The 111516-nt window shown below is 35.8% G+C and overlaps 15 protein-coding genes across 19 annotated transcripts; 9 read left to right on the plus strand and 6 right to left on the minus strand.

The window, feature by feature from the left end:
* Positions 1-1152: 1152 nt before the first annotated feature.
* Positions 1153-4078, plus strand: LOC116146781 (kynurenine--oxoglutarate transaminase-like). Of its 3 annotated transcripts, none has more exons than XM_031432222.1 (9): positions 1153-1367; positions 1475-1605; positions 1688-1773; positions 1853-1947; positions 2050-2146; positions 2796-2910; positions 3142-3296; positions 3452-3577; positions 3776-4078. In XM_031432222.1, exons 1-9 carry the CDS (start codon positions 1186-1188, stop codon positions 3998-4000), a joined length of 1212 nt encoding a protein of 403 aa, XP_031288082.1. In that variant the 5' UTR covers positions 1153-1185; the 3' UTR covers positions 4001-4078. The 3 variants fall into 3 exon arrangements, with proteins under 3 accessions (XP_031288082.1, XP_031288083.1, XP_031288084.1); XM_031432223.1 differs by having other exon boundaries at positions 1694-1773; XM_031432224.1 differs by having other exon boundaries at positions 3766-3934.
* A 2663-nt stretch (positions 4079-6741) lies between these two features.
* On the minus strand, positions 6742-10909 carry LOC116146787 (protein FAR1-RELATED SEQUENCE 11-like). Its single transcript, XM_031432230.1, has 4 exons — positions 10744-10909; positions 8906-9913; positions 7753-8196; positions 6742-7676 (listed from the first exon to the last, which is right to left on the minus strand). Exons 2-4 carry the CDS (start codon positions 9872-9874, stop codon positions 6813-6815), a joined length of 2277 nt encoding a protein of 758 aa, XP_031288090.1. The 5' UTR covers positions 9875-9913; positions 10744-10909; the 3' UTR covers positions 6742-6812.
* Positions 10910-21906: 10997 nt separating this feature from the next.
* Positions 21907-22800, plus strand: LOC116146718 (zinc finger protein 8-like). Its single transcript, XM_031432140.1, has one exon. It carries the CDS (start codon positions 22005-22007, stop codon positions 22587-22589), a length of 585 nt encoding a protein of 194 aa, XP_031288000.1. The 5' UTR covers positions 21907-22004; the 3' UTR covers positions 22590-22800.
* Positions 22801-23422: 622 nt separating this feature from the next.
* On the plus strand, positions 23423-24028 carry LOC116146726. The gene has a single exon (XM_031432148.1). The coding sequence runs from the start codon at positions 23542-23544 to the stop codon at positions 23872-23874; it is 333 nt and encodes a 110-aa protein (XP_031288008.1). The 5' UTR covers positions 23423-23541; the 3' UTR covers positions 23875-24028.
* A 1347-nt stretch (positions 24029-25375) lies between these two features.
* On the minus strand, positions 25376-25960 carry LOC116146865. The gene has a single exon (XM_031432312.1). The coding sequence runs from the start codon at positions 25958-25960 to the stop codon at positions 25376-25378; it is 585 nt and encodes a 194-aa protein (XP_031288172.1).
* A 20479-nt stretch (positions 25961-46439) lies between these two features.
* Positions 46440-47648, plus strand: LOC116146866 (zinc finger MYM-type protein 1-like). Its single transcript, XM_031432313.1, has 2 exons — positions 46440-46830; positions 47053-47648. Exons 1-2 carry the CDS (start codon positions 46440-46442, stop codon positions 47646-47648), a joined length of 987 nt encoding a protein of 328 aa, XP_031288173.1.
* A 3141-nt stretch (positions 47649-50789) lies between these two features.
* LOC116146746 lies at positions 50790-51559 on the plus strand. The gene has a single exon (XM_031432176.1). The coding sequence runs from the start codon at positions 50910-50912 to the stop codon at positions 51462-51464; it is 555 nt and encodes a 184-aa protein (XP_031288036.1). The 5' UTR covers positions 50790-50909; the 3' UTR covers positions 51465-51559.
* A 64-nt stretch (positions 51560-51623) lies between these two features.
* LOC116146744 (CTP synthase-like) lies at positions 51624-58928 on the minus strand. Of its 3 annotated transcripts, XR_004130564.1 has the most exons (23): positions 58646-58928; positions 58288-58367; positions 58043-58129; positions 57899-57949; positions 57685-57802; positions 57543-57599; positions 57109-57173; positions 56808-56891; positions 56494-56544; positions 56338-56400; positions 56189-56235; positions 55789-55858; positions 55589-55651; positions 54946-55035; positions 54750-54788; positions 54306-54455; positions 54143-54220; positions 53961-54046; positions 53605-53653; positions 53432-53512; positions 53228-53321; positions 52623-52742; positions 51624-52015 (listed from the first exon to the last, which is right to left on the minus strand). XR_004130564.1 is itself a non-coding variant. In XM_031432174.1 (22 exons), the coding sequence occupies exons 1-22, from the start codon at positions 58761-58763 to the stop codon at positions 52678-52680; spliced, it is 1665 nt and encodes a 554-aa protein (XP_031288034.1). In that variant the 5' UTR covers positions 58764-58928; the 3' UTR covers positions 52353-52677. The 3 variants fall into 3 exon arrangements, 2 of the variants coding, with proteins under 2 accessions (XP_031288034.1, XP_031288035.1); XM_031432174.1 differs by lacking the exon at positions 51624-52015 and having other exon boundaries at positions 52353-52742; positions 54327-54455; XM_031432175.1 differs by lacking the exon at positions 51624-52015 and having other exon boundaries at positions 52353-52742; positions 58646-58766.
* A 12333-nt stretch (positions 58929-71261) lies between these two features.
* Positions 71262-72139, minus strand: LOC116146799 (ribosomal protein S14, mitochondrial-like). Its single transcript, XM_031432245.1, has 2 exons — positions 72011-72139; positions 71262-71909 (listed from the first exon to the last, which is right to left on the minus strand). Exons 1-2 carry the CDS (start codon positions 72064-72066, stop codon positions 71591-71593), a joined length of 375 nt encoding a protein of 124 aa, XP_031288105.1. The 5' UTR covers positions 72067-72139; the 3' UTR covers positions 71262-71590.
* A 1250-nt stretch (positions 72140-73389) lies between these two features.
* Positions 73390-75031, plus strand: LOC116146802. Its single transcript, XM_031432251.1, has one exon. The coding sequence runs from the start codon at positions 73579-73581 to the stop codon at positions 74758-74760; it is 1182 nt and encodes a 393-aa protein (XP_031288111.1). The 5' UTR covers positions 73390-73578; the 3' UTR covers positions 74761-75031.
* Positions 75032-76838: 1807 nt separating this feature from the next.
* LOC116146805 lies at positions 76839-78480 on the plus strand. The gene has a single exon (XM_031432254.1). The coding sequence runs from the start codon at positions 77028-77030 to the stop codon at positions 78207-78209; it is 1182 nt and encodes a 393-aa protein (XP_031288114.1). The 5' UTR covers positions 76839-77027; the 3' UTR covers positions 78210-78480.
* A 2402-nt stretch (positions 78481-80882) lies between these two features.
* LOC116146797 lies at positions 80883-83699 on the plus strand. The gene is made up of 3 exons (XM_031432242.1): positions 80883-81246; positions 81475-81548; positions 82816-83699. The coding sequence occupies exons 1-3, from the start codon at positions 81106-81108 to the stop codon at positions 83339-83341; spliced, it is 741 nt and encodes a 246-aa protein (XP_031288102.1). The 5' UTR covers positions 80883-81105; the 3' UTR covers positions 83342-83699.
* An 821-nt stretch (positions 83700-84520) lies between these two features.
* On the minus strand, positions 84521-88007 carry LOC116146778 (protein disulfide-isomerase like 2-1-like). Its single transcript, XM_031432220.1, is given in 11 exon segments — positions 84521-84776; positions 85052-85151; positions 85362-85486; positions 85569-85725; positions 85828-85919; positions 86010-86037; positions 86202-86319; positions 86629-86684; positions 86790-86887; positions 87069-87153; positions 87856-88007. Coding segments are annotated over 11 exon segments (1077 nt in total). The 3' UTR covers positions 84521-84710.
* A 5632-nt stretch (positions 88008-93639) lies between these two features.
* LOC116146867 (zinc finger MYM-type protein 1-like) lies at positions 93640-98912 on the plus strand. Its single transcript, XM_031432314.1, has 2 exons — positions 93640-93783; positions 98043-98912. Exons 1-2 carry the CDS (start codon positions 93640-93642, stop codon positions 98910-98912), a joined length of 1014 nt encoding a protein of 337 aa, XP_031288174.1.
* Positions 98913-102251: 3339 nt separating this feature from the next.
* LOC116146769 (transcription factor MYB7-like) lies at positions 102252-104878 on the minus strand. Its single transcript, XM_031432210.1, has 3 exons — positions 104623-104878; positions 104379-104508; positions 102252-103287 (listed from the first exon to the last, which is right to left on the minus strand). The coding sequence occupies exons 1-3, from the start codon at positions 104753-104755 to the stop codon at positions 102318-102320; spliced, it is 1233 nt and encodes a 410-aa protein (XP_031288070.1). The 5' UTR covers positions 104756-104878; the 3' UTR covers positions 102252-102317.
* Positions 104879-111516: the final 6638 nt, after the last annotated feature.

The following is a 111516-nucleotide window of genomic DNA, read 5'->3' on the forward strand; positions in this document are numbered from 1 at the left end:
ATATCATAGAATAATACTACACCAACAACCCTTTCTCACACTTTCTTTCACAACCCTAATATGACAGTTCGTAATTAATCAGTTTACAACAGATTTCACATAGGTCGCACATGGTATTACTCATCAACAGGTTTCCTGGCATATGTATGTATAACATTGAATTTTGTTAGAAGTTATCTATATACTACACCATAGATAACTTCTCACATTTTCTTTCACAACTCTAATATGACAGTTCGTAATTAATCAGTTCACAACAGGTTTTACATAGGTCGCACATGGTATTACTCATCATAGATAACTTCTAACAAAATCCAATGTTACACATACATATGCCAGGATAGTTATTGTTGGACCCTGACGGTTAATTAAATAATAAAGTTTTATTGATCTTTCAAAAATAACAAAAATCTCCTTTCTATTAACTAGGCGTTAATGTATTATTAAAATTTATAACTTGATGGATGAATATATATTTACTCAATTGCCCTTATACAACTTATTTTAACACCAAAAAAATTAAGGTAAGAGAATTTATGTCATTTCTTTAACTAGAAGGGAAATTTTGCTACTTGATTATACCTAAAGGGGATTATTGTTATTAACCGAAGTTTAAAGGATGAAAAAAGAGAGGAAATTTAATCGGATGAGGAATCAAATAATTTATTTTTTCCAATTCTGTTTTCGTTATCTATGTTTCTACTTGAAGAACTGCTAAATTGACAATATTTGATACAGTATTTTAAATAAAAAAATAAGACTTTGTGAATATAAAGGAAATCTTATTAATCACAGAGTGAAAGAGATTAGATCCCAACAACTATCCCAGGCATAGATTATGAGTTTATTATCTATAATTAAACCATTATAATGTAACTGATAATAAATATTCTTTTATCTTTTTTGAGCAATAACTCATGCAGACTATGAACCACACCCAACACACATTTAACTCATTACCAACACTACATAATTAATAAACAATTTACTGTATTAATATATATTTTATTTATTAAAAAGAAAAAAAATGATAAAATTTTTAAATTTTGTTAGATGTTAAGACCACCCAGAATTCAATTGAAATGTTGTGACACCTGACAAGATGTCAGAGTTGATATATATATATATATATATACAGAGTAATACAAGATAAGGCCACGAGGCCAGCGACGGACGGAGAGAGGTATGGAGAAGAAGCTATCTTCAGCTGCTAAGTCTTTCACTCCATCACCGATTCAACAACTCTCATTTCTTGCTCAGAGATGCAACGCAATCAACCTCGCTGAAGGCTTCCCAGACTTTCCTGCTCCTCTCCACATCAAAAACGCAGCCGTTTCCGCTATCAATTCTGACTTCAATCAGTACAGGTTACTTATCAATTTCACTCTATTTCCTTCTTTCTTCAAATGGAACTACTGAATTTCTCATAATAAGCTGAGTTTTAATTAATTCAACCTTCTTGTTTAAATGTAAGACACGTGCAAGGAATCTGTGAGCAGTTGGCCAAAATAGTGAAGCAAATGCATGGTTTAAATGTTGATCCTCTGAGTGATATCGCCATTTGCTGTGGCCAAACAGAGGCGTTTGCAGCAGCAGTTTTTGCTGGTATGTGTCTTATTAACTTGCTTTTTTCTGATGGCAGTTAAATTAAATTCAGATACTCATGTTCCTTGTTCTAATTGGATAGTAATAGACAAAGGTGATGAAGTTGTGCTCTTTGATCCTGCATATGAAACATATGAAGCATCCATAATCGTTGCTGGAGGAGTCCCAGTAAGATATGATTATCAATTTTTGAGTTTAATAGGAGGTGCTACTCACATTTACTAACGTTTTGAATGGAGTTTGATAGGTATATGTAGCTCTTGATCCACCTCACTGGACATTGGATCCACATAAATTCATCAAGTCTATTACTGCTAAAACAAAAGCTATAGTATTGAATAGGTAGGAATAACATGCGCAATTCTTTATCCAAATTTCAACCAAAAAAAAAGAAGTTATTTCTTATTTTTCGATTCAGAAGTTTACTTATACGAATTGGCACAGCCCTCACAACCCAACTGGCAAAATTTTTTCCGAAGACGAGCTTGAGATTATCGCTGGAGCTTGCTGCATAAAGGATTGCCTAGCTATAACTGATGAAGTATGATAAATCTTTTTCTTGTAAGTAAGTTTTCATGGAATATAAGCATGATTGACTAGATTTGTCATTCAAGCAATTAATGTTATCAGCAATTTTAATTTACAAGATGAAATTAATATGATGAAAGAACAGATGATTTGTTGGGAGATTTGTGCCATTAATTATTTTGCTTTAAATGAGTTTGAAGGAATGATGTCAGTCTTTTACTGAATATTCATGGAATTTTGTTTTGTTATTGCTGTCAAGGAGCAATTTGCGTTGTCCACTTTCAGGTTGATTGGTCTATATCTTAAATAAATTTAATAAAATAGCAATTTATCATTAAACTCCTCATCAAAGATGGTAGAAAAAAAAGGGGAGGAGGGAGTAACAGATATTAAAAAATCTTTAGTTTAAAGAGTCTTGATACATAGAGACTCGTAAAAACTTCATCATGTGGAACTTATTAGTTTTTTTTTACATTTTTATCAACATTATCTTTTCACCGAAGTATAGTATACACAATTTTTTTTTTTTTTTTTGTTTTTTGGCTCTTTACATGTAGCAGCACCAGTTTTCAGACTGCAACTGCTGGTAAAGAATTGAGATAACATAATTATTCTGCTTTGTTTGGAGGTTATTTGACTATCTTCCTATAATGCTTTTGCAGGTATATGAGCATATAATTTTTGAGAACGAGAAGCATACATCCCTTGCCTCCCTTCCAGGAATGCAAGAGCGGACTATCATCACATCTTCCTTATCAAAAACTTTTAGCGTTACAGGTCAAAGCTAACATCTCAGTGAGAGGGACTACATTATAAATTTGCTCACACTGGAAAATGCAATTCTTCCTTGATATTTGTTAAGAGTAGTATCTCAATTCTCATGGCACTTGGTAGCTATCCACCTCTATAGTACCGAAATTTTCACATACTGCTATACCGAGGGGTAGTGAGTTATTGCATCCAGTTACCATTCATTGCCCTGTTTCATTTTGTTGTGTTGTCTATCAGGTTGGAGGGTTGGATGGGCCATTGCTCCTCCTATCATTGCATCTGCAATCAGAAACATTCATGTTAAAATGACGGATTCTGCTCCAGCACCATTCCAGGAGGCTGCTTTGACTGCTTTGAGCAGCCCCTTGGAATACTTTGAATCACTGAGAAAGGTAAGATGCAAGAAGAACTCCTTTTCATTTCTGAAATTGATGGTTCTAACAGCTTATAGTAGATTCAGCAGTAATTCAAATGGGACATCATGCTTAACTTGATACATTAATATTCAGAATTGTTAGATTAATGCTAACATTTCTGTTAACTCTAGGAATATGAATTCAAAAGAGACTATGTTGTGAAGTTGCTCGGTGGGATTGGTTTCCAGATTCATTTTAAGCCTCAGGGCTCATTCTTTTTATTTGCAGAGCTTCCTCAGAACTGTTTACTTTCTGATGTAAGTATTTTTGAAATTACTTTTTTTGGTATTATGATTCTAAGAAATTACATATAGCAGTGGTTCCATCAAATTTTCCATTAGGCCTCTCATAAGCAGTTGGTTGATAGTGATGTCAACCTTTTTGCTCATCTGTTTGTTGATGGTATGATATTAATTACTTTGATGTAATCAATGATGAATTCCAGTTATCTTCAGGTAGAATATGTTGAAGAAATGATAAAACAAGCGGAGGTGGTAGCTGTGCCAGGATGTGGATTTTTTCACACAAATTTCTCACGGGAAAATTCATCTGAAGTTGGAAATAGCTATCATAAGAGATACATCAGGTTTGCCTTCTGCAAAAGCAATGATACTTTGGCAGCTGCAGCACAGAAGCTTGGCAAGGTTTTGGACGATTCAGGGTGTCTAAAGATACATTGATTTGTAGCAAGGGTAACTGTTAATAACCGAGGTTGATATATTGCCCTAAAATTTAGTGTAGTACGATTTTCCCTCTTTTTTTTTTTTTAATTAAAAAAAAAACTCAGACAGATACTAGACATCTGAAGTAATATGCTCGGTTCTGTATAATTGTAGTTGAAGGACTATGTTGAAAACCGTGCTCCTATAGTTATCATTATAGTTGCTGTGGCAATTGATGCAGAAGGAATACAATTTAAGTTATGTTCTACTCAAGCATGATACCAATTATAAATTTTATTTGACCAATGATGTGCTTAATAACAATTATAAATGGAGGAGGAGAACTAATTACGTCAAGGCTGAAGAGTGAAGACATCAACGTCAAGGTTAATTAGAGGGAAAAATGATTGTGAATTTATATGAGACAACCAATAACTTTGTCATGTGTCCTTGTTTAGAGTAATGTGTAGTATCCACGTATATACTTTATGCAATGATGCGCACTTATAGCTGGTCATTATATAATCCGTTTACGCTAATTAGCATCTTAAAGACACATATTTGTTCTCAATTAACAGCTTTGTGATAAATAGCCATCCCTCATTTCCTTGAGAACGCTTCAGCGCTGAAGCGTCCAGGCTGAATCATGATACCAGGAGGGAGCAGGGGTTAACATTCACTCACCTAAGAAAGATAAATGTAGGTACTCAACTTTTTCTATGTGGAAATTTGACGCACTTATTTTTAAAATCAGCCACCCGACGACAGTATACTCTTTTAAAGGTGTTTTAAGATAGAGATAAGAGGCTGTCATGTAAGATGCATTGATTGGATTGTTTATGTAATTTTCATGAATGGGAAAAAGAAGGGAAAAGCTTCTTACAGTTGCTTTGGGGATGCATACAGAAATCTAATCACAGTCCAAAAGCTGGAGACAGTTCACATGGCCCAACTCCCAACCCTTCTTCACCTTTCTATGATTCAGTCAAAAATTATCAAAAGTTGATTGACGAGTATGACTGTCATCCTACCATCTGTTCAATTGCTTCATGTTCTCAGTGCCATTATAGGAAGGCAACTATTTGGAACAGTAGTTTCTATGCATTAAAAAACCTAATAATGTATCGAACAAATGATCTGAATTCTAAATACCTCATTCTTCCCATATGACCAAACTTTCCCCGTTTCTTTAACACAGACAACCTGTTGCTCATCTATAATGTCATTGTTATTTTTGCAAGACGGCTGAGGGCTGATGTGATAACTTTTAATTGCAATGAGACAGTAATGCATAGCGAAAGTGAACGCTGTTATGATAATTTAGTTGCTTCCTATTAAAGTTACACATTACTTGGAACCTGGTAAAACGGTGTAAAGGAGTATTCTATGAAGAGTACTCTTTCGGCCCAAAAACGATATAGCCTCAAAACTCCCTCCACTTATCCAAAATCAGATACCAACATCATTTCCTGAGGTAAAGTAAGAAAGACGTCTGCCTAGTGCCTACTTTAACAAACTTTTTCTATTTAAAACAGTATAAAACTATTTGCTTACCTGTCCGCCATACACACCTTCATCTGCATTGCCTTCTCCTCTTCCTCCTCACAATTCCTTCGCATCACTGTGAAGGAATATAAAAATGGCCACTGAAACAGCAAAAGCTGGAGTTTCAGACACCGAATATATTGACAGCATCCAACCTGATTCCAGTGAGCAACAAAGACCACCACATAGAAATGCATCTGAGAAATCCGACTTGGGGAAAACACTTGCACGTAGAGCAGTTTATGGAACAAGCAGCCGCCGTGGTGGAAGCAGAAAGGAGAGAACCAACGATGTCAGAACATTGCCAAGTAGGCTAAGCAAGGTTTCATTGGCTGATGATACTGAAAACTAGCATAAATAGATACTGCTTATGACTCTTTTTATGCTATCATAATACATGCACTCTTGTTCAAATCAAGTTAACTATGATAGAAACTTCATTTTGTTTGACAAAAATCTCTGGAATTATCGATATTTTTGTCTGTATTCTCACCATTGCCCTCATGAGATGGCATATATATATATATATATAAACAATTAAACAAATGGAAAATATAATAATTCAAGTAATCTGACCATCTACGTCTTAAGCTATATCAACAGAAAGCATATACAATCCACACAGCAATTAGTATCATAAGAGCAAGGTCAACCTGATTAGATCCTTTGACCTATCACTATGATTCGAATTTGCAATCAAAATATTTCTTATAGACGACAATCAACAAGTTTTATATATAAGATTTAAGCACACGCGAACGAGCTTCTTCAGTTGAACTGATCAGTAATCATGTAACACACGGACATCCAGCTTCTAATGTCAATACACATTAAGAGGTTAATGGATTAGACAACTCTAAAGAAATGCAGACGAATTCNCACACAGCAATTAGTATCATAAGAGCAAGGTCAACCTGATTAGATCCTTTGACCTATCACTATGATTCGAATTTGCAATCAAAATATTTCTTATAGACGACAATCAACAAGTTTTATATATAAGATTTAAGCACACGCGAACGAGCTTCTTCAGTTGAACTGATCAGTAATCATGTAACACACGGACATCCAGCTTCTAATGTCAATACACATTAAGAGGTTAATGGATTAGACAACTCTAAAGAAATGCAGACGAATTCCTCAATCCTCTTGGTATTGCTAGAATGTTAATAGACTTCTACAAATAAGAACTGGAAAAAAAATGTGGAAAGATGAAAAAAAGAAAAAATTCTAATATTTGTGTATGAGCATAAGCCCAGATTTCTTCTACCCATATACATTCATCCTACAGAAATCCCAGCCCATCTCCATTCAAATCATCAGCTCCCATCATTGGACAATCGGTTGTGTCATGTCCAAACTGACCACAACAAGGCACAGAGCAACGCCTGCGTTTTCTATATATATCTATGCCATCCCTTGGTCTTCTCTCTTTCAGTTTTCCCAGGGTTATAGACTCCTGTGAATTCCCAGCAGTATAACTTTGTACAATTGCATCAGAATCTTCAACCTCTGGAAGTATCAATGAGTCAGATGGACTGTTATAAGTACAATCATTGGAACCATGTGCTGGCCCAGGAAATTCCTTGATACGAGATAAGACCATAGAAATTTGATCGCAAGCAACATCGAGGCGTTCTTCTGTCTCAGTTGATTCTGAAATAAGAGTTGAAACCATGGACTGCAATAATTGTACTTTTCCTGTATGTTCATCTGAAGTAGAAATCTGGAAGGGCTTTATCAGAGATGAGTTGACAATACGCCAACGGGTGGGCAAACAACGGTCTGGAATTTGGAAACAGTTGTTTGCTGATAGAACACGAAGAACATGTCTGCAAAGGATTCCAGAAAACTCAAACAAATGGCAGCTGCAGCTAATGAAGTCATCATGTGGGATCCAGAGTACTTTGCACCCTCCATCAACGTCTGTATGGTGTCTCACAATAAAATAAGTCTGATCCACCATAAGTGATGCATATTGTGGAGCCAAAACAAGCTCTTCTTGTAGTTTGCTAAAGGCATATGGTGTAAGAACAGCAGCAGCATGTGATTCCATTGGAGATCCTGTTTTTAGGGAGATTTTCTGGACCTTCCGTTGCATCTTTTGTTTTCCTCCCGCTTCATCTTTAAATTCAACAATAGCAGCCACCTGTACAAAGGAGGTCAGCATAATGAACAAAATCACACAAATCAAGAACATAAGAGAAACAAGCTAGGTTACTGACCTGCTCTACAAAGTTATCAACATGAAACTGTGCACTCAAAAACCGTTGGATAAAAGAGTTTATCAACTCTGATTGGAAAGTACTCGTCATTCCAGCAAAAAAGTAACACCTCAAATATGGGAGGGCCCAAAAAGTGCGCAATGCATATAAGCTGATAATGTACTTATTTGCATGTAGCGCATATTTATCAACCATCTCACTCCATCCTGCCTCAAAATCCTCCACAGAATGCAAATTATAAAGCTGACGAAATTCAGCCTTCCATTCATCATATTTTAACCCAAGCACTACAGAAAACCAATCAGTGAACTTTGCTATGATATGCCATATGCAAAAGCCATGCTTGGTCCTTGGCATTTCAATAGCAATTGCTTCTTTAAGCCACATATTTTGGTCACTTAATATCGTTTGTGGTGTCTTTCCATTCATGAAGTCCAAGAATGTCTGCCATGCACAATCAGGGACAGGAAAAAGTCAAAAAGGAAAAAATGTAAGATATAATCCAATATTTTGGTGTAAAAGTTCTACAGAAATGTGAAATATTAGGGTTAAGGTCTGTTGTGATTAAGAGTTGTGTATGATGAAGATGATAAATTACTGAACCTAGACTAAAAAAAGTAAATGGGGTCTGTTACTCTATTGCCTTCCCAATAAAGCCAAAAAAAAAAAAAATTGTTGCAATTAGGTATGGGTATTACACTCTTGACACCGAAAGTTCTAATAAATCTACCATCAACATCAATCTTAAACTCTCAGGTTAAGATCCCAAGTTTTAAGGAAAAACAAGTACGATGGTTAAAAACTAATCATCCACAATAAAAAGAGATTGTATGTTCCAATTCAACAATGATGTAATTGCCTAATACATGGGAAAATAATGGCATTGGATAATCTTGTCAGAAGGGGAAGATCATTTGTCAGCTTAAGCTCATAAACAAGTTTAAAAAGGAAACCAATTTCTTAAACTACACAAATTTTAATTGCAAGACAAAACTACAGGCAGAATGCATGTGCTCATGTATAGAATAGCTAAGTGTCTGGTCATTTTCCTCTCTAAAATGATAATAAGAAGGTTCATACATAAAATATGGAATTCTAAGCCACCAATGCTGAAGATCTCCATACCTATGGAAATTGTTAGACAGCTTCTTACCTTCAATGCCCAGGAAAAAGACTGCACATTTTCATCTCGTAGGAGTACACAACCAAAGAAACAATTCATTCCATGATTGTCAACTCCAAGCCAAATCCCTAGAATCATATCATAAGAATCCAAACGGTGTGTGGTGTCAAACAATATGGAATCCCCAAAAGCCTCATATGAGTGAATAGATGAAGCATATGACCAGGCAATATGCTCCAACCTGTTATTTGCACCTATCTGGAAGTTATACTTAAAGTTGGGATCTTTGTCCTTCTTGTATTTGCACATTTTAAGAAGGTCCATAGCATCACTATCTCGATCCACATTCCTAAATGACTGCAAGAGGTTCCTGACATCTACTTCCGTGAATGGTAAACAACCTAACTTAACACCCTTCTCTAGCTCCATTAATCTTAACATTTGTCGCACTGACATACCAGCTTTTGCATATAGGCAAATCCGACTCTTATCATCTGCAGATATAGAGCAGTAAGCAGGAAGCAGCCGTACCTCATTTGATTTCAACAGTTCATGGTTGTGGACATTGCTGAAACCAGTGATACGCCATTCAGGAACATCAAAATCTGCCCTTTTAACAATTCGCATATATGCTTGACATCCACACCGAGATGATTTTCGATTTCTTTGCATTTTCCCATCATCTGATGGCTTCAGTTGTGGATGGCCACCACGGTGGCAGGTGAAATCCCTCCTCGTAATTCCCCTACCTACACCATCTTTGCCTCGAGTACGATGACGTCTAATTGAAAAGCCACATTGCTTTGCAAAACTGCAATAAAATTCATACGCTGCATCTTGTGAAACAAATCTTTGGCCAATAAATGGGACAAGGGTAACGGAAGTTTGTTGAGATAAAATAGTGTCCTCTGGCATTTCCTCAATGCTGCCAATATCATCTGCAGATGACCCTGTGCCATTTTCAGAAGTTTCTTTCATAATACCTGTTAGCTCCGACATTATCTTCACAGTAGATAGCTCAGATTGCAGATCTAGTTCCTGCACACAATTATTGAGACTTATAAATGATGTCCTGTCTAAAACCAAACAAATAACAGTGAAGGGGTATTCTGACACAAAGGATCATTTTCCCTTTTTTATTTATCAGGTACAGTCCCACCTACGTGCATGCAATTTGTTTGCACATTGCTTTCTCAATACTCCCATATTTTATTTTTGTCAATAGTCACAACTCCCGAACTACATAAACCTATATGTGATTTACCATTGTCCTCTGATATGAAATCTATAAGTAGATTTAAAAGCTTTAAAGTCTCAAAAAAACTTTATGATTTCAAATCCATCAAAACGCTAATGACCTAATGAAGTAGTAAGTCCAGATAATAGAACAGGAAAATCATCTTCAGTGACTTTACCATCAGATTATCCAAGTAGTTCTCCTATAAATTTAAGGTTGCAAAATACTAAAAGAAGATAATAAACTACTAGAAACTGAGCATCAAACAAGTAGATACCAACATTACAAGTCCTCACAACATAGAAAAAGACTTAAAGCAACAGTTTCTCTCTTCTTTTCATTTCTTCTCTATTTTCAAGCAGAAAAAAAAAAAAAAAAAAAAAAAACCCCAATGTTAACAATTGATATAGAAACTTAGGAAGTGCAAAAATATAATAATAGCACAACAATCACATTATAAATTAATTAAACAGGACAAACACCAATTATGCATATTAATTTGCATAAAGCCAAAACAAGAAAAAAATCTTCCATTAAGAGTCTATACAAATCAGCAGATTTGCAAACCTCGTAACTAAAATGTGAGTCAAACTAACATCATTTACAAACAAAATGATAAAATAGAACTTACATATGAGCTAACTGCTTGTATACAACACTAATCTCCAGCTCATTGAAACCCTAGGCACCTTCATCTTAATTTGATCCAATCACAGTACGACAACAGTCTGATCCAATCCAAATACGTAACTTTAATCAAATTCCGACTAGAGGAAATAATAAACAACATGAAAATAAAATCTGTATAATTTTTACGCACAAAAAAAAAGCCGCGGAGAAAATTTAAAATACTTAAAGAAACAAAGCGTCATTCAGTGGCGGGGGCGGGTAGGTTAAGGGGTGGGGTGAACACCGCGCATCCATGGAGGATAATAGTTAATGAAGCGAAAAAAAGCTATTGTGCGCCAGGAGGTGACACGGGGTTAACGAAAACACATGGTTTTGGTTGTTAGCCGTTAGATCAAAATGATGCGTGCGTGCATTTTAGATGTAGCAATTTCGGTGGATGATTCTGCTGTGATTATCGAATACGGGCCGCTGCTGAATCAACGGCTGCGCTAGCGCTTAGCATACTGCCATTGATAGTCCTTGGATCCGGGTCTCTCGACCTGTTAAATATGCTGGCCAATGGGCTTAACCTTAAGTTATTTCATTTTTTATGGCATAGTTGGGCCTGTGGGTTCACAAAAAGTAGATTTAGGAGTGGACAAAAATACCCATAACCTGAACCGAATATGGTAACCGGACCGGGCCAAAATTTTCGGGTATCTGAAAAAACGGGTCGGGTCGGGTAGTATTTAAGTTGGTCCCCAATTTTTGGTTCGGATGCAGGGTTACATTTAAGATTTTTAAAAAAAAAAAAGTAAAATCCCAAATCAATTTGCCCTAAACCCAAATAACCTTCTTCTTTGTTTTTCCATTTCTCCCTTTCTCTACATTTATCTAGTCACAACTTCTCATGTTCTTCTTCATTTATCATTTTCTCTCCACTAATCTCTCCATTTCTCTATTCTCTCCACTAATTTCACTCGCATCTTCTTCTTCATTTCTCTATTTAGCTTGCATCAGTTTTGTTCTCTCTAGTCTCCACTGATTTCGCTTGCATCAGTTCTTTATTTTTCCATTTCTCCATTTAGCTTGCATCAGTTTTGTTCTCTCCAGTCTCCACTAATTTCGCTTGCATCAGTTCTTTATTTCTCAATTTCTCCAGTTCACAAAAGGTATTTGATAATTATCTGTGTTGAGCTCTTTATATTGTGAATAATTATTTCTATATTTTTTTGCTCAATTAATTCACTAACTTTACGATGTTTATGTTGTTTTTGTCTTTTTGATGGTTTTGGCAGAGAAATTTTTGTTTGGAAACAATATTGCAAGAAATTCGGGTACCCGCTAACAAAACCGAAATTTCGGGTACCCCATGTTTGGGTATTGCATAAACCAGTTCAATTATCGGGTATTATTTTATACTATCCAAATATTTGAGTCGGGTAGTAAAAAGGTACATTTGGGTAGGGTACCCGGTTTTGTCCTCCCCTAACCCTAGAAGACTTTCTTGACTCTAGTAGAAGAATAGGGATTAAACAGTGAGTAAGCCTAAATAACCTACAAACTTGAAGAAAAGAAATGGAGTGAAAAACTCTATTTATTGCTCTTAATTGAAAACATGGCTAGCTTTATAGGAGTTTACAAATAGATATGATATGTTCATTAAGATGGATGTCTTTTTGGTGAAAGAATATTATAAAAGCTTTTAGAAAGGTTCTTTGATTTTCTAGGTCAAGTCTAAATCAAGCCTCTTAAATTGGATACTGAGCGTCTCGTACGAACTTAGACTTGGGCTTGGGCAACCTCCATGTCGCACTAATAAATCTCAAAATCATTTCTTAAATGTGAGATTATGAAAAAAGAGGAAGGAGAAGAAGTAATGTTGTTTGCACATGTTTCTCGATTTTATTGGCCTGTTAAGGAAGGGACATCACCCAACTTAGGAGAGGTGAAATATGCAAAGGTTAATTGCATATTACAAGATTTCCAGCATCAGAATTAACATAGATGATATGTAATGTTTTGGTGTATTAAAACTTTTCCGGTAGGAAAGCAACAAAAGTCCACGTCTTTTATATAGATATAGAATATATGGTGGTTGCGTTGTTGGATTTTCTCTGCAAGTGGAAACCACTCCGTCAGTAACCAATTTTATTAGCCAAACAACAATTTCTTCGTAATACTGAGCTCTTGTTGCAGACATTTAATTTTTGCCGCAAGACTAGAAGGGCTTTTATGAGAAACCATGTCCTTTAATTATCTGGTTTTATCCATACATAAAATCAAGTCACGTCCAATACTGTTGGTGCTGGAGTTGCCAGCACCACTATAATAGTACCCATCCACTTTACATGAGTATGCTTTATCAAATGAATCTCACAAACCATTTATTCAAAAGTAAGGAGACAAAGGTCATGTAAAGAAATTATTGTACTGAATTTGTTGCACAAATCACATGATTCAAGGAATTTGTTCCAAGACAGATGTCGTGAAATCATTACTCATTACGACTGGAAAAACGAAAAACATCAATGTTATCAATTCATGAACAAATATATATATACACACACACACACGAGAAGTAGTAAACATAAAAAATGAAATTTTAAAAGTTATATATTTTAAATTATCAATTCTATAAGTATTCTTGATAATTTTTCATATTCTACACACATGAAGTAATAAACATAAAAAATAAACTTTTAAAAGTTATATATACCAAATTATCAATTTTATAATTATTCTCGACAATTTTTCATATTCTGAAAACGTTATATAATTGCTTCATTGACAATTCTATAAAATAACTCTCTATTAATATATTTAATAATACAATCATTTAACAATTGATCTTTCATTCGATTCCGTAGTCGATTTTTCACAATCTTTATCGTAGAAAATACTCTTTCAACACTTGCAGTTGCAACAAGTAATATCAATGTTAATTTAACATCTAAAAAGATAACAAGACAAACAAAAACACCCCCTTTTTCTACACTATACTCCAACCAATTTGCATATTCTCTAAACCAAACAAGATTAAAACGACTCATTAAATTCCTAATTGCTCGCTTTTTAAAATTATGATTGTGTGGTTGGCAAGGTCCTTTTTGCACGTATGAATTTATCACATTGTCTCTACCATTATGATGATATTCTAAAATTTTAATCTTTAATACATGATCTGCAAGAAGATTACTTAAGTTAAGCTTAACATATATTTGTCTTGAACTAGATTCCATAGACTCATCGTGAACACTATCGTGACGTCTTATGTTTTGTTCAATTGATGGTTCCTCATTACAAAACTTTCTTTTGGTCAAAAACTTTTTCATAACTAAAAATTTATCAGAAATATAATTTATTTACAACTACAATTAAAAAACAACACAAATTTATCAAAATTCAAAGCACATGATTTTGGTTGTTAGCCGTTAGATCAAAATGATGCGTGCGTGCATTTTAGATGTGGCAGTTTCGGTGGGTGATTGTGCTGTGATTATCGAATACGGGCCGCTGCTGAATCAACGGCTGCGCTAGCGCTTAGCATACTGCCATTGATAGTCCTTGGATCCGGGTCTCTCGACCTGTTTAATATGCTGGCCAATGGGCTTAACCTTAAGTTATTTCATTTTTTATAGCAAAGTTGGGCCTGTGGTTTCACAAACAGTAGAATTAGGAGTGGACAAAAATACCCATAACCTGAACCGAATATGGTAATCGGACCGGGCCAAAATTTTCGGGTATCTGAAAAAACGGGTCGGGTCGGGTAGTATTTAAGTTGGTCCCCAATTTTTGGTTCGGATGCAGGGTTACATTTAAGATTTTTAAAAAAAAAAAAGTAAAATCCCAAATCAATTTGCCCTAAACCCAAATAACCTTCTTCTTTGTTTTTCCATTTCTCCCTTTCTCTACATTTATCTAGTCACAACTTCTCATGTTCTTCTTCATTTATCATTTTCTCTCCACTAATCTCTCCATTTCTCTATTCTCTCCACTAATTTCACTCGCATCTTCTTCTTCATTTCTCTATTTAGCTTGCATCAGTTTTGTTCTCTCTAGTCTCCACTGATTTCGCTTGCATCAGTTCTTTATTTTTCCATTTCTCCATTTAGCTTGCATCAGTTTTGTTCTCTCCAGTCTCCACTAATTTCGCTTGCATCAGTTCTTTATTTCTCAATTTCTCCAGTTCACAAAAGGTATTTGATAATTATCTGTGTTGAGCTCTTTATATTGTGAATAATTATTTCTATATTTTTTTGCTCAATTAATTCATTAACTTTACGATGTTTATGTTGTTTTTGTCTTTTTGATGGTTTTGGCAGAGAAATTTTTGTTTGGAAACAATATTGCAAGAAATTCGGGTACCCGCTAACAAAACCGAAATTTCGGGTACCCCATGTTTGGGTATTGCATAAACCAGTTCAATTATCGGGTATTATTTTATACTATCCAAATATTTGAGTCGGGTAGTAAAAAGGTACATTTGGGTAGGGTACCCGGTTTTGTCCTCCCCTAACCCTAGAAGACTTTCTTGACTCTAGTAGAAGAATAGGGATTAAACAGTGAGTAAGCCTAAATAACCTACAAACTTGAAGAAAAGAAATGGAGTGAAAAACTCTATTTATTGCTCTTAATTGAAAACATGGCTAGCTTTATAGGAGTTTACAAATAGATATGATATGTTCATTAAGATGGATGTCTTTTTGGTGAAAGAATATTATAAAAGCTTTTAGAAAGATTCTTTGATTTTCTAGGTCAAGTCTAAATCAAGCCTCTTAAATTGGATACTGAGCCTCTCGTACGAACTTAGACTTGGGCTTGGGCAACCTCCATGTCGCACTAATAAATCTCAAAATCACTTCTTAAATGTGAGATTATGAAACAAGAGGAAGGAGAAGAAGTAATGTTACTTGTTTGCACATGTTTCTCGATTTTATTGGCCTGTTAAGGAAGGGACATCACCCAACTTAGGAGAGGTGAAATATGCAAAGGTTAATTGCATATTACAAGATTTCCAGCATCAGAATTAACATAGATGATATGTAATGTTTTGGTGTATTAAAACTTTTCCGGTAGGAAAGCAACAAAAGAGTCCGCGTCTTTGATATAGATATAGAATATATGGTGGTTGCGTTGTTGGATTTTCTGTAAGTGGAAACCACTCTGTCAGTAACCAATTTTATTAGCCAAACAACAATTTCTTCGTAATACTGAGCTCTTGTTGCAGACATTTAATTTTTGCCGCAAGACCAGGAGGGCTTTTATGAGAAACCATGTCCCTTAATTATCTGGTTTTATCCATACATAAAATCAAGTCAAGTCCAATATTGTTGGTGCTGGAGTTGCCAGCACTACTATAATAGTACCCATCCACTTTACATGAGTATGCTTTATCAAATGAATCTCACAAAACCATTATTCAAAGGTAAGGAGACAAAGGTCATGTAAAGAAATTATTGTATTGAATTTGTTACACAAATCACATGATTCAAGGAATTTGTTCCAAGACAGATGTCGTGAAATCATTACCCATTACGACTGGAAAAAACGAAAAACATATCAATGTTATCAATTCATGAACAAATATATATATATATATATATATATATATATATATAAAGAAATTGTTGTATTGAATTTGTTCCACAAATCACATGATTCAAGGAATTTGTTCCAAGACAGATGTCGTGAAATCATTACCCGTTACGACTGGAAAAAACGAAAAACATATCAATGTTATATATATATATATATATATAAAATCAGGGAAGTAGTCAGGATTCTGAGTTAGTGGGTTTAAAACAACAAAATCGGTAAATTTACAATAAAATATATACTGAAATAATAAGCATAAAAAATGTGCTTTTAAAAGTTATATATTCTGTAATTGCAATTATGTAACATTTCTCATTTTGTCTCTATCATTAGGATGATATTCTAAAATTTTAATCTTCAATCCATGATCTGCAGGAAGACTACTCAAATTAAGCTTAACATATGTTTGTCTTTAACTGGATTCCATAGACTCATTGTGAACATTATCATGACGTCTTATGTTTTGTTCAATTAATGATTCCTCATTAAAAAACTTTTTTTGATCAAAAACTTGTCCATAACTTAAAAAATAAAAGAATTTTTATTATCAGAAATATAATTTATTTGCAATTATAATTGAAAAACAATGCAAATTTATCAAAATTCAACTCATAACTTAGGTTTTTCAAACAAGTTCTACTAACTCGATAAAAATCAACTCATAAACCCATAAAAACTCATCAAATCTAACTCTAAATATCAAGCAATTAACCAATATATCAAAATTAAACTAAATCCCCAAGTCTCTACAACTTAGGATTTCATCAATTTTTTAAACCATATTAAAAATTAACTCAATAACTAACCGCAATTTATCAAACCCAACTTAAAACAACAATTAATTAATTCATACCTCAATATAAACAAGATTAAATCAAAACACACGTCAAAATCTAAGAATTATTTCAAACTCAACAAAAACTCATAACTTATGATCTTTCATCAATTAAGAAAGCTAAAAGAAAAGAATTAATTTTAAGTAAAAAAATAAAAATAAAATTAGTATCATCTTATAATCCAAATGAGTAGCATTTTTTTACTATTAAACCAAAGGAAAAATACAATAGGAGAGCCAAAAAGAAAAGTTTAAAAAGTATTAATTAATAATTTATTTTGTGGGGTCAATTTTCAAGTTAAGTGGGTTAAAATTATAAAATCTATAAACTATTAATACTTTTTTTAAAATTTTGAAAAGTTTGGCAGGTTCGATTGAAATTTTAAAAAATTGTAATGGGTAGCCTCACCACACTCGGGCCACAATATCCCGAATACAATCTTAGGATATCCAATCAAGCTGAAAAGTGAAAAGCGTTTGGTGAGTGATAATTGCATCCAAATACAAACTAACCAATGGTGTGCAAGTTGACCTTACCTCAAGAAAGAGAGCAACTCATAGCCATTTATAAAGGTCTTGGTGCTGCATCATGCATTTAACTGCACAAAAACAGGCTTTAGTCCCTTCAGATAAGAACCATGGAGCTCGGCATGCCATCAATAATAGATTTTGCAATCTCCAAACTATGCCATCGAACAATTTACTGTGCCTTATCCCCATACCACAACATGCGTTACCAATACCATGATTGTTTCTTTTCACTGTTCTAAAATTCTGATGAGACTTAACTCTGGCTAAATTTGGATTTTGAGTTCAGAGGTATCCATTAATAAATGCCCGTAGTCTCTATCTCTCCATCACCATCAACCAACTAATTTATTCTCTTATCACACCTAAGCTTAATGCTGATCAGGAAGACATTAAGTATTAACGGGTGATGAAACTTTAGTGCTATTGAATTCACCCATCACAAAAGCGAATTTCTGGAAAAGTGAAAACGACAACACGAAAGAAAGGGTGAGAGACTGAAAGGTGAAGCTATTGTTTGGTACAAGCACAGAACTTGCATTGGAGTCCTATCGGCATTGGTAGCCATTATCCTACAAGAAGCGGGCCAAGCGGCCACTCTCTTATTTGTTTGATTTTGTCGTATTATTGGACAAATAATATCGTGTTGTCGAGATGGTATATGCGCCTGACCGACCTCCTGATTAGACCTTGGCGTGCAAGAGTTATCAACAGAGTAACCGATGCACATCATCAGTCATCACCAATCTATATACTTCATTTGCTTAGCTATATATATTTTGATCACGGAGAGTCTTTCCACCGGCCTTCAACTAATCTTTCAAATCTTAAAATTATCAATCGAGTAAGAATTTTAATAACCATCTTTATTATGGATTAAATAAGAGTTTTAATAACCACCCTTATTAATATCTAATAAAAATGGAACTAGTATTACTTTCACTGCTCCTGCCCACTTAATACTGTACCTACCTATGTCTATCTCCATGTGAAATGAGTGGCTCAACATGTAGTTCAATCATCAATCCATCCTCCCAGAACTTATGCACTAATATCATATCACAATGTCTATGCTTATGTAAGTTGATACGCTTCAACTGTTCAAAGGTCACAATAAACAAAATAAATGGCATTTTAATTTAGCTTAATAATTATATAGTTGATTAGAGAAAAAGTTATATGAGACAGTCTCACTATCATTTATGTGGCGAGATCGTTTAATAAAATAAAGATAGATATTGTTAATTTTCAAAAGATGGTGGTTATTGATGAATGGGTAATTATTTATTAATCATGGAGATGGATTGATAAAAAAAAAAAAAAAAATTTGATAAATATATAACAACTTTTATTTTTTAGCCCTAAATAATTTTACAGTAATTGACTGAACATTAAATGATAGTTTAACAGAGATAATCCGATATTTAAGAGCTTAATAGAGATTTCTGTGTACAATTGGGCAAACTGAAACACGTTATGGTGGGCCATTCTTCCAATTGAGCAACAACAGCCTCCATCAAGCTTGAAAGGAAAAGGCAACAAGTGAACGTATAAAGTCTTTCGCATATGATTCATTCAAAGTGAGAAGCTTTTTCTGAAAAGCAAAATAAATATAATTGAAAAAAATGAAAAAGAGAGAGAGAACAGTAACTAAAGAAAAACATGGAGTGGGCCGTTTTTGTACTTGAATGTCCCGAAATACATGGAAGCATTCTTTTAATTACAAAACCAATTACCCAAATTATCTTTATCCGTACAGAAAGGATCTCACGCCGTTAGCCACAAGCATCAGTGATATTATAATGACGAGAATAAAATTTAAGCAGTGTTGACTGTTGTATATATGCCATAACAAATGCAGATAGACATGAGGAGGTATAACAAGATGAGCATTGCTCGGTGTTGGACAAGCAAATCAAATAAAGATATATGATGGATATTGAATTGAATTGTCCGGAAGCGTGATACCTATGTAACATGGATATTGTTTTGGGTAGACGATCATCATAAACCCTAGTAGGTCCAGTTTCCCACTCAATGATTTTCGTCACTGCCCTGAATCCAAACAACGGAGAGGCATGGTGATTTGACACCATAAGGGCAGTGGTGGGGGCGGGGCTAATTCTGTTTCGCTAAACTTCTTGGATTTTTCCCAATCACATGTGAGTTTATGTACTTATGTTGTGTAAAAGTATTAAAGTTAAAATAAGGGAGCACTGAAGCATAGCTATTATGTCTCCTATACAACAATCCGGTGTCACAAGGGAAAGAGCTAGAATAACCTAAACCCTAAAGCTACTTATAATTTTCCAAAAGACCTTTACCAAACGGTCATAGGATATTGGTACAAATGAAATGCACAATAATTCACCGAATAACAGACAAGATCATGTGATCTTCAAGATACTGGCACTTGCAGTACTTCAGTTTCAAACAAGTAATTTATTGAAGGAGAAAGTTATAATGTCCTTGCAAAGATAAAGCCTTGAAGTCACGTGTGTGTTTTAAATTAATATAATATCAGTTATAAAAAATTCTTCTTAAAGTCTTGTAATATCCATGGAAACACCAAAAAAAAAAAAAGCTGAAATAAGAGGATTTACCAAGATCTTTTGGTATATCCGATTACGACTTATAATTGGTGAAATTGTAATTATAAGAATAAGATGTGAATGAAGCTTGGATTATGGGAGACACTGTAATCGTTTTGACCTGTCCATAAGAGGTGAAGAATGCTAGTCTGTGACTGTCCATGCGCAGGTTGGTGGCAGACAGCCTATCTCCTCCATAAACTACGACGCACTGAAACGTGTCGTTACATGCTGACAATCGTCTTATGCAAAGTACAACAAATCATTTATTTCTTTTCATACCCAATTTGAAAGCTGAAAGCCTCAGTTTTTATGGTTCTTTCTAGTCTCTACTTCACACTTCACACAATTATTCCATTCAAAATTGCCCAAACATAAGTTTTTCAATTGTAAAATAAGTTATATCACGTAATCTCTTAAGGTCCGATTTCAAACCATGGCGGCATTGTGGCTTTCATGTCTATTTAAACCGATATAACAAAGTAAGTATATATAATTATTCAATACACTAACACCGGAAATCTAAAAACATCTGTTAAGTTATAAAGAGAATTCATGCATACTTTTACGTTAAGATGAAGGATAAAATAATGCATGTAAAATTTGTTGGATCATTCGTGGATGTGATTGCTTCACATCTTTAATTACGTGATACTCAGAGAGAATATACAAATTCTAAATTTGTTCTGATATTATTTGGATACTACCCCATGTGAAGCACGCATTAAAAAATGAAGAGTAGATTAATCTTTTGGGTGACTATTATGTCAAAGCTTTTCTATTTCCGATTAGCATTCGCATGTTTAGATCCGCTGGGGACATTTGTGGTTAACTTCCAATAAGCAACGTGTATACCGTGAGCATGACATTAAGGCTAAAGAAAAGAACTATAGCAGTACTATCTAGCTAGTATTTACTGGAATCCTCTAAGTAGATGCCAAATCCTTAAATCGCTGGCTCATGGACTTGTAACCCACGAGAACTTCGCAATCAAATCCATTGATTTGTGAATTTTGGGTATTAAAGACTTAAAGAGATCTGACCTATTGTCAAAAGGAGAGGAACTTGCGCCAGATTGAATGCAGTGGGACAGGGGCCGAAACCGATCTACCTTCTCTGAGTGGCTTAGGTTACTTTTACTTTTACCTCTATCCAAAGGCCCAAACCATATCTTAATTATAAATAAATAAATACCCACTGTTTGAATTTACTGACGGGTAAATATATCGTTGATTCTTTATGCCATACCACATGTATGGCAGAACCCTGGTCCCAGGACAAGACAACCTTAAGATTAGCATTGGCTCGTGCCTACACTCGCAGACAATGAACATTGACCCACAATGGCAAAAGCCCTTTTTTCACGGGCTCTTTTTTTCAGAGTTTCACCAATATCAAGATCCTTAGGATCCATTTCCACCAATGAAAGATTTTTTAGAATATTATATAGTATTACTAACAGTGTCAAAAAGAAGTGTTTATCCGACCTAGAGCTAGCAATATTATTTTCCTACCCCAACTTTTTCATTTGGGAATCGTACTACTAACTCGCGACTTTTTTCTCACATGATTAGCAAGTCTAACAGTAGAAAATTATGAGGATTCATTACTTTCTACTGCTCCTTCATGGACAGGGCCGAAACAGAAGAGGGATTAACCCCAGTTCCCTATAAATACATGCTGTTTTATTCCAAACATCACAGACACTTCTCTCGCTAATTCATAATTCATATGGGAGAGAGATCGATTCCATCCAAAATATTACCAGCTAATGTGGGACAAGACAAACATTCTGATGATAAACCAGCTTCAGCACTAAAGCTATTCGGATTTCCATTAACTGAGCAAGATGAAATTCTTGAGAAAACAGAAAATGTTGAAGGTAGAAAGTTCCGGTGCCATTTTTGCGGCAGAGTGTTCGCTAATTCTCAAGCGCTAGGGGGCCATCAAAATGCGCACAAAAGGGAGCGTCAAAGAGCGAAATCACGTGCTCAGTTTCATGGTCATGATCAACGGTTCATACCAGCTGCTGCATCACCTATTCTCAGCTCACATGCAGTGAGACCTGCAACACCCATTTATCAAGGACAATTTATCAGCAGTATTAGTACTCCTGCTACAATTGGATCACAGCCCACTTATTGTTATACGTCTCGCCCGTTGTTGCTTCCATCATCGCCTTCTCGAATTTACCTTGCCCGGCCTTTGCATTTTGCGACTGCAATGCCTTCGTTTACTGAATTTTCTGGCAAACTACCTGACGGAGTGGGAGACAGAGGCGTTGATCTGCATCTTAAACTTTCTTCCTCAGGTTGATTTTCTATAAGTTAATTAAGATAATCTATCCATGACATGCACAGAAGCCTGTCTTAGTTTTCCTTCTTTTGGCAAGGTTGAGTGTATTTCTCTCTCTTTTTCTGTAACATCTTCTAGGGTAATTAAAGTGTGATTTTGAAGGCATTAGGCGATGGTCAGAGACTGATTGTATAGTTGTATCATTAATTTCGCTCTGCCATATATATATATATATATATATATATATAGACGTTAACATTAAACAATAGCTCTTGGTAGCCACTGGTTTAATATGTGCAAGCTGCTGCGTATTCATGAGCAGTTACAGGTATAATTATGGCCTTAAACGTGTAGACGAATTACCCCGGAAAATTGAATGGTCATGTGATTTAATGCAGTGAAGAATATATCGGAAGAAATTATGCTAGAGCCATGAAAAGCTTTTAATTAACCAATCCAGCTAAATAGAAATAAGGATAATGTAAGAGAATCTGTTAAGTTGAACGAGACATCCAAAAAGGTTGGCAAAAAGTTCAAATCACGTAATATGCTCCAAAAATTGTGATTAATAAACTTTTGAGCGTACTAGATATAGCTATTTATTTAAATAATAACAGAATTAATTAAGTAAAGTAACTTAGTTGAAGGCAGACAGGAGGTTTCATCCAACCAGAGATCGGGAACATCGAGGCTGTCCGTAACACAAAACATTTCATTACAGCTAAACAATTTTTTTTTTTTTTTTAATTCCAAAACCGAAAAGTAATCATCGAGTATAGAAAGCACCAGCACGCACAACTCATTACAGTCCTTTTTATATCCTTTATTTTATTTTTTTCCCAGTTTACCCTTCACTTCCCCGAACCCTAACATCAGTAAGATCACATTTATAAACCCTAAATATATTGTAAACACTTCTCGTCTCTGATCTCACAATCTTTCCCTCTCAATTAAGAGGATATTTTTTATTTAAATGGATGGATTCGGGTCGGGTCAGAGGTCATACGGAGGTGACCGGAGACTGGAGATTGTTAGTGGGAAAAGCTTTGGTACTGCATTTGGGGCCAACCAGATCTACGTGACTCGGTCTCACTCACCCGATCTGCCGCCGATTCCGCCACGGGCGACTCGGCCGAATAATAGCGCGTCTGTAAAACCGTGGGGCTTTAGCGATCCTGAGATGAAGAGAAAGAAGAGGATTGCCAAGTATAAGGTTTACACTGTTGAAGGTAAAGTTAAGGCCTCTTTGAGAAAGGGGTTTCGTTGGATCAAGAACAAGTGCTCCCAGATCGTCCACGGGTACTAGTTTTCTTTTGCAAGAAAGAATCTGCGGCTTGGATGTGTACACGTCATATGGGACCCAATGGGAACGTGCTGATGTGGAAGGCGGAGTGCTAATTTAGATACTGAAGCGTAGTCGTACAAATGGGGTATCGTTTTGTTTTTTTGTTTTTATCGAAAATGGAAAGGTTTTTTCTTTTTCTTAATTTGAAATTCGGCTATTTATTTTCTTTGTGGCCTTTGCCCTTTGGAGTTTTTATGTTTTTTTCGGTTCAAATGCGAAGTGAGTTTTAGGGAATTAAAGTCATTTTACTGTGAGAAGTAGGAAATGGTTTTGAACCGAATTTCGTCTTGAAAAATGCGCATATACAATCTTTAAATTAATATAAAGTATTTCTACAAATTAATAACATATTGTATAATGTCACCTTATTTATTTGAATTGTTCAATTGATTTTTTGTATAAATAAATCAATAATCATTCATGTAGTATATTCTTTTATGATGTAACGTTCTTTGATTTTTTTTTTTTTTTTTCACTAGAATGTTTCCCCTCCAATTCCAAAGGTGCATTATTATGATGTTTCTCTATTTTCCGTTTTAAAGTCTGTTAAACAAGCCAATTACTGAAAATACGAAGCTTATACGCGTAATTATACGTGAATGAGCTTTGTAAAGTGAAGGCCCAATACTCAATAGCCCTACCATACTGTATGCAACTTTGGTTTCACAGAATCCTGGTCCATGTAATGAAACGCCCCAAGTAATGATGTTCTTATTTTCTACAATTTCAATATACTCTTTAATTAGTTGCAAATATTTCTAAGTCGAATAACAGAAAGTAAATGGTAACTGCTCACAGAATTTAAAAGAGAAAATAAATTAATGGATATAAAGCATACATAAACTCATCCAAACTTCTCCATCTCTGCTGAATTAAGGTTACTTTCTGCTCTACAAGACCTAAATTAAAAAAAAAAAAAAAAAAAAAAAAAAAAAAAAAAAATCACTCATCACATGCAATAAGCCGTTCTTAAATCCATATATGTATAAAACCAACTCATACAGATTCTTTCTTTCCCCTTCACCTCTTTCCTTCTTTGCCTTCATTGATTTGAGAAGTAAAACTAATGCAGGATATCATATGTTTAACTTATTTTATTTAAATCAATTTTATAAATCTCAACACATATACATCCATTTCAAAAACAAAGATGAAACAAAGAGAAAAATAGATGTATATATGACGAGATTTTGTTAGTTGACTTGCCGAGAGAGAGTGACGTGATTAGTTGATTCAACTTAAAACCTTTACTATGAACTCCGCCAGCCCCTAGATTAGTAGATTGTACCCGACCCCATCGTGATTTAGGCCCATCGATTTCTGGCACCGAAACAAAGAAACAAGCAAAAACAAAAAGAGAAACACACATAAATTTTAGAGCCCACCAACCACAGAATGGATGCATGCATGAGCAAAATATACATGAACATGATCCATCATCTTCAGCCTCCGCCTTAGCCTCTTATGACGTTTGTCTGAGTCTCCTGTTGTGAGTGCTCATATAGTGGACGTTTTGAATCCTCATCTGTTCATAAAATTGAGCTATAAACTCCTCCGCCTTGACATCAATCATCTCGTCACCACCGTTATCATTGTTTTCTTCATTGTCATCTGCAGTAGTCGCCGTATCAAGCTCTTGGAGATCCTGTGCAGAAGCGTATTGGCTCATGCCATCATCAGACTCACAGGGTGGAGCCAATGTCTTAGTTGGTGCTGGCGATAAAGGAGGCGTTAACACATCCTCAAACTTTTCGACCATTGGCACAGACATAGGCATTTCATCGGAAGATGGTGGACACTGGCTGCTTCCGGCATGTAATGGACGCATGGATGCCAAAACTTCTGTCCATGGACCCGTGGAAGACACATCGACCTCCATAGATGCTTTTGATTTTTTAGATTTACGACGAAGCATGTACAATGCTAGCCTGACAAAATGCACTACACCCCCCATTTTCTTCTTCGACTTACGTAAGCCTTGGTCGTTGACCATCTTGTTCTTCCCATTTCTGATGGTGACGACCTTGGTGCCTGAAATATGTTCCATTAGGTGAAAGACTTGAAGGGGGTCTTTCTTTTTATTATTAGTATGTAATGGGGTTGTGTTATATACACGGACTCAACCCCCTACCAACCATGCACGAAGCAAGCAGGATGATATTTTTAGAAAGACGGAGTGATTTGGCAAGGGACTCAGGCCCAACAAGTGTATATATACATATATATATATAAATATATAAATATGCAAATAATGTGATTAATTATTACTAAGAATGTCCAATGTATGTTGAAGTTAAACGGTGAAAGAATCATATATATTCGGGTTAATTAAATAAACACCGTAGTTAATTTTTTGAGACGACAGCTTATAATACTTCTCACTATACTTGTTAATTACATAAATAAAAGACCAATTAGATTAATATCAGCAAATATCACAGGAAATGCGTATAAATAAATGACCAAAGTCCAAAAGACAAACATAGGTACATCAAAAGAAGAAGTATATATGTTTGATTATTTGTCAAATTTGCTCCAACGTGTTAAAAGAGAAGGGAAAAAAATATGAAGACAATTATACATATCATTTTCTATACCACATAATAGATTATATTTTCTGATGAATTATTCGTAATTGTGCCCTATGATATAACAGTGGTTTGTTAAACAGGTTGATTAATAAATAGATACACAAGTTAAAAAAATAAAAAGGAAACAGCTGGTAGAGGTGGTGGCAGAATTGTAATAAGAAGAAACATTGGAGGTAATGTGGTACGAAGTTAGGTAGAAGCAGAACGTGGTGGCGTTGTTGTAGGCAAAGGAATAGGTTGAGGGAATTAAGAAGTCAGTATAATCAAACGGCTATCATTAATTTGATGGCGTAAGTTGCACTGTTTAGTTGAATGATTGAATTGGTCAGATTAACAGCTTTACATGTGTTCTTGATTTTGTCTTTACAACCCCAAAACATGCAATGCAACCAGCGTGACACTCATACATCCACTATTTTCAAATACAATCAACATAACAAAATCACCATTATGTTATATATTTGGTGGCTGTCCATGGTAAGGCTTTGTGTCCCTTGTGCGACGTGTCTTTATTCTTTAAGTGGCATAGGGAGGTTACGTTTTAATGCCAACTGTCTTTGATTTTGCAACTTTTGATTAGTTTGGGGGCGCTATAATGCCTATATAAACTCCTCCCCCCTTTGTGATTTTGCCGTGGAGAGAACGATTTACACATACCCAAGGTTTACTGAAACGACAAGTTGGTATCTAAAAGATTTTGAAACAACAAATAGGTACCTTCCGTCATGTTCTATTAGTGATTTTCGTTTGATAATAGTGAAAAGACTAAAATACCCTTGAAAGTTTAATATTTTAGTTTTTTTATAAATTTAAAAATTTCTAAAAAAACCCCCTAGATTTGCTAATTTGACTAAATACCCCAGTATATAAAAATTTTATAAAATAACAAAAACACCCTCACCACCCGCAGTGCCAGATTCTGGCCAGCACCATCGAAATCTGGTCGAAAAATTGCGTTACGACACAGATCCGTCGGATCTATGTCGTAACGCATCGATATGGCCTTTTTCGGCCTCGACGGCCATATTTGGCCTTTTCTGGCCAGATCCTCCACGGATCTTGCCGAAAAATACCAGATCGACGTGTTACGACACAGATCGAAGGGTTTGTGTCGTAACACAATTTTTTGGGCAAGATTCCGACCTCGACGGCCAGATCTGGTCGTAAATCTGGCCCTTTTCGGTCATATCAGCCACGGATCTTGTCGAAAAATGTTAGATCTACGCGTTACGACACAGATCCGATGGGTCTGTGTCGTAACGCAAATTTTCGGCTAGATTCCGACGGTGCTGGTCGGAATCTGGCACTGCGGGTGGCAGGGGTGTTTTTGTTATTTTATAAAATTTTTATATATTGAGATATTTAGTCAAATTAGCAAACCTAGGGGGTTTTTTAAAAATTTTTAAATTTATAAAAAAACTAAAATATTAAATTTTCAAGGGCATTTTAGTCTTTTTACTATTATCAAACTAAAATCACTAACAGAACATGACAGAAGGTATCTATTTGTCATTTCAAAACCTTTTGGGTATCAAGTTATTATTTCAACAAACCTTGGGCATGCGTAAGTCGTTCGGCCTTTTGCTGTACCGGTATGAGAATCAAGTGAATGAGAATGAAATAACACTTAAGCCCTTCTATTCTTCTGTTACTCCAAGTAACACTTAAGCCCTTCTATTCTTCTTTTATTCCAAGAGTCGCTTATCTTTTATCTATTACGTTTTAGTACCTAATATAATACTATTGTTTTATATTTCCGCAATTATTATACAACACATTATTGTTTTATTGTTTTTCTTACACACCCACTTTATGCATAATAAAATAAAATTGTATATCTGTATTAATTCAATTCATGTCTATATTAGGAGGTAATTAAGTAATAAAATATGATTGCCGGCTGGTTTATTCCCAATAAACAAAAAAAATAAAATAAAATAATTGTATGGAATGTGACACTGATGGCATGTTTACTTTGCCTCTAACACAAGGGAATGCCTATTCCTTTGTTTAATTTGTAGACAAACGAGGGAATGAGTATTCCCATTTTGGGAGAATCCGATTCCTCCCAAATTTGTGAGAAATCAGTATTTCAAGGGCAAGAAATGAGTATTACTATTTTATTTTATTTTTTGTAATTTAATTAAATATTAAATATTTAATAAATTAATAATTATTGAAGACAAATATTACTAAAAATTAAAATTTTATTCCAAATTAAAATATATATATATTATTCAATTATAATACAAAAATATTATTTTATTTAAAATTTTAAAATATTACAAACTTCAAAGCCGGTCAATGCTAATCAAAGTTGTTGGACAACTATGTTTTCTTACTCTTTCGATGTCACTATTGACGAGTGAAGAGTCTATGGCTAACGATTTGGTGATCTAGATGGACATCGGTTGTCAGAGATTGATGTATTGACGTCAAGTCCAATGACGAAAGATAAGATCACCCACTAATGATGACATTGGAAGAGTGAAAGAGTGTCTCCGTTTGATTGGCGTTGACTGGTTTTGAAATTTATAATTTTTTTTTAATTTTTATAAATAAAATAATATATTTTTTATTATTATTAAATAAAAATGTATTTAGTTATATATAGAAGATGCTATTTCAATTTAAATATTTTATGAATTATTTTAAATTATTAAGTTATTTTGCCTAATATATTTTCAAGAAATTTTATTGTCTAACGAAATAAATAAATAAATTTTATTAGAACCACTAAAAATTTGTAATGTATGTNTCGGTTGTCAGAGATTGATGTATTGACGTCAAGTCCAATGACGAAAGATAAGATCACCCACTAATGATGACATTGGAAAAGTGAAAGAACGTCTCCGTTTGATTGGCGTTGACTGGTTTTGAAATTTATAATTTTTTTTTAATTTTTATAAATAAAATAATATATTTTTTATTATTATTAAATAAAAATGTATTTAGTTATATATAGAATATGCTATTTCAATTTAAATATTTTATGAATTATTTTAAATTATTAAGTTATTTTGCCTAATATATTTTCAAGAAATTTTATTGTCTAACGAAATAAATAAATAAATTTTATTAGAACCACTAAAAATTTGTAATGTATGTGTCTAGTTTTTGCTGCCTTATGGGTACAAGAATGTCAGTCGTCAGATGCATAATTTGGGAAAATAAAAAAATAAAAAAAGGGTCATTATATTATAGAGTAAACGCCTTCTTCCCAGCCAAGGTTTGGCCTAATGACACTTTCCCACCCGTTAAGTTTCAAAATAACACTTTAGTATGCATGTTAAGATTCATCCATTAAGTTTAACTGAAGAAGGATATAGTAGTAAATTCAAAAAATTGTTAAGGGGTAATTGTGCCATTTTATCCCCCATATATAAATCCTAAATCCTCTCAAACTGCTACAGTGTCACCGCCACTTTTGCTGGTTGTTTCAAGCCGATTTCGGCTGGTTTTCTCATCAAAACCGATAGAGATCTTCACTTCTTCATCCTTTGAGCCTTATCCCAGCCTAATTGTCCAAGATTTGGCCGGATTAAGTCGTTTACCACGGAAAAAACCCAGCCCTCGCACCGCTAGTCCAGGCCAAATCGGCTTGTTTTCGGTGTCGTCGACCTCCCTCGACTCCACCAAAATAATCCCCTCACCTCCCTCATCAAAACCCCTACCACCACACACTTGTTTAGCTCGCCTTTCTTCGATCACCGTGCTTGCCTTGTTTCCAGTGCCCCAAGCTTTTCCAGTCGATCCTGTCATCAGAAACTAGCCCCGACACTGCCAAACACACCATCGGTACTTCCTCTCCAAAACCCCTAACAAACTCAGTCATGTTTGCCCACCGAACGCCGACGATCACCGCCTCCTTTCCTAGGGTTTTTTGCTTGATTGATGATTTGGATGTAATTATTTGGAGTTGTTTTATTAGAAATCAACTAGAGAAGTTGGTTTAGAAGTGCTTGTGGTTATGTGTGGTTGTTTTTCCAGTCGCTGGATTAGAAGTGTTTGTGGTTGTGTGGGATTGATTTTCCGGTCGTCGGAATCAGAGGTGGCAAAAGAGAGAAGAAAAGAGGAGAATAAGGGAGAAGGGTGTTTTTGTCCTTAGTCCGTACAGTGTTTTTATTGTGTTACATAATGGATTTTTGTAATAGAACATAATAGTGGGTGGAAAAGTCTCGTTTTAAAACTTGATGGGTGGGAAAAGTGTCATATGGTAACTTAATGGGTGGGAATGTGTTATTGGGCCAAACCTTGGGTGGGAAAAAGTCGTCTACTCTGTAGTCTATATTATATATAGAATGGTTTTCAAATACAGTATCACAGTTGTTGATGATGGGTCAAGTACGACATACTCAAATTCAGTGTGGTTATGTGTGAGTGTGACCACATAAATTTTCATGGAATTACTAGTTTTATTTCATGGGTAAGCTTCACCGGTTTCAAGTGTAATTTATATAAAATTGACAATTTGGACAGCCTACCGAACACTGTACTGAATGTGAACCAAACATCTGCGGGTGTATTTTTGTTTTTCTATTTTGAAATCCTACCAAAAAAATATATTCGTTTCCGTTCTGAAAATCATATTCTATACTATTTAACTATTTTTAAACCCCATAGATTAGTTAATTTAACTAAACATTTCCAACAAAAAAGTTTAAAAATTAACAAAAACACTCTCACCCATCCACATTTGTCAGATTCTGACCATAACCGCCGTAAGGTGATTGGAATTTAGTGTAATGACACACTATTGGCTGGATTTGGCCGGTAGTGCACCGATCTAGTATTTTTCAGTCAGATCCACTGTGAATTTAGCCAAAAAAGGCCAGATCTATAGTCAAAGATCTGGCCGTACAGTCAGATCTTTGGCCGTAGCTGGTCATCAACAATGGCCAATGTTGACGACCAAATGTGGCCAGAAAAGGCCATATCGATGCACAATCGATCAATCCGGTCGGTTGTGCGCCATTATGATGACTTCTAGCTACCCTTCGGCAGTGGTGGCCGACTGCTGGCTTTTAATAGGTGGGTGGGGGTGTTTTTGTTAATTTTTAATATGTTATTGTAGGGGTGTTTAACAAAATTAACAAACTTAAGGGGTATTTTTGTTAATTTTTAAATCCTACCTCGTAATAACCACCCGACTCAGCTTTTTCAAAAATCTTACCTAAAATAATAAAACAAACACACCTAAGGGTGAACGATTGCCTTAATGATGATGAAATGTGATATAATATTCTTATTCAAATAAACTTGCTACAATCGTTTACTGTCTGATAAGAGATCCCATTTTTACATCACCCACATTTTTTTTTCTTATTTATTTACAAACAATGCTCAGGTTCAAGTGGTAATATGAACCTGAAAGGGCGCATCGCTGCATTGCTACCACTTCTGGAAGAGAAAATAGTCTTAAATTGATTTAATGAATAACCGCTGTACAACACCATAAATCAACGATGAATGTAGAATACATTCGATTATTAATAAGCTCTCCCATCAAGGTTAATCAACCCTACTTTTACAGAACTTGGATTGCTTTTCTCTTATTTTTTTTTCTATTCAATAGTGCTACGGACACCGGGATTCTTACACCAAAATCTTATACTAGCATACGTGTCTCGTGACTCACACCTGACACATTTCACGTTATTAATTTTTTTTCTAGTGAACAGTCGTTCATCAAATATGGACGGCCGTTCACTTACATAGACTCTCGTCCATATTATATGGACGGGGGTCCATTTACTACGGACGGGCATCCCCATTAAAGGACGCCCGTCCATCAGTTAATGGAATAAAAAATATAAACAAAAATTAGGGACGGCCGTTCATAAGTTATGGATGGCCGTCCTTAAATATTGGATGGGCGTTCATATGTTAATGGACGCCCATCCATTAGCAATCGTATTTAAAAATTAAAAAACATTTAGGGACGGCCGTTCATTAGTTATGGACGACCGTCCCTTAATTTTAGATGGCCGCCCTCAAATAAAGGACACCCGTCCATAATGTAAATATAAAAATTTTAAAAAAACTTTGGACGCCCGTCCATAACTTGTGGACGGGCATCCGTAAGGAATGGGCGCCCGTCCATCATGTTGTTTTAAAAAATTAAATAAAAAATTTGGACGCTCGTCCATAAATTGTGGACGAGCGTCCCTAACATGTGAACGAGCGTCCGTAAGAATGGACACCTGTCCATAATGTGATTTTAAAAAATTAAATAAAAACTATGGACGCCCGTCCATAAATTGTGGACCGGCATCCCTAAAGTGTGGACAGGCGTCCGTACGGAATGGACGCCCATCCATTATGTATGGACAACCGTTCGTAAGGAATGGACGGCTGTCCCTTATGTAAAGGATGGTCGTCCACATAATATGGACGACCATCCATAATATAATAAAATGTTTTTTTTTTTTATTTGCGAAAAACATTAGCTTCTCCAAAAACCAGCGCGAAAAATCTTTGAACGAAAGAAAAAAGAAAAACTTCATTTTATACCTATCACCGCCTTTTGCTTCATCGTTCCTGTCTATTCAAAGCGTATGCATTCTTCTTGAGTTTCTTCCTCAACAGCTGTTTCTTCCTCATTTTCCAGCTACCGTGACAAGAACGAAAGCTAAAAAAAATTTGTCAAACAATTGTTTACAGTGGAAAGGGAGATAAAGAAGATCAAAATTTGTCCAGATTAGAAAGATTTGTTGAGGTTGTTAACTAGTTTTTATTTTACTTATGCATTTATTTAGTTTTGTATTCTATTTTGGATTGAATATATGTTACAATAGAAAAAAAACTGATAGAGAATATTTGTTGGTGATTGTTGTGAATCAGATTCGTGAACGCGAACACTAGTATTGGTTTTGCATTAAATTACAGAATATGGAAGAGTCTAGTTTGCCTCATTTCAATGATGTTGAGGTAAATTGTGCTCGAACCCTTAACTTTTTCGGTAATATGATTTTAAATTTATTGTATCGTATCGTTTCTTTTGATGTGTTGTATTAGTACATTCTAATTTTGTCTATTATAAAACTATTAAATGATCAGGAAAATGAACATGATGAATTAGAAGATATGGGATGTGCAGAGGAAGAAGTAGAGCCTCATATTGGAATGGTGTTTGATTTAGTTGATAGTCTGGTGAAGTATTACAAACGGTATGGTAACAAAATGGGATTTGAAGCAATGATACGTACGTCAAAGAAAGGCGATGATGGAGAGATGAGATATGTGACAGTGGAATGTTCTTGTTCTGGGAAGGAGAGATGTAAGTCCAGAAATACCTTGAAAAAGCAACCTGTTGCCAAAACAGATTATAAGAGTCGGATTAGTGCAGCTTTGAATGGTGAATGCAAATGGGAAATTAAATCAGTTGTACTTGAACATAACCATGATCTTACAAGTCCGACAAAAAGAAGATATTTCAAGGTTAACCGAACTATACAACCTTATGTGAAACGACGACTTGAAGTTCATGATGTGGTTGAGATTAGACCGTGTAAAAATTTTCAGTCATGTTCAATTGAGGCAGGAGGTGTAGAGAATTTGATGTTTCTATAAAAAGATTGTAGGAACTACATTGAAAAAGTGAGAAGGCTACGACTTGGAGTTGGAGATGCTTCGGCAGTACTTGAGTATTTTATGAAAATGCAAAAGAATAATTCAAATTTCTGGTACACGATTGATGTGGATGAAGAGAGTCGATTACAGAATGTGTTATGGGTTGATGCTAGATGTAGGCCTGCATTTCTTAAAGATACTTTCTGGGCAGGTATGTCTACTAACCAACATAGTGAAAGTATGCATGCAGTTTTTGATGGGTATGTAAATTCCAAAACTACTTTGAAACAATTTGTGGAACAATATGATAATGCATTGCGAGATAAAGTGGAAAAAGAAAGGGAGACTGATTTTAGATCTTTCAAATCTTGGATACCATGCATAACTAATTACCCTATTGAGAAACAATTTCAAAGTGCATATACAACTGCAAAGTTTAAAGAGTTTCAAGAAGACATTGTGGGGAAGATTTATTGTGAGTTATCTTTTCTGAATAAATGTGATTCATATGAGGAGTATCAAGTTTTGGAAGATGTTTGGTTTGGAGATAGTAGTCACTATGTTCCGTTTGCGGTATACTTTGAAGAAAGTTCGTGTGATATTCGTTGTACTTGTCATTTGTTTGAGTTCAGGGGGATTTTATGCAGACATGTCATTATGGTGTTGATTCATAAAAGGGTTTCACACATTCCGAAAAAGTATATTTTACGGCGTTGGAGGAAAAATATAAACAGATGTCATACAAAAATTAAGGTGAGTTATAATAGATGGAGCACCAACATTGAAGGACAACGTTTTGATAAGTTGTCTAATTTAATACTAACACCAGCCGATATGACATCAAACAATGAGGAAGATTATAATATGTGGACAGAGTTTATGATTGACATGAGGAAAAAATTGGAGCAAAAGGAAAGTGAGGGAGGGCTTGGTACAAAAGTGAATATCTCTTCCACAACCGGTTTGAGTAGTCAAAATGGGGACAGTCCTCTGAAAAAAGGGAATAGTCTGATTATTAGTCTATAGGCAGTTCGTAGCAAAGGTCATCCTCCATGTAGAAGAAAGCAATCGAAGGTTGAAGAAATTGTACGTAGAGTTAAAAAGAAAAAAATTACAAAAACAAAGAATTGGTATGAGTTATACACCGATGCTTACATGATATATTTTTTTTGAAACATTATTTACTTATTTGAAGTTTAGAATAATATCGACTTGATTATTAATGTGTTATGCTACTTTTTAGGAAAGGGATCATTAGTACAGCGACAAAAGGAACAGTTTCTTTCATGTACTTCCGTGGCCGATGAGGAAACTCAAGTGTTGTCGAATAATGTTGTTACTATCCAGGTATGTGTTATGTATGTTGTATAATTGTAATTGGCTTAAGTTTTCTATAACATGTGCTAAATTGTGGTTGTTAAACAATGACAGACGTCCACTGGTCCAGTTTAGAATCTCGCAGGACAAAGTAATTTCTATACTGGATAGGAGTTTGTAAATGATGAACATGTTTCGTTGGGAGATGTTTGATATTGTTGATAGGTTGAAGCATATAGAATTGTATTTGGTAGAAATTTTTCATACTTTGGTTAATTTCTGCCGAGTGCAGTGAATTCATGATAATGACCTTAATGTAACTTATTATGAATGTTTTCAGTATATATTATCGTCACATTGCAGACTCCGGTTGTAAATGAAATTTTGGATATGCATTTCATTTGAGATTTGAATTTTGATGTCTTTGGGTATGTCTAGTATTACATATACATATGCATTCAAAAGAGTAGTTCAGATATGTATAAACAAAAGGCAAATCTATTTATAAACAAAAGACAATCTTTATCAAGAATATCCGCTAAAATCAATCTATTTATAAACAAAAGGCAAATATAATCGTCGTACATAAAGCTAGTATTTGAAGTACAAATAATCATAATTACATTCATAGTGCGTTCCCCAATAATATTGACAAGGAGGAGGCCGTTGAGAAACTCTTCATCATGGTGCAAGGGGTAAAGGTTGACTGGAGGAGGAGGAGGCTATTGAGAAGTTCTTCATCATACTGAAAATCTCTGTCATGCGTTCCCCAATGATGTCAACTGTTTCTTCTATTCTTGATGCAAAAGTGTTGAAATCACTTTGCAATTGATCATGTTGTTCTTGCATTTGCCTCTCAATACGTGAAAAACGCTACTCTAGAAACTTTTCCATTCGCTCAAATCTGCTTTCTATTTCCTCTAAAGTATGAGAAGACATATCGTCTACATTCTCAAATGATCCAAGTTCAATACTCGTTCTTCTTCTTTTGCGCACATAGACTTGTCCTTCATTAACCCCTTCTGGAACACTGACACCTTCCTGAACCATTGCATCTCCTCTATTTTATCCCTAATCACAAACCATTGTCCTGCCATATTCCTTTTAATCAAATCCATTTTATTCAATGTCACATCCCCCAACACATTATTTGCAGAAAACTTAATTTTATTTGCTGCATCATTAGGGGTGATCTCAATACCCAACTTCTCACATATTAAAGTAACAAGCATCCCCCAATATATTTCTCCTTTTTCTGCTTGAATCTCTCCCAACTTCTTAATCAATAACTTCGCTGAATTAACTTGCCTCCCTGCTACTGCTGCTTCCATGAACATTAAATCCTTAGCCGTCACATTTCCATTTGTCTATTTCCTACTATTAAATGTGTAAGTCAGATATCTGTGAAATACTCCCATAGTAGGATTCTTTAACTTTGTAGATTTACACCTATATGGATGGTAAGTCCCTATCCCGGAAACATCAATCCAAGCTTGTTTGGAATCCCAGGTTCTAGATACGTTTTCCAAACCTTTAAAATCAAATCCTATCCAAGTTGCTAAATCTTGTGGTCTCACTACAAAGTTCTGATTCTTTAGTTTAAAAAACATTGTATACGTCGGAAACTCATCAGTATCCGTCTCCACAACTTTCAAACTACCAAAAAACTCATAGATCAAATGCCTATATCCATCATATCTAATACTGACCAACCGCTCCCATTTCAAATTATTAATCCAACCATTCATTTCATCACCTAAACCTAAACTTGTTAGTAGTCCTAAATCCAAACTTCTTCGAGGGCAAATATTCCCAGATCTTTGTGAAACACAAAATGATAAACTAGCATGTCCCCATCCATCACTAACATTTTTTACTTAACTATGCCTCAAAATTCAATTATGATCATTTCCATGCCATTTCTCTACATCATCTGCCAATCTCAAAAACAAAATGCGCTAACTATCTCATCATATATAATGTGGAAAATAAAAAAAAAAAAAAAATCACAGAAAAGGAATGCTAATACAAATATGGATACATATGCAAATCCTTCCATAGTAGGGTGTCTAATCTTGATTATTAATGTAAGGCATCTATTTCAAAGTTAGATTCTATTCTAATTTCAAAAACAACATTCACTTTTTTTAAAGGAAAAAAATGTAACTATTTCAAGGTTCTGAATACACCAATTCCAAATTTTAATTAAATTTCCATTTTTTATCATCCTTCATGTTTCTTTCTTCCTATGTCAGCAACTGATTATGCTTCCAAATTGTCCAAGAAATCCCTATTGTGATATCAAGACTAGGTTCATCAACAAAAGTAGCCTACTCCATGAAGTAGAGACCAACCAGGCAGAATCTTTAATTAACTCTGAAAAACACTCGCACATAATTTCGATTTTCACAGAATTTAGGCACTCCACTAGTTACAGAAACCCTATTTCAGTATGAACATACAATGTATTTTGAGAAAATGTCACAAGAATCATGTTCCCCATTCATGAACAGAAAGATACCAATACTACCTTGCCATCCCTTATCACGTTAAAGATTCCTTTAACACTGAATTTCATAGTGCATGATACAGAAAACCACACAATTGTAGCTTTGAAATTTAATCATGAGATAAATTATCGAATTTCAAGAGGGTGATAGCTACACAAATGTCGAGGTTTAATTAATTAGGTCATCAATCAATTAAGAGTATTTAACTATGACCAACTAAATCAGGTAGAAAGAACATTAATCCCCTTTCAACCCATTGATTATGACAGCACAAAAACTTCAACTGAACTCTTCTTAATCCTAGACTGGGAAATCAAGTACAAATGAATTTGACCAAAGAGCCAATCAACCAATTAAGTAAACTATCAATGTGCTAGATCGGCAAATAGTGAAAATTCTCATACAGTGCTCAGATGTATAAAGCTATCTAATGAAAATTCAACATAAAAAAGGTAACAGAAATTTTATATTATTGATACAATGCTCAGATGCATGCATTATCCAGGATTTGATCTCATTCGCCAAGGATAGGGTAGGAGGGGTCCCAATGTGTTACAAGAGGGTTATGGGATTGCAGCCATCTTGCCTGAGCAAGGCATATACCTAGCAGCATCAATATACCGGCTTGTTCTTCAAGTCTGGAACTTAGGCTCATGCTTCCAAACATGATATATTGCCTGTTGAACTTAGGTTTTCTATTTTAGTATTTTCTAATCATATGTGCACTACAGTTTACAAATAAAGTTGCTTCGATGCTGCCAAAAAAGTATTCCCAGCTTGGGTGAGTCCATCATGCTATTTTCAAGCTCAATAATGTGCATGGACTGCTGGTTTACCTTGTACCACAATTCTTCTCAAAAACAAAATCTGTTCTCTTATCATTTAAAAAAGCTAATGATGTGTGTGGATGGAAAAACTCATTTTCCCGGAACAATCCAACAATATGAATGGCTAAAGACAAGCTTTCTCTTACTCTTTCCTTTCTCTTTCATTTTTTATATCTCACCTTTACTGTGGCTGAAATTTAAAGTGGATGGTTGAGAATCAAGACAAAAATGAATATATTTCGCCCTATCCCAAAAGGAATATCAATATATATTACATGATATGCTTGTGTGAGAAAATTTTATACCAAATTGATTGTCATATCAACAATAAATTTTCATTTCACTAAATATGAGAAAAGTGAGTTAACCTTTTTTAGTAAGTCCGGATCGCCAATCCTACCCTTGTGCGTTTAAAATAAACTAGAATGAGGCATAAGACAGAGCATTTGAAGTACTTAAAATACACTTTCAAATTTCCACTAATATTCTTCCTTTAAAATTTGAATCTCTTAAAATATGTAGTTTATTTAAAATTAAAAACTACAGGTAAAGGAACCAAAATGCCACTAATGTGCACCATTCATAAGAGCCTATACAAACGGCCTTCAAAGAGAGCAGATCACACAACTAACAAAAATGTAAGCTTTTTCCAAGCCAAAAACACTCAAAACCAACACTTCTATCTATCAATCACACAAACCAGTCCCACCAAATTGACTGGATTTCTCTTTATCAACTCAACTCCATTCAACACAAATGAAGAATCCAACACACTCATCCAACATAAAAAAAAAAATTTTGAAAAACGAAAGTGTCTAATTACTAATGGCAGATGATGAAGACGAAGAACAAGAGCACAGATGAGTAAGACAAAGAACAAGAGCACAGATGAGGAAGACGAAGAACAAGAGCACAGATAAGGAAGACGAAGAACAAGAGCGTAGATGGAAGACGAAGAAGAAGACCGCGGCTGTGTTGTTTTAATTTTAAAAACTTCCCCCCAATTTTTTTAACCTAATATATTACTTTTTCTTTTAATTACAGTATGAACGCCAATCCAAAACTAAAGGGCGGCCATCCATTCCTTATGGACGGACGTCCATTACTTACGGACGACTGTCCTTATGTAACATAATAGGTGATCTTCGAAAACCGTATTCTGCCTAAAAGCTTGAGTGAAATCACCAGATTACTTGTCCAAAATCTTGTACGGAATGGACAAATATCTGACGCCCTCAACGTATATGAAAAAGCCAAGCAAACTGGACAGAGATTGGCGTCTAAAGTTTCCATGACTCTTTTTGTAAGTTTTCTATAGAGATATTTTATGTTTTCTATTTTGTCAGTGCAATGACAATATCTATTCTTATCTTAGAACCACATCCATTCTGAAGAAGATTTGCATAGATCGATTCTGTTATTAGAGGAATGGGATGATTCATCCAATTGGGAAGAGAGCTGCTATATACTAATCGTGCGGTTAGTTCAATTGAAGAGCTTAAGGTCCAGATATAAAACTCATTTTTTTTTCTTGTTTAATCAATTTACTTAGCCAGTTTCTTATGTTGATCTTCTTTCATTCTAGCCGTGCGATACCTTTGTTTAAGCAATTCAATGATAAAATGAAACTCAAGGATGATATAGAGTCTATGAAATTCCTTTTGACTGAGGTTTGCTCTTATTCTTTTCTTGTCCCATTTGTAATATAGTCTACTTGTTCTAAATACATACATAGTTAGTCAAAGGGTTATTGTGGTTGGTTGGAAGACATACTATAGTAATAATATATGCAAACTTTTAATACCTGTTCGATTCCATGTTTATCAATGAGCATGCAACTATCATGTGTCTACTTAGAATATTACAATATCTAGATTTTCTTTTGTATATTTATGGTATGATTATGAATTAATGTGATGGACCTTGTATTTTTTCCTTTCATTATAACTGTGTAGGCATGTTGCCGAACAGTGAAATCAGAGCCTACCGACTCACAAATTGCCATAGATTTGCTTTCGATCATTAAGAATGAACTTGGCTTTGCTCCAACAAGTAGACCTCTTAATTTTCTTTTCAGTACTTGTATGAATGTGAAAAATCTACAAAATTCTCGTTTGATTTGGAAAGAATACGAGGCAGCTGATCTACCTTACAATGCTTTTACTTATTTAAGGTAAGATATGCTTGTTCCTGTTTTTATGTTTATGTTTTTTTTTTATGAATAATGAGAGTTTTATCTTTCTTCATAACTTATAATCGGATGTTTTTCCAATTTTTTGCAGGATGTATGTTGCCCTTTTGGCTTCAGGTGATCATCAGTCTGCAAGGAAAATACTTGGTAAAATTCCAAAAGACGATCACCATGTCCGCAAGCTGATCAAAGAATGTAAATTAACTACAACCCAACAGCTTGAAACAGGAAAGAAGATTAAAGCATGTAAATCAACTTGCAAGTTTTTCCTTTACAGTTGAACTCTCAACCATGTGAATATAGTTCAATCTGTGCAACTAAAAAATGGAGAAGCAGAGTTTAAGGCAGTGATTCCCAGAATATTTTGTGTAGCGTCAGCCCTACATCTAGCATCAACCCATAGCACATTTGGTAATCGACTCTCTTCATCTACATCAATCATGTACCAGAAATTTGAATTCTCCTTTTGCATTTTCATAAACTACTCAAGTACTGTCAAAACATCTCCAACTCCAAGTCGTAGCCTCTCACTTTTTCAATGTAGTTCCTACAATCTTTTTGTAGAAACGTCAAATTCTCTACACCTCCTGCCTCAACTGAACATAACTGAAAATTTTTACATGGTCTAATCCCAACCACATCATTAACTTCAAGTCGCCTTTTTACATAAGGTTGTATAGTTCGATTAACCTTGAAATATCTTCTTTTTGTTGGACTTGTAAGATCATGGTTATGTTCAAGTACAACTGATTTAATTTCCCATTTGCATTCACCATTCAAAGCTGCACTAATCCGACTCTTACAATCTGTTTTGGCAACAGGTTGTTTTTTCAAGGTATTTCTAGACTTACATCTCTCCTTCCCAGAACAAGAACATGCCACTGTCACATCTCTCATCTCTCCATCATCGCCTTTCTTTGACGTACGTATCATTGCTTCAAATCCCATTTTGTTACCATACCGTTTGTAATACTTCACCAGACTATCAATTGAATCAAACACCATTCCAATATGAGGCTCTACTTCTTCCTCTGCACATCCCATATCTTCTAATTCATCATGTTCGTTTTCCTGATCATTTAATAGTTTTATAATAGACAAAATTAGAATGTACTAATACAAAACATCAAAAGAAACAATATGATATAATAAATTTAAAATCATGTTAATGAAAAAGTTAAGGTTTCGAGCACAATTTACCTCAACATCATTGAAATGAGGCAAATTAGACTCTTCTATATTCTGTAATTTAATGCAAAACCAATACTAGTGTTCGCATTCACGAATCTGATTCACAACAATCACCAACAGATATTTTCTATCGGTTTTTTTCTATTGTAACATATATTCAATCCAAAATAGAATACAAAACTAAATAAATGCATAAGTTAAATAAAAACTAGTTAACAACCTCAACAAATCTTTCTAATCTGGACAATTTTGATCTTCTTTATCTCCCTTTCCACTGTAAACAATTGTTTGACGAATTTTTTTTAGCTTTCGTTCTTGTCACGGTAGCTGGAAAATGAGGAAGAAACTACTGTTGAGGAAGAAAGTCAAGACGAATGCAGACTCTTTGAACAGACTTGAACGATGAAGCAGAAGGCGACGATAGGTATAAAACGAAGTTTTTTCTTTTTTCTTTCGTTCGAAGATTTTTCGCGCTGGTTTTTGGAGAAGCTAATGTTTTTCGCAAATAATTTTTTTTTTAATTAAAATAACATTTTATTATATTATGGACGGTCGTCCATATTATGTGGACGACCATCCATTACATAAGGGACGACCATCCATACATAGTGGACGGGCGTCCGTACCTTAGGGACGTCAGTCCACAATTTATGGACAGGCGTCCATAGTTTTTATTTAATTTTTTAAAACCACATTATGGACAGGCGTCCACACATTAGGGACGCCCGTCCACAATTTATGGATGGGCGTCCAAATTTTTATTTAATTTTTTAAAACAACATTATGGACGGGCGTCCATTCCTTACGGATGCCTGTCCAAACGTTAGGGACGCTCGTCCACAAGTTATGGACGGGCATCCAAAGTTTTTTTTTAAATTTTTATATTTACATTATGGACGGGCGTCCCTTATTTGCCGGCACCCGTCCATAACTGATGAACGGTCGTCCCTAAATGTTTTTTAATTTTTAAATACAATTGTTAATGGACGGGCTTCCATTTGCCCGTCATAAACATATGAACGCCTATCCAATATTTAGGGACGGCCATCCATAACTAGGGATGGGCACGAGCCGGGTCGAGCCGGGCCGGGGACCCCATGCCCATGCCCATGCCCATGCCCATGCCCCATTACCCCCTTCCATGACCATCCCCGGCCCATGGGGAAAAAAATCCCTCCCATCCCCGTCCCGGCCCGGCTTGATGAACGGTGCTTCACGAGGATTTATCCCCCGAACGGGGATTTTTGCCCCGTGTAAATCAAAAGTTTCCGTAACAATAATATTTAATTATTTTAATTGTGAAAAACTAGTACGTTGATAGGTATTATATTTGACAATTTGACTGTTTAATTTCAGTAGTTAATTCATTAAAAAGGCATAACTTAAGGTAAGAAAATATAAAGTCTAACAATTTCTTGTAAAATTTAAATTAAGATTTAAAAAGCAATACATAACTACTACCATAAACTAAATTAATTGTTACTTAGTAACACATTTTCTATATAGTATTAAATAGAGGAATTCAGATTCTACATTCTGATGCTTTATGTTGCTGAGGCATTGCCGCATTGTAATGTTCCACTGAAATAGTCTCATCTCCTAAAATTCATAAAAAAAAATACCTGAATGAAAATTTCGCTTAAAATTGATATGAATAATTGAATATGGTGAATAACAACAATTTCTTGGCAAAAATTGGAACATGCTCATGGATTTCAAAGCAATAAAATATAAACATCCTTCAGGCTGCATTGTAATAATATAAACATCCTTCAGGCTGCATTGTAATAATATTAACATCCTTCAGGCTGCATTTTAAATTTATTTTTGGGCCATGTCCCATGTATTATTATTTTGTGAAATTCATGAAGTAATGATATATATATTTAATTATTACACTCCCTCGTTTAAATTATTTTTCTATAAATTTAATACAAACATTAGAAAATATTATAAAAGTAAATATCATAAATTTAGATACATTACTTAAAATCATGATTTAAACTTTAACTTTATATACAATCTCGTAAAGGGAACAAAAAAAAAAAAAAAAAACATAAAATTCTCAAAAAAGCGAGGCGGGTAGGGCTCCATGGGCCCGGGACGGGGATTGCACTATCCCCTTCCCCGGATGTGGGGATCTTACTAAGGACCATCCCCTGCCCTATCCCCATTTTTTTCGCGGATTCCCTGACTCATTCAACCCGAGTTAGGACGGATCCCCGCAGGGCCGGGGCAAATGCCCATCTCTATCCATAACCTATGAATGGCTGTCCCTAATTTTTGTTTATATTTTTTATTCCATTTACTGATGGATGAGCGTCCTTTAAATGGGGACGCCCGTCCATAGTAAATGGACCCCTGTCCATATAATATGGATGTGAGTCCATGTAAGTGAACGACCATCCATATTTGATGAACAACCATTCATTAGAAAAAAATTTAATAACGTGAAACGTGTCAGGTGTGAGTCACAAGACACATAGGCCGGTATAAGATTTCGGTGTAAGAATCCTGGTGTCCGTAGCAGGGGCGGACCCAGGCCCTTTGAGGGTAGGCCCAAGCCTGCCCTCAACTTTTAAAAAAAAAAATGCGTAAAGTTTTTTTTTTAAAGTTAAGAAAAAGTTAAAGTTAAAAAAATGTAAAAGTGAGGTTTTGTCTTTTTTCGTATTCCACTTTTTCTTCCCCAATTCCCAACTTCTCTTTTACTGTAAAAGTTCTACAGACTATATGTGACGGCTAGGTTCAACTTACAACCAGAAATTAAAAAAAATCTCCCTCTCAACTTCTCTCACTCACGTCTCCTGAAGGTTAGTCTACTAAAATATTGAAGTTTTAAGTTTAAATAAGATTGATGTTATGTAAGATTGATGTTAAAATTTTGGGTACTTTAAGCTATAAAATGCAAAGAAAGGTCCGCCCCTGTCCGCCACTAATTGTGGCTACCTGAATTTTTGAAGTCATGTAGAAATTGGTTGTTGAATATAGTTTTTTCTGTTTTAAGAAAACTTGCTTTTTTATAATAAATATTTGTCTCCTTGAATTTACTTACCCTTGGTTTGCCAGTGCGGCAAGGATGCCTGGTTGGTTTTTAACCAATTGTTTCAGTCTTTGCTTAAGAGAATGATGGGGCTACATGGTGGCAATATTTGGATTTTTGAAGTCTTGTAGTAGGAAATTAGTTGCATACAGTTGGATTGGTTATTAAAAAATCTGCTTGTTGCATAATTAAGAATTGTACCCTTTTCCCTTTTTGGAGGATGCTTGGTCAATTTATAAACATTTGTTTGATTCATTGCTTAAGATAGCAAAGGGACTATTTATTGTCGAAAAAGTAAGATCGACTGGTTGGCTAGAAAATATGGGAGAACAAAGGAAGCAATATTTGGAATTTTCAAGTGTCGCAGAAAATTACAGAAATTTGTGAAAACTTTGCTGGTGTAATTAAATATTAGTCTCCTGATTTTTAAAAGACACACACTGACACATATCCTTTTGATTATGAATTTATTTACCCTTGGCTTGCTTTTGTGCCAAGATACTTGGCTGGTTTGTAACAAGTAGTTCAGTTCTTGTCTTTGTGAAGACATGATTTATCCTTTGGTTTGCCTTAGTGCCCAGACGTTGCTCTTTTAAATTTTGAATTTATTTTAAAACTTCTTTTCTAAACCTCACAAATTATGGGCGCCTAATCTATAAAAACAAATGGCCTCCATCTCTCATTGGATGCAATTAAATATTTAAAGTATCATGTATGGTGTTTTAAATTAAAATATATCTTATGTATTGTGTATCATGGTTTGTTCATGTGTCTTATGGCTTAGTTTTTATTATTATTATTATTATTATTATTATTATTATTATAGGAATCTCTTTGACTCTTATTTTTGGGATCCCATTTTGATACTAACTCATTATATGTTTATTAGATTTGGAATCCAAAGCATTAACAAATAAGATTATGATATCGAATTATTTCAAGAGATTGAAGAAAAGTCCAACAAAAAATGTTGATGGAGACTCTACTAATATTGAGGTTAATCAAACCCCATTAGAAGAAGAAGCCCCACAACAGCGACAACAACACCAAGTAAAAGAAGCTCAACCTTTAATTGGGGTGTTCAATTTAGATGAGCTTGAAACTGACCCAGGATTGAGGATACCAATTAACGAGCTTTGTTGTACTGACAAATAAAAAGAGGAAGTTCGAAGAGCATACTTGTTGAAAGGTCCTTGCCAACCTAAAGATCATAACTTTCCTTTCACTCTTTTAGGAGATAAAAAGCGTAGGTTTACATTAGAGTGGTACAAAGAAGGTTCACGTTGGATGGAATATAGTGTGGCAAAAGATGCAATCTTCTGTTTGAATTGTTATCTTTTCAAACCCGATTATGGTGACCAAGCAGGTGGTGAAGTTTTTGTGAATAAGAGATATAATAACTGGAAAGATAAAGCAAATGTGAAAAAACATGTTGGTGATCATTCGAGTACTCATAACCAATGTCATGCCAAGTGTGTTGATTTGATGAACCAAAGGCAACACATCGATGTAAATCTTGCTTACATGTCGAAAAAGAGCAAATTGGACTATTGCATTCACTTGAATGCGTTAATTGATTGCATTCACTTGAATGCATTAATTGATTGCATTAGATTCCTTTTACATCAAGGATTAGCATTTCGTGGTCATGACGAGTCGATTGAATCTGAAAATCAAGGTAACTTTATGGAACTATTGAAGTTTCTATCCAATCACAATAACGACATAAAGAAAGTTGTGATGGGAAATGCTCCGAAAAACCATCAAATGACAACCCCCAAAATCCAGAGGCAACTAACTAGTGTTTGTGCTCATTTGATGACCAAGAAAATTATTGCAAAAATTGTGAGAGATAAACAACCGTTTTCTTTACTAGTTGATTAATCTCGTGATGTGGCAGTGAAAGAACAAATGGCTATTGTTTTTCGCTATGTGGACAAAATAAGTTGTGTTATTGAACGTTTTATTGGGATTGTTCATGTTAAGAATACTTCTACAAAGTCTTTGAAAATTGCAATAGATGCCCTTTTTGTAAAGTATGGATTGAGTTTGACAAGTTTACGGGGGCAAGGTTATGATGAAGCAAGCAATATGAGGGGTGAGTTTAATGGTTTGAAGACTTTGATATTGAGAGAAAATAAATTTTCTTTCTACATTTATTGTTTCTCTCATCAACTCCAATTGGCGCTAGTCAAAGTTGTAAGTAAACATTCAGCATTGGGTGAATTTTTTCAAACTCTTTCTATGTTATCAAACACTGTAGCAGCATCTTACAAGTGCAGAGATCTTCTACGTGATAAACAGTATGAATATGTGATATCTTTGATTTCTAATGGTGATATTCTGACGGGACGCGGTTTGAATCAAGAATGCACTATTAAACGACCAGGAGATACACGTTGGGGTTCACACATAGGGAAAATTCATAGTGTCATAAACTTATTTTCTTCTGTTGTTGGTGTGCTCAGAATGATTGGGATTGAAGGAGATGATTAGCAAAACAAAAGTCAAGCAAGGAGTTTATTATGAATCATGGAGAATTTTGAATTCGTTTTTTTGTTATTCTTGATGAAGAAAGTATTGGGAATCACATATGAACTGTCATTACAAAGAAAAAATCAAGATCTTCTTAATGCCATGCAGTTTGTACAAATTTCGAAGCGTCGATTGCATAAATTGAGAAATGAAGACACTTGCTTTGACATATTGTTGAAAGAAGCTTATGATCTGTGTAAAGATAATGACATACCAATCCCGGAGAACATGGAAGATAATTTTGGGAGGACAAAACAAGGGATTGCGCCAATTACGAATAAACATCATTTTAAGGTGGAATTGATGTACACAGTTTTAGATAACATTCAAGAAGAACTCAATGACCGTTTTGATGAAGTAAATATGAGGCTGCTTCAGTGTATGGTATCTCTTGATCCAAGTAACTCTTTTGCTGCATTTAACAAAGACAAATTACTTGAGTTTGCAAAGTTCTATCCTGCCGATTTTCCTCAACACGATATTTGGTTGCTCGATAATCAACTTGAAAACTATTATAAGGATGTTAGCACCAATGCCAATTTCACTCATGTTGATGGGATTGCCGATATTGCAAAAAAAAAATTGTTGAGTTTAAGAAGGATGTTGCTTACGACAAAGTTTTTTTGCTTATTAAATTAGCACTGGTTTTGCCCGTGGCTACTGCAACAGTTGAAAGGGTGCTCTCTACAATGAATCTTGTTAAGAATACTTTGCGTAATCGAATGGGAGATGAGTGGATGAACAATTGCTTAGTAGTTTACATTGAAAATGAAGTTTTTGCTACAATTCAAAATGAAGATATCATTGAACATTTTCAGAACATAATGAAGCGGAAAATCATGTTAAATTGAAGATCTTCAGGTATACTATTCTAACTTGCTTTTATTTTTATATAATCAATATTCATATTATTTAGATCTTTAGGTATACCATTCTAACTTGATTTTTGGGTCAATACGCAGAGGATGTGTGGATCTTTAATCTAGACGGTTGAGTTAGGATGTTAATGTTTGGATCTGGATTTAGAGTGATTGTAATTCATCTCTTTGTAAACCTTTGTGTATTTTACTTTTGTTAGAGTTGTGATTGAGCTCTAAATTTGTGTAGAATATTTTTGGTGGATTTGTGGTTATTGTAAACTCTTTTGATTATATTGGATTTAAATGGATCGTTAGATTCCCGTGGTTTTTTTTATCTCTTAACATTGAAGAGGTTTTTCCACGTAAAAATTTTCTTGTATTTCCTTGTGAATTGGATGTTATTTTCTTATGTTTTCACTAGTTGATTGACAAACAGTGGCGGAGCGACGGGGCCCGCCTTAGACAAAAATCCTGGGTCCGTCACTAGTCCATAGCATTATTGTTTTCTATTTTGTGCCTCATATAAGAATTTTATATGTTGAATTTAAGGGAAATATTATCTATATTAATCTAGTCACATGACTGAATCCACTCAACCCTTTTGGATCATTCTTAAATAAGGCTATTATTATTTTTTAATTTGTGAAAATATATCTCTCCCAAGAAGTCAAAAACCGGATACTCACCCTAGTTCTCCGAAGCTCCGTAATTTCATAAGTAGTTATAATAATATTGAACTTTGAAAACTATGCTATAAGGTGGCAGCTGGTAGCTTCAGTCGACACCTTTTTGGCTTTTGCTTGATTTCTTGTGTTTGATATATTTATACGTAAACGTAAACAGAACTGTCCATATACAAACAAATATTAAATATTAGGAATTTTCTCCGAATCGAAGAATTTCTGGCATGATTTTGGTGACCCCACAATATGTAACACTTGTGGCTGCAAACTTCAATTTGGTGAAAATTAGCTATTGTAGGGCCCTTTAACAGTGTTCACCATCTGGGGTGATTGTGAAATGAGATTCCCTTTTAATGGATATAGCCAAGTTGCTTTGAAAGCACGATTGCACATTACAGAAGAAATTTGAAAAAAACGAGCCGTTTACGTTTAGCAAGAAATTGCAAATTTCCAACTGTACATTTCTCTCAAAATGTATCATCCAACCTGTCTGATTTCAATTTCTTCCTATGAACATGGTTAATTTTAATTTGGTTGAATTAATTTCCAAGCCATTACCATTTTTTTTTTCTTACAAGCTAATATCCCTGTGCCCATAAAGCTAAGTTGGGTTGAACCAGATTCACTCAATACTAATCTAACTTTAAAACAAATTAAAACCCATAGATCTAAGTGGTACTGGTACCCAACTCAGTTCATACATTCATGTTAAGCTTCCATACCTAATCAAATATATTTAATTTTATACTTGTTAATAGAGGGAATATATTATCATTTTAATTAATTAGAATTAAAAATAAGATGAAATATATAAATCAATGATTAGTACAGCTTTCAAGACACGGTTTGGTAGATATTCAAACATTAATCATTCACACAGCACAACTGTAAGAAAGAGCTTAGGATTCTTTTTTGTTTTTCACAACTAATAAAGCAAACGTTTACTTGTGCAAAGTCTTTCACTCTTCAACTTGTTCTCAGGAATATACTCTTCTTTCTTTAATTAATTCACAAACTAAATCCCAACAAAACCCCAAACAAAAGTCTTCTGTCTTTATGTAGCTGGGGCCCTACTTTCTTAGTTTAAACACATTTATAATATTACCACAATGACATTAGGCTTCCAGAACGGCTAATTTGTTTGCTCATCTCTATATTCTATAAATAATTTATTCTTAGATTTAAATCAATATAATAAAAAGATAAGCAATTTCATTAATAATTACAATATAGGATACTGCAGATCTAAAATGTGAAATTAAAATATACTTCTCGTATATAGCCGCAAAAATAATATTATGTTAGTTGAATAAATATTTTCTACTGGGCAACGGCCAATCAATATAATAAGGCAGGGGTAGATTTGGAAACAAGAAAAGGTCGAACATGATTTTTGCCGCGTACAGGTATAGCCCCTACCCGTGTAAGCCACGAGGTTGCTTCCCCGCAGTTCACATTTGCTTGCTCACCAACTGATCTAATATCTCTCTCTCCGCGTATCAAATTCTACTTGTATAAATAGCTTCACTCTCTCCATCTTTATCATCATCTCAAATCTAAACACCAACTGCGCTTATATCTTTCAAACACCAACTTTTAAGTTTTGTTCTTTCTTCTCCACGGCAGTATTTATTGCAACTCTCCAGTGGCAACTGGCAAGTAGCAATAAAGCCAAGAAAATGCCGAAGAAAAACAGTCATGTTAATCGTAAAGCGTGGAACTTATTACGTCTAGCATTGTTATGGGCAAGAAAAGGAGGGGTGTTTAAAAGACGTTTGATGATGGAACTTCGTGTGTTGCCAAAGTTCATCAAAAGTTTAGGACACAACACTCCACGGGATAAAATCTATTATGGAGAGCGGGAGCTTTCCTTTGACAAGACACCTATTTTCAATGTGAAGATGCATCGTCCAGCTTCCATGAGATTTCTTATTCCTTGCATAGCCCCGCCAGTTGATTTTGATTATGATTTTGATGCTGATGATCATTATCATGATGATAGAGATGGAGGTTATGGTTATGGTTACGATTATGGGAGGAGTTACTTGAAAAACGAAGAAGAAGAAGAAGAAGAAGAAGAAGAGGAAACTAGTGAAGAGAAAATTCCATTGGAGGAACAAGGAATTGATTTGAGAGCGGAGGAGTTCATAGCTAAGTTTTATCAACAAATCAAAATGCAAAGACAGATTTCATATTTGGAGTACAATGAGAACCTAAATAGAAGCACAACTTGAGTTGAGTTCATCTGTTTCTAGTAATTTGCTTAAATTTGTTCATTTATGTGTTAGAGGTAATTAATGCGGCATTTTGTAGATACTATAAGCTTTTATTAAGTGTTTACTATTTTACAAATAAACCATATGGTTTCATCTGTATCACAATACATATATGATATATTTTTGAACAAGTGAATATTTCATTCCCTTTGACTCTTTAATTGTTAATCAACCACAATTTCAGTCTGCAATGCATTATCAAACCAAACCATATTATGGAATACTTTCAAATTTCTAATGCTTGGTAAAGGGAGAAAAACAAGATTTATGGTGACAATTGCATAGTTAGTGAATTTGCAATTAGCAAATCGTCCAATCCTTAGTATCAGTGTTCAGAAGGCTTGAACATCACACACGCTATGCCAAATTTATATATATGGGGACAATACTAATTCAGCCTAAAGTACAACAAAATTTTCTTAAACACACTCCGATGCTTCATCCTGGGAGGTGGCTTGCATGTCCAAATGAAGGGAAGGGAAAAAGAACTCAATAAATTTGATCACAACCTGCACATTAAAAAAAAAAAAAAAAAAGAATCAGCTTTGTGCTGAAAGAGCAAGAAGTGCCATAAAGTTTGCTTCTAAATGCTATTGCACAGAAGGATCAACTTCCATGCACATTAATCCACCATAAAAGATTCATCTCATTGAGCTTATCAACAGAGATTACATTTTGAATACAGATGACACGATTGAGCATGTGTTTCTTTCACCCGTACACCGTTCTAATAAAAGAACTATGCATGGCATTGAGACTTTCAAGCCTTAGTTGCAGCCATGCTAAATTATGTGCAAGAACACCATAGAAGACTAGATTTATGAATTATTAAAGCCACAGATAACTACTTCCATAGATGCTTAATCATATTATCAGAGTTGAAAGTCTTAAGATGTTTGAAACCAAATGCTTAAGCATAATATTAGAGTTAAAACTGAACGATGTCTGAGACAAACCCCTTTCACATACATAATATAAACTGAACCTGACCACTGCTAACTAAATTAAACCAAACTTTTAATTCTGTTTAAAAGAAGCCAGAAAGTGCATCACACATATATGCAGGTGTGCTACTTTGTATCTAAGAATTCCTCAGTTTGTCCCTTCAGAACTAACCTATCTAGTAATTGTAAGAATGATGTAGAACATCTAGATGGTAAAAACTTCTAGATTAACTTCCATTCTGATGTGTATTAAGATATGCTTCCAACTGCTTTGTTGCCGCCAATATTAAACCTGCAATTGCAACGACATATTGTTAACTGAAATGTAGATATTTACACTGCTCTAAATAGAACCATATCTAAAGGCACAGGTCATCACGTCTTCTTCAACTATCACCCATGTTCTCTTTGAATGCTATCAATAACAAAATTGGTGATTCTCAATAATCTTTTGATTGAAAGGAAGAGAAGTGGAAAATTGGTCCCAAATTTTAAAGACATATTATTACACTATTTTCGCTCTAAATTATTCTTTCACAATATCTCATATTTTTAAAGGGAAAGATTAGCGGTCGAATCAGAAGAAAAAAATGCTTCCAACCACACAAGGGAGATAACCTTCACGGTCTCCCTTGTCCCCTCTCTTATCTACAAATGAAATATAAGATATAACTTGAAGACATTGTGATGACATTCTGTACACCATGGAATATATGTGGGTTCTAGGAGAGGATGTAAAATAGTATGAAGAAGGCTCATGCGTAGAATAAAAAGTACCTAAAAACATAGGAGAGGGCCTCCCGGGTCGCGATTTGAACTCTGGATGGAACTGAGATCCTACATAATATGGATGACCTGGAAGCTCCAAAATCTGCAGAAAAGAACAGAAGAACAGAACTTCAAAATTGAATGATTTGGGTAAGTGCAAACTAACTTCTCAATCTAGCAAAACGACCACGAACAAGATATGCCCAAGCCCACCTCCATTCGTTTTCCAGTTTCATCCTTCCCTACAAATTTTAGCCCAGCTTCTTCAAGAGCCCCAATTACCTCAGGGTTCACCTGCAGCATACAGGACCAAAGGATCGTCATGTACACTAGAAATTATGCACGCCAAATATTTTGCCTCCATAAGAATGAATTTTAAAACTGACCTCATATCTGTGGCGATGCCGTTCATCCACATACTTGGGATTACAATACCTAGCAAGCAAGAGAAAGTTTAATGGGGATGCATAGCAGTACATGGGAACACATCATAGTATCCTCTTTGGATAGCAAGTTGCTGGCTGATAGGCAGCAGAAACTGGACAAGAAGACTACCTTGTGGCCTAAGAACCACCACATTGGTATAAAAGAATAGTCACCCTAACGTCCAATTACGGCTCTACCATGCATTGATGTAGAGTAATACATAAATATGGAGCAAAATGAATTGTAAAAGTTCTATATTGCATTAACAGACAAACTTCATGTACTCCTGAAATTGAAAAGTAGATAAATCACATACAATTTCGAAGAAAGGCAATCATGGGTCTGGAATATTGTTTTTCGAGAACCTAGTCTCATTGTGCTTCCCATATGTGTTCTTGAACCCTGCATATGGATGTGAAATGATAGATGATATAGTTTGTGTTTATGTGTAATTTATCACAACAAATAGTAAAACAAGGCAGGCAATAGAATTCAAACCTCAGGCATGAAAATTACAACATTATCCGGACTCTCGGTATCAAACTCTGAACTGTTTGCCCTTTCTAAACCCAGAACCTAAAAACAATTAACTAGAGGCAATCAGAGAATGGCTACAATATGATCTGAAAGTGAACACTGAAATGAAAAACAAACCACCCACGGATCTAGCAAACTCAATTACAGAAATCTGCATGCCCAAGCAAATCCCAAGATAGGGTACATTATTCTCTCTAGCATACTTTGCAGCCAATATCATTCCTTTCACACCACGATCTCCAAATCCACCAGGAACTAAGACACATTCTGCATTCTGCAATGAAATTTTACCACGCTTCAAAATCTATTCTAAGACCATTACACAAATAAAATTATATTAGGGAGATTCTCTGTCTGAAAAAGGAATTATAAAAAGGAAAAAAAACTAGCAAAGCTTGAAAATCTGAATGTCTGTGTATGCATAAAGCTTTCTACAAAAGTGATCAACAAAACCAAATATGGCACGATTTTGGGATTTTGATGCAAAGAATCATCTGATTGGTCCAAAAATATATAATCTGATGGTAGCAATGATGAATAAAATAAGCAAATAAATAAATTGAGTTACCCTCAAAGTCTCCCATGCAGCCGCATGAGCTTCTGGTGTCTGCAAATGCAGACAAAACAATTAAACAAGGCAATTTTTTTTCTCAAAAATATATGGGAAAAAAGACCAACATGAATGTGATAAGCCAGCAGTGCATAAAGTCTACACCCTTAAAGGGCGTAAAAAGCATTAGAATGCAACTAGGACAGTTCAGTACCAAGTTCGCACTATCATCTTCAAGATCAGAAGCTGCAATCCAGTCGATTGATGGCTTCAGGGAACATGCGATGCAGGCATGCAAAAGGGCCTGCACTAATAAGCATAACCATAACAGAAGTTGGCAATGTAGAAATTATAAACTAAGCAACCAAACCAGGTAAATTTTTTTATTTTATTTTTTCCATAAAGAAAAGGCAGGTACTCATCCAGTAACAAACATCTAATTGTGAAATGAGCTAAACTATCATGATTTAGCGTTGCATCAGATAAAGTATCATTTATTTCTTCCAAAAAAATCAGCAAATAACAAGTATTAACCAACACAAAAGCTTAAGCTATTAGGTTGAGAACACATAGTAAAAGTACTCTACTCAAATCTTATATTTACATTTAATCTTACAAGGGTAGATTAACACTTAAAATGGGCAGTTCTTCTATGCATCAGGCTTATTTTGATGGACATAAGTTCTTCTGTGCATCAACATATTGTGTTCATAAGCAATCATATAATTAGTAGGTTTGATCAGTTAGATGAAAGATCACTAGCAGTAGTTTATTTTAAAATATTAACAGGACTATACCTTGATTTTCCTACCTCCTGGTTCAAAGTAGAAAAAGAAAAGCAAAAATAGAAAGCACACCTTCACAACGGACAGATACGAGTCAGTAAGGCCAACATACTTCCCAACCATAGCAATCCTCACCTGTCATAACAGCATGTTTTTATCTCAAGTATAAAAGAAGAATATTCAACAAGAGGATTACAAGCTAACCATAAATATACTGATATATGGATAAGGTTGTCCTCAGGAAAAAAATAATTAAGTAAAGTATTACTAACAGAATTCGTGATATTATCATAAGTCTCGGCCATCTTTGTCCAAGCTTGTAAATCTGAAGGTGCAGCAATGCTGAAACAGATAATTGCAGTCTGTAAGTTAACAAATCAACCATGCGCCTTAAGTATCGAGTTCTAGAGACAGCGATGTCTTGCTCTTTAAAGGGTTAGTTAAGTTCAACTGGTGTCAATCTAAACATGGTAACAAATCATGGATATAATCAATGCAACAACCCATGGTCGTATTTGAACAGGGACAAAAACAGATAGGTACATTGTTAGACAGCATCATATAAATTGCTTCCCTTAGATTCATTTCTCTGCAAACTTCTGAGGTCGGTAAGGGCTCTGATCTGAAACTTGAAGCCTTATTATGCAGAAAAAAGTTGAAACAAACACTAACCTCAGCAAATTTAGCTGTTGTAGAATTGAATGATGAGCATTTTGGCTCTGAAACAAATATTCATGTCAAAAAATATTAACAGGATGATGATAAAATAAACAAGAAAAATTTGAGTTTAGGAGGAACCATAGAAAAGTTAGTAAATGCACCCGAAGTAAGAGAGGAATGTGCCAAATGTTTGGAACGTCATGAATGTTGAGAATATTAGCAATCTGAGAGAAACCATGACAAGATATATAAGATGAAAAATCAATTAAACAGGTTCTGATCGAAGGATAAAAGAAACAAACTTCACAACAATTTACCGGGACATGGCAGAATTGAGAAAGTTTCTCCTTTGTATTTGCCAACAGAGGCTGCAATATGATTGCCAATTAAAGAAAATTGAAAGTTTTAACCATCGTGTTCACCATTGAGACCATTTGAATAGAACACATAAAATTTAAATCATATTAATAGCTTTATTCCAACCTATAACTTGGGCAGCACAATAAATTGCTGCATCTAAACCACAATCTAGAAAATGGTTGGTATCAATATAAAAGATTCCAAAACCAAAATTTTGCCACCCCTTTCCCTCCCACATGCATGTAGGCAACAGATAAGGAGAAAGATGAACCTGGGCAGAGCGACATGCCAACAGATGAGGTGTCAACCCTAATGCTCTCAATTCCCGAACACTGTGCTGTGTAGGCTTAGTTTTCTAGGATAAAGGAAAAAAAAGAGAGTAAGCAAGAATAATAAAGAGAATGAAGCAAGAATGAGAGAATAATCAGCCAAATAAAAGAGAAAAAAATATATATACAATGAATTTCAAGTAATATTATCAACCTTGGTCTTTAACAGCAGGCCACAATATGTAGAACAAATAAAATATTGCATATTTTGGTAAAGGTTTATAGAAAAATATGGAGTATTACTTGCTCGCCAACAACACCCAGCACAGGTATCAGGCTCACATGAATGAGACAAAAGTTATCTTGACCTGAGGAGGCAATAGAAAGTTGAATTAAGGAAATACCACAAAATATGTAGGGAATTACACCACAGTGAATATGACAAGCACACCACATCAAAGAAACAATGGCTCAGTTTCCATTATATTAGGTAACAGGAAAACAATGCATAGATATATCTTAAAAATTGCACAGATTGATCTACACAGCATAGAATCATGCACATATAACAGAAACCCAATTATTAAACTGTTCAATCAAATTCAAATATACCATAATGCAAATAACACATACATTAACAAGGTTCTTCATTAACCTTCTTAAAAATGCCGAGGACATAATTAATTGTCCATATAAATCAAATAATACAATGACATAGCATAATAAGTGCAACTTACCAACTGAAAATGATAGTTGTCGCAAAGCCTCAATGAATGGCATTGATTCAATGTCCCCTAACGCAAAACAAGTGTCAATCAAAAAAAGAAATCACCAATTCTTTGTGCACCATAAGTCTCTATTGTATCAGGAAGCTCTTACCAACAGTTCCTCCCAACTCAATCACACAAACATCTGCTGGGCCCTCTTTACCGTCCACAGGAATAGCAGCAACGGACTCAATCCAATTCTTAATGGCGTCTGTGATGTGAGGAACCACCTGGGATCCACCCAAGAGTGGCAGAAATCTAAGTCACCAGTGTTTTCTTTACACAATTAAGATCTAACAAACATTTTTCAGTATAAGAAGCATTACCTGAACTGTCTTTCCAAGATAATTACCTCTCCGTTCCTTCTCAAGGACAGACTGTTTAAAAGTGAAGGAGATTGATTATTTTTAGTAACACAAACAATTGAATGGACTTCATATATTCACATTTATATTTATAAATTCAAGCACCTGATATATCTTTCCAGTGGTGATGTTGTTATCTCTCGTGAGAGTAACATCCAGGAATCGTTCATAGTTACCCAAATCTAAATCCACCTGTACAAAAGAAAAAGAAAAAAAACCCAAATAGTAACTTGTAGCACACTGCTTGACAGACTACATACATGACTCCTAAAGTTATTATATATGCAAGAATGTATATTATGGCAACTTCTTCACAAAGTAAAATTTATATGAACAGATAAAGAAAAAACCTCTCCACCATCGTCAAGAACAAAAACTTCGCCATGTTCAAAGGGAGACATGGTACCAGCATCCGTATTAAGGTATGGATCTGCCGGACATAAGGGAGTTACAACAATTGACATGCAATTAAAGTTCAAAACAAGAAAAAACTAGTGAGTTGATAAAATAAGCAATTAAAAAATTGAAGAAGAAAGACGAACAAAGACCTCCAATACGAAATGCTCATGCACAAATACCAACAACAAAACTAGTAAAGCAACAACGGTTGAAAATATCCGATTCCAACAAAAAATTTAAAAAAAAAAAATGATTTTAGAATGAAAAAAGAAGAGCAAGATTAAAACAGAAGCGGAAAAAGAAGAGAACCAATTTTGATGGAAGTGACGCGAAGACCACAGGCCTTGAGGACGACGCCTACGCTGCTGGCTGTGACGCCTTTACCCAGTCCACTCACAACTCCTCCTGTAACCAGAACGAACTTCATCGTCTCTATTTTATACTATTGTAGTAGTAGTATCAACAGATTTTGTTTGTTTGTAAACAAAGTGTTTGTGCATATGTCTGAGCGGGAAAAGATTAAAGAAGAGTGCACACAAAGTCCCTTCTTGGCTCCTGAAAAAGGCACTTTCTGGTTTTAACCAAACCTAGAAAAAAGATTTTTGGCAGTTTTGGCTTTCAATCAACGCCGCCTTATAAGTCAACCTTATGTTGCCACGTAAATATTAGCACCATCCATTTTTTTGGTTTCTTTTTCCGGTTCAATTTGATTTGGAGGAGTGTTATTTGAGAGTCACATCAAAACTCCTTTCTAACCTCGTATAAAATAGAATATATTCAATAAAATTAAATATTTTCATTTCAGTCCTGTAGTTACATATGTTTTACTTTCGATTAAGAATCTATGAATGATAAGAACATTGGCATATACGACATCATATGCCCGCAACTCGTTCATTTCTTTTGCTTATAGTTGATATGTCATCGAGATTCCCACATCGTTATTCGTTGATTTATATGCTTCCACTAGCTTCACCCTTTTTTTATTCTTAAACATGTAGAATAAAAGTTCATAAAGTTTGTCAAACAACGCATAAAGATCTTATTGGTTCCAGACAAGTGAAATCTAGACAAATCTTTCATACATCGGAATAAGGAATATTAATCAATTCTATTAATTATACTACTAAACAACCATTAGTCTTGTAACTTAACGATGAGATTTTAATTATCTAGATAGATTAAAATGATCATCTATTATATTTATAACTTATTTGATTAATTAGATTGAGAATTTATAGAATGTTTAATAGAATTTAAATATTAATTATAATACGTATGAATTAACTTGGATATCCTAATAATAATTAAAAAAAAAATTATGCTGCTTAAAATTAAATGTAAAAAATCACGTGAAAGAGATTTTATTTTCTTTAATAGCAAACCTTTTTTTTTATTTCACTATTGGGTCAACAAGTTGATGGCTAGATTGCTTCACCTATATCAAAATGGGAATCACATGAGATGACATTAGGGGTCAAACCACAATGGTCTTGCTCAATTATTGCATTTTCTATGATGTCAACCCCAAAATTATACACGTTTTACTTTTACCTGATTGCGTCCCCTCATTAATCCATTAGCCGACAATTCTATCTATCATGGAAGATCTGATCAAACTCAAGCTGCTTATGGGGAGAAGAACATTTTCCCACCCACCCTTTCTCACCTATCAACTTTTAAAATGATATTTTTTCATCTTTCCGTAGTATTTTCTGTTAATATTTAGTTAAAAAAATAAAAATATTCTTAAATAGTTTATTTCTGAATTAGTTTATTATATCATTCCAGAAAATCCAGACTAAGCAACAGTCAAATTTTATCGGCCAATCTATACTTCTTAGCCCTAGTGAGGATCTGAGTTCAAGTAGAGCAGCTTGCTCATTGGGTCAACTCAAGGTCTTAAGTTGCTCAAATGTAGACTCAAATAATAGCAACAATATAAAAATAATAACTACTACACTTTGCTAATCCACGATGGCTCATAACATAAACTTCCTCCTATTTAGTACGATCTTTCAAGTATATTTGACAACAAATGAAAATGAAATCTAACAAAATACAAAACACCCAAATGACAAAAAGACATTTTTTTCACATACGATTAAAGACTCTCAGTTCCTTTCTCTTCGAAAATAGAACTAAAAACTCTTACCTGAATCACAAGTTTTTTTTTTCCCCTTTCTGTTATTTATTTATCTCCTAAATTTCTTCTTCTTCCTTGAAAAAAGCTTGTTATTGACCAAGCTATGTGCTATATTTTGCTTCCGTTCTCTTCTTTTCTTTGTTTCTTTCTACCTACTCTCTCTCTCTCTCTCTCTTAATCCTTCAGTCTCTTCGGTTGACGAAAGAGAGAGAAACTAAAAATAAAAAAAAAAGTACAATGACCTGCAATTTAAAATAATAATTTTAAAGAGATAAATTAAAAAAAAAGGCGGTCAAGACTCAAGAACAAAGAATAACTCTCAAAGTGGACTATCACTCTCTCCTCTCTTAAGACTCTTAACACAAACTTCCTATTTTAATTCTAAAATAAAGGCTTGATTTTTAAGTGTCGACAATTCTCCATCTTCTAAAAAAAGAAAAAAAAAACTTTTTTGAGCCGCAAAAGTGGGTTTGGTTGTTGATAAGAACCAAAAGCAGTGGCTCAGGTATTGGTCTGACACAAAAGCGAGGGTGGTCCGACCCTGTCGATTTGGGTTTGACCTCCAGTAATCCCGTCCAAGCCAGCTCACTTCTTACTTTCATTATGTATAATAAAACTTCTCTCTCTCTCTTTTATAATATTTAAGGGTATTTTCGTCTTTTAATTAAATATTGATAGAAAACACTAACAGAACCCCGACGAAGGGTGAGAAAGTGTTGTCTCACCAAACCTTGGGTGGCAAAATATCGTTCTCCCTATTTTTTAAAGAAGAATGCATTATGTTATGATTGTTATTAATTCAAATTTTATATTTTTCAACTCAAACAAAATAATACATACCATTTATGAATATTTAAATTGTTGCATAGGCTAGTCGAAGAAGGTATTATCCCGTGCATGCTCAGACTTGAGTGAATGCACTGTTAATGGGCAGATGCGATGGATATAGAAGAAACAGCAGCTCAAGCTAAGGTGCATTCCACACTTTCAAAGTCAGATGAGGTAAAGACAGAGGCAAGAGCTGAGCATACATCCCATGTGAGGCATTCATTCACATTCCTCCACCCGCTATTTCTTATTCCAGCTATTAAGATTCAAAACTGATAGCTAATAAGAGTAAAAGATATGTTCCCACCCGAGGTTTAGCGAAATGTCAAGTTAATACCTCTGGTTACCTTTCTTCCAGATTCCCACCCTTACATCAACTGAAAACCATTTAATATAACGATATAGGGTAAAAAGGTCATTTCAATTGCATTAAATATAAAATAGAAATGAAAATACAAAATAACCCACCACAACAAAAATTCCTCTCAAAACACCACCCTCTCTTTCTACAAATTAGCCCGTTTTTAGTCGGAAGTGTCGGCGCCGCCGTTAGCCAGTTCGGGTCAATCCTAATCGATTTTATCACCGAAACCAGCCAAAATCAACTCATTTTTACAAATCCAACCCTTTCCCACCTTGAATTTGACCAGATGCCACCATTTCCGCCATCACCAACCATTTTTTTATCGATTGCCTCCTATCTTTCCAAGTCAGATTCCAGTTGAATCCAACAACCAAAATCAAATCTTCCACCACCCTCCTAACCGCCAAACTCTGCTCTATAAAACCCCTCAAACCCTGCCAACTAGTTTCCCTCTAATCCTCAGGCATGAAACGCTGCCCTCTTGCCATTGTTTTTTTGCGATTTGCTAGGTTGGAAGCTTTTTGGAGGCTAATTTTTTGTAGTTTAGTGTTGGTTATTGCTATTGAAGTGTTGTGTTGTGTTTTTTTCAACTAATTTGTGGGTGTTTTTCTGGGTTTCCATCATCCCCAACCATTCCCAGCTCTCCCCCTCTCAGGTGCATGCCAAGTGCTAAAAAGACCCACCAACAATTTGAGGGTGCACTGGGAAAGGAAAGGTAGGGGTTTTGTAGTCAATGATGAGGGGAATTTGATGGTACTATTAGTGGTGGTTTCCAGTGCCAAAATCGACCAAAATCTAGCCTAAAAGACAGGAAAACGCACAAAGGGACAGTGGTCGTCGACCGACGATTTGAAGGTGCATCAAAGAAGGAAAGTTAGGAATTTTGTAATGGGTGATGTGGTGAATCTGATGGTATTGTAAATGGTGGTTTCTAATGTCAAAATCAACAGAAATCTGGCCTAAAAGACGGGAAAATGCGCCAAGGGATAGTGGTCGTCGACCGGCAATTTCAAGGTTTTGAAGCCACAAAAGTGGGTTTGGTGTTGGTAAGAACTAAAAGCAGTGGCCAGTATTGTCGGACACAAACGAGGGTGGTCCGACCCTGTCTGTAACACCCCCTGAGGTACGTAGTTAAGATTTGATGATGTTTCGAGTGTTTATCGAGTTATCCTTAGTTAAGCCTGTATGTTGTTGTTGTTGTTTGGTTTCTCCTTGATGAAAAGGTGTATTGGTTGGGTTGAGTGTTTTTCCTTGAAGGTTAGTATGATTTAGCAAAATTTAGGGTTATAGTCTTCGCGGGGGCGAAGGAGTTTTGTCGCCGCGGCGAAGAGGGAGTGCTTCAACCCGGTGGGCCTCTGTGAGTTTTCGCCGAGGCGAAGAAAATAGCTTCGCCGCGGCGAAGACTCGCTGAATGTTTCCCTTGAGTTTTTGAGATTTCTTTCTTTTGCCTCATACCATTCTACCCCTTTTTAGCAGGAAAAGTGGAGTGAATTGTAAGGAAAATTCATGGAAATAGTTTGAGTGGGGTGTGTTTGTAAAGAATGAAAGGTCTTAAATGGAATTTCAAAGAGTGAGTAAGGGTATTTTGGGAAAGAGTGGAGAAAAATATGTGATATTAAGGGTTAGCTTTAGAAACCCCTTCATTTTGTTTTCTCACCACCGCCTCTTTCATCCCTATTTCTCTCAATTTTTCATCCAAGATTCCAAGGATTCTTGAAGAGCTTTTGACTAGAATTTGTTACAAATTGATCCTAAGTACTAAAGGTAGATCTCTTACTCTAGAAGCAAATTTTCATTGTTGAAAGAATGGATCCTTATTAATTTTTGTATTGAAGGTTAAGAGAAAGTGTTAAGCCATCAAGAGTGGAGAGTTTAAGTGGGTTCTACTTGTATCCAAGTAAGTAAATTCATCTATTGTGATTTACTTGATTAATGATGTTAGAGAGTTTTAGATCTATGATTATGCTTGAATTGTTTATGTTGAAATGAGTTGTGGATTCATGAATGGGTTAACTGTTGTTACATGAAGGATTTTCCACCATGAGGAGGGTGGATTGTGTTGTGAAATTGTGGTAGATTATGGGTAGAATTAGAAGTAATTGAGAGGAATTTTGGAAGTGTGTTTCTCTTTGCAGGATGTGTGATGATTTAAAGGAGTTGAACTCCAATTTTGGATGGTTAAGAAAGAATTATGATTAAAGTTAGAATAGAGTTTATGTATGCACACATATTGTTTGATGAAATGCCTAAAAGAAGCATAAGTAGAATTAGAACCTTACCTTATGCACGTAGCATATTTGCATGTCGAATGCATATAAGGAAATTTTATGCATGAGTCATCCATTGCATATGTTTATTGAAATTACATAAGAAAGAATATGAGATGAGAAAGAAATACTCTATGAATAGAGAATAAAAAGAACAAATTCTCTTAGAGTAAAGAGAGAAAGAACTAGCACTGGAAGATAAAATGATTCTAAGTGCTATAGAAAAGAAAAGAAACTGGTTGTGCGATGGGGAACCTCGTAAGTATAGAGTTATCCTCATGTAAACCGTTATGAGAAAGAACGGTCCCGCATGAGAGAGCGGAGTGCTTGTAAATCGCTATGATAAGGAGCGATCTCCGCCATGAGAGAGCGGAATGCATGTGATCCTTATGAGAACCGGACTCCGCCATGAGAGAGCGGGATACACGTAAACCGCTATGGAGAGAGAGCGGTTTCCGCCTGAGGGAGCGGTATGAGATTGGAAAAGAACAGAATAGAAAGAAAAGAAAGAAAGAAAAATGAGAAGTTGAATTAGAATTTTGATAAGATACAAGAGAATTGATGAGTAATGCACGGGGATGATAGCGTAAGAGACTGTTTTACTTACTGGGCATCTTTGTGCTCCATCCGTTGTTTTCTTTGTTGTACAGGAAATAGGTGAGGACTTGGTCGGATGGACGTCGGCAAGCGGGAGATTTGGCTGCACTGTCCCTTGTTTTGTTTTGTTTCGAAAGTCCTTGTACATATGATGTTTTGTTTTGTAACGAATGTGGTTACAAGTAAAGGAAATTTTTGGGCCCAACTTGTTTTGATAAATATGCTATCTTTTATTAATCGATATTATGAATCTGGTAGAAAGAAAGTCGTTGTACATTGGGTCAATAAGTTGATGACTAGATTGCTTTACCTTTATCAAAATGGGAATCACATGAGATGACATTAGGGGTCACACCACAATGGTCTTGCTCAATTATTGCATTTTCTAAGATGTCAACCCCAAAATTATACAAGTTTCACTTTCACCTGATTGCGTCCAGTCATTAATCCATTAGTCGACAATTCTATCTATCATGGAAGATCTGATAAAACTCAAGCTGCTTATGGGGAGAAGAACATTTTCACACCCAAGGTTGGCGAAACCACCCTTTTCTACCCATCAAGTTTTAAAATGACATTTTTTCATCTTTCGCTAGTGTTTTCTATTAATATTTAATTAAAAAGATAAAAATATCCTTAAATGGTTTATTTTTGAATTAGTTTATTATATCATTCCACATAATCCATACTAAGCAACAGTCAAATTTTATCGGCCAATCTGTACTTCTTAGCCCTAGTGAGGATCTGAGTTCAAGTAGAGCAGCTCGCTCATTGGGTCAACTCAAGGTCTCAAGTTGCTCAAATGTAGACTCAAATAATAGCAACAATATAAAAATAACAGCTACTACACTTCGCTGATCCACGATGGCTCATAATATAAACTTCCTCACATTCATTCTCTCAACTTGAGTACAATCTTTCAAGTATATTTGACAAAAAATGAAAATGAAATCTAACAAAATACAAAACACCCAAATGACAAAAACACATTTTTTTCACATACAATTAAAGACTCTCGGTTCCTTTCTCTTCGAAAACAGAACTAAAAACTCTTACCTGAATCATAAGTTTTTTTTTCCCCTTTCTGTTATTTATTTATCTCCTAAATTTCTTCTTCTTCCTTGAAAAAAACTTATTGCTGACCAAGCTATGTGCTATCTTTTGCTTCGTTCTCTTCTTTTCTCTGTTTCTCTCTACCTACTCTCTCTCTCTCTCTCTCTCTCTCTCTCTCTCTCTTAATCCTTAGTCTCTTCGGTTAACGAAAGAGAGAGAAACTAAAAATAAAAAAAAAGTACAGTGACCTGCAATTTAAAATAATAATTTTAAAGAGATAAATTAAAAAAAAGGCAGTCAAGACTCAAGAACAAAGAACAACTCTCAAAGTGGACTATCACTCTCTCCTTCCTTAAGACTCTTAACACAAACTTCCTATTTTAATTCTAAAATAAAGGCTCGAATTTTAAGCGCCGACGATTCTCCGTCTCCTAAAAAAAAAAAAAAAAAAAAAATTGTGAGCCACAAAAGTGGGTTTGGTTGTTGGTAAGAACTAAAAGCAGTGGCTCAGTATTGGTCTGACACAAAAGCGAGGGTGGTCCGACCCTGTCTGTAACACCCCACTTGAGGTACGTAGTTAAGATTTGATGAATGGTTCGAGTGTTTATCGAGTTATCCTTAGTTAAGCCTGTATGTTGTTGTTGTTGTTTGGTTATCCTGGATGAAAAGGTGTATTGGTTTGGTTGAGTGTTTTCCTTGAAGGTTAGTATGATTTAGCAAAATTTTAGGGTTATATCTTCGCCGGGCGAAGGATTTTGTCGCCGCGGCGAAGAGGGAGTGCTTCAACCCGGGTGGCTCTGTGAGTTTTCGGGAGGCGAAGAAAATAGCTTCGCCGCGGCGAAGACTCAGCTGAATGTTTCCCTTGAGTTTTTGAGATTTCTTTCTTTTGAGACTCAATGACCATTTACCCCTTTTTAGCAGGAAAAGGGGGAGTGAATTGTAAGGAAAATTCATGGAGAATAGTTTGAGTGGGGTTGTGTTTGTAAAGAATGAAAGGTCTTAAATGGAATTTCAAAGAGGGTAAGGGATTTTGGGAAAGAGTGGAGAAAAATATGTGATATTAAGGGTTAGCTTTAGAAACCCTTCATTTTGTTTTCTCACCACCGCCTTTTCATCCTATCTCTCAATTTTTCATCCAAGATTCCAAGGATTCTTGAAGAGCTTTTGACTAGAATTTGTTACAAATGATCCTAAGTACTAAAGGTAAGATCTCTATCCTAGAAGCAAATTTTCATTTGTTGAAAGAATGGGATCCTTATTAAGTTTTGATTGAAGGTTAAGAGAAAGTGTTAAGCATCAAGAGTGGAGAGTTTAAGTGGGTTCTACTGTATCCAAGGTAAGTAATTCATCTAAGTTGTGATTTACTTGATTGAATGATGGGAGAGAGTTTTAGATCTATGATTAATGCTTGAATGTTATGTGAAATGAGTTGATGAATTCATGAGGGTTCAATGTTGTTACATGAAGGATTTTCCACCATGAGGAGGGTGGATTGTGTTGTGAAATTGTGGTAGAAGTATGGGTAGAATTAGAAGTAATTGAGAGGAATTTTGAAGTGTGTTTTCTTTGCAGGATGTGTGATGATTTAAAGGAGTTGAACTCCAATTTTGGATGGTTAAGAAAGAATTAGATTAAAGTTAGAATAGAGTTTATGATGCACACATATTGTTTGATGAAATGCCTAAAAGAAGCATAAGTAGAATTAGAACCTTACTTATGCAACGTAGCATATTTGCATGTCATGAATGCATATAAGGAAGATTTTATGCATGAGTCATCCATATGCATATGTTTAATTGAATAATTACATAAGAAAGAAAATGAGAAATGAGAAAGAAATACTCTATGAATAGAGAATAAGAAAAGAACAAATTCTCTTAGAGTAAAGAGAAAGAAAGAACTAGCACTGGAAGATAAAATGATTCTAAGTGCTTAGAAAAGAAAAGAAACTAGGTTGTGCGATGGGAACTCGTAAGTATAGAGTTTCCTCATGTAAACCGTTATGAGAAAGAACGGTCTCCGCCATGAGAGAGCGGAGTGCTTGTAAATCGCTATGATAAGGAGCGATCTCGCCATGAGAGAGCGGAATGCATGTGATCCGTTATGAGAAAGACGGACTCGCCATGAGAGAGCGGGATACACGTAAACGCTATGAGAGAGAGAGCGGTTTCGCCATGAGGAAGGCGGTATGAGTGAGAAAAAAGAACAGAATAGAAGAAAAGAAAGAAGAAAAAATGAGAAGTGAATTAGAATTTTGATAAGAATACAAAGAGAATTGATGAGTAATGCACGGGGATGATAGCGTAAGAGAATGTTTACTTACTGGGCATCTTTGTGCTCACTCCGTTGTTTTCTTTGTTGTACAGGAAATAGGTGAGGACTTGGTCGGATGGACGCGGCAAGCGGGGAGATTTGGCTGCACTGTCCTTGTTTGTTTTGTTTCGAAAGTCCTTGTACATATGATGTTTTGTTTTGTAACGAATGTTTTAAAGTAAAGGAAATTTTTGGGCCCAACTTGTTTTGATAAATATGCTATCTTTTATTAATCGATATTATGAATTGGTAGAAAGAAAGTAGTTGTTACACTGTCGATTTGGGTTTGACCTCCAGTAATCCCATCCCAACTAGCTCACTTCTACTTTTATTATGTATAATAAAACTTCTCTCTCTTCTCCTCTCTCTTCTCTCTCTCTCTCTCTTTAATATTAAAGGTATTTTCGTCTTTAATTAAATATCGATAGAAAACACTAACAACCTAACGAAGGTGGGAAAGTATTGTCTCACCAAACCTTGGGTGAGAAAATGTCGTTCTCCTATTTTTGAAAGAAGAATGCATTATGTATGATTGTATTAATTCAAATTTTATAGTTTTCAGCTCAAACAAAATAATACAACCATTTAGAATATTTAAATTGTTGCATAGGCTAGTCGAGAAGGTATTATCCCGTGCCTGCTCAGCTCAGTGAATGCACTGTAATGGGCAGATGCGATGGATATAGAAGAAACCGCAGCTCAAGCTAAGGTGCATTCCACATTTCAAGTCAGATGAGGTAAAGACAGAGGCAAGAGCTGAGCATATCCCATGTGAGGCATCATTCACATTCCTCCACCGTATTCTTATTCAGCTATTAAGATTCAAAAGATATAATAAGAGTAAAGATATGTTCCACCCGAGTTAGCGAAATGTCAAGTTAATATCTCTGGTTCCTTTCTTCCAGATTCCACCCTTAATCAACTGAAACCATTAATATAACGATATAGGGTAAAAAGGTCATTTCAATTGCATTAAATCTAAAATAGAAATGAAAATACAAAATAACCCACCACAACAAAAATTCCTCTCAAACACCACCCTCTCTTTCTACCAAATTAGCCGTTTTTAGTGGAAGTGTCGGCGCGCCGGTTAGCCAGTTGGGTCAATCCTAATCGATTTTATCACCGAAAACAAGCCAAAATCAACTCATTTTTACAAATCCAACCCTTTCCCACCTTGAATTTGACAGATGCCACCATTTCGCCCTCACCAACCATTTTTTTATCGATTGCCTCTCTTTCCAAGTCAGATTCCGTTGAATCCAACAACCAAAATCAAATCTTCCACCACCCTCTAACCGCCAAACTCTGCTCTATAAACCCCTCAAACCCTGCAACTAGTTTCCCTCTAATCCTCAGGCATGAAAACGCTGCCTCTTGCCATTGTTTTTTTGCGATTTGCTAGGTTGGAGCTTTTTGGAGGCTAATTTTTGTAGTTTAGTGTTGGTTTGCTATTGAAGTGTTGGTGTTGTTTTTTTTCGACTAATTGTGGGTGTTTTTCTGGGTTTCCATCATCCCCAACCATTCCCAGCTCTCCCCCTCTCAGGTGCATGCCAAGTGCTAAAAGACCCACCAACAATTTGAGGGTGCACTGGGAAGGAAGGTAGGGGTTTTGTAGTCAGATGAGGGAATTTGATGGGTACAGTAGTGGTGGTTTCGGCCAACAATGACCAAAATCTAGCCTAAAGAAGGAAAACGCACAAAGGGAAGTGGTCGTCGACGACGATTTGAAGTGCATCAAAGAAGGAAAGTTAGGAATTTTGTAATGGGTGATGTGGTGAATGATGGTATTGTAAATGGTGGTTTCTATGTCAAAATCACAGAAATCTGGCCTAAAAGAGGGAAAATGCGCCAAGGGATAGTGGTCGTCGACGGCAATTTCAAGGTGCCCTAGGGAGGAAAGTTAGGGGTTTTGTAATGGGTGAGTGGTGAATCGATGATAGTGTCAATGTGGTTTCATGTTAAAATCGACCAAATTTGGCCTGAATGACTGGAAAACACGCAAAGGAACAGTAGCCATCGGTTGGCGATTTGAGGGTGCAATGGCAAGGAAAGTTAGGAGTTTGTAATGGGTGATGTGGGGAATCTAATGGAAGTGTCGAGGGTGTTTTGGTGTTGCCGAATCAGCTAGAATGAGCCTAAGCCGACGCTTGGTTTGGCAAAAATGGAGAAAAGAAGGGGATGAAGAAGAAGGAGGTCGGGGTACTTTGGTAAAAGCACCCTCTTCTCTTGTGTTCCACCATAACTAATGACATCTATTAAGGGTGGAATATGGAATAAACACAACCAAGGGTATCAACCTGGGTTTTGCTAAATCTTAGGTGGCAACATGTCGTTTACTCAGCTAATAATGACAGAATAAAGAAATTAATCTATTACATACTTTTCACCAAACTGCCTACCCGAAATTCTCTCAATAAAGAAGAAATTATAATGTTGTGTCAAATTCCAGTAAATACTTTTTCCCTATTTGTTCACAATGGAAAATAACATAAATTTATCAAGTACCATGGAACTCAAAGTTTTAGAGTTTCCATGCTAGTTGCTTGATGAACATTTTGTAATATTTGGATGATTTTTTAATTCCGCACAAAAATATTAAAGGCAAAAGGTACAAGAAGAGAAGTTGTCTAAAGCCATAAACAAAAAATTCTTACACCTCCAACACTGGAAATCGAAATGATTATATTAAATTTCATTAGAATCGGTTCAAAAGAAGAGCTCAAGTAAGATTTTGAGAAGGCCTAAAATTTACTCACTAGATTCTGATCATATTTGTTTCTTCACTTAGATATCCACTTAACTCTATTGCCAGCAATGTCTATGATATTTGAGGAAATAAATACATTACATGTACTGGTAGGCAAAATTTTGTGTTTGAACTCACCACATTTTCATAGCAGAGTAAGTATCTGTGTCAAAGTTGAACCCACCACATTTTCATGGGAGAGCAAGTATGTGTGCTTGGGAAAAGTAGAACAAAATCAAAGTTGAGCCAGCCAAAGCAAGCACAAAATAATGGTAAAAATTTGGAACTATACAGATGCATACAGAACTCATTGCAGTAAAAAGTCATCAAACAACTTCAACTCTGACAATAATAAAAGTATTAGACAGGCAAGATCTGTTGCTAAAGTGATTCCATACAAGGAATCGGATGATAATTGTGTTCCCAAGCAGGAGCAATTTTCACAACCTTAAGAAAGATAGCTGATAACGTTGAGATGGCAGATGATGTTGGTAAAGTCACCGAGACAAGATGTACAGGAAAAAAGAGACTTAGTATCATTAAGTGAGGACAAATGTAAAATGAAGAGGATTGCGATCAACAATATAACTTATTATCAACAAATGAAATTGGTCCTAACTTCAATCTTCATTTTTCAAATATTACTTCTACTCACAATTAATGTACCATATACCTTAAAAAAGGCTACACTTGAAAGATAAACAGGCTAAGAAATTCTCAGCTCTGAGTAAAAATTTTAGTATGTGATACAATGCTAATGGGCATTATGAAGCAACAAACGTTAGCAGAGCCAAAATAGACAATAAAATCAAAAGTATCAAAGGCCTAAGAAAACACCATAAAAGGCCCATTTGAGATTATTGAATCAGATCTTTCAAAGCATAAGCCAGCCATAAAAGGATTCTACCTTGCTTGTGAATAAGCTGCAAAGCTAAGTCTACCAAGATGCCTTCTTGACGCACGGCAAAAGACCTTGATTTGCTTTAGTACGAAAAACAATACGAGACATTCGAAATTTCAGGTACACGCCACGAGGTCGACCAGTAAAAATACATCGGTTTCTTACTCGTGTGAAGGAACTGTTTCTCGGCAACCGAGATAACTTGCAGAGATATTTCTCTCGGATCTCAGAAGGAAGATCGGTATCTCTCTGAAGAGATTTGTAAAGCTTTCGCTTCACTTCATATTTAGCAGAAAGCAATCTGCGTTTGTGATCCTCTATATTTCGCTTATCCCCGACCGTACAGATTGTCCTCCTGAATTCAAAAGCAAACGAACTTTTTCCTATTAAAAAAAAAAAATATATATATATATATATATATATAAGGAAACAAATACAGAAAAATCAAGAAATTACCAGAAGCTCATGCACTGAGAAGTGATGCTGAAGATTTTTTGGCGGGCGAGAGCCATGGATGCGAACAGATTCTTCTATTTTGTTTTGAGAGAGACGAAGAGAGAACGAGGGTTTTGAGATTTCTGAAAAAATAAAAGATTAACCTAATTTAGATGACCGAATGTAATAGACCGATAAAAAAGCCCAGGGTGGTGCTGCTGGCCCAAACCCAATAAGAAAGGCCTGGGCTTTTAATAAAAAAATTGAAGATGGGAAACTATAATAATCGAAGTGGGAAGTGAAACCAGGCACGTGCCGCCACGTCTTCACTGGAGTATTGCGCAGATGGGTTGATGAGTCTGATCACTGGAGACATCACATGCAATGGCTGTCCTTTATTTTACCAAATTATCCACACTTCCTTCTCTCAACCCTCTTCTTTTTGTTTATATTCATGTCATAAAGTTATCCTACTAACTTCCCTCATATTTAATCAATTAAAAAAATATGGGTTACCCATTTCCTACTGTTAATTACATTCATATATAAGAGAATATACGAGGTTTAGTTTGAAATGGTCGAACCCCCCCGAGTTTTGAAAATTAACATTTTTACTCCAAACATCAGTAATCTTTAACTTTAACATTTGAGGGATACACATGTCATTTACAATTAAACAATGAATCTGGCATCTTGCTTCTTTCTTCATCCCAAATAAGCAAAAATAAAAAATTCAAAATACAGATTGAAAACTGATGGGTGACAGGGTGAGGACAACAGAGGCACACTGGTTGGTGCCTAGATGAGCGAGACTAGTTTGCACTGGCTATATGCTCATTGGTTAGCCACGTAGCCTTTACCACTTGGTTGTCTTCCAAATCACAAACTGACCTTTTGTCCTTACATCTTCACTATTTGATTTTGATTTTTGTGGGTTATAATTCTAGGACTTTATTTTTAATAATTCATATAAATTTGTGTAAATAAATTAATAAAGCTATCAAATAAACAATCTAATAATAATATCTTCGTTACCAATAAGGGTAAGTTTGTTGGATGGTGAAAGTTAACTTATATTAATAATTAATGGAAGATCAAGTTGGGGATGTTAGTGGAGTTTTCTAAAATTGAGAGGTTTGACTGTTATCCACTAAACCTCAGGTGAAGCAAATTACCCATTTAACTTATAAGAAGAAGGCTGTGATTATTGAAAAAAGCGCGTGTTAGCATCAACTCCGACGAATGGGTATAATAGTAAAACTAAAATCACAGAAATAAATTCAGGAGGGAGAAAATAGTAATTGGAGAAGAAATGGGTAAAAAGAGGACAAAGTGATTGACGTTATAAAAGAAACAAAACATTATTCTATTCTAAAATTTGATACAACAGAGTACGAGCATATAAGCGGGTGAGAGATAAGAAAGTAAGAATTGAGATCACATGCACATATGCACATGCATTCTCCTCGCTCAGAGCGCTCTCTCTGCACGATAATTGCTTGTCGCACAAGCCACTAGTAGCTTCTCTCACCCCACGCCAACCGCCCCCATTTTCCCACTCATTTTCCTGTCAATCGTCTTCTCCCATAATGGTACTTCTTCCCAATCCCAACCCTAACAGTTACCAACCGGAACTCAGCAATGACTCCATTGAAACGCCGCGTTTCAGTGAAGACTTGGACTCAACATGCTCCACGCCTTACGTTAGTGCTCCTTCAAGTCCCGGCCGTGGACCCGTCACTACTGGCTACTTCTTCAGTGCACCGGCTAGTCCCATGCATTTTGTCCTATCTTCGGCTTCTTCAGCTTCGCGTCATCCCTCCGAGTCATCCTTCTTATCGACTCAGTCCGACTTCGAGTTTGAGTTTTCTTCTCGGTTTTCGAGCAATGGTTTTGTAGCCGCTGGATCAATGAGCTCAGCTGATGAGCTGTTTTTGAACGGTCAGATTAGGCCCATGAAGCTTTCGTCTCACTTGCAGAGACCTCAGATCTTGGCTCCTCTTATAGATCTGGACGTTGAAGAAGACGAAATGGATGATAAAGACGCGGAAGAGTCGGTGAAAAGAGGGAGAGATCTTAAGCTTCGTAGTAGATCTCTCCACAGGAAGGCCAGATCTCTGTCGCCGTTAAGAAATCAAGAGTATCAGTGGCACGAAGAGGATATTAACGGTGACAGAGATATCAGTGAAAACATTATAGAGTTGCAAGAGTATGTGGAGAGAAAAGAGACTGAAGCTGTTTCAAGTGAAACGACACCGTCATGTTCTGCTTCTTCTTCAAGATCTTCATCTTCCGGTAGGAACTCGAAGAAATGGATATTTTTGAAAGACCTTTTGTATAGAAGCAAAAGTGAAGGAAGAGGAAATGGAAAGGAAAAGTTCTGGTCCTCCGTTTCTTTCTCTCCGAAGGATAGGAAACTCGCTTCTTCGTCTTTAACTCTTTCTAAAGAAGAGAACCCTCTTCCTCATATTAGTAGTAGTGTTGAAGTGCAAGAGAAGCAAAAGCAAAAGCAGAAACAGAAGCGAAATGAGAAAGGCTCCACTAGGAAAACGGTTAAAGGAAAACTGGCTAATGGGGTAGCCAAACGCAGAGTCCCGCCATCTCCACACGAGTTACATTACACGGCGAAGAGAGCTCAAGCTGAGGAGTTGAAGAAGAGGACTTACTTGCCGTACAGGCAAGGGCTGTTTGGTTGCTTAGGGTTTAGTTCAAAAGGATATGGTGCGCTCAATGGACTGGCCAAGACCCTCAACCCGGTCTCATCCAGGTAGTAATGCTACGGGATAGACTTTTTATCTTTTGTACATAGATTTTGGCTTCTCGTATTATTAAATTATGATTTTGATACAATGTTTCTGTATCTCCTGTATTTTTTTAAGATTTCTTAATGTTTTTGTCCAGCAGAGAGGCTATGTTAGAATCACTGTTTAGTGATTTTGCTTCTTGAGCTGATGAAATGGATGGGTTATTTGATCTTCCATTTGCTTATATTTTATCTTAATCTTCTTTTTATAATGTAGTTTCCGACCGCCGGTTAATTTACGGTATATGCGTATGTGTAAAGAATCTAAAGATGTCTTTATCCTTTGAGATAAGGTTAGGAAAATCTATGACTCTGGTTCATACCATGCTTTTATTTGGCGTGCAATGATTTGTTTTTAGGATTATCACTTGCCTTTTACTCTTCAGTATATTGGAGCCTTTTTGTTTATGGTTTCTGTAAGAACCTATCTCAAATTTTGTTTTCTTGTTTTTATTTGGTTGCCGAATACATTTTCCTTTTAGCTTTATATTAAAGAGGTTGAATTGCTCCATGATTGGTTTGTGGGAATGGTTAAAAGGATGTTTTGATGCCCCTTTTAAGTCAGCAAAATAAATCATCATGACCGTTCTCACACATCATTTACCAAAGTGAGGGCATAAATCTGATGACACAATTAGTGTTGATTGATATGAAAACTTTTGTAATTGAATCTCCCCGTCTTCAATTGCTAGAAATTAGCTGACGCACACATGGGTTTGCTTTTGTTAGGTGAGCTGTAAGTGTCGAGTATTATCCATGCTAAATTTGGATTGTTCAACCTGATTACCCACATGGGTGACTTGTGTCCTGTTAGGTATAGATCTGACACCTTGAAAGGATTTCTATGTGACCTTTTTGGGCGTTTCTTAATACTAATTTCTTTTTCTATGAATGGACTCGGTGTATGATTATAGGACCATTAGCCCATTAGATTTCTTCGAAATGTGAATTTGATCTGTAATTGTTTTAGTTTGTTTGGAAACAAAGAAAAACGGTCTAGCATTGTATTTGGTGCGTTGGACTGTCATGACATTTGGCATTTAGTCATGTGTATTAATTTCTATATATTTGGAATTGGCGAGAGGATTAAAGCTTGCTTTGGTAATGGTAGGTATATATGGCTTATTTGTTTGTTAGGTTTGGAAAGATTAGTATTAGATTAGACAATATTGCCATGAAAGTTTGTTTCCACAAGTTTGAGAGATGTTAAGAGTAAAATCATTAATGGGCCTACGATCAGGGAAGGTCCCCCACTGCATCTTTTTGCGCCCAAAAGTCCAACACGCAGCACTGATTTTTGCAGCTATAATTGCACTCTTCTGGTTACTTTAGTTTCTTATCCCCTACCCCAAGTCCTAGTGTAAGCTTTAAATTAATTTGACAGTAATAAATACGAAACTGATGGGTGACAGGGTGAGGACAACACAGGCACACTGGTGGGTGCCTAGATGAGCCAGACTAGTTTGCACGGGCTATATGCTCATTGGTTAGCCACTCAGCCTTTACCACTTGGTTGTCTTCCAAATCACAAACTGACCTCTTGTCCTCACATCCTCACTATTTGATTTTGATTTTTGTGGGTTATAATTCTAGGACTTTATTTTTAATAATTCATATAAATTTGTGTAAATAAATTAATAAAGCTATCAAATAAACAATCTCATAATAATATCTTCGTTACCAATAAGGGTAAGTTTGTTGGATGGTGAAAGTTAACTTATATTAATAATTAATGGAAGATCAAGTTGGGGATGTTAGTGGAGTTTTCTAAAATTGAGAGGTTTGACTGTTATCCACTAAACCTCAGGTGAAGCAAATTACCCATTTAACTTATAAGAAGAAGGCTGTGATTATTGAAAAAAGCGCGTGTTAGCATCAACTCCGACGAATGGGTATAATAGTAAAACTAAAATCACAGAAATAAATTCAGGAGGGAGAAAATAGTAATTGGAGAAGAAATGGGTAAAAAGAGGACAAAGTGATTGACGTTATAAAAGAAACAAAACATTATTCTATTCTAAAATTTGATACAACAGAGTACGAGCATATAAGCGGGTGAGAGATAAGAAAGTAAGAATTGAGATCACATGCACATATGCACATGCATTCTCCTCGCTCAGAGCGCTCTCTCTGCACGATAATTGCTTGTCGCACAAGCCACTAGTAGCTTCTCTCACCCCACGCCAACCGCCCCCATTTTCCCACTCATTTTCCTGTCAATCGTCTTCTCCCATAATGGTACTTCTTCCCAATCCCAACCCTAACAGTTACCAACCGGAACTCAGCAATGACTCCATTGAAACGCCGCGTTTCAGTGAAGACTTGGACTCAACATGCTCCACGCCTTACGTTAGTGCTCCTTCAAGTCCCGGCCGTGGACCCGTCACTACTGGCTACTTCTTCAGTGCACCGGCTAGTCCCATGCATTTTGTCCTATCTTCGGCTTCTTCAGCTTCGCGTCATCCCTCCGAGTCATCCTTCTTATCGACTCAGTCCGACTTCGAGTTTGAGTTTTCTTCTCGGTTTTCGAGCAATGGTTTTGTAGCCGCTGGATCAATGAGCTCAGCTGATGAGCTGTTTTTGAACGGTCAGATTAGGCCCATGAAGCTTTCGTCTCACTTGCAGAGACCTCAGATCTTGGCTCCTCTTATAGATCTGGACGTTGAAGAAGACGAAATGGATGATAAAGACGCGGAAGAGTCGGTGAAAAGAGGGAGAGATCTTAAGCTTCGTAGTAGATCTCTCCACAGGAAGGCCAGATCTCTGTCGCCGTTAAGAAATCAAGAGTATCAGTGGCACGAAGAGGATATTAACGGTGACAGAGATATCAGTGAAAACATTATAGAGTTGCAAGAGTATGTGGAGAGAAAAGAGACTGAAGCTGTTTCAAGTGAAACGACACCGTCATGTTCTGCTTCTTCTTCAAGATCTTCATCTTCCGGTAGGAACTCGAAGAAATGGATATTTTTGAAAGACCTTTTGTATAGAAGCAAAAGTGAAGGAAGAGGAAATGGAAAGGAAAAGTTCTGGTCCTCCGTTTCTTTCTCTCCGAAGGATAGGAAACTCGCTTCTTCGTCTTTAACTCTTTCTAAAGAAGAGAACCCTCTTCCTCATATTAGTAGTAGTGTTGAAGTGCAAGAGAAGCAAAAGCAAAAGCAGAAACAGAAGCGAAATGAGAAAGGCTCCACTAGGAAAACGGTTAAAGGAAAACTGGCTAATGGGGTAGCCAAACGCAGAGTCCCGCCATCTCCACACGAGTTACATTACACGGCGAAGAGAGCTCAAGCTGAGGAGTTGAAGAAGAGGACTTACTTGCCGTACAGGCAAGGGCTGTTTGGTTGCTTAGGGTTTAGTTCAAAAGGATATGGTGCGCTCAATGGACTGGCCAAGACCCTCAACCCGGTCTCATCCAGGTAGTAATGCTACGGGATAGACTTTTTATCTTTTGTACATAGATTTTGGCTTCTCGTATTATTAAATTATGATTTTGATACAATGTTTCTGTATCTCCTGTATTTTTTTAAGATTTCTTAATGTTTTTGTCCAGCAGAGAGGCTATGTTAGAATCACTGTTTAGTGATTTTGCTTCTTGAGCTGATGAAATGGATGGGTTATTTGATCTTCCATTTGCTTATATTTTATCTTAATCTTCTTTTTATAATGTAGTTTCCGACCGCCGGTTAATTTACGGTATATGCGTATGTGTAAAGAATCTAAAGATGTCTTTATCCTTTGAGATAAGGTTAGGAAAATCTATGACTCTGGTTCATACCATGCTTTTATTTGGCGTGCAATGATTTGTTTTTAGGATTATCACTTGCCTTTTACTCTTCAGTATATTGGAGCCTTTTTGTTTATGGTTTCTGTAAGAACCTATCTCAAATTTTGTTTTCTTGTTTTTATTTGGTTGCCGAATACATTTTCCTTTTAGCTTTATATTAAAGAGGTTGAATTGCTCCATGATTGGTTTGTGGGAATGGTTAAAAGGATGTTTTGATGCCCCTTTTAAGTCAGCAAAATAAATCATCATGACCGTTCTCACACATCATTTACCAAAGTGAGGGCATAAATCTGATGACACAATTAGTGTTGATTGATATGAAAACTTTTGTAATTGAATCTCCCCGTCTTCAATTGCTAGAAATTAGCTGACGCACACATGGGTTTGCTTTTGTTAGGTGAGCTGTAAGTGTCGAGTATTATCCATGCTAAATTTGGATTGTTCAACCTGATTACCCACATGGGTGACTTGTGTCCTGTTAGGTATAGATCTGACACCTTGAAAGGATTTCTATGTGACCTTTTTGGGCGTTTCTTAATACTAATTTCTTTTTCTATGAATGGACTCGGTGTATGATGATAGGACCATTAGCCCATTAGATTTCTTCGAAATGTGAATTTGATCTGTAATTGTTTTAGTTTGTTTGGAAACAAAGAAAAACGGTCTAGCATTGTATTTGGTGCGTTGGACTGTCATGACATTTGGCATTTAGTCATGTGTATTAATTTCTATATATTTGGAATTGGCGAGAGGATTAAAGCTTGCTTTGGTAATGGTAGGTATATATGGCTTATTTGTTTGTTAGGTTTGGAAAGATTAGTATTAGATTAGACAATATTGCCATGAAAGTTTGTTTCCAGAAGTTTGAGAGATGTTAGAGTAAAGTCATTAATGGGCCTACGATCAGGGAAGGTCCCCCGCTACATCTTTTTGCGCCCAAAAGTCCAACACGCAGCACTGATTTTTGCAGCTATAATTGCACTCTTCTGGTAACTTTAGTTTCTTATCCCCTACCCCAAGTCCTAGTGTAAGCTTTAAATTAATTTGACAGTAATAAAACATATGAATACAGCCGACTGTTATTGGGTAGACCTAGATGAGTTTATTTTGCATCATTTAAAGGCGGTAAGTTGGATGAACTCTCAGAAATGTGGGTTGTGGTGTTCAGCCCAGCCTTGTTGTGGTCCACAGGTACTCAGCATTGGATCTTGATTGATTTAAGCCTTTGTTTTTGTTTTGGAATGTCACGATTGCGTAAATACACATTTTTCAATGCGATGACTTTCTATTTCATTTCATCAAACTTCAGTTTCTGATTGAAAATTATGTACCTCCATGGACACAATAGCCATGGTCTTTCTCTTAGTTTGAATGGCTAATTAACTTTTGACTTCTACCAAATATATAATACCAATATCGTTACAGACTGAGTTGAAGTCAGAACGGGTCTTATCATCGTAACTCATATCAGCTTAGTGAATTTTGAAGGGTTCGTCGTTTTTAATGAGGACAAATCAGTAGTACATTGCGAGCTTCGNCTTCAGTTTCTGATTGAAAATTATGTACCTCCATGGACACAACATTACCCAATAGCCATGGTCTTTCTCTTAATTTGAATGACTGATTAACTTTTGACTTGTACCAGATAAATAATACCAACATCGTTACAGACTTAGTTGAAGTCAGAACGGGCCTTATCATCGTAACTCAAATCAGCTTAGTGATTTTGAAGGATTCGTCGTTTTTAATGAGGACAAATCAGTAGTACATTGAGAGCTTCGAAGTTCAGCATTGTTTTGATTGACGTTGAGTGTGGGCATTGTTTATTTAATTAATCTAAATATTTGTATACGGATTAGTCGCGGCATCTTTTGAGATTGATTGACGTGACACCTGTGCTTGATCCATATCCAATGGGTCAAATTTGCTCCACTTAATTTGATTTTTCGCTTTGTTACTTACTGTGTAAGGCTCAGCTTTACTCGTACTTATGTTAATATTCATTTTTTAAAAGAATACCAGAATCCCATTCTAAAATATTCAAATATTTTTTAATCATATAGGTGGGTCGGGTTAAGTGTTTGATAATAAACCATGTTAAATTTGTGCAAATAATTTAAGTTTCTCTTATATGGCCAATGGTATATTAAATGTATGCAAAAACAAATTTCATACGCAATGTTATAAAAGTTAAAGTTCAATGCCGTTCCGCGCAATACAATTACAGTACGAGTAAAGCGACATCGTTTTATTCCTGGTGCCTTTTATATTTTTTTTTTAGAATTGTGAGAATGTCCCTGAGCCTGAGGTGGAGAAAGAACGCAAGATCACGCCTGGAGCGATTCCACCAATACAACGAAACAGCAAAACATCTCTCTCCTTTTTCTCGTGGGTCACAAAACACAGAACAGAAGAACGCAAGTTACAAACCAGAATATAAGAGATATATATTCGTGTCTCCATAGTGGAGATTTGTTAAGTATTTTTGTTAATTGATTTAATTAAATTGAAATGAGATTAAAGTAATTGAAAATGGGTTCAGAATCGAACTCGACTACTACGTCAACATCAGTATCAACATCATCTCCTAGCTCAAGCGGAAAGCGAAGTAGAGATCCAGAGGATGAAGTTTATCTCGACAATCTTCACTCTCACAAGCGTTACCTCAGTGAGGTTTGTGCCTTTCTTTTCCTAATTTTCAATTTCTCATAGGGTTTCTTTCATTTATTAATTCTGGGTTATCATATGATTTGCATTTCTACTCTTTAAATTTTTAACTTTTGGCTGTGGATATTTTGTCTCAAATTTTCTTTATTTTTTGACTGGATTGGTGGTTTCAGATTTCTATTTAGTTTATCTTTCAGTTAAAATGTATTTATTGAGGAAATTTTATTTGTGCAGATAATGGCTTCCAGCTTAAATGGATTAACTGTTGGAGACTCACTCTCAGAGAATCTCATGGAATCTCCAGCCAGGTATGATAGCTATCTTACTTAATCTTATGTTGCAGCTAATTGATAAAAATGAAAACCACTAATTAGGAAGGTGGGTTTGATTGGCTTGTTGTGCTAGAAACGCAAACCTCGCTTCGGTTGTGGAGAAAAAAAAATCAATTTACTCATGTATATGTCAATAGGCTGAGAGACGTTTTCCTTGAAGCATATAACTCAAATAAGCTGAGTCTTACATGATAATGACACCTCACATACTGCTTTCAATAAGTTTAGGGGGTTGGCAAGAATGGAATCATGATACGTACATTCTTTTTTCCTCATCTTACTTCCTATGTTTCATGGAATTGCTTGTCTATGAAATGTGGGTATGGGCTCTAGTATCTGATTATTTGCTATGAGATTTCACATTTTGGAGTGTCCAGTGGCCCTATGCTGTCTTGAGAAAGGTATGAAGTGAAGTTTTGGGGTGATGTAGGGAAGCTTTTTGTTGTACTGGTTATTAACTTTCAATATGTAGGATGCTATAATTCATTTTTCCTGGTTATATAGACCCTAAACAAACACTTAATTGATGAGTCTAATTAAGGGAAAAAATTCTGAGAGATAAAGTTATAGGAATACTATCATTTCAGATTTCTTTAACATACATATGTGCTAGCAAATCGTGTATTAGTTTTTGTTTAGCTTTAATGTTTGCATGTGATATTTGTTGCGACCTCACCTATGATGAAAATGGATTAAGTCTTGGTTTATAAGATAACATTATCCAGTATACTAGTACTGTGGTAATTGTAAAGTATATGACCGGTAACAAGTGGTGTTAGAGCAAACCAAGGCTCTCATCATTCATGATTGAGTGAAGGGGAATATTGCTATTCTACTTACCAAAGAAATGAATTGGATCTTGCATTTATAACAGGGGGTAGGCAACATCTTCTAATCGATTAATAGTGAGCGACCAGTCCATGACAATTCACTTTGTTATCCTTGATGATTTTTATGAATAGTTAGCTCTAAAAGAAGCTAAGTCACTCAAACCAGAACTTGTTCATTTGCAAATGAATTGATCTGAACCAATTTTGATAATGAGCCAAGTTCAAATCTGTGGTTTATTTGCTCCCTATATACATAGACATAACCATGCTAATAGTGAGCAACACTTAGCTATATTCTGTTTTCTGAAGACAACTTCTTTCTGCCTATCTTCAGCAATAATTCTTGTATTACTAAGTTGAGTCCTGCCATTATACTCATTTTGATTATGATTTTCTGAATTGTATGTATCCAGGGATGAACTTTCCATGCAGTATTCACCAATGTCTGAAGATTCTGATGACTCAAGATTTTGCGAGGCCCATATACACACTTTCTTATCCCAGAGTGATAGCCTGCCCACTAGTCCAGTCTCTCCGTACAGGTACCAAAGGCCACTCAGTGGGTTCTGTTCTGCTCCTTCCACCAGTTCATATCCTTCACATAGCTGTACTGTCAGTGGCTCACAGCCACGTCAACGAGGCTCGGATTCTGAGGGCCGCTTCCCATCATCACCTAGTGATATATGCCACTCAGCTGACTTGAGGAGAGCTGCGCTCTTGAGGTCTGTGCAGATGAGAACACAACCTCCTGGCATGCCATCTTTTGAACAGGAACCTGTTGAAGAGCGACCATGCTCATATATCAAATCTTTAGTTGATGAGAGGGAGTATCAGATTGAGGAGTGTTCTTCGCTGCATATGTCAGAGCCTGAATTTAGTCAGGAGAAGTCATGTAGAGTGTTGAACATGAATATGAAAGGGGATGAGTCTCGGGGTTAAATGCTTCAGGAAGCAAATTCTTCAAAACTGGTGCTAACCCTCATTTTGTGAGTTTTTGTTTTTGTTTTTGGTTTTTTTTTTTTTTTTAGGAGCAGGTGGATGGCAGCACCCAGTGATTTTTTTATTATTATTATTTTGGTTCGTTCTTGTAACCTACGGCTTTCATCAGTGTCTCTCTATTGCACAGAATATAGAAAAGGCTATAGACAGGCGACACTTGTTTCCTCAGTAATTTGTTGATGTTGAGCTTCTAAGTTCTAACCTGACCAATTTTAACGTTTTTTATGTTGTAAATCGATGATGTATATTTTCGACATTTGCTATAATGATATTTTTTTCCCTGTATTCTCTTATCTTTTTTTTAGTTCTGCACTTCTGCAATAAATCTGAGAAAATTAAATGTATATACTACAGTATGAGTGCACCCGTCAGAACTCAGAAGTCATAGGATCCGAAGGAATTTTGTTGGTAAATAATTTTGAGAATGGCAATATTTCCATAAATAATGCAGTCGAAAGTGTCAAATAATTTGCTCTTTGATAGTCTTCTTTGGTCTTACTCTGGCTACTAATCTTGTTTCGGCCTTTGTTATTATCTTTAAGAAACTAGATTGCATTATAGACTGATACTTTAGAGACAGGTTCAGGATCTATGTACAGCTACTTGAGAAAAAAATAAAACTTTATATGCACTCTAAAAAGTAAAAACTATTCATACCGACCCTTTTTTTGTGTGCATTTTTCTAAAATTTCTAAAATTATATTTTTATAATAGAAATAAAAAAACAAATCAGTAAAATAGTTGATGATGTAACTGAATAAAAATATAACATTAATGAAAAACACTTCTAAAATTAAGTATTATTTTGCACAATTAACAAAAAAAAGAGCGTAAAGTGTATTTTTTAGTATAAATAACCTCACCCAAATTTAAGGGAAAAAAAAAAAAGAGCGTAAACCATCATAAGTTCTCCTACCTCGAATCACCTAATAAGGTGACATCATCAATTTATTTTAACAAAAAATAAAAAAGTTGTCCACCCATATCCATTATCCATCATCAAAAAGAAACAAAGTCATGCAATAAGCAGGTAATTGCGTGTAGAAAACATACTTCATCTAAAAATTGAAATTGTGTAAACAAAAGTAGCATAGAATGAAGACACTAACTACTTCTCTCAATAAAGGTATCCGCTTTTCAGTACTGCACACATGTGCTCATTTAATAAATTCAAGGCCTACAGATCATGACCGTTAAAACAAGCGCTGCTCAAATATATTAATGGTAACATCAGGTGGCACCTCCATCAAGCAGATTAAAATTAACCCCAAACCTATGTGAGAAGACGGTAATACAATGATCCACTTAATCAAGCAAATGCTGATAGAATATTTTTCTTCAGGGTGAATTCGTCTGCCTTTGCTGGGCTGATCGACTGCACCAGAATAAAAAAATAAAAAAAACACATGATCTCAACATTATTTCAATAATCTTGAAGGTTTTATTTCAGAATAGCACTTAATCCTCCACATCTTAACAGTGTTCTCCTGATACCATAACCATCTAAAAACTTCACAATCAGATGTTAAAGAGTATTATATCCCTATAATACCAAATGCAATAAGTAGGATGGTATTTCTCCTGCCAGAAAAAGCTTTAATATACAATATTAAAGTATGTGCTTGCTGAGATAACAGTCAATATTCTCACCTTCTCAAGAATGCGCTGAAGCCTGTCAATCTCATTGTTGGCATACTCAGAACCCTTGTCCATATAACTCTTTGCAACTTTCAAGTAAATCTTTCCATACCTAGAAACAGGAAACAGAATAACTTATATCTAGTCTCCCAGCGCTTTATCAGAAAGAAGTCTAATTTTGAGCAAAGAGTAAGGATAGGATACATATTGTAAGTAACAATATAATAGAGAACATAACAATCCTGACACATAAGAGTCCATCAATTATGAACTAAAAGACAAGACTGAATACTAGATGTATACAATAATATAAGACAAGTACCTTGCAGTGGAACCCTGTAGCTTTCCAACTTCCTCTTCTATCTTGGCAAAAACTGCCTTCTTCTTATCACTGCTGGCAGCTACAAACTCCTTTATCAAGGCATCCAGGTGTGCAACTATACCAGCCTATTTGAAAATTCTAAAAATCAATATACGAGTAAATGATAACAAAAAACTATCATAGTCATTTAAATCAGGAGTTACTAACATTTGATGTAAATTGTCCTTTTCCATCTCGGCTGGTACCACACTTCCCGTTGATGAAAGAGACAAAGTCATCTAAATCTCTGCCACCCTCATAATCTTCACCAGCTTTGTTGCTCCGGGGGAAGAATTTCAATGTAGGATACCCACTTACTCCATACCTGCGCATAGAGAAATAGTCTCAATTTAGACATCTTTAATGTTGGGAAAGCATATTTGAGGCTAAATGAGCATATAAAATTATAAATTAAGTTTCCACTTACTTTTCTGCCAGATCCTTGTACTTGTCAGCATCCAGATTAGCAATAACCACATCTTCTTCCATTTTAAATGCTGTGGCCACCTTTTCATATGTCTGGAGCAAAACAACCGGACAGTACAAATGGTTAATGAGACAGAAGCAACAGAGAACACTTATCTAAGTAAATAGGTAACCCATACTTACAGGAGCAAGACTTTTGCAATGGCCACACCTGAAAAAGGTAAAATCCAGAAACCATTTAATACAAAGCACAGCCATGTGGGGACAAGAACAAAAAAGAACAAGATAAAACAAAACCCATGTCCATGAAGGTTTCAAGACCAAGAGGGCATTAATAAAATACAAAAAGATTATAGAGAGAGCCCCACTACTCACCAAGGTGCATAAAACTCAACCAAAACATCTTTGGACTCGTCCAAGACTACCGCGTCAAAGTTATCAGTTGTTAGCACCACCACATTGGATGGAACGGCAGCTATCTTCACATTGGTCCCTGTAAATAATTTAAATGATTAAGACACACTATACATAATTTTTTTGCATATAAAACCATGCAAGGTGCAGATGGGGAAGGTCAGCACCAAAAGATGGCTGGGTGCTTACACTAAATACAAACATATCAATACAGTCCTTCTAGTATCATACCTTCCCCTATAAAAGAAAACTACTTTTTCCACAATTTTTACATTGTCTAATATTATGGAAGAGAAGTCGAAAGGACTACACTTGTCGATAAACGAGCTAACCGGTTATGATTTTAGTTGATTAACATATTTGTAAAAGGGAATTTTGCTGACATTACCTCCTTCATTATTCACAAACTCGGCAAGAGATTCTGCTGTACGTGGCCCTTCATACCTGCAAAGTTCAAAATTTAATGTACTCAGCAGACACAGATGCAGATTTAAAAGGAAATAAAGAATTGAATTAAAAATGACGTGAACTTTATTGGACTCCACTCACTTTTTGGGTTCCAAAGATCCTTTAGGAAACCATTGAATTGTTGGGTATCCTGAAACCCCATACTTGCTGCATACGCTCTTCTGCTCATCACAATCCACCTACACCACCACATAAACATATAGAATGTCAAGAAAGAACAAATGAGTTTCTAATAAATAAGGAAGCGACAAGAAGTTAAAGTTTTAAGTTAAGCTAAGAATACTATGAAACAATGTTCAAGAAAAGAAAAATTAAAAGACAGCCAAACAAATAGGAGCAGGCAATTGTTGATGAGCTCACCTTTCCAATCAGAACAGACTTAGCTTTCTTAAAGCTTGCGCCGAGCTTCTCATACTCGGGAGCAAGCTTTTTACAGTGCCCACACCTGTCACAGTAAACACAAAACATATTCAGGAATTTAATCTTAGGTTGGACAACTGCCTTTCAGAATCCAGCATAAAGAATTACAGAAGCTTCAAGAAAAACATCTCGGAAACCTTGATAACATTCTACAAAAAGAAAAACATCACTTTAGGAACTCTTGGGAATGTTTTAGCTTGTTTCCTATTGAACAAGCTCCCTCTTGCTGATCATAGCATCCCTTAAAGTTGAAAGACGAGATTTGAAACAGAGAAAAGTACTGAATTGTTCAATATCTAGATGCTGAGGGAAATAGTTTATCTCCAGCATCAACAAGATTTGAAGAAAAATACACAATAACTCCTGATAGATCATTGATTTATCTTTTCTCGCTAACCTTAAACTGCACCAACAATATGAACAAAATCATTTTTCTCAGTTTTGTATGATCTTTCTTTTCACCTAATCTGCTTTTCGCATTCAGTCACTCGCAAATTTAACCGATATGCAAAAATCTAAATAATATTAAATTTGGAGACACACGACATTACACGATGCCTATCGATCGTTCATTAAACAAAGACCAGTATGACACTACTAGTTATAACAACAAATCAAAAGTGAAAATCCACCACAAAAACAGATCTGCATAATAAAAAATAACGATCGGCACTAAATGCCATAGTGACGGTAAAAGCGATGATTCAAGAAAGAGTAATAGGCCTACCAAGGAGCATAGAACTCAACGAGCACTCCTCTGTCTTGACCAACCTCCTTATCGAAGTTGTCCTCTGTTAGCACAACGACATCGTCAGCTAGAGCTGATACGAACAGCAAGGTTAGAGTCCCTAAGGCTAACAAGATCTGATTCTTCTACATTTCTCTCTTTGTTTGATTAGTTGCACGAGTAATTGTTTTCAGCTTAATTCGAACTTTATATGTGAGGTCTTTGTTTTCAATGGTTTGGTTAAAATTTTAAAAAGGAAAAGAAAAAAAAAAGAAAAAAACAAAAATTTTTTCATGCGCACGACCTTAATCTGGCTGATGTGGCGTTCTACAATTTGTTGATGAGACGTGGAAGTTTGAGGGTACTGTGGGTTCGTTGTCTTTCACTGACGATTGACACCTATGGGGACGGTTCCTCTGCCTTTGTGAAGGTGAGCCTGACGTGTTCGTTACCACGTGTCGAATTACGAGACGCAAAACAACCGTTGACTCAGTATTTCTTTTTTTTTTTTTTTTCCCCTGAAAATCAGATAAGATTTGTCAAAGCCCAACTAGTCTTGGGCTATACAAACTAGTATTTACCTTGGTTTGGGCCCTGGCTCATAGCCACGTGTATCTCCCAAATTCAGCGAACGTTTTTGTATAAGCAAATAATATAAATATAGCAATGCTAGATTTTCCAATTAAGTATTTTGAATCTGTGATTCTGCGATATTAATTTCCTTATTTATTTTGTTACTTAATCATACTTATTAATTGTAAACCAAATCAACATTACTCGAATTTGAAAGTTGGGATTAAACTTAGGAATAGTTTTATTCAAAAACTTTCCAATGCCCCAATGAAGTTATCCATCCCACACCTTCAGATGCCTTAGCTTCTTTGAGTTGTTAATTGAAAACAAAGCTTGAGTTTGGGATTTTCCGTATTTTCAGGTAATAGCATAACGGATTGTTAATTTGTTGAATCATGAATCTGGAAAGATTTTATGGACAAGCAAGTAGACAACAGTAGTGTGCAAGTAAAGTTGAAAACTAATTAACGTGAAGGACGTGGGTGATGTTGTAAACAAAACACCTTCTCCTCGTTTAAGACAAGAAATTGGTTAGGGATTGACCAAGTAATTTAAAATCACTTCTTAAACAAAAATGAGTTTCATAGTAGCCACTCAAAGTACCATAAAATGATTTTTTGATTGGGAGGAGTGGCGCATAAGTTTATGTCACTTTTCTTTTAATTCTTTAACCAGGATTTGCTGCTTTCGTTGGTTATTAACCAGACTGAAGCGTAGATTAGAGCTCCTTTGGACAAGCCACACATACCTCAATTGAAGCATCCATGGGCTTGTTAAATTGGTAATTTCTTAGAATTTTGTCCACTTTCAAGTTTAAAGCTTTCCTTTTCGTAGACCATTAACCTGGATTTTAGTTGAGGCCTGCTAGTATGAACTATGAAGTACCGGTTGATGTAGTCCAAGATAAAACTACTGTACAATACCGTCGGTATAATACTTGAATATGAGATCCATATTGAAGTTAATTTGGAAAATTTGTCGTTTCGAAACAGCTACCAAGTCGGGTCCACGTTGATCCTTTTTCGGTGTGTAGCTAGATATAGAATAATACTACACATACATCATTCTCATATAACATTATGTGGTAAGATGTGATTGGGTGAAAGTTTAATTTTAACTTTAAATTAGCCAATCATATCTTGTCACATAATATTGTATGGAAAATGTTATATGAAAATGATGTATGTATAGTATAACTCCTAGATATATGGTAAAAGGTCAACAATACTTGTAGTTATCACATTAAAATTTGTGTTAATTGATTCGATAATATTGTATTAATTATGAATTTAGTTATACGAGTGTGGACAAATATGTCCCAAACAAGTCGACTTAGACATATTTTCAATTAATTCAACCCCATATTAATATCAATGACAATGGACTGTATTGCATTCATTATAAAGTGACTTTTTAAAAGTTTAAATAACAATAATTTCATTAGCATTAAAATAGAATATTTTTTGTTGTTATGCCTAAAAAAATCAGAGACCAATAAGAGTTTAGGAAGACATTATGTCGTTCAGACACTACCACATCGTCTAAGGACATAAGAAGTAAGGTTATCATCAGCTTGGCAGGTAAAGGCCTGGCGGGTGAGTGGTTGGGAGTCACCCACCTGCCCAAGCCCTGCACGATTTAAAGATATCTTCCGTGCAACCAGCCAATAGGAAGCAGGGTAGGAACTATACGACACCTGCCCGCTGGCAGATCCGTAATCATTACCCAGAAACCTCTTACTATAAATAAAGAGCTCCTCCCTCATTTTTGGGGATTTTAACTCTGATAATATAAACTCTCTTTCTCTCCCTCTCTGTATTTCTATTCTCTCTTATCGCTACATGCGACCTAATTATAATCTTTCATAAATAAAAAGACAGTAGATGTATGATTTGTTTTGAGCATCCAAACCACTTTAAAACTCATCTCCCTTTTATTTATTTCATTTTCCAGTTCACGTGTAATTTCTAAGTCCGCTTAGCACTTTGCACGTGTGAATAGTTGATGTCAAAATCGAGCATCAATAGTTTGGCGCTAGAAGGAGAGACTGATTTAGCATCCGCTCTTCATCAGGAATCTCTAATCAATCAAGTCTGTTCGCTAGAAAATCGCCCATGGTTTCAAAACCGAGCGAACTAGCCCCAGCAACGAGGAGGTCCCCTGGGTAGAGGATGACACTTCTCCTAAAATGCCCTCGATTCAACATAGTACCGCGGCAGACATTCCTTCGAGCTCACAGCTCGACCCAGCTGTGATGGATTACTTAGAGAGGTTCAATAATACTCTACAAACGGTTAACTGAAGGTTAGACCGTTTGGATCAGGTCATACCACCTGAGTCCGACAAGGCGGTGCCACTGCAAAAAATGCTTGTAGGTCGTGCTAAAGCACAAAAACGGGAAACAGTTCGACAATGAGGAATTCAAGCAGTTTTGCGACGAGCTGATGATTCATAAAAAGTTTGCCTTAGTAGCAAGACCACAAGCCAATGGTCAGATTAAAGTTGTCAACAAGACTATTAAGCACACATTGAAGGCCAAGCTTGGTGCAGCCAAGAGTAATTAGGCTGATGACCTCCCAGAAGTCTTATGGGCATATAGGACAACTTTGATAACCTCTACTTCAAAAACACCTTTCTCGTTAGCGTATGGCTACGAGGCGATGATTCCAGTGGAAGTAGAAACTGGTTCACTTCGGAGGAATTTTTTAATGAGGCAGACAATGAAACACTCTTGCGTGCAAGTTTGGACTTGGCTGAAGAACACCGCGACAAAGCTCAATTAAGGATAGCTTCCTACCAGCAGTAGGTAGGCATGGCAATGTTCCCCGAAATTCTAGGGACCCGTCCCACCCTCCTCTATATGGGGCGAGGAAGCCCCGATTTTTTCAAGGATAGGGGCGTGGGTGGGGGGGGGGGTTTTAATCCCTATCCTCGGGGATGGGCCAGGGTGGGTGATGCCTTTCCCCTGCTCCACCCTGTGTATAATATATAAACCCATATTTTCCCAATTTCCCTCACCCTAAACAATTGAACAAGAACAAACCCTAACCCATATTTATGTAAAATTCCATATGTTTAAACGATTAATTGAAGTGTTTGTTATGTGAACATGAATTAACTATTGTGTTTGGTAATGCTCAAATTAATTTATGTTTATGTAAAATTAACGAGGCAGGGACGGGCCTCCAACATTCCCGTTTGGGGCAGGGAAGGGGAATTCCTGTCATCCCCATAACAGGGATAGGGCGGGGGTGGGGATGGGTACGGTGAATGAGATCCCCGGCCCACCCAGCCCCACCCCATTGCCATATCTAGCAACGGGCAAAAAGATTCTTCGACTCTAAGGTCAGGAGAAGAGACTTTCAGGTTGGCGACCTCGTTCTAAATGAAGTCCTTCTTGGTACAAGGGAACCGAGTGTGGGGGTAATAGGACCCAACTAGGAAGGTCTACACCACCTCGCAAAGGTAATACGACTTGGGACGTATCACTTTAAAAGGCTTAACGACTCCGAAGTACACGAGCTTGGAATGCTGAACATCTTCGCCTCTATTATCAGTAATTTTGAACTAGCTTACAGCTTTGATTATTTCTTTTTACTTGTAAAATTTTCCTTCTTGTAAGTTTTGTGAATAAGATTGTTCCGCTTCTTCTCAAAGAAAAACTTGTGTTGTGATCTCAAGTCTTTTGTTAATAATCTTGTTCTTTATAACATTTTGCAAGTTCAATGGTCAGATAAGTCATATTTGTTTTGTGAAGTGCTTAAGTTATAAAAGTGTTATCACAAGTGACCAAGAGTTCCTTTTATATATTGAAAAAATATGTATAAGAGGCGACAAGGAGTTACAAAAGCTAAAAAGCTAGGAAAACTACAAGGACAAAAAAAAGAGCGATCATTGGTCTTCATTTCCAAGCTCCCTAAGCGCAAGCTCCCAATCCTCTGGATGATCATCAGCCTCCGGATCATCCGCCCGATCTTCGGGAATGTTCAACTAATCATCTTCCGGAGGAGGTTCTTGTTCCTTCTTCTGCTTGGCCTCTTCAGCCTAAAACATGAAAACAAGGATGGACTGGTATTTGTTCGAAAGGTCAAAGATGTTCATCTCTAGGTTCCTTGGCTGCAAGCTATAAATGGCTTGTATTGCCCAGTAAGTAACCATCCTCTCGAGCTCGAGGTTTTGTTGCTTCATCTGCTTGGTCAATGAAGCGGCTTGCCCTTGAGACAACTCGAGGTATGCCTCTATTGCCTTCTGCTGCTTCTCAAAGTTCTCCCACAGTTGAGCCCGACTTTCCTCCGCAGTCTTCGCGTGATCGATGCTCGCCTTCAGCAATTTCTCTTTATCGCTCAACTCCTTGGTAAGTCTTGCCATCATCCGTTGGAGCTCCTTGTTATCCTCGTCTCTCTTTTCAAGCTTGACCTTCTAAAAGTTTACAGCCTGAAGTGCAGAATTTCTCTCTATCAGGTACTGATCCGCCTGGATACGAGCTGCTTTAGCCTCGGCATCCATGGCTGCAAGTCCTGCTTCAGCTTGGCATTCTCCTCTTTCAGCTCATAGAGACTATCGATAGAGTCCATATTGATCTTCTGTTGGGCCACGGTCAAGGCAAGCAGGGACTACATGGGAAAAGAGACAAAAGTTAGTTTCCTCTTCTCAAAACCATAAAAAGCTAAGAAAGTTCTCGAAGAGAACCGGTTGTTTTACCTGACTGTGCAGTTGGAGCGCGGTAGACACTAGGTCGGTAGGTCGGGAAGCCACAAACTCCTCAAAGGCTGAGGGAAGCTGGCATTCCAGTAGGGTGTACATTACCGGTTGTAAGTGCTCCGATAGTTGCCCTAACGAATCTAGCAAAAACAGGTCCGGCCCAAGGGGACGGGTAAATCCTCGACCTGTTGCTTGCTTGCTCTCTTCTGGGCAACCGTGGTCGCTCCTGCTCCCTTGCTCGAGCTCCCAATGGCAGCCGAAGTGCCAGGGGGGCCCATCAAGGGCACTTCTGAGAGAGTGACGAGGTAAGGTTGAGTTATCTCCAGCATCACTCCGAAGCCCTCTGGTTTCGACTCCATTTCCTCCTTGACGATCAGTTGTTTCCTTTTCTTGGTCTTGTGGCCCATAGTTTTCTGTTTCGTGGCACGAGTAGCCACGGGCCAAGGACCTTCTTCGCGTCGCTCCGTGGGTGGTCGCCTTTCGGCACCGATATGTATTTCTCATGTGGGGATGGCACTGGGAGTCACTTTGGATGGCTTAGTCGAGTTGACCTGGGGGAATACAAACCCCCCAGCCTTTATAGGTGGCTTCATAACCCTTGGTGGCATGGTTGCTGCACGCCATGAAAATGTGTTAGCAAAAAAGTCATCTTTGGTACAAGGTTAAAAGTTCTTCTGGATACAAAGATACTTACGGGCTGGAGCTTCCAAAGATGCCTCGAGCTGAAGAATCCGTACTTTCGCAAGTTAGCAGTGGTCAAAAGCAGTTTTGCATCGCGACTCTGATCGAGTAAACGACCAAATGCCACGATACAGCTGAAATCTGCTAGATCTGATAACCTGGTCGTCTTGTTCTCTGCAAAAAAGAAAAATTTCATTAGTCTTAACTACCAAAAGAGAGTTAAAGGAAAGGATAGTCAGTTTGGAAAACAAAAGGGAAAACCTATTCGGCTCCCTAAATTTACAAATGTCATCATACTCGAAGAAGAAATATTTGGTGTCATAAGCCCCAACGTTGCTGAGGTAACCAAATATCACTCATTCGATCGTAGATCGCTTCGAGAGATAGAAGTAATCATTGTCCTTGCTTTTCTTTAAGTAGTAAGTGCATGCGAGTTCCAATGCTATTAACTCATCGAGTTCGTGTTCGCAGTATGTGATATACATAGCAATCGCTATCATATACGCATTGGGCGTCAGTTGGAATGGCGAGACCTCGAAGTGGTCGAGGATCGTTTTGATGAACGGGTGAAAAGGTATTGTCACCCTGCATTTGAAGATTGCCTCTGAGATCATAGCCATTCCCTTTAGAAGGTCCTGAGCGATGTGCGACCTATGCTGGTAGACGTTTACGTTGATCACAAACTGGTCTACTGCCTTTTGAATCTCATCCGTAGTGGCTGCTGATAGCATGTGCGAGACCCGCCGAGGTGCTTGGGGGCTGCGAGTTGGTTCCAGCAGCTGCTCTCATCTCCAAAGCGTCAATTGCTCCAAAAGTCTGAAAAGGTGCGACACGAAAATGTGACTTAGTCTCCGTACGCAGTGTTTCGTACGACAACTTGAAAGAGTAAAAAAAAACCCTTATTTTCCTTCCATAGCCCCTAAAAACCCTAAACATTCTTGAGAATGAGTTCCCAAGGATATGTGCCATAGGTTTTCGATTCTTAAGAGTGTTCCTTTTTGAACACTACCCAAGAATGTGCATCATGTGAAGTTTACCAGGCGTTCAAACCCACCATTACTGTGAAAAAACCGAGTTTTTAACAAGAATGAAAAGAAGAAAGGGAAGAGTATTCCTTACCTCTTGATTGATGGGGATGAACGTTATGTAATAGCGGCGAGTGCGCATCAACCGGAAAAAGGATGAACTGGTTTTTTTAGTGCAAAAAACTCTGTTTTTTCTCTTTGAAGATTTGAGTTATGTGAAAACCATGAAGTGGGGTCAGGGTTTTATAGGGAAGAATGCGACGTTTGGTTTCCTTTGCAAGCGATATTTAGGCAGGACACGTTTCTAGCCGTTGGATGCAACCACGTGTCGCCAATCCTCATGAAGGTAACCTTCACGCTTCGTGAAGATCAATTGACGTTTCCTTTCTTTTGAGACACCAAACGTTGGCATAGTTATCTTCACCACATTGAATGCGCCCTCATCCGCATTTAATTTTTTAAAAGAGAATGTCGTTTCAGCATGGCTTGCATTTAATGCTCATGGTTAACACTTATTGCGCAAAGACACATTTGTCAGATAAATCTTACTTTATTGATCAGGCTGGCTATCAGGCGCAATGGATAACATCTAAAGAGGTCATTCGAATAAAACACTCTTCTCTGCGTACTGAGCTCGAAACGAAGTGACCTCCGATTTTCGGTAATAATTTTCTAAGTGTTTTCAGGTCGAGAGCGATAGGCAAAGTTCGAAGCATGTTGGTATAGCACTGAGCAAGATCTGACCCCAGGTCGCTGAACCATAGAGGATGATCATCTCAGGTTGCTTGTGAAGTTTGCCAAGCCCACATCACGACCTACACTCAGGTCACTGGTCGACTAAAATCGGGAACTTCATGTTATTTCAATAGTTCTCCACTTGCAGCTCAAGCAAGTGATCCTCTGGATGAGTCAAATCACAGCATAATCATGAAGTTCTCAAAGTTCAAGCCTTGAACCTTAAGAACTGGGGGGCTTCTATTATGCCTAAAAAATCAAGGCTGACATGGGCTTACGTCAACAAGGACCAATCAAAGTTCAGGAAGACATTGTGTCGTACAGGCACTGCCACATCGTCTAAGGACAAAAGAAGTAAGGTTGTCATCAGCTTGGCAGGTAAAGGCCTAACGGGTGAGTGGCTAGGAGTCACCCACTTGCCCAAGCCCTGCGCAATTTAAGGATATCTTCCGTGCAATCGGCCAATAGGAAACAGGGTAGGAACTGTACAACATGTGCCCGCTGGCAGATCCGTAATCATTACCCAGAAACCTCTTATTATAAATAGAGAGCTCCTCTCTCATTTTTGGGGATAAAACTCTGATAATATAAACTCTCCTTCTCTCCCTCTCTATATTTCTATTCTCTCTGATCGCTATATGTGACCTGATTGTAATCTTTCATAAATAAAAAGACAGTAGACGTAGGACTCGCTTTGAGCATCTGAACCACTTTAAAAATCATCTCCCTTTTATTTATTTCATTTTCCAGTTCACGTGTAATTTCTAAGTTCGCTTAGCACTTTCCACACGCGAATAGTTGGTATCAAAATCGAGCATCAACAGTTGTCATGATCTGTCCCATAATGGTAATTATACATTTTAAATCTAAATGTTATATCAAGATTTTAAACTAACATTCTCATTAATAAAAGGAATTAATGCAGCATATATGCAGGGGCGGACCCAAGCCCCTTGAGGGTAGGCCCAGGCCTGCCCTCAACTTTTAAAAAAAAAAAAAATTGCAAAGTTTTTTTGAAAGGTTAAAAAAAAGTAAAAAGTTAAAAAATGAAAAAGTTAGGTTTTGTCTTTTTCATATTCAACTTTTTCTTCCCCAATTCCCAACTTCCCTTTTACATGACGGCTGAGCTCAACCTTGAACCAAAAAATTAAAAAAATCCCCCTCTCAACTTCTCTCACTCACGTCTCCTGAAGGTATTGGTAACAGAAGAAATATTCTTGTAGCCATTCTTTGCACAACATCGGCAACATTTTTGAGCAAGCTGCAATACTTTATCCAAATTGAAGATCGAGATTTGCTGGTGGATTTGTTGGGTATGTATTATATAGTCATCATCTCTTACAGATGTTTTTATTTATTTATTTATTTTAAATCTACAATAATATTTCTATCAAAAATTTACACAAAAGAATAAAATTTTCAGAATCTTGTATGAGAAAATTGACCAAAATTTTGTGTTTTAGTACAAAACTAACGTCATAATGAATGTACGTATGTCTTGATTTATGATTATCAAAACTGAATATATAAAAACCCCCCTCTCAACTTCTCTCACTCATGTCTCCATCTCTCATTGGATGCTATTAAATATTTAAATGTATCATGTCTGATGTGTTAAATTAAAATATGTCTTATGTATCATGTATCATGGTTTGTTCATGTATCTTATTCAAGAGAAAATTAAGTTGCGAAATTAATTTTTTTTTTTTTTTTTTTATAGGAATCTCTTTGGTACTAACTCATTATATGTTTATTGGATTTGGAATCCAAAGCATTAACAAATAAGATTATGATATCCAATTATTTCAAGAGACTGAAGAAAAGTCCAATAAAAAATGTTGATGGAGACTCTACTGATATTGAGGTTAATCAAACCTCATTAGCAGAAGAAGCCCCACAACAGCGACAACAACACCAAGTAAAAGAAGCTCAACCTTCAATCGGGGTGTTCAATTTAGATGAGCTTGAAATTGACCCAGGATTGAGGATACCAATTAACGAGCTTTGTTGTACTAACAAACAAAAAAATGAAGTTCGAAAAGCATACTTGTTGAAAGGTCCTTGCCAACCTAAAGATCATAAATTTTCCTTTCACTCCTTTTGGAGATAAAAAGCGTAGCTTTACATCAGAGTGGTACAAAAAAGGTTCACGTTGGATGGAATATAGTGTGGCAAAAGATGCAATCTTCTATTTGAATTGTTATCTTTTCAAACCCGATTATGGTGACCAAGCAGGTGGTGAAGTTTTTGTGATTAATGGATATAATAATTGGAAAGATAAAGCAAAAGTGAAAAAAACATGTTGGTGATCATTCTAGTACTCATAACCAACGTCATTCCAAGTGTGTTCATTTGATAAACCAAAGGCAACACATCGATGTAAATCTTGCTTGGGTGTCGAAAAAGGGCAAATTGGACTATCGCATTCACTTGAATGCATTAATTGATTGCATTAAATTCCTTTTACATCAGGGATTAGCATTTTGTGGCCATGACGAGTCGGTTAAATCTGAAAATCAAGGTAACTTTATGGAACTATTGAAGTTTCTATCCAATCACAATGACGACATAAAGAAAGTTGTGCTGGGAAATGCTCCAAAAAACCATCAAATGACGACCCCCAAAATCCAGAGGCAACTTACTGGTGTTTGTGCTTTTTTGACGACCAAGAAAATTATTGCAGAAATTGTGAGAGATAAACAACCGTTTTCTTTACTAATTGATGAATCTTGTGATGTGGCAGTGAAAGAACAAATGGCTATTGTTTTTCGCTATGTGGACAAAATAGGTTGCGTTATTGAACGTTTTATTGGGATTGTGCATGTTAAGAATACTTCTACAAAGTCTTTGAAAATTGCAATAGATGCCTTTTTTGTAAAGTATGGATTGAGTTTGACAAGTTTATGGGGCCAAGGTTACGATGGAGCAAGCAATATGAGGGGTGAGTTCAATGGTTTGAAGACTTTGATATTGAGAGAAAATAAATTTGCTTTCTACATTCATTGTTTCTCTCATCAACTCCAATTGGCGCTAGTCAAAGTTGTAAGTAAACATTTAGCATTAGGTGAATTTTTTCAAACTCTTTGTATGTTATCAAACACTATAGCAGCATCTTGCAAGCGCAGATATCTTCTATGTGATAAACAGTATGAATATGTGATATCTTTGATTTCTAATGGTGATATTCAGACGGGACGCGGTTTGAATCAAGAATGCACTATTAAACGACCAAGAGATACACGTTGGGGTTCACACATAGGGACAATCCATATTGTCATAAACTTATTTTCTTCTGTTGTTGGTGTGCTTAGAGTGATTGAGATTGAAGGAGATGATTGGTAAAACAAAAGTCAAGCAAGGAATTTATTATGAATCATGGAGAATTTTGAATTCGTTTTTTTGTTATTCTTGATGAAGAAAGTATTGGGAATCACATATGAACTGTCACAAGCATTACAAAGAAAACATTGCTTCGACGTATTGTTAAAAGAAGCTTATGATATGTGTAAAGATAATGACATACCAATCCCGGAGAACATGGAAGATAATTTTGGGAGGACAAAACGAGGGATTGCGCCAATTACGAATAAGCATCATTTTAAGGTGGAATTGATGTACACAGTTTTAGATAACATTCAAGAAGAACTCAATAATCATTTTGATGAAGTAAATATGAGGTTGCTTCAGTGTATGGAATCTCTTGATCTAAGTAACTCTTTTGTTGCATTTAACAAAGACAGATTACTTGAGTTTGCAAAGTTATATCTTGCCGATTTTCCTCAACACGATATTTGGTTGCTCGATAATCGACTTGAAAACTATTATGAGGATGTTAGCACCAACGTCAATTTCACTCATGTTGATGGGATTGCCGATCTTGCAAAAAAAATGGTTGAGTTTAAGAAGGATGTTGCTTACGACAAAGTTTTCTTGCTTATTAAATTAGCACTGGTTTTGCTCGTGGCTACTGCAACAGTTGAAAGGGTGTTCTCTGCAATGAATCTTGTTAAGAATACTTTGCGTAATTGAATGGAAGACGAGTGGATGAACAATTGCTTAGTAGTTTACCTTGAAAATGAAGTTTTTGCTACAATTCAAAATGAAGATATCATTGAACATTTTCAGAACATAATGAAGCGGAAAATCGTGTTAAATTGAAGATCTTCAGGTATACTATTCTAACTTGCTTTCATCTTTAAATAATCAATATTCATATTATTTAGATCTTTAGGTATACCATTCTAACTTGATTTTTGGGTCAATATGCAGAGGATGTGTGGATCTTTAATCTAGACGGTTGAATTAGAATGTTAACGTCTGGATCTGGATTTGGAGTGATTGTAATCCATCTTTTGATTATATTGGATTTAAGTGGATTATTAGATTCCCGTGGTTTTTTTTATCTCTTCACATTGAAGATGTTTTTCCACATAAAAATTTTCTTGTGTTTCCTAGTGAATTGGATGTTATTTTCTTATGTTTTCACTACTTGATTGGCAAACGATGGCGGAGCGACAAGGCCCCTCCTGGACAAAAATCCTGGGTCTACCACTGCATATATGTGAAGGCAAGGCCTACGTATCTATTACCTACTCTTCCTTGTTACAGCAAGGTTGTTTGGATTCATCAGATAATTAATCTCCATTCTTAAGGCTTGATGCAGTTGATGGCAAACTGAGAACTAGTCAATTCACTACGCAGTGGCTGTGCAGTTTCGGCAATAGATTGTTTTTAGCCAACTGAAAGTCAACTCAAAATGGCATCCCCACCCCCCAGCTAAAGCTCTTAAATAAACACAACAAAGGCCCAACACGTAAACTTCCTGATAGGTGAGACTACTCCATTTAGAATCCGACGGGGCAACATCACGTCGTAATTAAAGGATGGGTGTTTATATTACTACAAAAATCTCAACACTTTTCTTTGGGATTTTAAAAGATGTAACCACTCACAAATAATTTAAGATGTATACATATGATGAATGTTAGAACATGCAAGTGTCGGAGATGCATGGAATGATAGTTTATGGAATCGTACAATTGAAATTTAATGAAATAAAGTAAGTATTGGCACATTCTGGTCCCTGCAACAAACTCCCTGTGATATAAATTAAAATCTGTTTCCTCGAATACGCGGCCCATGAATTACTTATCAATTTCACGATGCATATTTACAATCTACGTACCCAAAAAAATACAAACACCATAACTTGGTCGTACATTAACCGTTGCAGTTGGCACGTCCAGGCCTGGCTACAGAAACTTGCAATTCATAGCATACATCATTAATATTGATAATAAAACTATAGAAGTGCTAGGTGTATGAGCATCTGTGATGCATTTATAGTGGAAGATGTGGTCCCATGTCCTTTTGGCCCACACCAACTTAAGGAATGGGCCATTGGCTGTTATACCCAGTGGCCATTGCGTTCTGCAATCTGGAGTTGAACCATTTTTGTCGTATTTTCCTTTCCTACAAGTGGGTCATTTACATTTATTCGTGGAAAACCCAAGAATCGTCTTTTATATATATATATATATATATATATTACAAGCTAGGCTGTTTAAAGGTCGTAAAATTGTTTCTGCGTAGTAAATTTATTTTAAAAAACTTAAGATATGGATATGGTAATGGAATCTGTATTTTACTAGATACTTCCAGTACGGTAGTTTTAATAAAATGATTAAATAAAATCTTCGGGTCCATTTGTTTTGTTATTTTGGATAAGATTTTGAGAATAATATTTGATAGTTGAATAGAGTGAGTATTGCGAGGTAAAATTTAAAATTTTTTAAAAAAACCCCTTAGGTTTGCTAATTTAACTAAACACCCTAATATATAAAAATTTTATGAAATAACAAAAACACTCCCACCCATCCACCCATAGTGCAAGATTTCGGCTACCACCGCTGAAATCTGGCCGAAAAAATGGCGTTACGACGCAAACCGATCGGATCTGACTGGTCATGCGTTGATATGGCCTTTTCCGGCTAGATCCACCACTGATCTGGTCGGAAAATGTCAGATCTACGGCCAAATCTGGTCTTTTGCCCAAATCTGGCCTTTGACAACCGCAAAAGACCAGATTTGGTCGTCAGCGACGGCCAAAGAAATTGCCATCGTTAACCGACGATGGCCATTTCTTTGGCCGTCAGATCTGGTCTTTTCCGGTCAGATCCACTGTGGATCTGACCGAAAAAAGCTAGATCAGTAAATTATCAGCCATTTTTTATCGTTTCTACACCGTTGTGATAGATTCTGGCAACCACCGTTGAATTTGGCAACTATGGGTGAGTGAGGGTGTTTTTGTTAATTTTTAAACTTTTTTTCTAGGGGGTGTTTATTAAATTAATAAACTTAAAGGGTTTAAAAATAATTAAAAAAATAGAATAGTATTTCTCAAATAATAAAACAAACAAGTATTTTTGGAATATGATTAGAAATATGGATAGGAATGACAAAACATTCGGAGCCTTGAATATTCATATTCTCCAATTACGTGCTGCAGTTTTTTACACTAAATCAAAGTGTTATAATATATACTTCAACATCAATGTTAATATCTCCCAATAAATACGTGGCTTCCAAAATATTATAAAAGCATATGGGCCATAAGACATTGATGGCTAGAAAAAAATCATTCATGACATAACAGAATTTTCCAATCAACTTCTACCGACTGCAAAACATAAATTAAAAAGATGACATACGACCGAATAATACAAAACGAAAACCAAATAGACATCCTCAAGAAAGAAGCCAAGCAACCATTGCATTTTGTTTTTCATAGTCTTTATCTTCCAACTTGGTACTCTCTCCTTCCCACAACCAAGTTATAATTTCATCTTTTTCATTAAATTGCTCATCATGCCCTAGAACAACATTTTCCCAATCCCAGTCAATTCTAACATCATCAAAACAAGAAGAACTACTGTACCAATCACACTCTCCATTTGTACCTAGATTAACAGTATTACTCTCCGCCTCTTCCCAGCTGCCTGACAAACCATTTGAACAACTTAAATTTCTATCTTCTATCTCCCCACTGAAATTCAAATCCATTGAACAATTTTCTCTCTCTGCACTCAAGGTCAAATCCCCATTTGGATCTAGTAGTCCGTTGTCCATAATGTCATTAAAACACAGCATCTCACCGTCAATGCCTTCATATGGTCCTAATATTTCAGTCTCTTTCTCATCACCAGTAGTGCACAACATTGAATTACCAATTGGTCTGTCCTCGCTAGGGTATAATACTTGCTTTTCTCTCTCCTCAATTGAGCCCAACATTTTTTCTACAGTAGTCTCTCGATAAGGACTCGGCAAAGCCAGGTTTACAATCTCCTTATCTTCTTCAAAAGGATCCAAAACCAAGCAACCTTCGTTGGCACAAGACCATGTCTCTTTCTCTCTGATTAGTGTGGCTGGCAGGGGTATAACTTCGTCGACCGAAACATTTTCGATGGTTCGCTTTGTCGAAATACTTATATCTTTCTGGATATAACTTTTGTTCTTCTTCATTGCCCATCTACTTGTTCTACCCCCTTTTCGTTTGGTTGTAATAGCGTCAGGCTTGGCCACATCAGCTGATATGATCCCTACTGTTTTGCCTGAAGACCTCCAGAAAGTGTGAATTTTTCTACTTAAATGGGAGTTCCAATAATTCTTTATCTCGTTATCCGTTCTTCCTGGTAAATGGTTTGCTATCAAAGACCACCTGAAGGGAAATCAGAAGTGTTAACTGTTAAGCTTCTTGACTTTTCATACGTCTTACTTGGTTACTCTATGATGCAAGAGCAAAACAGTACACTCAGGTTTACCTTTGGGAACAAGGGTGAAAAAAAAAATCAACTTAATTCACTGGGATCTTATTATTTAAACGTCCCTTTCCGTCAAAAGAGAACGAGGGTGGGTGTACTCCCCAACTTACCGGTCAAATTCTTTTTAAACTACGTTATCTTTGATTAATATCACTTAAAATTTAAAGAATCTTATCAGAGCATCTTTAATCATATAAATAAATAACAGCTTTATTAATTTTTAAATATAAAAAACAAATTTTTTATTCAAATCCAATAGACTCTTTAAATTTTAGGAGAGATAATATATTTTTAAAAAAAAGAAACTTAAAAGAAAAAATAAATCATAAATAAAATACAGAGAATCTTACAATTTATTATTTAAAATTAGAATAGTTAATGAAATTTGACTCTCTAAATATAGATAGTCAAACTCACTCTTTAATTTATATTCAAAAAATAAATAGTTTGTTAGGCTCTTGTTTCGATGAATAAACTTCTTATAATAAAAAATTTAGGTTATATAAATAATCCTTCATGTATGTTCTTATACTTCAAAATTAAACATCGATGTGAAAACATGATAGTTTCTTACATCAATTATTATATCATTAGTATTTTAATTAACCGACAAAGCAGAAAGTCTCCTTTTTATATTAATGTAATATTATTCGAATCTAAGAGTTAATATAGATATAATAAATCTAAAAGGTAGATATTCTAAAGTTTTTAATACGTTGACATGTAAGAAATGTCAGCATTGTAAATACTAAAATGAAAGATTTTCAGATTGGAATTAAAAGATTAAAAGATGGATAAAAAGTTAACAGGTTGTATTATTCTACGTATATAAACAGTGTGTTAATTTCTCTTTGTTACTCTGTTTGTAACAAGTATCTATTAATGAGAAAAAAAAAAAAAAAAACTAAGAAAAGAAATAACATACTGCTAGTAATATTGGGGTTTCACAAAGATTTTTTTTTTCCTAGGAATGGAAGAGGAAACTCACCGGTTTCCCAAAGAAGCATGCAACTTAATGATGGTATCTTCCTCTTCTGGAGATATGCTCCCCCTCTTCAAGTCAGTTCTCAAGTAGTTTATCCATCGCAGTCTACAACTCTTTCCGCATCTCAATAACCCTTTAAACGCCGGACCACCATCAGAAATTAAAATAAATAACGTTAAAAAGTCAAATAACGAGCAAATAGAAGATCAAAAGTGAAGTCCACTTCTGTGAACAACATTTTTTTTACCTGCATTCTTGGGAAGTGACCTCCATGACCCTTCTCCATTTGTTTGAATATACTTCATCAATATCTCATCCTCTTCTGCTGTCCATCTCCCCTTCTTTAATCCCACTTTTTCACAACACGGTGCTCTCCCCATGATTCTAGATATACATAAACTACAAAGAGAACAAGACGCAAACCATAAATGCGAATGGCCAAGCGTAGTTTAAAACGCTAAGTGGAGAGAAGGCAAGTGTACTACTGTGAGCAAGTTGATGTAGTAGTCAATGTATTCAGGTAAGGTAACGAAAGGTAAAGCTGCAGGTTGAATTTATATATGAAGACAATATAGATGTGGGACACTGGAGGGAGATGTTTATGTGGTGAGAGATTGTGCCACGCGTGCTCCAAAGTAAAGACCACGGTCGTGGCATCTCCACCGTCGAGAGCCTCCTGTGGGGATTCAATCTCCCACGTCGATACCCTTATGCCAAAAATATTTTGTCCCTTCGTTTCTGTCTTTGTTTAAGACTGAACCCAAAGCTTTCTCATTAGCTTTTATTGCTTCATCTACACTAGGTACTTGAGTTAACCGCTTTTTGCGTCTTTTTATTTGAGACTTAAGAGTCAAACGAAAAGAAAACAAAATAAAATTAATTCTTTTAAAAAAATATCTAATTTGATATTTTACAATTCATCAACTCTGCAACAATTGGAGCAAAAACATAAGAGGAGCTCAATTAATATTATGGGACGCCTTCCCTTCAATTATAACCAGAAAGTAGTATGATAACCCGCTTCTAATGCTCAATTTAAGTTTGGGTACGGCTCATAGGTTATTTCATAAGCTGTTGTAAGATTATTTGAAAATATTACAGCCCAATAATACGTTAACGTACATGGTAATTAATTGCGATCACTTAAATTAAATCATGCACATTGTAATCGTTGACAGGCGGATATACATCGCCATCACCTCAAAACTTGAATATGTGCCACGATACCTAATAAAGTTGCTTCACGACATATCACGCCAATTAATTGCAAAACACAGAAACGTATCTGTTACTGCTTTTTCAATTTTAAAGTGCGTTCCAGTGCTTTCTAGGCATGGCAAATTGGCAATGGTCCCTGAATCCCAGGGAACGTCCCGCCCCGCCTTATATGGGCCGGTGAAGCCCCAGTTTTTTCAGGGATAGGGGCGGAGGTGGGGGGTGTTAATATAATGCTAGCATTATATATGATCAATCATACCCTTTGTAACTAAGCAAATGTTTCCATTTACTGCCAAAAAAGCAAGTCTGCTATTTGTTTTTCCAAGAACAAATAATGGAAAATAGAAAGAAAGCATATTTGATCATATATCGTTTACAAAATCAATGGATCAATAATAAAAATTAATTTTCAAAAATAATTTTTCAGTTGTATGCATTGCAGCATCGTTCAAACAAATTGATGAGATATCACACCACAGTGCTGGATGGTGATCCAGCATTCTACTTTTCTAGTGGCCCATTTTTTTGTGTTTGGCATACAATGTTCATCATAAAGCCGCNATTAGCAAACCTAGGGGGTTTTTTAGAAATTTTTAAATTTATAAAAAACAAAAATTGAAACTTTGAAGGGCATTTTAGTCTTTTCACTATTAATAAACAAAAATCATTAACAGAATATAACGGAAGGTACCTATTTGTCGTTTCAAAACCTTTTGGGTACCAACTTGTCGTTACGATAAACTTTGGGTATGCACAAGTCATTCGGCCTTTTAAAGTGCGTTCCAGTGCTTTCTAGGCATTTCGGTCTGCCCCAGCCTCAGTTTTTTTGGGGATAGTGGCGGGGGTGGGGGGTTTTATAATATAATGCTAACATTATATATATATATGATCAATCATATTATTAGAGTCTTATATCGATTAAACATACTCAAATTTATTAGTTTATAAGAGAAGGTGATTATCCCATTTAACAAGGTCTTATTAGGTGAGGAGTCAGACTCACCTCAAATTCTATCATGGTATCAGAACCTAAATTCAGTTGAGTTAAGTGTTTAACCAATAGATGAGGAGTTTGACCCAACTTATAGGTTTGACCGTAAGGGAAAGTGTTGGAATCCCACATCGATTAGGTACACTCAAACCTACTGGTTTATAAGAGAGAGTAATTTTCTCATTTAATAAGACTTTTTTGAGTGAGGAGTCAAACTCATCTCAAATTCTATCTCGTACCTTTTGTAACTAAGCAAATGTTTCCATTTACAGCCAAAAAAGCAAGTCTGCTATTTGTTATTCCAAGAACAAATAATGGAAAATAGAAAGAAAGCATATTTGATCATATATCGTTTACAAAATCAATGGATCAATAATAAAAATTAAATTTCAAAAATAATTTTTCAGTTGTATGCATTGCAGCATCGTTCAAACAAATTGATGAGATATCACACCACAGTGCTGGATGGTGATCCAGCATTCTACTTTTCTAGTGGCCCATTTTTTTGTGTTTGGCATACAATGTTCATCATAAAGCCGCGTGTTTCCCCAGTACCACCCATCTTGTTTGTTTGTTTCTTTTAAGATATATATATATAATATAAAATAAAATTATCTACCCAATTATTAGACAGTTACATGACATATCGTGAAAATCCCTCGTTTATTTGTACACACGAGAATGATAGAATTAGCATAACGTCATTTTGCTTTCAGCTTGAATATGGGGCATAGGTATTATCGTCACTCGTAAAATTTAAAAATCTTATCCATTAGGGGTCATTTAGATCATATAATATATTATTATAAAAAATATTAGAATAATAAAATAAAAAATTACCTTAAAGATTATTGAAAATATTTAAAAAATATGTTTGGTTGGTTCGAATAAATTGGTGAATAATATGTTTGGTTTGGAGGATAAATTGGTGGATATATTATATAGATTACTAAATTACTCTCTTTTTTAAATATTAATATATTATTATTTTTTGAATAATCTCTTTTAACCTCTTATTTTTCAAATTTAGCAAAAACACCCTAGCAACCAAAAATATTTTAAATTTAACAAAAACACCCCTACCCACCCCAAGCCATTGCTGGCAGCCAGCCACCACGATCGGCGGTTGCCAACAGTGCCACAAATCTGGCCATGATGCCAGCAATGCCATAGATCTGGCCATGGCAATTTCATGACCATAGATCTGGCCGTTTCCGACCATAGATCTATGATCCATGGTCCGAAAAGGCCTCATCGACGCACGATCTGCCATATGTGGTCGATCATACGCCATTATAGCGACTTTTGGCGATCTCCGGTGGCACTCCACAGTGGCAATTTTTTATAAACTAACCAAACATCGTCATCTGCTCAATTTTAAAAATATTATCCCAGTTATCTAATATTAACCCTATCCAAACGACCTTTAATATATGGAATGTTACCCTAAATCTTTATAGCTTTGCACCCTCTGGTTTTGGATGTAATTCAAACCCTTTCCTCAACCATACTCAGGGGCCGTTTGGATCGAGTTGATGTTATATAACGAAGGTAATATATTTTAAATTGGGTGAATAACCATGTTTGATTGTTTTGTAAAAAAAATTCCTGGAAAAAAAAATGTCAAACAGTGCCAAATTGGGGGTAAATCGCTGGGAATAGTATTACATGGAGGGAGGGTGTTATTAAAATATTACTCTGGTAATCCAATTTTTTTTCCAATTTTGCCCCAAAACAATGGACAATAATGTAGACAAAAATATCCTTGGCTTTGTTAATAATTACAAAACACCAAATTTGCACAAGAAGACGAATTTGTCCTCAATTTTTTAATTTTTCGGACAAAATTGGCCTACTTATTATCAATATTTTCAGAAATGCCACAGAATATTGGTGTGCTCATGTTATCCTCACATATTTGCATATTGTGACCAATATGCCCTTTTATTTCACTAAAAAATTCTTAGCCCTAATACACATTTCGACCGAGACTTTGCCCTAAATCTCCATCGCCGCCACTGGTCTTCTTCTTCTCGAGCTTGTTCAAGACTTCATCACTTCGATCGCCATTTTCCGATAAGTCAAATGCCCTCTTTCCATTGTATTTTTCATTTTGGGTTTGTTTTGCGTTCATTAGTCTAAGATCTTGCTCTTGCCTCTATCGTTGATCGACCATCTTCGCCGCAGCGCCTTGGGTCTTCGTCTGCATCCGTTTGATCCAAATAGCACTCCATTCGCAATTTTCGGTAAGTCCCTCGCCCTCTTCCCATTGTATTTTTCGTTTTATGTTTTGTTTGCGTTCGTTAGTCTAACTTCTCCCTCTTCCCTTTGTTGTTGGTCGACCAACTCCACCGCAACAACCTCGGGTCTTCGTCTCTATTTGTTTGCTCCCGACAATGACTTAACAATAAAATACTTGGCTAAAATATAAGAAAATAAATTTTTTAATTGATCATTTCCTTTATTAACCAAACACATTAATTGTTTATTTTTAGTAATCATATAAAGGACATTTCAATAAAATGTAATCAAGACATCTGCTCTTACAGCCAACCAAACAGATTAATTAGTAATACAATTAATCATCCCAAGGGCATTATAGTAAAAGGGTATTTCAGTACATCTGTTATTACTGTCAACCAAACACATTAATTATTAATACATCTCAATTGAACCAAACACAATAATAATTTAAACCCGATAATCTACAATGTAATATTTCTTTCCGGTAATCTTATTATAAGATAAAAAAATATTATATGATCCAAACGCCCCCTAATAAATTCTGCCACTTCACATATACATACCAATATATATATATATATATATATATAGAATTAAAAATCATTTCAAATAATATTTATATAAAAATCCAAGATAGAACAACACACCACTCCTTCATTCACCTTCAACCCACCGAAGCAATCCCACCATCCTGAAGCCAAATCCCAAATCCATTATATTCCCTCAAGTGTATGATAATTGAAAAATCCTATAATTTTATAAGGAAATTAAAGGCAACTGTTTTTAATGTAAACATAACAACCTCTTTAAGTATGGAATTGAATTAAATCATAGATTGATATGATAACCAATCACTATAATGTTACAATGTTATCAGACTTGAAATTTGGGTTGGGCTGAAAGTCCAAACCCAAACAAAGATTCCTGAGATAACATTAACCTATCGCTAACCAAAATCAAAACCCACCTAAGGTTTTGAAAATATTAGAAATTCACCAAAAATTTGACAACCATGTATCAGAATTAATATAGAAAAGGTTAAATCATCAAACTACCTCTACTATAAATAAATCAATTAATTAAAAAAGAAGCTTTTCACCGCCACTTGACAAGCTCACAAATATTATATTATAAACATTTTTGTGATAAAAAAAAATAAAATAATACTTATATGTTATAGTTTTATTGTAATAATTTAAAGAGAAAAAATTATAATTTACTTACGGTAACTTCATTTCACTTTATATGTTTTCTCGAAAACAAAAAAAGTATAATCACAGTATCTCAGAAATATAAAGTAGTATAATCGAAATTTGAATTAATTCGCTTTATCTTGTCTATTCTCAACAAGACACCATGACTACTCAATTTACCATTAACACAACTACACAATACAACACTCCCAAGTAAAAAAATTAAACCCATTTTATTTGGTTCCTAAGAATATTGATGATTTTAAAAAATCAAATAAATAAAAAGCATACAATACGCACCCAACTGATTCTCATTCTAGGAAACCATTACCACACCATACATATATCATAAACACCCATTACCATGGTATTTCACTATCGAAATACCCACATTTGAGGTTATAAAAAACACTGAAATATGCAAATTAAAAATGGAAGAGTATTTGTTGCACCAATATTTTGTCATTTCTTGCTCTTTGAATGGAAAGGTGAATACTCCGTTTATAAAGGAGTGATACACATTACTCGAAATTTTAGCGGTTTTAATTATTCATTAAATGTACCAGCAAATGTTACAGAAGTTTGTGCGTAAATTAATGTGATAAAAAAAAATAGTAAATATAATGAGTTTGATTTTTTATATTCACTCTTTTATTCATTTTTATCATATTAGTTTGTATATAAATTTATGTAATATTTATTTATATATTTAATATTATTATAAAACTTACTGTATGTTTCAATTGGTAGAAAAATTAATCTGAGATTTTGGGTTTGTAAATGACATCTCACAGTAATTTTATCGTTCATATCATATGTTATACGTTTGACTCTGTATTCATTGACGTTTCTGAATTTTAAGGCTTCGTTTGGTTCAAAATTTGGGGGTTTTGGGAAAAGTTTTTTGAAAAAAGTTAATAAAAATACCCCTAACCCACCCTCAAACACCCCCAGCCGACGACCACCACCAGAGGTGGCCGGAGTCGCCTTATGGGCGCATGACCGATTGGATCTTGCCGGTCATGCGTCGCTATGGCCTTTTCCGGCTAGATCCACGGTGGATCTGGCAGGAAAAGGCTAGATCGGCGCACTACCGGCCAGATTCAGCCGGTAGTGCGTCATCCTACCAGATTCCGGCCATTTTTCGATAGTGGTGGCTGGAATCTGGTAAATGTGGATTGTTGGGGTATTTTTGTAATTTTTAAAAAAATATTTACAGGTATTTAATTAAATTAACAAATTTAAAGGGTTTAAAAAAAAATTAAATAATATTGAAAATAGTATTCCCAAAAATAAGAAATTTTAGGTATTTTACTGTTTAACTTTTTTGGGAATACCAAGAATAGTATTCCCAATCTTGAACCAAACGGAGTAAAGGTGTTTGCCGTTTGTTTTTTCAAAACTCGAGGGGATAGAGAAACGACGTCGTATATATGTTAAGATCCCCAGTTACAACGTAACAATTTCCAGGAAATAGAAAGCTACCCCAGCGAAA

Source organism: Pistacia vera, unplaced genomic scaffold, assembly GCF_008641045.1.
Source record: "Pistacia vera cultivar Batoury unplaced genomic scaffold, PisVer_v2 Contig483, whole genome shotgun sequence".
Lineage (NCBI taxonomy): Eukaryota > Viridiplantae > Streptophyta > Magnoliopsida > Sapindales > Anacardiaceae > Pistacia > Pistacia vera.

What these genes read in the sequence shown, in the direction of transcription:
- LOC116146787 (XM_031432230.1), bottom strand. Translation starts at nt 9,874, where the DNA reads ATGTCGGAGCTAACAGGTATTATGAAAGAAACTTCTGAAAATGGCACA. An exon ending in CTTTTTCCTGGGCATTGAAG is followed by an intron (nt 8,197 to 8,905) that starts GTAAGAAGCTGT and finishes TGTGCATGGCAG; the next exon opens with ACATTCTTGGACTTCATGAA. An exon ending in TTGATAACTTTGTAGAGCAG is followed by an intron (nt 7,677 to 7,752) that starts GTCAGTAACCTA and finishes TCCTTTGTACAG; the next exon opens with GTGGCTGCTATTGTTGAATT.
- LOC116146726 (XM_031432148.1), top strand. Translation starts at nt 23,542, where the DNA reads ATGGATGGATTCGGGTCGGGTCAGAGGTCATACGGAGGTGACCGGAGA.
- LOC116146802 (XM_031432251.1), top strand. Translation starts at nt 73,579, where the DNA reads ATGGTACTTCTTCCCAATCCCAACCCTAACAGTTACCAACCGGAACTC.
- LOC116146744 (XM_031432175.1), bottom strand. Translation starts at nt 58,763, where the DNA reads ATGAAGTTCGTTCTGGTTACAGGAGGAGTTGTGAGTGGACTGGGTAAA. An exon ending in ACAACTATCATTTTCAGTTG is followed by an intron (nt 57,174 to 57,542) that starts GTAAGTTGCACT and finishes TTGCCTCCTCAG; the next exon opens with GTCAAGATAACTTTTGTCTC. An exon ending in CTGCATGGGAGACTTTGAGG is followed by an intron (nt 54,456 to 54,749) that starts GTAACTCAATTT and finishes ATTTCATTGCAG; the next exon opens with AATGCAGAATGTGTCTTAGT.
- LOC116146781 (XM_031432222.1), top strand. Translation starts at nt 1,186, where the DNA reads ATGGAGAAGAAGCTATCTTCAGCTGCTAAGTCTTTCACTCCATCACCG. An exon ending in TCGTTGCTGGAGGAGTCCCA is followed by an intron (nt 1,774 to 1,852) that starts GTAAGATATGAT and finishes GGAGTTTGATAG; the next exon opens with GTATATGTAGCTCTTGATCC. An exon ending in AGAACTGTTTACTTTCTGAT is followed by an intron (nt 3,578 to 3,775) that starts GTAAGTATTTTT and finishes AGTTATCTTCAG; the next exon opens with GTAGAATATGTTGAAGAAAT.
- LOC116146769 (XM_031432210.1), bottom strand. Translation starts at nt 104,755, where the DNA reads ATGGGGAGAGCACCGTGTTGTGAAAAAGTGGGATTAAAGAAGGGGAGA. An exon ending in GTCACTTCCCAAGAATGCAG is followed by an intron (nt 104,509 to 104,622) that starts GTAAAAAAAATG and finishes CGGCGTTTAAAG; the next exon opens with GGTTATTGAGATGCGGAAAG. An exon ending in CATGCTTCTTTGGGAAACCG is followed by an intron (nt 103,288 to 104,378) that starts GTGAGTTTCCTC and finishes ATTTCCCTTCAG; the next exon opens with GTGGTCTTTGATAGCAAACC.
- LOC116146797 (XM_031432242.1), top strand. Translation starts at nt 81,106, where the DNA reads ATGGGTTCAGAATCGAACTCGACTACTACGTCAACATCAGTATCAACA. An exon ending in ACAAGCGTTACCTCAGTGAG is followed by an intron (nt 81,247 to 81,474) that starts GTTTGTGCCTTT and finishes TTATTTGTGCAG; the next exon opens with ATAATGGCTTCCAGCTTAAA. An exon ending in CTCATGGAATCTCCAGCCAG is followed by an intron (nt 81,549 to 82,815) that starts GTATGATAGCTA and finishes GTATGTATCCAG; the next exon opens with GGATGAACTTTCCATGCAGT.
- LOC116146867 (XM_031432314.1), top strand. Translation starts at nt 93,640, where the DNA reads ATGGCACTGGGAGTCACTTTGGATGGCTTAGTCGAGTTGACCTGGGGG. An exon ending in TAGCAAAAAAGTCATCTTTG is followed by an intron (nt 93,784 to 98,042) that starts GTACAAGGTTAA and finishes CTTTTACATCAG; the next exon opens with GGATTAGCATTTTGTGGCCA.
- LOC116146805 (XM_031432254.1), top strand. Translation starts at nt 77,028, where the DNA reads ATGGTACTTCTTCCCAATCCCAACCCTAACAGTTACCAACCGGAACTC.
- LOC116146865 (XM_031432312.1), bottom strand. Translation starts at nt 25,960, where the DNA reads ATGGAACATATTTCAGGCACCAAGGTCGTCACCATCAGAAATGGGAAG.
- LOC116146799 (XM_031432245.1), bottom strand. Translation starts at nt 72,066, where the DNA reads ATGGCTCTCGCCCGCCAAAAAATCTTCAGCATCACTTCTCAGTGCATG. An exon ending in TCTCAGTGCATGAGCTTCTG is followed by an intron (nt 71,910 to 72,010) that starts GTAATTTCTTGA and finishes TTTTGAATTCAG; the next exon opens with GAGGACAATCTGTACGGTCG.
- LOC116146866 (XM_031432313.1), top strand. Translation starts at nt 46,440, where the DNA reads ATGGAATATAGTGTGGCAAAAGATGCAATCTTCTGTTTGAATTGTTAT. An exon ending in GATTGAATCTGAAAATCAAG is followed by an intron (nt 46,831 to 47,052) that starts GTAACTTTATGG and finishes GTGATGTGGCAG; the next exon opens with TGAAAGAACAAATGGCTATT.
- LOC116146718 (XM_031432140.1), top strand. Translation starts at nt 22,005, where the DNA reads ATGGGAGAGAGATCGATTCCATCCAAAATATTACCAGCTAATGTGGGA.
- LOC116146746 (XM_031432176.1), top strand. Translation starts at nt 50,910, where the DNA reads ATGCCGAAGAAAAACAGTCATGTTAATCGTAAAGCGTGGAACTTATTA.